This window comes from Solea senegalensis, linkage group LG5 (genome assembly GCF_019176455.1).
Source record: "Solea senegalensis isolate Sse05_10M linkage group LG5, IFAPA_SoseM_1, whole genome shotgun sequence".
In the NCBI taxonomy this organism is placed as follows: domain Eukaryota; kingdom Metazoa; phylum Chordata; class Actinopteri; order Pleuronectiformes; family Soleidae; genus Solea; species Solea senegalensis.
Window position 1 is genome coordinate 4,327,765 of NC_058025.1, and position 144,179 is coordinate 4,471,943.

Here is a 144,179-nt window from a genome sequence, read left to right on the forward strand (position 1 = left end):
ATCGAGTTTAACTTCTAGCTGAGAATATTAACACAACTCTGACTTTGACTAAACAAGGCCTGAATGATCCTGGAATCTCCACATCACTGCCCACAGGATCACCCAAGGTCCTGGACCTGACTGTGGGCCTTCTTGAAGTCCACATGAAAAAAAGGGGATGTGCAAACCCACAAGTAGCCGTAAAAAAGTACCACAACAAACTGAAAGCACCTGGCCTCCCTTGTTGCTGACATCAAATAATGAATAATAAATAATAAACTTGGGTTTTGAAACACAGCCAAGAGAATATTCCCAACTTTCGACACATGCTGCTCACCTCTTATTTTCAGCCCTGCTTCTAGGATATATATATGTATATATGTATATATATATATATATATATATATATATATATATATATATGTATATATATATATATATATATATATATATATATATATATATATATATATGTATATATATATATATATATATATACATATATATATATATATATGTACATATATAATATAATAACACAATAAACATTTGACATGTGTCACTTGCAGGTGTGTTGTCACGACTGTAATGTGACAACCAGGGGGCACATGACAGCACAATAGAAAGGGGCAGAACAGGAAGGCCATAAAAGCTAGCAACTGATTGAAATATGTCAAGAATATCTCCAAGGACTGCCCTGGGGACCTGACACTGCTGTCAGGGCCAATGTGTCTACAATAAAATGGCTGGGAGTGTCGATATGTGAACAATTTCCATAAAAATGACAAATAAAGGAGAGGAAAAAAGGGATTAGGAAAGTGATTAAAGTATCGACAGCAATGGCTGAAATCTTCAGCAGCAGAAAACATGTTGCTTTAGTGATTTAACGTATATAAAAGTACTCTAGTAAATAGAAAAATGGAATATGGATAGGATTACGAGTCATTAAAAACATTAATTTAACATATCTTTAGCTGCTAATGAGCAAATACTAAACCAATTTGGTCAAATTCACCATCAAAGTGGTCACAAATGATTTTCTTCCTAAAAATCTAGTAAAATCACTTTCACATTTAGAGCAACAAGAGCTTGAGATGAAACAGTGGCTTCTGAAAATATTAAGTTTGACTAGCACCGCGATCAAATTAATCTCACTGTACTTTTTTTTGTTGAAATAATGGATTTCACTTATGCTCCACTGCAGCAAAGTGAGAAAATAAAGTAGAGTTGCCGAGAACACGTTTGGCAGCCACTGCAGCGCATGCTCGACCTGCAGTGTCTGAGCTGTGGTCACTTGACATTAGGAGAAAAAAAAAAATCGAGACAGAGCCAGTGACAACTGACAGTTGTAGCTGACGGTGCTCGCTATCGGGTCGCCACAACTGAAATATGTTAACAATGTGGCAGTTTTTCCACTCGGAGGCTGTTGGCTTAAGTTGAATTCTGCTGCCAAAGTCAGAAATTAGACTTTGGGTCAAATGTGGGGGTAGGTCTTGCTTGGTTCCCTACAGGTCTAATTTTATGATCCAATAATCAAAACACAAAGCGTTTTGGGGGACTTTTCAGTGTGTTTTTTTTCACTCTGCCCTAGGAACCACAACTCCTGTTTCCAACTATTAATTTCCAGGCCGGTAGAGTCTTGTGCGCGCCTCTGGAAATACAACACTCCATTATTTAAAAACCTGCTGTACAGGGCAGTGGAGCAGGTCGCTCAGATCTTTTTTTGCTCTTTGCCCTGTTGTTGCCTTAGCTGTCTTTGGTTAAAACTCAGCCGTGTCCTGATAGCGGGGTCAAGTGCAGCAGGTCAGCGCCGAAGAGGCAGTTACACTCACTTCTTCTCATAAGAGGCTGATGATATTTTATCTAATTATGTGTTTTTCTAATCTTGAAGTACATTAGATAAGGCAAAGGCAATATTTTCTCTCTCGAAAAAGAAGACTATGACTATTTAGTGAGTCTTAACGTCAACAGAACAGCATTCGAAACAATCCAACATTCAGTTACACTCTGACCTGGAGGAACTGAAGGCTCTAATGGCTAATTAACCCCGTGTCATAGGTGTAGGCACACTATTAAACATTAATCAATTACGTCTGTGCTTGACCAGCCCCATCAACTCGGCAAACATTGACACAGACAGTGTGGGAATGTAGCCAATATGTATAATCATGGGCTGCATCCCTTAGACTCTGTTGTCTCCTGTCAGTTAAAACTGTACTGCACAGGTATTTGGGGGGATTTCAGTGTAAAGAAAAAGCCAAAAATGGCAGTGACTTTTTTTGCAGCGCGACACTGTGCTGTGTGTGTTTGTGTCACCGTTTCCTGCTTTTGACAACATCTGTATTCTGACAGAGCCTCCTTTCTCAATCTAGATGTAACTGCCTGCAGCCTGTGCCACACAGGAGCTGGAGGGGGGAGCTGAGAAGAATACTTACAAGCCTCGAGCACAAGCACCAGTGCCCCGCCCAAGCACACACACACACACACACACATGCACAAACGCACGCATACACAAACACAGGCATATAGCCCTGCCAAGTCAAGCACTGTGGCGTGTCAGGAGGACCCTCGGGAGTCCAGCAGCAAAATGTGTCCTCTAGCATTAATGGCGGCTTCAGCTGACTGAACGGGGAAAACACCTTGAAGAATCATACTTCTGAACACTGCCTTGGCTCTGCTGGGGAAAAAAAAAACTGATTGACATTTCAGAAGCCTTACTAAACATGCTGGCCCTCTAATACAGAGCGCACACACACAGTGGCTGGCTGTCCTCCTCTGAATACTACACAGGGAGGGATACATGCGATTAAAGAAATTCCTTGTGTCCATTTTTTTAATCCATGTACGGCTGGTAGGTAAAAAGAATAAAGATAATAGGTTCCTGGGGTCTCACTGGCACTTTCTTCTCCTTCCCTTTGGAACACAATGATCTCAGACGATGGTTGCCAGGCCTTTGGAAGGTAGCAGTGAGGTTGTTGCTTTGAGTGAAATTCAAGCTGAGCCTGTCCTGACCTGTACCCAAATATAATCACTGGTGTTGAAATGATAAAATTCCTTGAGTGATGAATTTGACTGCAAATATTTTTGACTGCCGGGTACTGCACTGGCGTAGGAACAAGGATATAGACATATTTGAATCTCTGCTTTATGGTTAGATCTTATTTTTAACATGGTACTTCCAGTCACCACACGAAAACCCACTCCCTTCTTATGAGAAAGCCAGGTATCGAGGCTGATGCTTTTATGTGCGCAGACTGCAGAGCACAGAACTGCAGTGCAACTGTGCAACTCAATATGACGGCATAATCAGACCTGGTATTAATATGCATCCCTGTGATTTGATCGGGGGCCAGATCGTGCTAAGTACAGGTCTGAAAGCTTCAAGTCTGTCTCAAATGTGTCCTCAGATCTGAAAAAAAAACAGCACAAAAACCACATTTGGGTTTTTGTGCAGGATAATTTGACCTACAGTAACCAATGCTCATATGTTTTTAGGTTAAAATCTTATTTCATGTTACAGCAGCGCGAGTAGTTTTGTTAATACTCGGTCTGAGCTACATTAGTCACGTTAGAAACCTCATGTTATGTGGTTGATTTACCTCATTTGAGTGTTTACTTGCATAAAAATAGACACACGCTTAAATGTCAGACATGATTTCACCACTTGTACATGAAGAAAATAGTTTCACTCTCAAAATAATGTACTGGGTTGAGCGATCCACACCACGGAGTGAACCTCCCATTAGCCAACCGGCATTTTCTCAGTTGAGAAATCTTAAAAGGGCAGCGATATGAGACGATGATGTTTGAGAGACGCAGAGGAGTCGGATTTGAAGAGAAGCAGCAGACGTTTATGCAAACAATGGTGTTTTCTCAGTGAAGGGAAAACTGTTTTGAGCAACAGCAGAGCAGAGTTGAACTTGAGCAGCTGCTTAAAACTTTATAAAAAAGGGCATGGTGTTGTGGGAGCACGCTGCAAAAATCTGAACAAAAACTGAATAAATGAGGCTTTAGAAATGAAATCTTGTAGAAAAAAAGATAAAAAAAACAAAACAGGAAAGGAACAAATAAATTATGCTGTAGATTAAAACAAATGCTACACGGCAGACTATATTCCATATGCTAAGTGTAGTTCAAATCTCTGTAGCGTTTGCTTTTATGCAACATACATATATGAATTGTATTAGCTCTCATATTGGACGCAGCACAAATAAATGAGTAAACAGAGGCTGCGCTTGTCTTTCAATAATACTGCAAAAGATAAAAGTAAACAGCATCTACAAAAAAAAAACACCCAGCTATAACCTGGAGCCTGCAGCTCTTCCTGATATCAGGAGAGAACCGGCTGCAGCCTTGCACTGTCACCGTTGTCGTGGGCGATTGGAATGGACATGTGTACTTGGTTGAAGGGCCGTAAAACAAGATTTACTGCGAAGGACAGCACTGGCCAAGCCAGGTTGACAGCACCAGTCTTATCTGATCCCAAACCAGAGACAGGCAATAGGACAGACCGAGCAAACCTCAGTTTGAGCCAAAGATAAGGCAAAGGGGCTAAGGGAAGTGAGGAGAAACAGACAGGTCCCAAAATGGACAGTTTTCAAGCACAATTGGAGTCTCTTTTTCCTGCTTAAGGTTTCTCTCTCCTATGCATTTTTCTGTTGACAATATTTCTCCCTACCCAGACTTGATGGTGTAATAAATAATTCAAAACATCAGTACTCAGATTACCCACAGGCATGCATTTTTGATTCAACAGTATTTTTTTTTACACATACACATACAGTATGTGCTTTGTGTGCAAGGCAATAAAAGTGTGTCCTCTCACTAAATATGTTGACTTAACTCATCATACTCTTTTATGTGTGGAAGCAACTCACCTTGTCCTTTCCTTGTTTCTCGTCTTGATATATACTCCACCGCTCTCCGTCGTTACTGTAAGCGATTTTGTACGAGCCAACAAATTGGACGTGGCCAAAGTCTTTAGCTCCCTGGGTGATGACGCCTGTGACCTTGGTTGGCACGAGCAGGTCCATCTGAGAGAGACACGGGTCACAAAAGGAAAGAAAAGCGTTAGAATGTGTTGATCACTCAGGAAAGTTAACTTCAAAATATGCTAGACAGCATTCTTTCCTCCTTTTGATGTCATTAGAGGATTTTACAGTATAAAGACATCAGGTACAAGAAGTCAGTTTCAATTATTCACAGAGTATTGAACAACAAGGCTAAGTCCACAACCTCGCCTCAGCGAAACTGAAAATCACACACTGCAGCAGCTTCCGAGTCGGAGACTGCACCGCTGGGGGTTCATTTTTAATACGCTCTCATTTGTTGCAAACAATTTGCAGCTCGAGGACGTCAGGCAGTCAACGCAAAGCCGTTATTTCTACTGACAGTTTGGGGTTCAATCGTGCTTCGTTATTCAGGAAAGTGAGATCAACCCGGACCCCAAAGCGTATGATGACAAGATTAAGTATCGAAGCGTCACCAAAATGTATCTACAGGCAGATATGACTATACAGGTCAGACTTTATCTACGGATGATACGAGCAACGTGGTAATTACGTTAGATGAATAATGTACACATGTGCGAGAAAACAAGTTTATCCCATGGGGGAAGTCGACAGAAATAGAGAATATAGAGGACGTACTGACACAAGGCCGCGAAGAACATCAAGACGTTTCAATCACATGTGCCACATAAGCGTCAACAGATGTAATATTGCACTGTTAAAAAGTGCAGCCGTGGCCTCAGGTGCTCGCATTTCCATCATTAGCTTTGCATAACTGTCGAACACTGATTTTCTGTTGCTACATTTGTTCATTTTTTGATGGTTTGATGTTTGAGGTAATTCTTGCATACACTGCCCGTTTCGAGCACCTCGGCATCACTTCAAAGGATGGATTGAAATCTTCCATTATTATCGAGATAATAAATATTCCGTCAAAATATCTCTGGTTGAACTTCAACTGCCGAACAAATGGCCTCTGAATTGTAAAAGTGAATCAGAGGCTGTAAGCTGTTCTTCCTGTTCCTCAGACAGAAACACACATCTAAATCATCGCAGTTCAAGTGGCGGAACTTTCATTCACTTGTCCAGAACACATTATTAAAAAAAAAAGGACTGTTGTCCAATGCCCATTGGCAAACTGTGGGCTTTTTCCTGGCACACTTATTTATGCACTTTCTTTTAGATGCATTTTGACATCAACAGTTAATTTTTTTATTAGATCATCTCGTCTTTGATCGTCTCTGCTAGGGCAGCCAGTTTTAGTCGCCGTGCAGATGTAGATGTAGTTTCCTTAAAGTTGGATTTTTAATTTAAAAATATTTCAGAGATATTTTTTTTGAAGGCCTTCAGAGAGCTCTTGAGATACTGGCATGATGTTATTGCCTTACTTAGAGAGAGAGAGAGAACATTACCACACCCTAAATGTCATAACACAGATCAATTCGCCTGCTTTTTTCCATTACTAAGAATGTGCAATATAGAGTGTCTTATATCCTTTTTTTCAGCACAACCTATAGGCAATCTGATGAAAAAGTCATTTCATGTTCACCAACTATATAAACACACCTGAGCCTTTGTATCACCACTAAAACACCTTTTTTAAATATCTGACCTATAAACACACACCCCCAGGATGTCCATATAAGGAGTTGTGTATTATTCCTACAGCTATTTACCATGGGTGCACCTGTGGCACAGATCCACGTGAGAAATAAGGGTTAAATAAGACCTGCAATCCTTTTGGGGCTTCTAATGAGGCGGACCTTACCTTACTTTCTACATGATTTATCAGAGAAAATAACTAAAAAGTATTAAGGTTGTGTCACGTTTGTGTAAATATATCACACATTTGGCCCAAAACTTTGAAATGACCGTGTGTCAATTATCTAAAGTAGATTGTTTGTAGAAGCCAGAGAGAGAGAGAGAGAGAGAGAAACACAAGCATACAGATTTATTTCTTCTGCTGAATATACACAGCGCTGAGGCAGCCATACATCAAACTAATTGGCCTGGTCATAGGCCAACATATACTATGTCACGCTGGCTTTGACAATGACAAAATATTGTAGATTAAACAAATAAGACAACTGAACTAAATGAATGCATGAGATATGGCTCTATTTTCTCTCTCCACCACATTTTTATGACCTGCCATACATTACAAACTCTGAAATACTGTATTATACTTTTGTCATATGTGTCCAGAAGAGCATTTTAGCTCCATGTTCCATATAGACTATAGAATGCACTCATGTGTGCTGTGCTTTAGTTTCTATTTTAATCTAAAAGGGAAAGGTTTACTGATGTTATAAATCAAGTGAGAAGTGGCTTCAACTCAAACTGGCTTCTTTATTAACCAGCAGCGATGCCCCCTGGTGGCTAATGTCCTACAGTATGGTTTGTCATTGACGCACACTGTCTGCTTGGTTTCAGAAAGTGCTCACGAGAAACAACAGTGGAAAGATTTAGAGATTTAGAGATTTCCTTAACGACACTAATGACAAAGTGAAACTGAAAGTAAGTGTTTTGTGTTTTCAAAGTCAGCAGTCAGAGTCAGCAGCATCTTGAAACTTCTGCTTTTATGTGCACTAAAGTGCCGGGCGCATCTCGAACAGAAGTTGAAGCGCTTTAAAAGTAAAGCAGTAACGTGGATGTCGCCACAAGTTCTCAACTCCGCTATGTGTCTCTTCCCTGCCAACTACTTTCAGATTGAGGACAGTTCTCTGGGTATTAGTGTGGTCTTCTTCCATGCAGAACCCCTGCTGTGTTTCATAGACTCGGGTCCTAACACATGCAGACAAAGCAATGCCTTTGTTGAATACAAAAGAAGAGAAGAGTTTCTCTTAAAGGCATTCGAGTGGATAAACTCCGAGCTGTGAGATGTTAAACCAACGGAAAATAGGACAAGAGGCATTGACGTTTCCGTGCAGACGTAGTACAACCGTCAACAACGCTGTGGTTACAGGTGTGCAATTATGCCGATGCTACACAAACGGAGTGTGCGCTTCATTTGTTACGAATACACTATTCATGCAGTTTCTCCTCCATATGGAAGCTTCCTCTGCTTCCCGTTTTGTGTCAATGCCATGTCTGTTTCCGAACGCGACTTTGGCTGCGATGTTTATGAACATCTTTAAACAACAGCTCTGTTACGATGACAATAATGCCACAACACAGAGGGGGCAGATATAAAGAACGGCGCAGACCGCTGGGCTGATTTATGGGCCATGATGCCGCACACTGTGAGGCTTTGATTACGCTTCAGTTGCAGAGTGTTCAAGTAATCTAATTCAAGCCAAGCAGTCACGTCTGCCACCAAAAACGCAGGCACCCTTGAAGGGGGAACCTGTAATTCATGCCACAGGTAGCGGTCAAAAAATACGACCACCCCAGCTCCCAACACTTTGATGGCCCAAACTGAATTAGGGGAGATAGACAAGCTTGTTAATGCAAGGTCTCTCCTCCATCCCACCTTCTGTCCTTTTTTTCACCATCACATTCTCAGCTCCATTCTCTCCTCCATGAGCTGCTGACACAGTGAGTGTCTTAAAGCTGTAGCGTGCAACTTTAATTTAAATCCAAACAAAAGTCTGTGACATTCAAACCATTGTTACATGAGTTCATACAACGCTGATTAAGCCCACACAACTCGCTCTCTTTTACTTGTTTTATGTCAAGACAGAGGCAATGGCCATATTGTCGAAGTAAAGCAAAAGGGCTGTAAAGGTTGGAGTAAGACTGAAAATACAAAGAAGCTCCCATGAAATACTTCAGAAGTAAGATCCTAGTTGTTACGACCCAGCTCGTGAAGGGGTGTTTTTGGAAAATATGATTATTTATGGGCCGCACACTTTTCCTCTCACAGTCCAAAGACATGCAGATTTGGGGATAGGTGTGATTGTGAATGGTTGTCTCTATATGTGTCCCTGTGATGGACTGCCGAACTGCCCAGGGTGTGACCAAGCCCTATGTCAGCTGAGATTGGCACAGCCCCGCAACCCTCATGTGGAGAATAAAGCAGTAGAAGATGGATGGATTATTTTATTTAATAAAGTTAACAAAACATGCAGGGACAAAAGGTCCCGGATGACAAAATAAAACAAATAGTAACAAAATAGACTCAAACCTTGAGTTAAAGAGCCTGGATTAGTTAGAACAATGCAAGTGTCAGAGAAAAATGCCAGCATACCACGAGGTGTCAACAATTGAATCGCCAGTAACACCAGTACACAGAGTTCAAAAACACAGGTTTTCAGAGATGGACAAAAGCGCAGTCAGCCCCAACTGAAGTCAAACGTAGGTCGGCTGATTGCTTTCCACCCATTGGCAGCAGACTGTGCACACCTGGGCAATAGAAGCTGCAGCAACCCTTAACAAAAACACACACACAGACGCTCACGCAGTCGCACTAGGGGAAGCCTAGTCGTCCAGCACTGCTGCTGTACACACACAGATGCTTCCTCAGGTCGGATAGTGATGAAGGACACAGCACACAATAATGTTAGACCAAACAGAGGCAGACTAAAAACACCCAACAACAAAAACAAGCTATGCACTTCAACTTTAAGTCTATATATGCTCTCTAGATACATGTGGCATACATGTAGACATTCTAATTTTAGCTTCAGGGCCACTTACGCATTGGTACATGTTTTAAAAGAAAGTGTGAAAAGGAAAGAGCTGGTTTGTAAATCCCATGTTCATATTGATGTGAAATGGCTTTAGTAAAGACTTGAACAAATGTAAGAGGCCGTTTAAAACGAAGCCAAATGAGTCCCAGTTTCCTATTTTATATACTGTACACAGCATCCTACTGATATTCTCCCCTCCAGTTGTGCTCATTCAACATTTAATCCTTACACACTGTGCATGCCTTTGCGTGAAACATTCATTCTCCTCCTATACAGCAGGTATAGTGCAGAATTCAACGTTGCATGCGCACAACTCACAGGGCCATGAGGACAGTGCTACAGCCCATCAACCTCACAGCGGGACAGATATCATTAAAGCTTAACGCTGCCATGAGAGCTTGCAAAACATCCCGTTTGACTTGGCTTCATCTCCTCGAGAAGTGTTGAAGAATCTATTCTTCTTCGTTCTTTATCTATATTTACTACAATTATATTATATGCTATTGATCTGTTTGACTAAAACATTATTTTGATCAAGTTGTTATATATATTGTTTATATTATATTATATTGTTGTAATATAATATTCATATTCATGAATAGGATATACATGGCAGTATCTTGTGGTCGTAGTTGAGAAAATAGAAGACTTCTCCTGTTGTTCATATAAATAATAATTACTGAGACATTGTTCAGCATTGCATGAAATGCCCAAACCATGTCCACACACACACGCACAGTCCAGTCAAGGCTCTAGGCCACCATTTAAAAGTGGATGTATGGGGTTTTAAAGAAATAGGACATTTAAGGAGATAATGGAGAGCAGAGAAACCCAACAATTCACACAATGAGCAAGCACTAGGCATCAGTGGAGAGAAGAAAACTCCATTTTAACAGGAAGAAATCTCTGACAGAACCAGACTCAAAGATGTGCAGCCATCTGCCTCGACAGGTTGGGGTGAAAGGAAAAAATGGGGGACAGAAAGGGGGGAAAGAAAGGTCAAGAGGGAGACGATGATAGAGACAGAAGAGTGAGACCAGGAACAGATATACAACAATTGTATCAAGTTATAAGTTTAGACAAGACAGTTCTGAGTCAGTGATGACATGTTTATACAACAACAATGTAATTTATACAAGCAGCAGCAGAGATTGTTGATAACAATTATACTGATATCAACTTTAATTACAGCATAATAATGAATCAAAACGGGACTAAAATAGCCATTCTCAAAACATAGTAGTTATTCTGATAGATATCATTTATTTCATTAAAAGGCAGAACAATAACATGAACTTTGCACATTTAGGGTATAAAAACGCTATATTATCCAGAATAATGTGTGAGCCAATCCCACCTGACATAGGTGAAAAGGTGGGGTATAGAGAAAGGCCCTCAGTCAAACTGGGATTGAAAGTGATCACCTTGCTGTGAGGCAACAATGCTAGCCCCTACTTCACTGTGTGTCAGCTGACCCACAGTGTCTTCATCAGCCACAAGGGAAATGCAAAGCCAAAATATGTTTCACCAAGCTTAAGTCACACACAGTGTATTTTTGAGCGATTTCTTCAGAGCAAACACATAAAGTGAATGCTCACATCACTTTTTTTTGGTGTGTTGAAGTGGCCTGACTCTTATTCTCAATCCCATTTCCATTTACTTTCACACATTCTGCCCTGGTGCCAGATCATAGTATTACTTGCCACATGACAAAGCCCAATATTATGCGATTCTGCAACCCTACCATCTCAGGGAAAGAAAGCATCTCAGCCCCGACTGGCAAACACAAAATGACTAAAGAAACGGCAGAAGGAGCTGAAGGCTGCAGCCTATTTCCAGACCAAATGGGTGACTGAGTGCAACACTTCTCGACTGAGTGCAAAGAAAAAGCCTCTGTGTGTCACGACACCTTTCTAAGTATAAAAATGTGCCATTCCAGACACAGGCAGCCGACCTGAGCCAATTTCTATATGATGAACCAGGGATCTGACACTCACTGAGCTTGAAAGATTATTTTGGGACATGTATGTTTAAGTTTTTCATGTATGAGAAACCGACGATTGGTGTGTAGCATATTTACAGCTGCACGCACAGCAGAAACTGGTAATGAAATATTGTTTATTCTTAGCAAAGAAACAAACTTCATAAACTCTGTTGGACAATAAAAAAATGGAAAATATATAGTCTAATTAAAATTATCTGCAGGTCGAAATGGAAAACAGAGAAAATGCATTCCGTTTAAAAATATGACTAATTTAAAATATTCTGAGAAAATACAATTTGAAACCTTCGGGTAAGCAACTGAGCATGCAAAGTAAGAGTGAGACATTAATATTACACAAATTAATCCACACACCTCACAAACAAGGATTATTTTTTGCATACTGATGATAAAAATATAATTTTAGATGAAACATGTTTACGACCTAACAGCGTGATAGAGATAATCATAGAGATAATGTTTTTGGCACTATAGAAATACAATTCAAATGAATTGGATATATTTTTGAGTGCTTTATGTTATAAATTAAACTTAAGCATAAGTTAAAACAGATAAAAAACACTGCCACTGATTGTCACTAGGGCTGAACGATTTTATATAAATATCTAATAATGGTTATTATCACTGAAATTGCGATTGTAATATTATTCACCATATGAGAGAGAAATATTCTCATTCATTTGTCATTCAACATATTTAAATGATTACTATTATGATTACTGTGTGATAATTGTGCAGATCTGTGAGAAACAAAGATGTTTTCTTCAGTCTATAGAACAATATTTAGTCTAAAATGGTTATTTGACACACATATTGGCTTTAAAAAATATTGTGCCCCCTATAATTTCATTCTGATGAGTTGTTCAGCCCTAGTTATCACCACGAATAATAGAATTTATCTCTACAATTCGACAGAACAAAATCTAACACACAAAAAAAGTTGTAGCCATACATACATAACCCCTTTTTTAACATTATAGTGTTATAAAACTGAGTATCAGATGATCCTAGAATGTGCAGAGCAGCTATGTTTAAATTTAATCGCAATGAAAAAAGACAATGAGAAAGAGAGCGGTGAGTGATCCTCATTACACTAAGACCAACATGAAAAGCCACAACACCCAACCTCTGTGGCGACCATTTTACAGCAGGTAGTCTGCAAACTTTAACTGAAAAGAGCGAGAGTAATAATCCACTGGCGAATGAGGCCGAACAAACCGTCTCCCTCCACTTGCTGGGCGTTAATTAAAGGGGCCATTAGCCTTTAAAACAGGGCAACTGCAATCCCACTTCCAAACATTGGGAGTGGATAAGTTGTGATAAAAAAAAGTTAGAGATACAGAAGCAAGGAGGTGCACTAACTGCCAGTGTCACACTGTGTTCATGCACGCACACACACACACACATACACACTGGTCTGCTAAGCTTTTATTCTAAGGACACTGCATTCATTTAGAAGGCCTAAAGTAAGTGTTAGCCATGACCTTAACCCTCACAACAGAGCATTCTGGCTGCTTTTTTTTCCATTACTATAGATAAACGTATAGTATATACAGAGGCTATACGAATGTGCATTTATTCTTCGGCAATCTGATGCAAAAATCTTTTATAAACACACCTGAGCAAAAAGTACTCAAAATGTTGACATTTGGAAATATGTCACAGTTCAAAGTTCACACTGGCTCGTTTTTATGAACAAAAAGAATATAAAAAAACTATATATATATATACATATATATATATATATATATATATATATATATATATATATATATATACTATATAAATATATATATATATATATATACACACTATATATATATATATATATATATATATATATATACATATATATATACACATATATATATATACATATATAGGTTTTGCACATGACATGGTGAGATCACAGCAGGTATAAATGCCTGCTGGGAGTTCACATAGAGAAAAGCAGGTGTGCAGACCCGCAGTGTGAAGAGTGACTGGGTTGCCTGGGAGTTATTCGGGATGATAAAGGCGATGTCACAGATAGACGGCGTCACACTGTGTTACACTGGTCACTGCCGCACTGAACACGTTCCAGCGCCAGCGCTCACATTTTTAATGTTCTGCCATGTCTTTTGTGCCATGTACACACACCCACACACACACACACACACGGCATTTAAATGTGATTCAAACAGCCCGTCACGATGACTGAAGTCCTCCGAGCAACGTGACTTGTTTTGCCGGCGCGTTTACGAGACTCGACTGGTTGGCTAGTCGAAACACATCCTACGTTGCAGCCAAATGATATTAATAAAAGAAAGGCACTGTCTGTGTAGTGACTGATAGTGAATTGCAAAAAGGTGACAGGCTCACAAATTTGTAAACAGTTTTCCGTGGCATGAACATTGCTATGCATTAAACATCCTCGCCTCGTCTCTGCACTCTGGTCTTCCCTTTTGCATGTAGCTGAAATTAAACTTCACAGTATAAATAGAAAGCCTGCATGTTGGCCACAGGATGAATTCTAATAACCTTGGTCACTTATTATATCCAACTGCAGGTCAGTATTCACACTGCTCAAGTGAAAACTTGATTATTGGCACATTCCAGGCATTCCTATATTCTTCCCATCCATACTAAACTCTTAAAGCACAATCGTCGCACGGAATTGGACGATGGAGCCTCTGTTTCGGCGCGTCAAGTTAAGTTTAGCCAGTTGCAGGGAACAAGGAAGGGAATTGGCCGTGGCAAAAGGAACGAGAAGCAAATCGAGCGTGGTGGACTCGATCATTTAGAGCCATTACAGCGGGGAGCGGCATCTGTTGAACCATCAAGTTGCAACACCGCGTTATTACGAGTGAAGCGAGGTCTCACCACGCCACACAGGAGGGATTCTGCCTTGTGAAATATTCACCGCCACCAGACATGAAGCTGACACTGAGGGATTAAATGTAAAGTAGTAGCCCTCTCCCTGTGTGATCTGGTCTGGAATCAAATCTGTATTCCCGCTGGAGGCAAAAAAAAATAAAATAAAAAATGGAATATGAAGTGCATGTTTAAAGTGAAATGTGTTCCTAATCTAACAAAGACAAGGCTGCTTCTTTAAGGTCCGACAAAATGTGCTAAACCGCTATAGCTGGTACACAACACTCCTCTTGTGGACTCACATGGTCTATACAATATTCATATCAAATTCTCACACATGTGGGCACACAAACCCCTTACTCTGCACAAAAGGAAGAGTGTGCTTCACACGCAACCATGAGATTACATACTAGATACCACTTAAGGACATACAGTAAGTGGCCTTTACGATTAAAATACTTAATATTTGGTTCTTTACAGACCATTATGTTAACTTTGCAGCCATCCCTGAATTAATCTTAATATTCCATTGTGTCATGGTGCTGCTCCAGTGCACTCTCATGCTCCCCTGGGTGCATAGACATAAAGATCTCCAACTTAAACATATGGGAAGCGGTTGAGAGTCTCGCCGCTTGTCAGTAAAGCGACAGTAAAGCCTTCGAGATAATGCATGCAGAACACACCGGACCCCAATCTCGGCTGCACTGATTTCGGGCTCTGGCACGTTCAATTCTGACAGTTGCTGCAGATCTAACATTACAGCTGGCACAGCCGCAGACTCATGAATCACTCATCCCGAGATAAAACAGATAAATGCATCCTGCTTTAGCTGAGAGGAAGAGAGAGACAGACACAGAGAGAGAGGAAGATGAGGATCAGGATGTGGTGTTGAAAGATAAGATGGCTGCCGTGAATAATGGAAACAATAGAGCTCCATTACACATATTTCCGAGCACTTCCCAACCTGTATATATATATATATGTGTACCTATATATATAGTATATAATAAACAGTAGATGGAGGGATTGGACTATAAAAAACGCCCACCTGAAAGGAAAACAGATGGATTTACCGTCCATTCTGTAACTTCATTTGGTAGTTAATTGAATCAGCATAGTAGCTGCGGGGGAAAATTGAATGAAACAGGCCAAAGAAAAGAACCATATTGGACGGGATTAAAATGAGGCTCTGGCGATGAAAGCCTTAATGAAATTTACATCAGCCATGTTTTCAAATTAGTGCAGATTCTCCCTAAGATAATCCTGGATTTCTTGTTGTCAAAGATAATTGAATGTGTTTTCTTTGAGGCGACGTTGTTTATTTACGTCAATTTTCATTTGAACATTTTGTCACAAGAAGGGACTCTTTAATGAGCTTTAAGATTTTCCAATATAGGGGGCCCCCATCTGACAGTCGTCTCCGTAGAGGACCGATAATAACCCGGCAACAGTCCCCCTTAATGTGATTTTGTCCCTATTCTAAACCTCGCCAAGTCTTCAACTCATCGGCACTGTAGAACATGGTGCAAATTTGATCTCGCCTTCCTCAGACTGGGTTGGCACATCTGCACACACACACACACACACACACACACACACATGCTGGCTGAGGAATTTGCAGTGATGGCTGCATCTGTTGTTCTGGCTTTGTATCAACGGAGATTCAGTAGACAAAGTGATTAACATTTGAGAAGGTGAAACAATCCGAAATCTTGTTTAAATCATGAAAAAGGCTTAAAAAGCGATTCATTTAGTAATCGATTAATAATCGATTCATCGAGTAATGGTTTCAGCTCCAGCACGCTCGCCTTTGCAGCAAGAAGACCCGGGTTCGAGCCCCAGTTGGAACAAGGGCCTTTCTGCATGGAGTTTGCATGCTCTCCCCGTGTGTGTGTGGGATTTCTGCGGGTTCTCTGGTTCCCCCCCCACAGTCCAAAGACATACAGATTTGTAGATTAGGTAAATTGGACACTCTAAATTGACTGCAGGCGTGTGAGTAAGATGGCTGTTTGTCTCTGTGTGTGGCCCTATGATAAATGCAAAAAATGAAAATATGTGCTTGTGTAATTGACTTGAATTCAGTGTATTTATCTAATCACACCCTTTTTTGGACTTATTTACTTATTAAGGCTTAAGATACTAAAGATAATTAGACTTGTTTCAAGGTTGTTTTTCAAGTGCCATTTTCTTGCTGCACTGGCAGATCATTTTGCTTGAAACAAGTCATTTTCCCCTAATAGTGGTTATATTTTCTTGTTTTTTTAGAGGCATTCTTTACAGGGTGTGACACCGCCTATCGCCCTATGCCATCTGACTGCCACAACACCCCCGCGACCCTCATGTGGAGGATAAAGTGGTAGAAAATGGATCAATGGAAGATGGAACTCGGAGCCCTAGACATGACATGAGGAAAAAAGGACTCTAGTTCATGGGCATGAAATACTGTGCATGTTAATAAAGTATTCTGACGATGATTCTGATGTTATACTTATTTTGTGGCCACAATGTAGTATTTAATAATTTAAACCAACTTTTTTGGTTTTTCAGCTTCTTAAATGTGAATATTCTCTGTTTTTTCTTTGAACAAAATCATTAAAACTGAATCATTAAAGTTTGTGGACAAAACAAGACATTGGAGAACATCAGCATGTCGAGGTTTGGTGTTAACACCAATCAACGTGAACATTTTCTGACAACAAACAAGTACTTGATCAATTGCCCTTTACTGTAGTGCCACGTTTAGAATGCACGCTAAAGCTGGCGTTTCATACATTTTACACTTTTATTTTTTTTAGAATAACAGCCAAGGCTTTACGGTTAAGTGCTCCTCACTGATTGCAGTATACAGAAACCACCTGGAGACACTGTCCCTCTAACTTTAATTAGTTCGGCAAGAACACTTGGCTGCAGGTGCTGCTCATATTGATTCAGCTTTGGGCATATTATAGAGTAGCAGGACAAATAATGATAAAACACTGAGTAGCCGGTAGAATAATAGCTGCATTTAGAGAGAGCAACAAACTTTGAATAGTCCAATGTGCAGGGTCAGTGATTTTATCTATTTTCAACCAGATCAACAAAGAACTGTAGTATAATTGCTGGATTTATGATGATACCGTCTGTACACTCCCTTTCTATTAAGGCCTGTAAAGACAGTGTATTACAACGCGCAGGGATCAACCTTGAAGCAATATCTCACCCTTGAAAATGTCCCAGTTTTCCCATGCAAGTGATTTCAACAAAGTACCAGTCTCTTGTTCTTGAAATAAAGACATTATAATTGCTATTCCAGAAGATCAAAATCTCTCTTAAGTCCTTACATGCAACAATGTTTTTTTTGTTCACTCTCTGAGGCAGCGTCTTTAGAAAGGATACACTTCTTCTTTGCTGCACAAACACTCCAGAAGTGATGATCGTTTCAATGGGACAAATTAAAGGCATTCTTCTTTGTGTAGAGGGACGAAACAAACACCCGGCTAATTCTATTGTGAGAAGAAATAAGAGAGTGTGTTGTTCACAGTGCTGCATTTGAGGTGGCAATTAGATTAGGAAGCTGTGCTTAGCAAAAACCAGTGTAATGTTAATGCCAGTTTTGATTACAACAAATGCATGGTCACAGGCACTGAGCAGGAATCAGTCTTGCATTACATCCTCTTATTGCTCTTTGTAGCCTGGTTCTCCACATGAGACAACGCCGCTCTGTGTGAAGTGACAACAAGCGCACAAGCTCTGCAACTGGCTGGTACAGTGAGGTCATTTAAATTAAATTACACCCGAATATTCCTCCCACAACGGAGGAATATTAGTGCCACATGTAAAACAAACAATCAGAATTTGGACTTTAATCTCTGTATTCTGACTTTTTTCTCATGCTGTTTCTTTCTTCTTTTTTTGTGGCCATAATACATAATATAATAGTCTAACAAATTACAGTTATGCATCTTAAGGTTTCAAAATAAACAAACTAATGTCAGGTAAAAAAAAAAAAAAAAACAGAGCAAATATCTGCAAGATATCACACGGCGCCCTCTAACACAATGTAGCATCTGTTTGATCTGCAATCGTTTCAAAAAGAAGCGAGGCGGGTGTAAGCAAAAGTAAAAGCTGTGACTAGAAAGTGAAATCCATTAACACCGCTCATTTATTTGACATTTGCTTTCTGCAAAATGAATTCCTGCTCTGCCTCTGCCTCTTAATCTGCCCGTGCCTTTTCCTCGACAGAGGGAAGCACTGATTTATGTTCCAGCGCCTCATGTCATTCATTTCTGTCACTTACTTCATCAGTGCTCGTTCGTAGACTGTCATACGGGCTCCACTTTTCTTGTTTTTTTTCCCCAATGAATTCAGAAAAGGGTTTACCAAACTGTTACCTGCTCCTGTTTGACTTTGACGTTGTTTAAAACATACACGTTTTATGGTAAGTGCAGCCACCAGACACTTAATCTACAACGCAGGAAGGCAGAAATGGCAGGAAGTGAACCTGTTTTCCAGAGTCAATCACAATCTACCACCACATGCAGGCAGTTTATTATGACCCTGTCCTTATTTATTTTCTGGCCCTTTTATGGTTAAAATAAGCATGAAAAACACAAACAAAAGGGATCTAAGAAATGCCCTGGTGTAAAAAAAAAAAAATTGGCACATATATATATAACAATAGCATGTATTTTTATACATATTGGTTATTATATTATGTTATATTTAACATTGTCTCAACAAATGTCTCTGGAGTGTCCAAACTGGTGTATATTCCTTCATATTCTTCATATTAGCCCTTATGGGTTTCTAACACACATTCATTGATACTTTTATGTTATTTATTTGTACTTGTCTGTGTTAAATTGGCCGGAGTGGTTCTGCTGCTGTAGCCAATCTGCTTTAAGGATGGACACGGTGTGAATTCAGCAAAGTTCTTCTGTATTACTTCTGTTGTAAAGAGTGGTTATTTGAGTAAGTGTTGTTTCTTTATCATTTCAAACCCGTGCATGAAAATCCAACCGCCACGCCACGTTCTAACACTTAAATCACATTTTTCTCTCCCATTCTGATGCTCACTCTGAACTTCACAAGGATGTTATGACCATGTCTTCATAGAGTCGCTGCTATGTGATTAGATACGATCAGATATCTGTGTTAAAAGGTGGCCGCTGAGTGTACGTTAAGGACGTATTATCAGTTGAGTTCATGTGTCTCTTGCTCCTTGGAAAGCCCGTGGGTGCTGTGTGCCTCTTCAAATGTCAGAAGAAAAAAGGGTTTTAACACAAGTGATATTTTGCGCTATTTATCTCCCTCCACACTGAGCTCCTGCAGGACAAGCACCGACATCACAGAGCTCGACTCGTGCGGGCTCATTTCTAACGCTCCTACGGGACTCGAGTGAAAGATTACATTGAAAGCAGCACAGCAGAGAAGTGATCTAATCTGCTGTGTTCAAAACTCTGCATGGACAATGTTGTGTCTGTGTCACGAGCTAATGCTTTGTTTGCTTGTGCATGGTTTAGGGGCACGGGCTTAGGGTTCTTCACTGGTGTAGAAAGTGTGATTTAGTGTTCAAGTAATGTAATGTAGGATAGTGGACAAATACATTTAGCCAAAGTCAGGAAAGGAACTAGTTCTGGCATAGGCTACAGTTTTCTATAAGGACTGCCAACTACGACCAAAAAACTACACTTATGAAGCAGTGGGATTTAACATGAAATATCAGAACTCTTGTGGCCAATACTTTGAGTCTGTGGGGGTCGAGCAAAGTCGCCATAGCACGTCTCTTTTATGTGGCCATCTTGGTAATCATTCATTGTGAGAGAAGTACCATTTCCTATCGAGTATGCCATTACTTTACATATTAGCAATGAGGGAAAAAATTACATGCAGGTAAACTGGCACTTGAGTAAAAACCCTGGTAGATGCCTGTGGAGTGCTGTTGTGAGAGCTATTACAGCAATCACTATGATAGGTCACATTACTTAAGTCTCTCCACTTGTCTTTGTCTTGGTTTTCTTGTCTCCCACTGTGCTTTTCTCCCTGGCCCTGTGAGTTCCTGCAGAGAGGCACTTTTCCTCCCCGTGTGCACGCAGTGTCTTACTCGCTAGGCTGCCACAATTCCTCTCATCAGCATCTGTGTACGCAGACCTCCGCTCTCGCAAGAAGTGCTTCACGCTAATTGTTATGTGCGCGCTCTGCTCTGCATTTGTACATTTAAACTTGAAAGTTTCTGCGATCTGGTAATTTTTTTTACTGCCCTGCCTTCAATAAAAGCTAAATTCTGATCTTGCCTGAAGCCTGAGTGTTTTCTTCTGAATGTTCAACAACTCTTTTATGACGTTGTTGGGTGAGTATGTCTATATAATGGAATGGAAACTTTGGTTTTTGCTTACCTTTGTACGCGAGCAAAATAGTCATTTAATTATAAGCAAATCTCAATCTATGTTTTCGTATCCATTAATCCTGATGACACAGGTAACTTCTACTTGAAAGCATTCAGTGTAAAATGTCTGGTCAGCAAAAATAGAAACAACAAACCGTGCACTGATGTGTGACAATGACTGGTGGCTAAATTCAGTCCTACACCGATTGGATCTGAAGGGCTTCTTCATTTCTTTCAAAGTGTTCACACAATGGTTTTGGCTCACTGTGCATGATCAGAGGCTGGGGGTGATTATCAAGGTGCCACAGCCGTGCACCACATAAATGCATCACTTTAAGGAGATAATTGGCTGTGAAAGCTTTACAGATACATTCTCTAACCAATAAATCTCCTGGAACGGAATTGCTTTCATAACTTGTTTTGTAACCTTTGCAGGCCACAAATAAATGTGAAAAGTTGCAAATGATGTGATGAATTGTCGTTGTCTCAGCGAGGCCATTCGGTGCAAAAATAGCACCTACTGTAGAACGGCACATTACATGTTAGGTTGTTACTTACTCTGCGCCACAGGAAAAGGAGAGGAGGCAGAGGAGGAGTGAGTCTACAGGCTGCATTTTAATGATTTAAATGGCTGGTGTGAAGTTAACTGAAGTCCAATTTTGTAAGTTTAACAACAACAAAAAATGTTTTAAAGGCCTGTGTTTAGTAACTTAATTAAGATGTAGAGATGCACTCACTCCCTTACAACCTCGTTTATCGCTTTGTAGCCGGGGGTGTACTCACCACATCATCACCCCTCCAAAAAAACTGAAACTTGCCGCAGTCCTGGAACGGCACAGACTATCTGCAGTGGACATGTTACATTAACTGTGAAATTGGGAAGTAGCGACTGTTTTTCCTGGCAATTTCTGTTTGCTATGTGGAAATGTTAATGTGCACAATTAACTAATCAGCTTATGCCAGCTGGAATGCTTGGCAGCCCGGTCTGTCAGATTCAGCTCCTCTCTTGAAAACAACTTGAAAGATTGTGGTAATTTCATGTCTTGCCGGGCTCGAGCAGCTTTAGCTTGGATAGTAGTCGAGGAAGATATTCGGCTCGGGGTTTGTCTGCTTTCGATGTCACAGTTTTTCGTTCGCTGAAACTTTAGAGATTTAAGGAATGTATTATGTTAATACGGCAAGTGATGATGATGCACCAGACATTGAGAAAATGAGGTAATGTGCGATTGAAATACTGGTTTCAATGATAACAAAAATTCGAAATTTGAATGCAGTAGCTGGTGTTTAACCAGAGAGAGAGGCAGAAGGTAAGCTGATTTTTTTTTTTTGGTGTGAATACTTTGCACCTGGATCAACAACTTATTTTGCATTTCCACTAGCTCAACTCGACTTGAATCGACTTTTTAGTAGCTGCAATACTACTAAACGGCCACTGATTGGTCAGAGAGGCACAAGCAAGACGTCCGTCACAAGAATCAAGCCGAACAATGCCAAACTGTAGATCAGTTAAAAAAACCTGGAAAAAATGACCAGGGAAATGTCTAAAATCTCAATAAAAGTTAGCTAATACACTTTGTCAGTGTCACCTTGTTGTCTCCTATCGTCATGTGACAATTGTCCGCTGCTGCTCTACAGCACAAACAATTTCATTTTCCATCTCAACCTTTTACTGACGTGAAAATTGGTTCAATGTTTGTAAAAAAAATAAAAAATAACACAGATATGACCCTTCAATGTTTTCAACTGGGATTGCAGTAAAAGTTAAATGTCTCAAATATCACCTTTGAATTCTGGGTTCAAAATTATTATATTCAAATGTTCCGCCGCCCACTATTTAAGCTTTTAATTGCTATGACGGACTGACGGATTATCTGGACGGATGCATCATTTAGTAAAGCAATGTGCTAATTAATTATTGACAAAAAAAGAAAAGAAGAGAGAGAATAGTCAATGTCTTGTCAAACATGGAAAAGACTAATACAAATGGACATTCACTGCCGTCTCCCTCGTCTAATCCTATGCATTGAGGAATCCACTTTGACAATTGGGTGAAAGTATTTTTCACCGCTTTCATTCCACAGCAGTTGTCTTGATTATAAGAATCCTTAATTTGTCATTAGGGCTGATTAATTCCATTAATCTTAAATGTATAAAGTCATTCACTAATGCCACTAAAGAAAATCAATTATTCGCCATGGCAACCGGCCTAAAGAGGACAGTGAGTGTGGGAGTTTAACAAATGCATAAGAGGATCACAAGAATTGCCACTCTTGCCGCTGAGTGCGCCTCTGCCAACAAGCAGCAAGCTGCAGGAATTACTGTCGCGAAACCCACCTTCATTTCCAGAGTCATGGTGTTCAATAACGTGTCATTGCGTCATATTTGCCCACAGTTCTTTAAATATGTTGAAAGAATGTGACAGCATGACCTTCAGCCTTCCACCACCGACCTTTAGTCCGTTGACGGTGGTGTCAACAAACGTGAAACAGGACTCGGTCATATCTGCTTCTCAAAAGCCAGATAAATCCAAGTGCAAAGAAATTGGCCTTTAAAGTGGAATCCATTGATTGTCTCGCTGGCTCTGTTAAGCACCCCCCCCTTCCTGTCGGATCAGCATGTAGCTATGGTTTTCCTTCAACCATAGCGATCCATTTTGCTCAGCTGAGCTTTTTGGCCATGATATGACCTGGCTAAGCTCCACCTGAAGCACAAAAAACCTTTCAGTGTGATAAAAATCATATCTGACTGAAGACCCCGAGAGCTAATAACAGCCAACGACAGAACAGTAGCTGTGTCACTGCTGGTGGTGGTGGGTGTGGAAACAAAAACCAGAAAACAAGGAGATGTCTCGTATGAGAAAAGTGTTATCAGTTTTACCGGAAGAGTTATTTCTCACTCTGAAAGCAAAACGCGTTGCCACTGCCTTCTATTATAAAAGAAAAATAGAATCAAACATCCTCTACATGCGGGCATACGTGATTGATACGAATCTTAAACTCCCTCAACTTACATTAAGCTGACATATCGTTAAGCAAAAAAGGCTGCTGAGTAAATGCTCACTTAGGGACATGTCTTGTCCCTTTCAGGAGACATTTTCAACCATCAGCAACTGTAATGAAAACAAATGGTTTGGCCGGTTACATAGAGATAGAAAGCAGCTGGGTTACAGCCAGATATAGCGGCGCTATAGACGCTGCCAACCGAGGCCATGTGGGTGTTGCATTCACAAAGACTGGCAGCGAGAACAAATAAAAGATGAATATCTATTACTGACTGATTCCGAGAACGATACTGAGAGCGTGCTAACAGATGTACATTTTTTTATAAATGATCAGTTCATTCACAATTCACGCTGTAATCATGATTGAGATCTTCCTATATTAAATAACTAAATCATCTGGCATGTATTATGTAACTTCTTTATAACAGAGGCTTTTTTTTGCCCCTGTGAAATATTTTTCACGGGTATTTTGGATCATTATCAGAGCAGTTTTATCAAATGTTGCAAAACCCTGCCAGAGTATTGTACAAATCAAATTAAACTCAAACTATTTAAGACCTCTTTAATACCATTATGCCAACGGCACGAATATAACAATTTAAAGGACATAAGGGAGGATCAGGATGGATTCTAAGCTCTAGAAAATGATTATATAGTTATGTTGCATGACAGACCAATATCAACTGTTAAACAAATATTGCTTTCTTCTTTTCTTTTACACAATGATTTTCAACTCAGTCTTTGCAAAAGTTAACTATCTATTTTCAGGGGCATTAAAGGCTCCTGTAATTTCTGACTAAACAATCACTATACCAGGGAAATACAAGCTAATCCTTGGTGGAAAACAAGGCTATCTGTTGTTCTTTTATCTGCTAATACATGACTCTAATCTACACATTAGCCACATCATCTCTGATGTAGATCAGTCAACGTCTTACCTGTAGCCACTGTGACTGGTCACTGTGTCCAGCCGTCCAAGCGTTGACCTTGCCTTGTTTGTCCAAACGGGCTTTCCCTGGTTCCCAGGTGAACATGTCCATGTTGAGCGTCCTGAAGATGCTGGAGGCCGTGAGCTGGTAGTCCTGGATATGGCCGGACTTCATTCCCAGTGGCTCTGAACAACCTAGGAGCCATGAAAACGAATAGTTTACAAACGGCGGCGAAAATACAAACCCCAACAAATAAAGCACAGTGCTGTGCAAAAAGCCACCATTAAATTTGGAGTTATTTCCTAATGTCATTATTAGAATACGAACCAGATATGCGATATTAAAATAACAGACAATTGTTTTTCAGAAGCGACCCTGGCTCCTATTATACCAGGTTTAATCAAGACATACTACGGCAATAAATTCACATATTCTAGGTTTAATCAAGACATACTACGGCAAAATTCCAACGGTTTCTGAAAGCTGAGAAGTTGCACGTCAAAGCAAACATGTGGTTATCACGGTAAATTCCCTCGCGTTGTTTCAGGAAGCAGGCAAATCAGAGTCTTAGTCACCAGAGGGCACCAGGTTTTTGGACAAACGACTCAAACAAATGTTATTTTTAATGTGTTTTATACGTTTCAAATTTCAAATTTAACATGCAGAATCTGGTGTTCATGTCCAACTACAGTGTTGTTTTTAAATAAATCTTCATTTTGAATTGTTAATACACTATTTTAACATGCAGTAAATTGCAAATAACTGCCAACTTCTGGACAAAAGCACTTACTCACAGCACATTTTCTGGTTTAAATAAGCAAAAAAAAGTGCAGACAGACATTTTGAGGCTTAGGTGTTCAAGGGTTAAGACACAGGAACTTTTTTGGCACATGTAGGTTTATTACAACCGCACAACTATTTGTATACTGTTGGATTAAGTTGGATGAAATAATCCCAGCTCACGCACCTGTTAGCTCGCAACCGAGCAGCTCCATGCGTAGGGTACAGTGCCTCCTGCAGACTTGGGGGTACATGCGCACATACTGGGCTTCAATGGGAGGGGTGAAGGAGTTGGCTGATGGAGTGTTGTTATCAACGTTGCCTCTGAAAATCTGTTGCAGGAGGTGGAATAACAGCAGATGGGGTGAGTATGATGGTACAGCAGATCAGTTTTGGTGTAATGTGGCAGTCTATCTCGCGCTGTCTCTAGTGTCTACTCCACACTCGACAAATTGCTGTCATTCAAGGTCAATGATCTAGAATTACAAAGAAAAATAGATAATTTCTTGCACCATTTGAGCCAGTAATTTAGAATAACGGTGCAGTGTTTTAAATTAGTGCTCTGGTTATATTGCCAGATATTCTGAAGTGTATCATCCAAATGTCCTGAGTTAGCCTATAACAGAGTCTCGGATTTGAGAGACTGATGTAGAGCATGTATAGGGTGCAGACAGTGGGGCAGAGAATAGAGAAAACTCGAGATAGAGTGGTGTGTTCATGCGATACGGGGGAATAGGAGCTGTCACTGGCCGGCAACAAGTCAAAGTGGAAGCAAACAAAATCTGATATAATACGGTGGTAAGGTGTTTGGCTCCTAAAACTTAGCCATTCAAAACTTGTGATCAAATATATCTCTTCTGACTTTGTCACCCCACAGAAAATTGTGTGACAAATTTGAATGATAAAAAAAAGCTAAGTGTTAAAAAATTGCTGTGAAACACTGGAGGCACCTGGAGGAATCAAACCCACATAGGTTTGAGCAGGCACTGTATTGAATTCCATTGAAACGTTTTGAGTCATTACGCCACAGTTGTCATTTTTTTTCACAGGTTCTTAGACAATAATTTAACTTGCTTTTCACATCCTTAAATTTACATTCGGCCTCACACTTTTTTTTTTTTGCTCTCTGTACAACAAATATTGTGAGTGATAGCTTAAAATTCAAGCCCAGGCCTAATATCTTGCGTAATAAATTTGAGTAGACATTTGAAAGTCAGGGTCATTCAGGACTCGGCCAAATGGAAGACAGCCGTGGATTGCTGTCAGGAATGATAGAACACTGTGTGGCCTATTTGGTGGCTGTTCATCCCCAAATAGTATAAAAATTCAATCTAGAAGTCATAAAAGTGGAAGAGGTAAGGGGCAGCAAGATGGGCCCGGTGTGTGCTAGCTAATTAAAAAGCCATCTCATCATGTCCTCCACCCTGTCCTTGACTGAGTGCCTTGTCTCCAGTGTGTGCATGTGTACGAGTGTGTGTCTTTGTCTGTGTGTTAAGAGTGAGAAGCTAAAGGGGTTAGAGTAGAGAGATGACAACGGTTGTGCCTGACTGTGTTTGTGCTCCCACGTGTGTGTCTCACCATATCGTCATCTTTGCCCTTGACTTTGTACGTTCTCCAGGTCTTTCCATCATCACTGTAGGCAACTTTGTAAGACTTGACGTACTCTGGGCTGCCGATGCGCTTTGCACCCTGGGTAATTAGGCCCGTGACCCTCATTCTCCGCTGCAGATTGATCTGTGGAGTCAAGAAAAAAAAGAGTTCGGAAATTAGGAAATATTGTTTTTTCAGACACTGTGAATGTGGGAGTCAGTGCACAAGAAGTGTGTATATGCAAGTCATGGGAAACAATTCACTCCCTTGTCTCTTCTCTGTCAGGGCCATCCATCTTATTCTGAGAGTCTGTGATCAAATGGAACATTTAATCAATCCTCAAGCTCCAGATCAATTCTGTCAGCCCTGTGCAGACTGTCAATATGGAGCCAATGTAAAGTGGCTTGAAGAGCCAAGAGGAAAAGAAAGAGTTTAGAGAGAGGAAAGTGATGAATGTTTAACAGATCCCGCTTAGTGTACATGATAGGATAAATATTAACTAAGCACAATGGATGTTTCACACACTGGCATTAGGTTTGCTTTGGCAAGCTTTTTGACATATTTCTTAAAACTGCACCTTTTCCACACACTTTCTTCTCCAAAATTGGCAAAGTGTGTTTAACAAGGTTGACACTATGTAATCATGTTTTTTTTTGTTTACCTACCAGAATAGATGAACAGAATACTGGCAAAAGATCCTTCCATAAAGGCCAAGAAACTCTTGCAAAGTAATTAAATTGCAAAGGACAAGATGATCTCAGTGATTAGTTTCACCTCTTCAAAACAGATAATGTCACAGAGTCTCAGCCATGGCGGTACCCCACTGACAACTTAGTCAGCTGTGATGGACCGACTGTTTAATTTGAACTTTTGATGATTAGATCATTTATTTCTTAAGCAAGACTTTGTTTAACAGTGATATTTTTGAACAGGGCTCAGCAGGGCATCCGTGGCGATAGCAACGTTTGCACAGGTTTGTAAACAACCCTAGTTATCTCTGCAAACTAATGTGTGCAAACAACAGATTAGACATTTGCGATAACATCTTTTTGCTGACACTAACATGAAACAAAAGCCAGACACTGCATCATATTAAATAGCTCTGGAAGACTTAACCTGGGCAGTGCCGTTATCTTCACCAAGCTTAAGAGAAGATGTGATTTAGTGGAGCGATTTGACCGTGGAGACTGGCAATTTACGGCCTTTTGTAGTCTGACAAAATATGATGAGGCAAACAAACAATCCTGGCAATTATTCAATCATCAAACTCAATTTCAGAGGGAAAGAAATACACTCTGACAACATATATATAAGCAGCACTGTCTATTTTTCCATAGCTGCAGAAGTGAAGGAAGCAGAAAACAAGCACATGGCCATTAACCTTAAATGGAAGAGGGGAATCTGAAAAGGAAATTCAGACCAAAATAGAATGAGACTCAACTGCAATTTTTCTGGACTAATTTTAAAATTTAGACAAAAAAAGTCAATAACCTTTGCAAACAAAAACTTTGCTTACAATGTGAACATGTATTCAGGCTGGTGTCGTCGGGGATTGGACCTCATTTTCCAGTGCAGACATGTCTTTATTTCTATAAAATTATACACTTTAAAAACAAAATATTTGGCTGCAAACACTCCTACTAATAGACACAGCCTTCTGCATTATACTCTCTTCCTGTGTTATTCAAACAAAGAAAAGACAATGAGTTGTGTCTCCTGAGGTTACTCGTGATTACAATATTGAGTATTATGCATCCAGAATGAGAAAACAACTGTTTTTCACTGACCTTGTCAAAAACTATCGTTGCTGCCGCCCATTTAAAGTGACAATTCAAAATGACAACCCTTTTTTTCTACATAAACCAACGTTTCAGGTTAATTATACATAAGGACCCCTATAAGAGCCCCAGTAGAGCCACTCCATCTCATTCAAAGCACTTCTCCACTCTTCTCAGTTTTCTCCATTGAGATAGATGCTTCTTGCACTAATTAGGGACCCTGTCACTAAAAGGCCACTGCCTGGGTAATTGGGATGATCCTTCACATATTTTAATGACCACTCAGAAATGCACCTCTGTCACTTCGGCACTAATAGTGATGCATTTATTTGTTTGACTGAGGCATTGTTGGGAGCATCCTGAGTGTGCGGACCTTTTGTCCACGGAGCTTAATGTGTCAGGTTGAAGGAACCATGTCTTCATTTGAGACACAATTAACGTGAATCGTGTGGAATGCACTAAAACAGCAAATAAATTTAGCAGGCCACATATTTATAAACCATTCACAACTATTCATAATTTGGTTTCATAATAAAATATGTTCCTAACATTAGTTCAAGTTTTTTGTGCACTTCCCAAATATACACTATGCATGCCTGCATGTTCATTTTCCCATGTTATTTCTATATATTTGCCATTACAAAGCAAAAATCAGCAACTGTAATACTGTTGATGTCATGAATTTGCTTCCAATCAGTTCAAACACTCCCACAAAACTCCAGTACACAGCGATAAAGGTCCATGCAGGTTAATGGGAATCTTGTGAAACTGTGAACACAGTAAAACGAGTATAAAGTATTAAACACTGGCACTAAACATGAAGCTAATTTAGCGTCGTTAGCGATTAGCATTAGCGGTTAGCGTCCGCGATTAGCATTAGCGGTTAGCTACTGATAACCTGTCATTAGACATTTAAACAGTACTCACAGACGTTGCCTGAGCAGAGAGGGGGGAAGAATAGCTATAAACGACTTAACACTCTCAAAGGGTCCACTCTAAAGTAAAGCAACACTGTTGGAAGTGTTCAATATTCAACACTGTCATAGAGATGCAGCAACACTCGAAAGCGGGGATGTCAAAACTTCTCTTTGAGGAGGGCCAGATTTGATTGAACCGTAAGAGTTACATACAGTTGCACTGTTTTATAATAATTTCCTTGTCCTTGAGTGAAATAATGAAAGAAATCTGCCTTTCTATCATAAGTAAAGAGTGTCCACTCATCATTACTAGTTGTTTTCCCCAAAATAATAATTCTGTTATGTAGTGTCAAATAAATATATAAAGTTTTGAAATTGTGTTTATGTACACTCTCATTTTGTCTGAGATGTTTTCTGTTCAAAAGTGCTCCAAATAACAGTGCAAAAAAAAAAAAGACTTAACCGAAAGGCAAAGTTTAGAGTCGAGTCGTACACTTTCACCCTTTCCTATTTCTAGACGTACATGTTGTTGTGTTTGTCGAACGATCTGTGGTAAAATGCATAAACCTATAAAAAAAATCTGTATCACTCGCTAAATAATAATAAAAAAAATGAATGTCTACATCAAACCATTTCTATTCCCGAGCTCCATTTGCAGCAGCAGAAAGAAGAAATACGGCTTGTTTGCAGGGGCACAACTCAAGGTGTTTTCTGTCTGAAAAATATTCATAACTCTGAGAAATTGTTCAGCATTAACCACTGACAACATCCTGGAATTGACTTTCCTGTTGCAATTCAGACACTACTTTCAGGAAACACATTTTTGAAAGCTGAAGGCTATCGACAAACACAACTTGCAGGGGTTTTATATCTAGCACGAAAAAAAAGACATTGTTTTCCTCTTTGCATTTACATTTTTATCAAATGTATAGTGCTGTTTTATAAGGAATCCATGTCAGAAGCAATTTGGCTTGTGATGACTTTCCTTGAAAGTAGTTAAGAGCCCTGTGGCACTGTGATTCAAACACACACATATTCATTTTATTTATTTACTTGGAGGGGTGACGGTAGCTCAAGTCGTCTTTCAACTGGAAGGCTGTGTCCTCGAGTCTACATGCCGATGTGTCCTTGGGCAAGACACGAACCCCACCTTGCTTCTGACGGCTATGCTGGCAGCATGCAAATGTGTATGAAACTGTATGAATGTGTGAGTGAATGGGTATGAATGGGTGGCTGTAAGTTGTAGCTACTTGGTCAAGTTTGAGCCTGATAAGGATTCAGAAAAATCTCTAAACTGTTGACTGCCGTTATGCTGTGTTTCTGTCTGGTTTACAGCTGAAGCACGCAGCAGACTAGAACATTTCATAGGGTTGCACTCTCCAAAGCACCACAGACAGACATGGAATTGGAGCCTATTCTAGTTTTATTTATTGATAAATGGCACATGCCCGGCAGATGTGAGCACAAAAATGGAAAACTGAATCTGGTTATTATGTAATTAACTCATTTTGTCTCACATTAAATTATGTATAGACCCCTCACAACCTTCATAAATGATCTGGCTTGTTTCATCCTTACACCACAGCTGGCTGGAGCTTAACTTTCCTGATATTGGTCAGACCAGTTACATATTTCCCTTGAGAGTTCGATGCAATTTTGTGTGCGAGCTCATAGTGGCAAAGGCTGAGGAAAACTGATATTGTCACAGTACATAATGTGGACGTGTGACACACATGAACACATGAACTGATGTATAAACCCAAAGAGATTTAAATAGTGTTTTGTGTGTTTTAGTCTTTGCACTGCTGTGATGAATTATTCAAAGTTGGTTGATTCATATGTTAAGGTTTATTGGGGAAAACAATGCTAAAACTGACTGATATCTAACGTGACATGTTGCACCAGAGAAAACCAGAAATAGACGGGGAAAAAAAAATCCTCATCCCTATTCTGATAGGGTTGTCATCTGTCAGTGTAACCTGTTTGACTTGGCAGACGCGCAAACGCAGTCACGCCGCATCACTTTGCGCTACAAAAGCACATGTCTATGCCTCCTTAGGATAATCCCAGTACACTGACACGACTGTAAACCTCTGAACTCACGTCCCAATTATCCGGGCCTTGTGTAGAAACACACGGCGCCTGCAGCATCCTGTGCAACATCCCACGTGGCATCATTAAAGTCAAACAATGTTTTATGTTCCATCGCTTCACCCTCACCATGTGCCAGGCTTCTCTTCTTTCACTCACATCGACTGTTTCTTTGACTTTCACTCTCTTTTCCCACATTTTTTTCCCCCTCTCCCAAATCTATTTGTGCCCTGTCATCCTAGTTACTATTCTCTTGTTACAGGTACAGTTTCGCTTTCTCCACCACGCTGTCAAAGTGTAGTATGTTTCTCTTTTTTATTCTCACTGCGTATCATAGCGTTTTTGAAAGCAGCTTGTTTCAAAGGTTGCTGTCAGCATTTGTGTTATCACAGATGTGAGTGACGAGTGTAAGAAATGTAACATTATTTTCCGCAATAATGAATTTAAGTAGCTTAATTATTAATTACCATAATTCTTTTTTTTATCTGGGATACTGTGAAACACGCAGCCGACGGAGCCTTGGAAGAGACGTTGAGGGCAAATTTATGCGACAGAAGTTTTATAAGCCACAGCTGTTTGTGTTCACGCAGTCGAGCCAGATCATTTCAGGTGAGGGAGAACATTTTCATTTAAATCCGTGTCTGATACAATGAAACCTGGCATTGAAATGTTGCCATAATTCACTAAAGCCACGGTTACACAAGATTTAGAGGCCCAGGAATTTGAGTACAGAAGACGGAAGTTTGGCATCTATCTATAAATTCCAGGAACGTCTGTCTGTCCGTCCGTCCGTGTGCTCGTGTGCCGATGATCCGACTGATTTCAAACTTGACAGGTGCCTTGACCAAGAGTAAGTGCAGTACCAAGTTCGACGTGGTTTGGATAAGTAATGCAAAAGAGATCGGCCCCGCTCTACTGTAGCCACTCCCCCTCTCACTCACACAGCACTGTGAGTGAGACAAGGAGCAGTGCAGCTAAGGCAGATGACGAACGCAGTGAACCTTTGCTGTGTAATAGTAACAATGAGCACTCAAACACACCAAACCAACAATTACTAAAAACACACACAAAAACAGATTTTGCACGGGCACTGCACTAGTGTGGAATAATTAGGGACTTTTTAGCACTTTAGGCTCACAGCATGTTTTAGAATTGATTGTAAGAACTTAGTGATCACTTCAGGACCTGACCTTTAATTATTGTTATATTTGAGCTGTCAAAAGGTCTTCTATACTAAAAACCTGAATAAATACGTAAGCCTTTTGCAGTTGCGGGCCTGAGGCTTTCAGAAAACAAAATTTAATTGGCAGAGCCATTTGTGATTTTATTTTCCCTTTAACTGTCTCCAACCTATAATGATTTCATGAGTTCTGTTTTATTGTTGTTGCCTCGCAGAAGCACCAAGTACCTTGATTATCCTCTATCAAGATTTTCTTTTAAAGTATTGTCCTTTCACAGTCAACAGTTTATAACTACATCCATAACTATTAGTCAAATAAATGAAAACAATGGAAGCTGAAGTGCCCAAATTTAGGTGTTTTTTGTTATTAATATTCTCATTTTGTTTGTGAACGTGAATGATTTAACATTATTTGTAAGCGCTAGTGTCTGAGTGAGGGAGCGTTTGTATACCTGCACAACACAACAACATTTATGTACTCTGAGATAGATAGATAGATAGATAGATAGATAGATAGATAGATGGATAGATAGATAGATACTTTATTCATCTCACAGAGAAATTCACATCTCACAGAGAAATTCACAGCAGAATTCACTTCTAAAACTTTTCACGGGCGCCTCTTTGTGCTTTCAGTCACACTCCACACTTTACTAGTGCAACAGTTGCTATTGTCTCAATCTGTCTTGACATGAAACAAATCACTTCCTGTGTGCAGCAATGGGAATGTCAAGATCTAAACTCTGCTACACTCAGAAACACAGAGAGAGTCGTGTGGAGGTTTGTTTTAGTCAAACAAAACTATTTAAAGCTACAAAACAATGGATTTATTTCTAATTAAGAGTGTGTCTTTGTGTGTCTCCTGTCCCGTGACAGTGCTTTACCTGGATCCATGGCCATCTGTCATTTTCGGCAGCGGTCCAGGCGTTGACCAGGCCCTTCTTGTTGAGGCGCGCAAAGTAAGGGTACCACTTCTGCAGGCCGAAGAGAGCGCGGTGGGTAGAAGAGGCCGTTATCTGTTGGTTGGAGATTATCCCGCCCTCCATGCCCAGCGGTCCAGAGCATTCTGAGTGAAGAGAGGGAGAGAGAGAGTGATACAGATGACCCTTCATACAGTCCCAGCACTTGAACGCATGCAACTCACTCCACGTACTGCATACAGATTTTCTAAAATGCCACATTTTGTACCGTCCTTTTGTCCTCCACATCTTGTTTCATTTTTCCTCTTCAGTATCTCTACACCTTTGTTTGTCTTTCTCTCTCTCTCTGACACAAAAGCCTCAGTCTCCTCTACTTGCACTACAACTAGGCAGTCATTAGAGCTGCACGTTTCTTGCCACGCTGTTTGCTGTGACCCCCAATGGAAACCTTTCCTTTGAGGGGATCATGGATTTGTTCCCCCTTCTGCTTTTCATCTCACTATAATTGTTGCTTTGATTCGCCACAAGAAAACCAGTGCTTATATTATGGCAACGTGCTTTTGACTCACAGTTGTCGAAAGAATACGACTCCCCTCATTTGAGGGACCATCATGTGACCCCCAGTCAGAAAAGGAGTCCTCAAGGCTCCGTCCGTGGAGCTGTGGCAACTTCTTTTTCTCCAGAAAATGCTTTAAAACTGCTATAAAAATGTCCAAAACAATGTCCTTTCTTCTTTGTGCAGCTTGCTTTCCTCTCTTAATCCTAATTAGTTATGTCCAGGAACATCGCGGGGATTTAAATAGGCACACCTGTGGTGACATGGACTCAGGAGAGGACGTATAATTCTGCAAAACAAACAATTATTTGTGCTCTAGTTTTTAAAATGCCTTTTGAAAGAAAATCACAGAGCAGAGGAAAGGGACACATGTCCGCAATGGTGTGTTAGTGTTGATAAGTGAGAGTTGCCAGTTCTTCCCAAATGGAAACACACGAAACGTAACTTTCTTTTAAATCATAACGGATTCTGAGCGATTTAGCCTGCATCTGAAGTTCATGCAAACTTGCGCACACTTAACCTGCACAAAGGTATAATCACTCAGGACTCGGCAGTGCCAAGAAAACCACCTTCAAACGTGACTGCAGGTCTTCACAATCCCCGGCTAAGTTGTTCCACAGTTGTGAAAATTGGAATGAAATTGTCTCTCCGCAGGATATACATTAAATTCAAAGCTTAATTTGCAATAGGCAACTTGTTCACTTGAGAAAGCTCAAAAAGAGGTTTTTCCATGCTGTGAGGGGGTGACACGAGGCTGGTTTGAATTCCGCTCAACACTCAGGAAGCAAACGCCCCCCACATTATTCCATTTTCTTCTCCCCTACAGTGTCTCTGGAACGTAAACAGCTTCACAGCGCGGCCTCTCAGTCAAGCTTATAGATGGCAGAACGATGCAACCTGGGTATTTTAGAATACACAGTGTAGTAATTAAGCATGGTTTAAGCTGTGTAGATTATACAGTAGCATGCACTTCCGCTGCATTATTTTCGGTCTGATCAAAATAAAATCAGCAGCCACCATCTAAAAACAAACAAACAAAGGAACTTCTCAATGAAGGACAGCTAACACTGCCTACATTGTTTGGCAGGTCTGATGAATGTCATCTTTTTATTTCTTATTGCAACCCCCTCTAATGTCACGGCAATGTTCAGGGCAGGTATACTAAAAAAAGCACCAGGTACTATCGCGAGTGGAAACACGCCATAATAGTCCAATTGAGTCCTGAAGTAGATCATAACATTCAAATGTATTCTCTGCAGCGATAGCTGCAAAAAACAGAGATAAACTTAACTGCAGCAATAAAACAAGAGCACACATGCAATTTATAATGCTTATTCTTCTGTAATAATGGTGCATCTGATGTAAATTTGAACCAGCCCATTTGTTTTTTCCCTATTAGAGAATGTCTGGTTGAAAAACGATAGGGGAACTTTCAAAATGCCCTCCGAAAAAAAGAAATTTGAACATATCAAATGAGATCAGCCGCAGGCACTGCCTGCTCATGTTGGATGAACTGTAAATGTCCATGTAAAGCAGCCTTGAGGGGGAGCCTGCGGCGGTGGTCATCAGAGGGCCGCGATGCCATCTCTAACCATTAAAGCGAAGAAAAAGAACAAAGCGTTTCAGACGCAGCACTGGCACACAAACAGACAAGGCGTGCGCACGTGTCTGAGAGACAATGGAACAAACTGGCAGCACTGAGGGTGGCGAGATGACGTTCACCAAACGAGAGTTCGCAAAAGAAAGGAACAATGAAAACAACCCGAGCAAGAACCTATCCAGCTGGTAAGACAGTGGGGTTGAGGGAGCCAGGGAGACAGTGAGTAATGTCTGGGGACAGTGCAGTGGGAAGTGAGCGAAGAGTGCACTGTGTGTGTTTGTGTGAGCTGACAGAGACGTGTTTGTATATTCCAATATGCTAAATCACTCTTGCTTCACTGCTTTTTCCTTGTGTGTGTGTGTGTGACTCACCACTTCCACACTGATGAGAGGATGGTGTAGGTGGCTGTGGCAGCCTACTGCTGAAGCTTCAAAAAGAGGCTTGGGGATAAACCGCTTTTTGTCCTGGGATGTGGTAAACCAGTCTAAGCCAAAGGATTGGGGTGTGAAATTAGAACTCTCTAAAATGATATGTGCTGGCGAAGCGGAGACCCCAGCTGCATTTGCATTTTTGGCTCTTTCGTCCTTGTAATTTAGAGACAATGGATATGTGTGTGTTTAAATGGCTTTGCCTGCTGCACACAGTACATGAGGAGGTTTGTCAGTCTTGTCAGGTGTCATTGGACATAAACACACATTTCATAAATCATACATACAATGATTACATTGAATGCATTTTGAATTCTAAGGGTATGTTTGCTGAATATGGGTCAACGCTGTATTCCCAATATAAATAAAAGAAGATGACAAACTGATTATACCATATTTCTATATAAAAATTTGTATTCATCATTTTATCTTCAAAAATGAATAGATTAATTCAGGTTTTCTTCATATTTACGTAATGGGACATGAGGAGATAAACAGTTTATGTAGATAGATAAACAAATGTTGCCTCCACTTTACTCTGCAGACTCAATATCCGTCCTTAAGAAAATCTCCTCATTAATTTTTGGGTTGTCCAAATAGAGAACTACTAATAATTACAATTTCAGTTTCTATTGTGGGGCCTGGAGAAGATTGGCTCCACTTCCCTCTGACATTACTCTGTGTGGTCACAGTGGTGCCAGCTGCGGTGTCCGACAGGCAGTCCAGGAGGAGAAAAATAGATACTAGAGTTGTGAAGGTAAGATTCTCCATTTGGCTGCTTCAGTTTTCCACACGTAAACAACCAAAACAATTAGTTTCACATTTAAATTTCAGTTTAAATAAATTCTTGTCACGGGAACACGGCGACGTATTTGTCCATAGTAATTGTTGGTAGCTCTCACGTCACATATTCTATGCGGATGTTGTGCCAGAACGTTGTTGAAAAAGCCATGGTACTTCTCACCTTGTGGCAGTGACGGACCACTTTTAATGAGCTGCCTGCCAGTCGCCCGTCAGAGCAGCAGAGGCAGTCAGGACCTGGGCCCTGGCCTACTGGCCTCTGAGCATACATCAGCCCCTGCGACAGCACATATCACTAACACCAGCACTGCGGTGATGTGACAGCTAAATCCATCTCCCATAAGCCCTACCTACAGCCTAAACAAATTAAGAGTCCCACTGAAATTTATGCCGGCACACAAATCCTAATGAGCATGTGGTGGAAAAAGGAGTGGATGAGGAAAAAAATAATAATAAAGACACAAAACACAATGTCAGACTTTCCACCTGCAACAAATGAGCCTGAATTAAATGCAGCTGTATTTATAACAGCAGGTGTATAATTTGTCTTCCGTATGCGTGTAAGCAAGAATAAGCACCTGGTTTTCACATGTGCAAGAACATAAATATTTAAATAACCATTTAAATACTGTAATTAAGATTACCAAACCTACTATTATACCTGCATAATCTCTTATTGTACGGCTGATACCGAATAACCGGGTTCTTAAAAGGGCATTAGGCCTCAATAATTGCTTAATATAGAGTTAAACCACAGCAATTTTCTGGCATTAGTTCATTGGGTTCACGGCAGTCACAACCATTAACTGGAAGGGCTTTTTACGCAAGACGGAGAATCCTGTTAGAGGACCTAAAGGTCCAGTATGTAAGGCTGGTTTCACACTGGATGCGTGTGCAGCGTGTGTGACGGCAGCAGCGCCCGCTCTGCAGCGTTCTGTCTGACGTTCAAACAAGGCGCGCGTCTTCTCCTCACCTGCTGCGATGTAAGCTTCGCAAAGAGTTTGCCTTTGGAGATCATAAAACATACTTTTAAATACTCTAAATAGCATCTGTTGGTCCTTTCACAATAATTCTTTAAAAAAATAAAAAAAGAATCAGGTAACTGACAAGTTAAGAGTGCTTTTACTTTAAAATCAAAGCAGAACATGTTTTTTTGGAGGAAACGCAAGCCTGACCGAGGGCTTTACCGCTCCAAACCGTACCGTACTGTACCAAACCGAACTTTACCATGATGAAAACACGGCTTATTTAACCTTTATTCACATCTGAAAGTGTCTAAAGGCAGTTTCAGCAGAGAGGCTGCGGCATTTATCATTTATATGACTCAATAATTATTCTTCTTGCTTTCCTTGGGATCATTACAATCAATACTGAAAGCTCTGTAACTATTTCCGATAATCACGGAACAGGCCAGACCCGAGCACCGATTTCCCCCCTCACAATAGTGTGCGCGCTAATTTCAGGTAGAGTACAATATGGCAAGAAAACATATGACTTGCTGCTTCATCTGCAAAAAAAGCCAATATGTGTGTGGGCAAAGTCGTGCACAGACATCGGCTGCGTGGGCTGAAGGAACCAGCCGGAGGACGAGATGAGTTCCTACACAGAAGAACGATCCAGGCGTTCCGCGGTACATTCTCTGAGCTCCTGTGAAACTCTCTAATGAGACTGCGACACGTTCAATAACTGATGAATTTCAATATGGAAATTAAAAAGGTGTATTTGTTAAGAATAAGAATGTGATTCCTGTTGCTGGCGAACACACACTGCAGGTATTCTCATGTGGGCAAAGTCAGTTTTTTTTTTTTTTATGAACTATAAGATGAAGAAATAATTGGAGAACCTCTGATCTGGTGTCAAATAATCACTCTGCTATTGTATGCAATGGTTTTGATACACAAATGTTAGGGTTGGTTGCGTTTGCTAATGGGCACCTTAACATTATGAACATGTCAACAGCTGTTAGAGGAATAAACATGATGAGCGTGGAGCTCTTGCCACATCTCTGCACTTTGTATGCATGTGTGTGTTTGTGCAGAAAATGTAAATGCTGATGTAACTTAAGTATGTTTATTTCAATCCACTTTACACATGAAAGCATACGCCACACATCACGTATTAATAATGTGTGTTTTAACAGCATGGGGAAATGGGCAAACCCAGTTTCTCTGTCATTTCTTTGACAAACAGCAGCCTTGTCAGAGACACATATACAGCTCAGTGGAAAGGAATCAGGACTGTGTTGTGTTCGGCTTTACCCCAGTGCACTTGATTTGAAATGAAACAAACCCATATAAAAAAAAAAAAAGAAAAGAAAAAGAAACGAAGTTATAGTGGCAGCGACTTTTAGCTTCAAGGGTGTTTGAGAGTGTGGGACCTTTGCCTCGTTTTTATACCCTTGGGTGACAAGTGTAAAATTAACATTTCTGCACAGTTCCGATGTGGCTCCATCAAAGCATCACATTATTACAACGCAGGCAAGAGTAAGACATTTTAATCCATGGTCACTGTTTCGGTACCAATCTAATTTGCCCGAACGTACTGATCCAAAAAGTACTCAATTTGGAGAATAACACGATGAAATATGGTCCGCGTAATACACCGTACAAATATTTCATTTATTGCAGGGGTGAATTAGCGTGACCGTCGTAAAAATGTACAGTCAACCTTTTGCGCGAGTTTAAATGGGAAGACATTGGGCTTCCTGAAGTGCACGGTGCAAATGCTTTCAGGGTGTGTCCAAATGCAATAAGCCAATGATCTCCAAAGGCAGTAAGTGTGCCATCTCCCAGTGCTTTTAAGAGCAAAGTGCTCTTGCACCTCGCGGTGGATTGATATTATACAGTTGCAATTTCCAGGTAGCAAGACGACTTCTCCGCAGAGGAAATGGTTTCACTTAAAAGCACAGGTGGAGCACGTTGGCTACAACAATCTTTTTGCATTGTTATTGCATTCCGCCGCACGGAGTTCAGACTCAAACAACAGCGTGTTGAGTTGGTGTTTCACCGGCAGAACAGAAGCGTTTCAAAATATCACAACTCTGACTCTGAGTCCGATGCAAATAAATAAATGTTTCCTCCTGCTTCACCAACTCAATCAGCCATGTTGTTGTTCTTCTTGGTGACTCACCCATTCCACCTTCCCTTCTACGTTATGTAATAAAAACAACAACCACAATGTCTCTCTCATTCCAATGCAGACCTTGTTCTAAATCTTAATATCTAATCTCCCACAAAAAGTCATCCATAAAACATACAACTCATTAATTTGCAAGGAGCAGTGCAGGGGGTGGAGGGGGTGGAGCTTATAGTCCAGCAATACCACATGATATGAAATGATAGATTTATCTTAATCCTAATATATTTCTCTGTTGAGCATTCAACGTCTGCACAATAATGTAATAAACTCATGAAGCCTTTTAGTGCTCTCCAGCATATTAAAAGTAGAAAGCCTCTTTTTTTTCTGTTTTCAAAAAAAAAAAACCCTTGGCAAAAATGATGGAAAAAATAAAGAAGAGAGAAAATATGGCCTGCCTGCGTAAACATCTGTTGCGTACGTGTCGCAACATGGTCCTTGACCCCCAGCAGTCAAGCAACGCACAGTCTGTATTTCCACATTTCCAAGACGTCAAAGTCTTGGTAATACACGATATGGACGGATGCAACTTGACACTACAGAGGTGTCAAAAATCACACTACATATTTATCGGTGCAGCGTTGATGACTGCACAGGATTTGACTCCGTCTTCGTTGGTTTTCCACCACAACGGAATAAATCATCCATGCAGTAGTGTGTAAAAGTTCAACAACACTTACCAGAGTTATATTAGCCTCCAGTGTTAATCTTCAATAACTCAATGCAGTGACAGTGGATTTGTTACCACAGTAAACTATCAACACTGCTGGGAGTCATATTTACTCTCTGCAGAGTTCTTTAAGTTTAATTAACACTAAATAGGGGTTAACCAGTGCTCATTTTTTTACTCAATTTTGAGTTAATTTTACTCTGGAAAAAGTTGATTTAGGACCAAATAGACTCAGAAACAGTGTTAAATTCAACTCTATAAATGTTGATTAAACGCCGCAACATGTGCTGTGTAAGGATTCATTAAATCCTGACATTGATATTTGAATATATGCCATTTCCTGTATCCTCTGCTGTCATCGCAGGAGAACATTGTCCGTGTCCTCGATCGTCACCTCAAAACAACACAACATCACTGTTCTCTGATACTCTGATACTTAAAAAAATGTCTGCAGCATTTCTAGGCTGGATTTGTCGAACTTTGGCACCGGTACGGAGACTGAAATATCCCTGAATGAATCTTGAATAGTAAATAGAAAAGGAATCAAATCAAAAATCACAAGCGCAACGGTACCTTGTGTATCAGATACGAAGCCCTACTTGTATCAGAGATGATCAGCTTATAGCCCATAATGTATCTAAGGATACAATCGTGGAATAAAAGAGTTTGCCTTATTCAATCTCGTAAAAAAAACAACAACTAACTTTTCTATGCAGGACACTGAAAACACCTACTGTCGTTCTAAAACTTTAATACTGCAGTGCAGACAGAGGCATCGGACTTCTTAAGCCAGGATGTAATGTACAGTTTTCTTAGGGTCTTTCATTTATAACATTTGGATTATGTTACAAACAAGATAAGATCAATTGTGGATTACACATATCTCCCAAAAGAACCTATAACAGTAAAAAAAAGACATAAATAAGTAAATAAATGTCATCAAGACTTAATAAACTTGTACAACCTCTGCAAAGTTGTTGTTTTTTTTACCCTCAAGAGGTTAATGCACTGTCAACCGAAGCATGGCTAGATGTTATTTATGGTAATTACCTGCAAACTGTCTCTAATCGATGAGATTGCTTGGCTCATTCTCATCTATTGTGCAATTATCTGCGCTGTTCAGAAATCAGCAGCGAGTTGGAAGAAAACAAAAAAAAAGAAAAACACGACATGAACACTTACTGTATTGACAGTTTCTCCCCATGTACTCCCCTGGACATTCACAGGAATAGTTGGCGACCAGATCCTTGCAAATACCCCCATTCCTGCATGGATCCCTCTCACATTCATTAATATCTGGAAGACAGAAAGAAAGGAAGACAGAAAAAAAGAGGCAATCATTCATTTGAAACAGACTTTAGTAATTAGAAAGACCTCATCCTCATTAGAATTCATTAGTCGCGGGCATATATTGAATTTTCCCCGTGAAGCGCTGAAAAAGCCACTGGATTGTTGAAAATAATAAATCAGTTAGTTGCAACACAGGTTCACAGTGTTAGGAACAATTAGTGTACTTTTCTTGCAGAAATGAAGAGACCTATTTTATTTGCTGGTGTGAAAAGTTGTTTTTTTTTGCACAAATCTACAAGGGGCTTTTTTGTGGATACTGGCCACTTTCCAGAAATGTTAACGTACTGTTGAATTAACATTGTGTTTATATGAGCTAGAAAGCTTCCACAGTCTGAAAATGAATGTCACTTATTATGAGGTTGCACAACTACTCAGTCTACAATTGTCCGTGGAATGCATTTAGACGTGTATGTCAAAGGGGGCTACTATGGTGTTAAAATATGCACAGTCATTCCCCCTCCTCCCCCCCCAAAAAAATGCACCTAATTACACGAAACCTAAAGCAGAAGCAAAAATCTTTAATACAAATTATTCATGAATCAGAGAGGCCTTTGAGGAGGGAGTTTTTTTGTGCTGATACGGTGCTTTCTATAAGGCTACATAAGCAGAGGTGACTTTTTTTGAACCTCTTTACTCCTCACACAGCACGGGAGGAAGCCGTGAACAGCTTTGCTTTGCATTTATTCCATTTGATACTTTTGCGGCGGCAGATTGTGCAACTCGACTCGCCTACATCTGGATTGTACGTTGATACCAAACACTTCAGTGTCACAAAATTCTCTTGACAACATTACAAAAGCCGCTTTTCCCAGCTCGGCACAGCACGGCACGGCACGGCACGGCATGGCACGGTTTAGGTTGGTTTTCCACTACAAAATAGTCCCTACTCAACGTGGGCGGAGTCGTCACATTACACACGACACACACAAACGAGTGACCAGTGACTTGTAAAGCAGCTGATTTCAGTGTAACTGAATCATTAGAATCAGTTCTTTAAAGTTCAGTGCTTCTGGTGGAGATTAACCCATGTTTTTAGGATTTTTAAGTCTTTTTAACTGATCTATACAGTTGGGCATTGTTTGGCTTGATTCTTGTGGTGGCCCGGCAGTCTGACGAAGTCACGCTCAGTACCACCTCGCCAATATTATGCAGTCAGTGTCCCTGTCTTCTATCTATCGAGAATTACATCAGTATTATATCAGAATTTGTCTTCTGTCCTCTGGGGATCAGTCAGTTAAGGTTTGCCTCATGGAGACTCAACTTATATGTCATGATGCTACTTTTTTCAGACCGAGAACATTAACCCGTTAACACCTGAGCCTCAAAATGTCTGTCTGGACTTATTTTAACCAGAAAAGGGCCAGAAAATGTCCTGTGAGTAAGTGCTTTTGACTCACTTTCAATAGCTGGCAGTTATTTAGAAATTCACTGCATGTTAAAATAGGATATTAACAATTTAATATGACGAAAAAACAAGTTTTATTGAGAAAAAACACTGTAGTTGTACATGAAAACCAGATTAAATTTGACATTGGAACACTATAAAACACATTTTAAATAACATCTGTTTGAGTCTTTGTTTTAATGTGCACAAATGTTAACTATGTACATGTGCTTTTCTGTGCATAGTACCACCTCAGCTCACTTGGAACCATCGCCAGAGCAGGTACCAAAAAAAGTACCACGTATGAGGTACTATCGCGAGTGGAAATGCAAAATAACCGCGCCGCAGCGTGGCGAGTCGAGGCAAGGCGAGCTGGTGGAAACACGCCAAACGACACAGAGCAGATCAAATCATGATAAAGTGTCATTGAGTTAGTGTCTACTCTACAACCCCCCCTTTGCTCTGTAATTGTTCTCTGAAATAATGCTTTCTCTGATTAATTCATCTAAGAGCATTAGAGATCCCCATGACTCCATCCATCACACCAATTTGCATGCCGTTGCATTGTAGATACAGGACACAACTGTGAACTGTAGAATTATTTTAATGCATTTCTAATCATTTCCAAACTTGCCTTTGGCAGCAGTGAGACTTTTAATCCTATAAAACACACCACGAGTCACCCGTGACTCACAGGTATACTTTGGCTTGATGAATATGTAACTAGGGTTGAGATTTAAGGAGCTTAAGAAACTGAAACATGATTAAAGTAAAGTCGGTTCCGGTGCTTCATCTCTGCGAAGTTTTATCTATTAGAATCTCTGAAAGCCGCTAAGGCACATTAGTAACATCTCAAAATGTGTTTTCGGCGAATCTCATGATTCAGAGAAATACAGTCATGGTCTATCGAATAATGGTCACAGAGGAGCCGTGACTGGAAGCAGTAACATTTTTAAACTGCAGAACGCCTATAAATAACTAAATGAAAAGAGAGAGAGGTAGAAGAGGGATCGAGGCATAAACAAGACTGTTTTGTGAAAAATGCAACCAATAAGGCAAAGATGCCAAACTGGCGGCCCACAATTTAATCTCATGTTATCATCAACATGTATATATATGTATATATATATATATATATATATATATATATATATATATATATATATATATGTATATATATGTATATATATATATATATATATATATATATATATATATATATATATATATATGTATATTATAGATGTCAGTGTTATTATTTACTTAATGTTAGATTCAATTCTCTCTTTTTGACAGTAATAGATTTATTTTCCATATCAAAACAAGCACTTTTAAGTTGGAATTCTGTGAAATATCATCATGAAGATCTTAACTGCAATATCATGAGGAAATACTGCGTTACAAGTTTACTTTGAAAGTCTGTATCAGTGTGTTTTGATGCAACTTAACAGCGGAAAAGTACCAAGACAAAGTTTAGGTAGATTTAGCATTTAACAGATAGCAGTTAAAAGATTATTAGCACCAGTCAACAGTGGTAACAAGGTAAATGTTGTTGTGTGTCTTTTATTTAATGGTGAGCTGGTTGAACGTTTCTGTCTGCTAGTCTACTCAGTAGTGGAGATCCACCTGCTATCACTGCTATGTAATTAGCCACGGAAATGCTAATGTTGCTCATTTTTTGTCCCTGTAGGTCTTACGCTGGTCTTTCAGGATCAATTTCAGTAATAGCTCCCCCTTTCTTTGTTTAACTGTCCATGCATGTGGCTAACCCTCTCTTTTTTCTCTTCACTTTGTTGCCCAAGACATTTTCAACGCCATTTAATTCAAAGTCATTAAACCCCCAATATTATGCAGTCAGTGTCCTGTCTTCTATCTATCTAGAATTACATCAGTATTATATCAGAATTTGTCTTCTGTCCTCTGGGGATCAGTCAGTTAAGGTTTGCCTCATGGAAACTCAACTTATATGTGATGATGCTATTTTTTTCAGACCGAGAACATTAACCCTTTAATATCTGAGCCTCAAAATGTCTGCCTGGACTTATTTTAACCAGAAAAGGGCCAGAAAATGTCCTGTGAGCAAGTGCTTTTGACTGACTTTCAATAGCTGGAAGTTATTTAGAAATTCACTGCATGTTAAAATAGTATATTAACAATTTAATATGACGGAAAAAACACTGTAGTTGTACATGAAAACCAGATTTTGACATTTGAACACTATAAAACACATTTTAAATAACATTTGTTTGAGTCTTTGTTTAAATGTGCAAAAATGGGAACTATGTACATATGCTTTTCTCACTCTCGCCTCTCTGGTGACAAAGACACTGATTTGCTGGCTTCCTACAACAGCGTGAGTGAAATTGCCGTAATAACCACATGACGTGCTTTGACGTGCAACATCTCAGCTTTAAAAAAATAGCTGGAATTTTTTCCAATAGCGTAAACCGTCACGTAATTACGGCAATGCAAAGTGCACTTGGTGCTCGGTGTTAAAGGGTTAAAGAGACTTTGGGATACAGCATTTCTCAAATTTTAAGTTATAATTGAAGCAAGAAATCATGTCCTTATTCATAATGCTGGATGAAGAGAGAGAGAACCTCTGTCCACCTTCTAAAGAATAAACATTAAAAAGCTCCATTCTTACCATGTTCTCAAATACATATTTTTTTTTTAATTTTAGATACTTTATTAATCCCCTTAGGGAAATTATTCTCTGCATTTTGACCCATCCTAGAATTAGGAGCAGTGGGTTACCACACTGAGTAGCGGACTTGAACTTGAACCGGCGACCTTCCGGTTACAAGCCAAGTTCCCCTTCCACTTGGCCGCAGACTGCCTGTGGCCATATGACACAGGAGATGCACTGTATGGCTTCAAACTAAAGGTTAGAAGAGAGTCAGAGTCGGCGGGGGGGCAAACATATTTAAAGGCCTTCACTGCAACTGTGCCTTAACAAGCTATAGTAGAATCTGAGATAATTACAAAACAACCACCACATCTAATGGCCGACAAGAAAACTATACAGAAAACAACCTCATTAACACAAAGTAAAGAAACAAGCACTTAAATCATAATAAAAAAAAACAATGTGGTTTTGAGAGGCTTCTGCAATCAAGAGGGAATTCTTTAAAACACTTACTGTGTAGTTTGAGGGGCTGTGCAATTCTCTTAAGAACCATTAATGCTGAAAAATGACAACTGTGCTCTGCCCTATTAAAGTAACGGACAGTCCATTCAACAATTCAGCTTTTTAATGGCTGTACCCGTCAACTGCTGCTGTACTAACACAAGCAGGTACAAATGAAAGGTTCCTATACTGTAAGAAAAGAAAAGTGGAACTCATGATATAAGCTGCGTTATAATTCGATGAGTGAGGTATCCAAAGAAATGATTGACATGACTTTACTTGACATTTACTGCGTTATAAATTCAAAACAAGCCGCAGAAACCATTCGAAATATTAACGACTCCATCTCAACGCGAGGTTCTTAAAGATAGGAATTTTTGTAATTGCCATGGAATATATATAGCAATTAAAAAATAAAGAAAATTAACGATTAAATTGCAGATTGCTGACTGATCTCTTTCAAAACTGCGATTTTTCAATTTAAAATAAATTGATTGTTCAGCCCCATGGAGCAATAATGCCGCTCCTTAATTCTTGAAACCTTTTAGTTCTTATGCCGCTCTGTTTCCACCAGTAGTTTCAAATAAGATGGTGAGCCTAATGGGTAAGGCATTCAAAAAGCCTGGGAGCAAAACATGCTACAGCGAGAAGGAAACACAGCCAGCTCATCTTGCAATTTCCCTCCCTTTTACGAGCGGCTATTAGCCCCTGGGATATCAGTGTTGGGGAAAGTGGGACTTTAAAGTGTTGTGTTGCCAGTAAATCAGGTGGGAGAATAGCAGATTACTTCTGGGAATGCTGTTAATCAACTTGGTAAAAAAAAAAAACTGGAGAAGAAGGGAGAGGAGACGCTTGGAGAAGAGAAAGAGAGGCTGAACAAAAGATGGAGAGAAATAGTGGCCCTTTTTACAGGAATGCATCCAAGGTGTCTCCCTTTACTCCGAACACCGCCGACGCTCTGCATTGAAATAAGTCTTAAACGTGGTCAAACAACAGTTTGCAAATGCTCAGTTTAATGAGGATGGCGCTAGCATGGGTTATAACGATTTAACGAGACACTCCGAGTGCACATTTCAACCGAGTCTGGAGACGATCAAAAGTGTACAATCCAGTGCAGTCCACCAAATGAACTCCCCAATAATGCGGCTTAAGTGACACTTGTAATGGCACGCATTCCAGAACAACATGGGATGAGATGAGGTTATATGTAGTGGCCCTCCACTGAGCTGCGATATCAATTTACACAGCACACGATAATTGGTAAAATGCAAAGCGAGCTATTAACATTTATATACAATGTATTGATGGTAAATGTGAACGACATGACATGAACTAATACAATTGGATGCAATCCCAACAGAAAAAGGTACTTAAGTGTGACTATTGCAGAGAATAATGGCCCTTTTCCACTATGGTCCCCGCCTCCCTCGCCTATCTACTCAACGTGGGCGGAGTCATCACTGGTATTTGACCATTTATTGTCTGATATTTGAGAGGAAGCAGAGCTTCAGATTACTCTTTTTTTTGTGTCGCGAGAAATCAAATGTCTGCAATTTGAGTGCTTAGTTGTTTAGTGACTAATCTGTAGTTTGTTATGTTGTTATTTACGTACATTTTTGCCCGTGTGTTGCTGCACCTCAACCAGCAGGATAACAAAACTGTGAACTCGACACTGGAAGAAGTATTTGCCCGAAACTAAGACTCTCAACCCCAAAAAATGTATTCCTTCAGTCTGGCCGCACTCTAATCACGCCCTCATCGCTCCACTGGAACTTCTCGCCCCTTGGTTTTGCTCCTTTATTGCTCTCCAAAATGTGTCTCAGTTGGACAATAATGAGAGCAATGAATGGCGCTATGTGTCAGGAACTGATACTCACACTGTGAGCACTAAATTGGCTGTGCTGTGTCCAGGGAACTGGAACAAGGTCTGCACAGGGAGGGTGGTGGGGGTCACCTATGCCCTCCACACCGGCGCTACACTGACCTCTACAGAGTCTGAGCCTGCTAGAGCCACACAAACACACGGAACAATGAGTCTGCTTTCCACTTCATTCACTGTTAGACATGTTGGAGGGGTAGAGTGAAGATGTAGTACGACATAAAATTAGGAGGAGGGAGAAACAAATCCGCCAAGTATGAAGCTTTTAATGCCTGCACGGACCTTGGGGAAGTGAAACCAACCAAAGCTACAAAGAAAACCATTCTGCAGTGAGAACGTATCGGTCACTTGAATTCTTCGGATTGAAATCTTAAAAGTCTTTGGAACATGACTTCACCTTGACCTGAGAGTGATGTATTTGAGCAGTGTAATAAATCAAGACATATGAGTGGACGCCGCACTGCTAATGGTGCAGTTTAGGAACGGAACAATTTAGCATTTGGGGTTAACATTGATGCCATCAGGTTCTTCACGTTGTTTAACTGTTAGAGTTGAGAGCTCTTACGGTTAAATATAAACTGCAAATTGAAACTTTCTGCATGGATTTTGCATGTTCTCCCTGTGTGTGTGTATGTCTGTGTGTTTTCCGGCTTTCCTCCCGCAGTCCAAGGACATGCAGATTTGGGGATTAGATAAATTGGACACTTGACCATGACAGTGGATGATTGTTTTGTCTCTATGTGTGCCTGTGATTGACTGGTGACCTGTCCAGGATGCACCCCACCGTATGTCAGACGGGATTGGCACCAGCAACCCTCATGTGGAGGATAAAGTGGTACAAGATGAATTAAATTTTCAAATATTTCTAGAAGCAATTTAGTCATAATCGCCTATTATGCGTACTAGGGCTGCACAATAAATCTTTAAAAAAAATGGCGATCTCGATTCACAACTAATGCTATTTCCCTCAAACGCAGCCTTGTCGCTGTCTTCTCTCTCGGCATATGAAGCGCCAAAATGGATGGTGATAAAAACATTCTTATGTATAACAAAAATAACAATAATAACAAGAAGCCCATTATGCAGGGCCATGATTTGTTAAAAAAATTGTGCCAGTGATTGACACTTTTCCCAGAATCGTGCAGCCCTAGTGCGTATCGTATTGTGCAAATGTGAAATTGTATACATAAAAAAAAAACACGTATAGCATATATCATACAACTGAATTCATAAAATAACAATTTTATGAATGAAATGAAAAAACTCAGCCAAATTTTTGCTCAACGACAACAGCAGCAGCAGCAGCAGCATGAATTACACAAATCATTGAAATAAATGCCTGCTTATAGCTTTTAATCCCCTCACACTCGTGTCCCCGTCCCTGCACACCCACTCCCTTCATTATATTACTTACACTCAGATGTTGGCTAAAACTGGTTAAACACTTCTCGTCCCTCCGCCAAGAAACTGTAATCCACACAATTGGTGGTTTGTCAAGACTTTGCTTTTCCGAGAGCGGCTACGTCACCGTCGCGTTTCATCTCTTCATCTGGATTTACATTGGCGCTCAATCCCCAAAGGAACTTTTTTGTGTCTCATCTGACGAGGTTTTCGATGTCACAGAACCCACAGAAAAACACTCTTGGTCAGCTGACTGATCCTCTTGACCCCCCTCTGTCCCTGATTGACAGAAATGAAGTGGACAACCAGTTGTTTATTCCTGCAACATAATTAACCCCTGTGACCTTGAGCACTCCTATCTCCTTGATCACAGCCCTCCTCCTCCCCGTAAACTGTGTCCCCCGAGACACTTGTGAATTATGCAGGGCCAGCAGCAGATACTGGGAAAAGAAAGACTGAAATGTTTGGACAAAACAGCCTGTGATTACTCAAGTATCAACTCAGAGGGAAGTTAAAGGAGCAGGAAAATACATATAAGCACCGGCCTATTATGCTACATAATATACCCACACACGCTAGGACAGAAATTGAGTTGCAGTTTTGATAAGAACTTATTTTACGTCCCTCCTCTTCTTCCCGCTGTGATCAGTGCACTCAGTAATCCTCTGACGCAATTCTTTATCGTATTAGTTTCTTCATTGAGTGTGACTTTGCCACTCGCTCATCTTTTGGTTGCCTCGGTGTAAAACACCGCTCTTGAAAGAGGTGGAGATAAAAGGAGCCATCTGCTCATATCCCAGGGGGAGGAAAAAGAAAGCAGGACATCCTGGCACGTTGTGTGTACAGAGTGAGGGTTTATTAGGGTTTTATTACAAGTAAAAGAAAAGTACTGTTTTTATGCCCGCATTAAATGACACCGCAATTAACGTCTTTTTCTCCTGTATATGCATGATCTGTGTGATATTAATCCCATTTAGTTTCTGCGAGGGGCTGTTCGCGCGCGCGTGGAGACACGTGCACCAGACGTGCGCGCGACAGGAGCGACAATGTTGCCACACAACAGAGGCATGTTGCAACTGAGGGGGCATCTGTTGCAATGCAGAGGAAACATCTCAACTTTGTCCAAATACGACAGCCACTTTCAGCAAGTCGTCTTATACTCGTGTTGGTCCCCTCTACCGCCAAAGCTTTTTTCTTTTTCTACATTTTCTAATTTATTAATTCAGCCAAGGTTTTGGTTGATTAGTGACGATAGACGTTTTCATGTCGACGCCCCCCCCCCTAAAACTACAGAAATCCAAGAAGCGTCAGACACATCCTGAAAGTCATACAGTATCTCTGTATATGGGTGATCAGGCTTTGACAGGTGCCGGCGCATTAAAATGCGTCTCGTCCGCACTACACAAGGCCAAGACAAGCCCCGTCTCTCCAAGGCGGAGACGGGAGACAGAACAAGGAAGTGCCTGTCTCCGCTGTCAATCCTTCAAGACAATCTATCATGGCCTTACCCGCTGAAATGACTTTCACCAGAAAAACCAGCCTGCTGCTCTCTGATGAAACCACACAGCCACATTTAACATGAGCTGGTGTGTTCTTGAAACGCATTACAGCGTGATTTATTCGAGACTCGGTCATATTTGCCTCGCCTCAGCACGAGTATCGATTTCATTGATCTCCTTTACAGAATTTCTCGAATCTCATCCCAGATGGAGGTGAGTATTCACGGCCGTACACGCCGCCGCATGTTTCAAGGGATGCGATGACGCATGAAGCCGTGAATGCAGGATTAAGAATAGTGTATTCCAAGGACATGCTTTTTGAAGTGGGATTAGCTGCACTAAGAAGTTATTCACAGCCGCACTCCACAGGCCTTTGAAAAAAGGTATCTTAGGATGCATTGCGGAGATGTTGGAGTATCTGAGAAGCAAAACACTCATCACTTTTGAAGACATGCAGGCTGGGGGAGGGGCATGGAGAATATGAAGAGCCCTTATTCCTTGTAGGAAAGCCTCAAGTGTCACTTTAAGTCTACAGATGGAGCCTCCGCAGTTGGTATGTGAGGGGACTACTGATCCAACTCCAGACAACAGAGTCGGGGGTTTTTAAGCTCTGTAACATCACAAAGGGACTCTTAGTTTTCCCTGATATAATTTGAACAATTATTAAATTGCTTGCAAGTAGAGATGATGGTTAAAAAGCAAGTGAGGGTTTAAGGGAGGGAAAATTAGGTCTAAATGTTAATTTTCCCTCCCTTAAATAATAAATATGGATGTAATATGATGATGTTACTAACAGATTTCAATGTATTCAAGCAACCAATGTCGCCAAAGTTGTAGAATTAGTATGACAGCCAATCCACATATGAGTCATACTCTGCAATGTTTATAATTTTTAATTAAAGTAAATACAATTGAAGTAGAGTTGTGTTTTGTGAGAAATATCATTTGTTTTGTAGTATTTAGAGTCATGTGGCCTTGGACAAAAATACATTTTTAACCTGAAGCTGACACAATGTGATCACCAAAGTGATGATGACAAAACACATCAAAACACATGTTGATCATCTGACAGAGAGAGGATTTGTCAGAGAGAGAAGGTTAGACGTGAAAAACAAAAACTAAATGAGCAGCTAATGCAAAGATGGTTTATAGAAAGAAACACTGGTGAAACCAGAAGAAAAGCAGAAGAGAACTGGTTTAAAAATTGTGACAAATTAGACTCTTGGTTGCTCAATCAACCCTAAAAGAGATGTGTTCTCGGGATGGTACAATATCACTTTTTTGTGTCTGTCACAAACTTGAACACCAATTCTGATATTAGCCCGATGCAGTCATTTTAGACCATTTAGAAGCAGAATCGATATTCATTGCCAAGTACATTTACCCTAGGTACTTGGTGTTTTGGTGCATTAAGATTAGAATTTTAAACAGTGCCACCGAGTCATTTCAAAGACTGCGTGACAAATTATTATTGTCATGCATCCACCAAATATTCTAGTAATCCATAGTTTGTGGTGCATTTTAATATAGCAAAATAAATAGTAAACCCTTTGCAGAGCCAAAAAGCATGTATGTTTCAAAGTATCATGTACACATTTAACCTCATCTTGCAGGTTTTAGGATCCAGATCCAGTTTCGAGGCTACTGGAGTTTTCATAAAGTTCTATAAACATGTCATCACTGACTCAGAACTGTTGTGTCTAAAGTTATAACTTGATACAACTGTATAGCTGCTCCTGGTCTCTTTCTTCTGTCTCTATCTCACCTCCCTCTTGTCCTTTCTCTCCCCCTTTTCTGTCCCCAATTTTTCCTTTCACCCCAACCTGTCTAGGCAGATGGCCGCACATCTTCAGAGTCTGGTTCTGTCAGAGATTTCTCCTTCTGTTAAAAGGGAGTTGTTTTCTCTCCACTGATGCCTTGTGCTCGGTCATTGTGTGAACTGTTGGGTTTCTCTGCTCTCGATGATGATGTCTATGTGCAGTGCCTTGAGATGATGTACGTTGTGATTTGGCGCTACACAAATACATTTGAATTGAACTGAATAATGATGCTCGAGGAAATGACAGGCAATCATCAAAGTCAAATGATGCCATACAGACCTGGGATGTCTGTACTTCAGTGAAATTCATCCAGTGGTTTCAAATCATTTCAAGTATAAAGCACAATTATCAACTTCACCGTGGTGTTAAATAGAAGTCTGTGAGTCATCAAAGTTATCTGCATGTAATTTAATGGCAAATTTAAGGATTAAGTTGATTTAAAAAGAAAGAAGAAGAAAAATAATAAAAGATGAAGAAACAGTTGCATCATGCCTGAACATCAAATATATTAAAATCACATCTACTGAAAGTAAACGTCCTGATAAAGGTCAGATTCTGAACCGAGTCGTGCTGAGTTTAATATTGATAGGGCTGCAGAATTAAGATGCATCAGTGGTTTCACCACGATAGTAATTTCACACAGATTGTATTAATTATCTTCCATGCCAACCTCCTCCCCGAGTTTTCCGTGTCTAACAAATTAAATAGAAGATCCCTTGAATCCCTGAAGTGATATTATGCCATGACAACAATTCACCCACCGATATCATTTCGTTGATGCAGAGTCATATTTAGGAATAAAAACAAAGTACCATACCACAAAGTACATCATAGTGCTGGGGTATTTTGAAAATCCAACATATACTATAACCATAAAGACAGCATGATATTCAGCAGATCAGGTCCAATCTCATTTAAATTTGATCCGTCTAGGGTCCTTTAATCCCCTGTTTCCTCAGTCACACTGCATGAATTCAGTTTGAAGTAAAAAAAACAGTGATACTAATTTGGCCACACTGGCCATCCTGAATTACTGCGGCTCTGTGTAGCCAAGCTGAACATTTATCAGTGTACTGTTTTGGCTTGCAGTGTCAGCCAAAAAGCCCTGGGCAGGACTGAGTCTAGCTCTTTTTTTCCCACCACCTGGGATTTGGAAAAGCATCTCTATTTATGCCCTGGCCATCTGCCAACAGGTCCGTCTTTTACTGCACAGGCCAGGAGGTGACAGTGCAGCTCAAGTGACCGAGTGGGGCCTTACACAATTAGGCCCTGGTAACAGCTCGCTCCCTGCAGCTCCTCCACCAGAACAAACCAAGTGGCTGGGTGCTCAGGGAGTGAAGAAGGAGGAGGGGAAATGGAGTTACATCTGAGTGCGCCAATGCAAGTCGTTTACTTAAAGGAATACTTCACTGATTTGCATTTAGCTTTGTATTACAAGAATAGGGGTAGTATTTTTGAAAAATTGTGTCGGAAAATATCATCATTCTTTTTTTTTGTTACGTGCCCACCAGCAACCTTTGGTCCGAGCCTTGGTCCGAGGCTTGAAATTGCAACGCTAATTCTGCACCTTTTAGACCCACTTGAATGTAAACAGTGTCCGCCATTTTTGCTAACATTAGTTAGAGTTAAAGTGTGTCAGCAGTGAAGAAAGTAATGGATTTTAAAAACTTTACATTAAATATATGCCAAGAGAGAGCCTTAGCTAACCTTGGCTGTTTTGCTTTTTCAGGTTGAGACATTTTTGAGTAGGGTAGTCTGGCTTTTTAGGTTTAGTAACGTTCGATATTTACAACCAAGAGTTGCAACTGCAGCAGCTGTGTGTCCAGCTGAATTATTGGGTGGTGGGTGGTGGCTAGCACAACAACGACATATCAAAAAATAATATAAATAGTATAATAGTTTTTATGCCTGCAATTAAAAATAAACACTACAACTTCAATTTGACATGTTTCCTTCATCTCTAATGACATATCATGGTCATTTTATGACTTAATATAATACATCTCGTACATTGAGTGCTATTTTTGAGTGCCGTGACCTAGAGGTTCTGTTAGTAAGCCTGCAACATCAAGACACACGTCTGACAGATTAATAATTTATACCATAGCTTCAACTTCCTGAAGGCATTCTCTACAAATGTTATTGGTTTAACAGCCCGGTTGCATTATATACGGAGAAGAAGAAAAAAGAAAAAAAAAAAAGACTGTCTCATCTGTAATTCTGCTAGCAAAGCACCACCTAGCCAGAGAAGAAAGGTCGTCTTACTCAAAGTACGATTTTACAGCAGTTTTTATTTGGCAGGATTTGCAGGACCAAGCTCTTCCTGAAGATATACGGAGAGGGTGACATCACGTTATTTTATTTTTTTTAGAAGGGATTGGCCAGAGCTCTACCGGATGAAGGTATGAACTTGCGTCATGACACTAATGCCAACAAGATATTTGATTTTTTTTTTTGTTTTCTTTTCCCTGAGAAAAAAAAGAGGTCAGTTATGATCCTGCAAGCAAACAGCTGCAACTAGAGGGCTAAATAAAAAATAATAACATGTCAGCAACACAGGGAAAGTGATCCTAACCAGCTTTCAGCTTGTTATTCAAAATGCCCTCTGACAAAGAAGGAAAGGTCAGCTCCTCCCGGTACTGAGAAACAGACAGCAGGGTATCTGAGAAAATACGCATTTGAAGTGAAACACTGATCTTTGACCGCATCTCTTTTTTATGTGGACGTAAACACACACACACACACATGCAGCCTTTATGTTGTCTCTACTGTCAAGTAAGGAAGGAAATCATTATCCGGTGAACAGTGGGAGACGCCGCAGCTACCCCTGTCACTGCCTCTTTAAGGCCAAAGACAGATGAAAGAGAAAAGCGCCACCATGGGGCCGACGGTGGCTGTCAGTGTGAGAGCGAGTAATATCTCACCTGGAAGATTGTGGGTTAGATTCCCGGCTGTGCTAGTCTACATGCTGCTCGTGGTGGCAGTGCGCGAATGGGTTTGACACGTGTGACAAAAGGTGCTGTGTATAGACACGCTGTATGAATGTGTGGGTGAAAGGAAAAAAAAAAAAACTAGTGCAAACCAGCGAGACAGACCATTTACCACTTAACTTGCATTTGAACTTGCACTTCATCACTAGGATACTGACTTTTTCCTTCCACTGTATTCAATAAAGGGTTTTCACATCTACAATACACACTCTATACAGTAATAGGGTAGGCATTGAGACATATGACAAGGAATCCTTTGACAAAAGACTCGTTGTATTGTTTTTTTTTTTTATTGAATTAAGTGACTATATTAGAAAAATCCATGCAAATAAATCTCAATCACAAATGTTGCTTGACCTGATGTGGTCAATTCTGCACAGAAAAGTGCAGTACAGCTACCTGTTTCATGTCCAAGTACCTCTGCTCTTTGTGAACAATTAACTAAATCGATTCATCCATTCATCTTATACTGCTTTATCCTCCATCCTTTATCTCAGCTGACATTGGGTGATAGGCGGGGGTCACACCCTGGACAGTTCGCCAGTCCGTCACTGGGCCACATAGAGACAAACAACCATTCACTATCACACGCATGGTCAATTTCGGGTGTCCAATTTACCTAATCCCCACATTCCATATGCCGGAGAACCTGCAGAAAACCCACACACACACGGGGAGAACATGCAAACCTCATGCAGACAGGCCCTTGTTCCAACCGGGTTGCAAACCCGGGTCTTCTTGCTGCAAAGGCAAGAGTGCTAAGCACTTCACCAACCATGTGGCCCCAAAAAATTGATAATTAAAAGATCACTTAGGCCATCTTATGCCACTACAGTCCCACATTTTTGATTTATTGATGAATTAGCAGCTTCATTTCTGTTGACTATGCTCTCTGAGAAGATTGGCTGATCCCAACGTATGGATACAGGAAAGCAAACATGCCAAGATAAAAGTGCTGCTTACATCAAGCCAATCCTCCAGATGCTCCCACAATCACTGCCAGTTTCACAAAACATTAACAATGAATCAAAGTGCAGAGGCTGCACGCGCCAACAGTGGTCACTCCTCATCCGTGACCGGTGACTGCAGGTCCATCTGGATATTCATTAAGAATACTGTTAACACCGGAGCTCACGCCTGCAACTACACGGGCGAGGTGCGAGTGCGGATGAGACGAGAGCAAAATGACAGTGATGCAAATCTCTGGTAAGAGAAATAAATAGATAAAGAAACGGCGCCGACATTAGAAATGATTATGCATCTGTCAAGTGAGCTAATGCTGGCAGCATTCTGCAAAGACCAGACATCTGCTTCCACTTCATCATATTTTTTCACACAAGTCCCAAGAACAGCCTGCTCACCGAGAGCCAATCAGCCACCCTGTCAAACAGCTGCAGCACTGAGTGAGTCGAAGACAGAGGGAGCTGAAGACGCCTGAAGGCTCACACTCACCTACAACCGGGTAATCCTGCTCTTTTTGAATGATCGGTGACATTTAGGTCAACAAGGTATGCGTTGTAGACTGTCTGCAGCCATGTCACAGACAGACTGACTGTCGAAAAAGTACATTTTCTGCAATACCTGCAACAATTTGCTAGTTTTTTCGTTTTTAATCATAAAACTGATTTTAAGATGTGCATTTTAAAATGTAAAATCAAGCCAAAAGTACTTTTATTTTGAAAGTCAGATGCCGCCCGCATCAGCAAAGGAGGGGGAAAAGAAGCATCTTGTGCATTCACCGCATGGCTTTGTTGCATTGCTACTGTATGTGCAGTGAATGTAGAATACTTTTGATCTCTTACAGCAGGGGTGTCAAACGTATGGTCCGCGGGCCAGAATCTGCCCTCCAGGGGGTCAAATCCTATATTTGAAAATACTATATTTTTCAGTTTCAGATACTTGAGGCTCAAAGTTTTCGTGCCTTTGTGGATCCACTTTGATCTCTAAATGGTAATACACATGTGCACATAGTAAACGATATTAATTAATATTGTTGAAATTGCATTTATTTTTCTCACAGAAATTGTAGGTTTTCTCACAGAAATAATATGTTTTTTGTAAAAAAAGACACAAAGGGAAGGATTTGGAGTCCTTGTTGGTTAAAGGTTATAAAGCTATTATTTTACTGGTTCGGGTGAATGTCTGAGAGGCTTTGTTATATTTTGCACTCTGTCTTTTTTCTGTCGGCCGTGGTACAATGAAATTTGCATGAAGTGAAAGTGAAGCATGTCAGTATGAGAGCCAGATTTTTTAATGACAGTTACAGGTCGGGGTGCGTTATTGCATTCGACATAATGATGGTTAACGAGTCGGTTCTGTTACGGAGATAATACCCCGGTACACGGCACCCTTCAGCGAAACACAGTCCTCGCGGTGTACGGAACAACAAATAAAAGAAAAGAAAACTGTGCGTAGAGACAGTTTTATGAAGCTATGGCTATAAAGACTGGCTGAACTTCCCGAAAGCGAGAGAAAGCGGATGCGTCCGTGAAAACCGGAGGCCAAACTTCAAGTCAATAAAACTCAATAGACACCTGTTAAATCTATATGGTGAACAAACAGGCTCCTTTTTTTATTTTACCAGTCTTTGAAACCTTTATCGAAGAGAGGTTAAGCGCTCTTTGACCAAAAGGTAGCCTGGGAAAAGACGGTTCTGTCTCTCCTGCCGTCTTCTCGTCCCTGGGACAGCACCAAACAAAATCTACTGCAGGTAATGAACTGACTCTGGCTTAATTCCACAAACACACTTCAAATAACCCGAACTATCCCTTGAGGGTATTTATCGAATGAGTCACTCTTCTGTGCCTCCATTAGGAATTTTAATATTTTTTTTGTGTGTGTACCATACAAGTAGAGATATTTTGTGTGTCCAAACAAGGTAATTTTACAAAAATAAAACAAACTGTTTGGAAGGTGGAATGGAATTGAAACTATTACACATATTGGCAGGAGCCTTTATGGACAAAACAGAGGCAAAGATAGCTTTTTGTTTTTAATCATTTAGTCGATATAAAGCGTGCTTGTGCATAAGCCGTCCTGTGATGTTATGAGGAAACACATAAAAGCCATCCTGAGACCGGACCAGTTCATAACTGAACCAACCACATGAGGAGGTGCACTGCTTTTTCCACTCCACACGCACACACACAAAAAAAAAACAAAAAAAAAACGTGTGGTGCTTTGAAGGAAGAGAGACTAAATGTGCAGTGAGCAATAACAGCATGACTGCTGGCCCTCAAGCTCATCCATCTTTCCATTTTGATCTGCAGATACTCCTGAGAGGCAGAAAAGCGCGCACACACATACTCAGTCTCTCCTCGGGTTGGCGATCACTGGCGTCTGTCGGTTTGGCTGCGTGATTGTGGCTTCTTTGGATGCCTGATGGATGACGGACCCCCCCTTCCCCCCCCTTCCCCCTTGTAGTTTTCTAGCCACAGACTTAGAGCGGTGGGTGAGCTGTGGAATTATGAAGTGTTATGTTGAGAAGGTGCCGCCTTCGTAGCTGCAGGATCACAGCGACGGACGGCGCAGTGCAGCGTTCAAAACACTTCAGGTGGTGAATCTTTACTTGCAGGATAAACACTGTGAGCTGTTTCACAAACGAAATGTCAGCTGTCTCGCTTGTAAGCACAGACCTCCAGTCGGCGCTTTCATTTTCCAGTTTACATAGCGTTTTTTTTTTACTTAGAGGACAACGGAAGTGCAAGAAACGTCAGTGGTCAATGCAAAACTGAACCAACCAGGTGAAGATGAAACATCTACGTACACAGAGACCGTGACTATTGAAGTATCTGACTTAGATGAACACATTAACACAGCTAATTCGTATTTTTGTGCATCCTGTTATAAGGCTGGGAAGACACGCAGTAGCTGAGAATGCAGTCCGGGAATCCAAGCAAGCAACAGCAAGCAAAGGACCAAAGGAGTTCAGTTGAAGGCCATCACACACACACAAATGAATAAGAATCCAAATAAAAGCCAAAGGGAGTTAATGAAGGGATGCTTGGATCTGATGGGAGAGAAACCAGGTGTTTCCTGTTTCAGGAGTGTGTTGCCATTGTCAAATTAGTTATTAGTTATAGTAAAAAAGTCAGTATACACCTCAAAGACTGTGAGGACAGATTTAAGAAGCAATCTCAGGCATTATGTTTATTTTCAATATACTGTAGGTTCACTTTCTGTGAAACGAAGATAACTGCTGCATGTTCAAAATTAAAAAGTGTCTCCTTTAACAAACTTTTTTCCCCACTTTCGGTTGTGCTTCAATCTGTCCTAATCCACTTAACTAATCCTGCCCCCGAAACTTAATTTCTTTTCAAACTCAATGTGAATCCCGCCCCCAAAACAAGATTTAGCTTAACTGCATATATGATTTAAGACATGTGCATTTCAGGATTCGGAGAAAAAAACCTTCCCCTCAGGCGATAAACCAAATAGCGAGAGCACTTTGCGGCGCTCCAGTCCTGAGATTGAAGAAGCTTAATTTGTGGATGCAGTGGCAATGCGTGAAAACCATTAGCTGGAAATATGAGTCCATTCCCCGCTACTGTTACCACTCTGCAAAACAACGTTCACTGTGAACAGAAGGAGCAAACAAATGCTCGCTTAGGTCCATATTTTGGGAATCTGTTCACTGTCAGAGGAGCAGCTTGAGGAGCGATAGTGCTAACAATGCTAATACTGCAGATGGGATGTTAACTTCCAGTATACTATAATATGCATTATATACAAACATATTCAGCATGTGCGTACATGGTGTTTGCGTGTGTGTGTGTGTGCACGTTTATGTAGTGCAGTACCCGCATCTCTGGCTCCAACTGACTCAGCATCACACATTGCCTTGTGGACTCTCTCTCTGTTGGCACGACTGTCTTATATATATATACATATATATGTATATATATATATTTATATATATTATATATATATATATATATATATATATATATATATATATATTTATATATACAGTATATGTCACACTTTCACCACAATGCACACACTGGTTCAGGAGTGTTTGAAGCCAGTTAACCCTCTTAAGACCGTCAGGATTTTGAAGCTGCCTGGATTTAGATCGATTTTATGGCTGTAGTATTGTCAAAAAAAACAAAACACGTTGAATGAGTGAGTGCTTCCAGACGTCTTCCACTTGCGATATCTGGCAGTTAGACGACTGTTCCGCGGAAATCCTGAGGTTCTAAAGCTCCGTTTCTTTGCTATCCGGCATCCATCCATCCGTCCATCCATCCGTCCATCCATCCATCCATGCGTCTTCTACCACTTTATCCTCCACGTTAGGGTTAGGACGAAAGGTTCTGAACATTCAAGATATAACAAACGGTCTAGGAGTTATAATAATGAGAAGGACGCATGCCCAATCCGGTCGGCGATGGTAGCGGAAGGGTTAAGTGAAACTGTCGGGCGGTTCTGTGAAGGACTCTTGCCTTTGATTACTTACAGACAGACTGTCCTTGAATTAATAGAGGGATGAAATCTAACCGCAGGAATGGAAGGCGAGACGCTATAACATCATAACGTCCTGTAGATCTGCGGCTACAAAGTCATATCCTGTGATGCATTAGCCGGTTTTGGCGAAGGGTGTCATTTTTCGCTTGAGGAGGTGCGGGGCGACCACTCGGTAAAGTGCTTATGAAAGCGGAAAGAGAAACAGCTGTGAGAATCCTCTGAGTGTATTGTTTTCATCGAAGCAGTGGTGTGTTATATGCGAGCACTTTGCTCCTCAACAGTAAATGAATCACAACAAATGCACAAGTTTGAAAAATTAGTCAGAGGCCTATGAACTTGATATTTTATAGATAGAGAAGGAGAACCAAAAAGTAAATATCAGTGTCACAGGACTCCTCCTTTGCAAACTGCAAACTACACTAAACAGGTCACTAATGTGCTCCTAAATGTGGTTCCAGAGTAAGCCCAGAGCAAGTCCTTAAGGAGTCTGTTTCTTTCTGTTGTGCTGATGAAAGGCGGCCTGTGATCTGCCTCAGGCGAATTGTCCAACAGTAATGGCTCCTTGTGGCTTTACATCAGTCCACAGCCATAAACACTGCTGATTATTCCGCGGCGCTAGGCTGCGGAGGCAGCGGGGGTTTATACCGCGTGATGGCAACTGTCAATACATGATCAAATGAAAGGGCAGCGCTTTGAAAAAAAAAGGAAAAAAATCTCACACATCCTACATTTAGCCTCAATCAGTCTCGCCCTGCCGCTGTGCTCCGGGAACAAAAGCAACGGCACCTATTGATCGGAAAGGCAGGATGAAATACGTTCAAAGAAATCACGAGCCACGGAAGAGGCGGAAAGAGACCGGGCTTGGAAATTAACATGAGCCATTTAAGAGACAGTCCGGCCAAATGAAATCATAGCTTATGGATATATGTGTTTGCACAAATAAACCGTGAACACACCGGGTGCAGTTAATCAAATGTATTGCTTTTAATATTCTCATTGATTTGCAGCTACACAGCCACCACTGTGGGATGAAGCTAACGGCTGAATACAAACCTCTGTACTGTGCAGGCTGCGTTGTGTCACTGTTAGAGAGAAAAACGTGACATTTCACTACCTGAGGGTACAAAAATACTAAAAACATAAGTCTGTTGACGCACATGGACAGCTCTATACGATGAAACACTAGTCGTCTGGATTGTCGTCTGGCGGCGCCGACACCCCGCACAAGACAATCCAGACTCTTTTCATGTGTCGCTCCACGCTGGTGGAATGACCTACTGAGAGCTACCAGAACTCATGTCTATCTTCAAGAAGCTCTTGAAAACCCAGCTCTTCCAAGAGCATCTTCTGTCCTAGCACTTACCCTAACCCCCTACCCCCTACCCCCTAACCCTGCACTTGGATCCACATTTCACCCTCTATCAGTCCACTGTAGTGGAGTTCTTTCCGAGACTACTTCTATGTAGCTTATTCCTCTCTTGAAAGTCACTTTGGATAATTTGAAAAAATCTGTTGTCTGGCTGTATCGAAAATGTCTATAATACTACAGAAGACGAAAGCAGTGGGTGAGATTCATACTAACCTATGACTTTTTTTGTCATACGACAATAAATAAGACAGTAAATAAGACAATAAATAAGACAGTAAATGTGATGGATAAATGTCTCATTTTGGACAACATACTAACCTATGTTTTTTTGTCATATGACAAAAAATAAATATATATAATATATATATATATATATATAATATATATATATATTATACCTGTTTATATATATATATATATATATATATATATATATATATATATATATATATATATATATTATACAAATAAATAAGACGGTAAATAAGACAATAAATAAGACAGTAAATGTGATGAATAAATGTCTCATTTTGGACGACATACTAACCTATGTTTTTTTGTCATATGACAAAAAATAAATAATAATATATATATATATATATATATATATATATATATATATATATACATATATATATTATACAAATAAATAAGACAGTAAAGAAGACAATAAGTAAATAAATAACTTATTAAATAACTGAGTGTGTGTGTGTATAAGACGCCGACTTTCTTGGTGAATATACACGATGCAATCACAACATGTCTAATGGCAACAAGTAACAGAGAAAGGTGTCTTTGACAGCCCAAGATAAAAGACTGTAAAGAAGTGGGTGCTGCAGAACGTTCTGATCAAGTTGCACTCTACAAAGAGAAGATAGATTTAGCAGAGATTCACAAAAAATTCGGCCAACGAAATATTTGGGTTTTTGACACCGAAAACAAAACGTCTGAAACTGGACACAGTGTGATGACACGTGCAAAAACTGCAGCCAGCAGTGTGCCTGTCTATTCCCGCTTAGCGTCAGTCCAAGATCAGTTTGGAACACCAATAAAACGGTCCCAGCAAGACGCGAGTACGCGGTGGAACAGCAGAATGATCCAGGCCGCGCCGGATACGGAGATTTTCCAATGATGCCGTTCTCATGACAACAACACAGGTGGACTGAAGAGACAATGCTGTTTAAAGACAGACATTAACGTCCAATTCAAAGCAGAAGAAGAAGAAAACACCACAAGTCGGCCATGTACTTCAGTGTCCTTGATAAAGTGACCCAAAAAAATGATGACTGAGGCACAATCACTTCCAATCTCCAGCACCCTGTGACAATCCATTACCATGTTTGGCTACTCGCCCAATAATGTGGCACTTGTTCTCTTGTCATCACAGGGACGTGACACGGCGCCACCCAGAAGATGAATGACTTAGAGATAATGAGGCCTCTAATAATAAAAGCAGTCACACTTCACCCTGGTGGTGGTGGTGGCGGCGGGGGTTTGTACCAGGAACTACAGATTTATATACAAAAGTGTTCTGAAGCAGTTTCAGGAACAGATGAGCTGTTGCCAGAGCATCATAAATGGAAAATGTAACTTGAAGAAGTGAGATGTAAACGTGCATACAGATTACATTAAGTTCTAAAAAGAGAAGAAGAAGCAAGTTATTCATTACAACGCTGCACATTTATGAGAAGCGGGACGGTGTCGAACACGTATTTGGGCAAAACCTTTCAAAAGGTGTGACATTGGACTGATAAAGCGTGACAACGGTAAGAGCGAGGTTGAGAACTTCATGCAGAACTGGATGAAGTGGTATTTTTGATACACAGCGATATTCTGAGCAGCAGCCATCCAGTCTGTTCCAACAGCTGTAAGCCTTTAAAAAAAAACAGTATTTATAAAGTTATAGTATCAACAGAGGCAACATAGCTGTTATTCCACAAGTATAATATTTTATATGTCCGTATTACATAATTGGAGGAATTATCCAGGTACATATTCCTCTCCATATCCCCTCCCATCTCTCTGTCATTCAACTGTAATGTCCGTGAGGGAAAATTGGCAGACATTACCGTGTATTCAGACCATATCAAATCCCTTTCTCACCACCCTAAGGGCTTAATAGGAGACAATAACTGAATTATGACAAGGATTTCCAGTCAGCTGTGCTCACAATTCTGGCTGAAGACACGCGGTGAAATAATCGTGATGTATAGTGACGTTTTCTTTTATTTCTCATACTGATTGTAGCATATTTTCGTGTACAACCTTGGTTGAACCGTCGTAGGTTGTGTTTTTTGTATTGGTTTAAGTTTAGGTTAATGTCTGTCTCTCGCACTCTCTCTTTCAAAACACCGAGTTCATGCCATGATACATAAAATCCATTACTCACAAGCACACAGGTTATAATGCAATGCTCAGTCAAGCGCACGCACACACACACACATGGCAGCCACAAGCCTTGGCCTATATATCATACAGCAGGATTAGAAAGATTTAGGACTACAAAGCTACAGCAATTCCCCTATTCCTGATGTATTCTCATGAGATGTGTTCAAAAAATACAGGAGAGAAATACAGGGGTTTTAATTAGGAACCGGAATCGGTATCGGTCAGTATCGTTTAGAGCTGAAACATTGACTGGATTAATCGATTATGCAATTAATCGTCAACTATTTTTATAATGGGTTAATCGATTTGAAGCTTTTTTTCATTGTTTTAGCTTCTTAAATGTGAATATTTTCAGGATTTTTTTTTTGCTCCAGGTAACAAAGAAATCATTAAAAACTGAATAATTTCCGGGTTTAATGTTTCCTGACATTTAATGGACCAAGCGATTACTCGAGAAAATAATCGACAGATTAATCGATGATGAAAATAATTCATAGTTATTTGCAGCTCTAGTATCGTTATCGGTCCGATACTCGCCAAAATCACTAGATCGTAATCCGGTACAATCCCAGAGTCCTGTATGTTGCACGCTTCACTGTGCACAGACTGCTGTAAAAATGTAAATAAAAATCAGCAAAAGCGTTTTAGCTGAGTCATGTTTGGGCTGTTTATTTCTCTATTTTGGGTATTTGTTAGACAGTTGGAGAATCATGACTCAGCACAAATGTGTCGTTAACAGCTTCATCATTCCATGAATGGTCTAAAATGACTGATATCGGCGTCGGTAGAGTTTGTGATATCAGTATCAGACGCAAAAAAAGCGGTATTGTCCCATCCAAAAATTAATTAGCCTCGAGTACTAACTAGGTTTCACCTCACTTTCAGTAAACAAGAGACTTTTACCTCGCAAGTAACATCGACACAAACCAAGCCTCGAAAGTGTCTCACCTTTTCTGTGAGACTGACTTCAAAACTGCTGAGAACAGTAACTATTTACACTTGACTACTTCAAAGTGAAACAGCCTGCATGCTGCAGGAACAAACAAAGCCAAACACATATAGGTTGAGTTCTCCAGACATCAAGCGGCTCCTCCCGGCTGCTCGTTGTTGTTGCGACGAACGGTTATCAAATCAAACAACTCGGCTGCTTACGACGTTTCAAGAGAAATGACGGCGAAATCAATGGAGGATTTTATTGTTTTAAGAAAAAGCAAATGGCACCGGCACTGTTTTTTTGTCAACAACATTAAAACACACTCGTTACACAGCCAACAATACGAAACACCTTGATTCCACGATCAGGCCTTAGAGTTCAGAGTCAGTTTAAAGGCAGAGCGTAAATTGTACTGAGGGTTGAGAACAATGCTCCTGGACTATCCTATGTATTATCTGCGAGGCAGCAAAAACCTATCTGACACTAACCTTTATTAAGAGCAAGCTCAACAAGAGAAAGCCACATCAGCAATTCCTTTCTCTACTAGAGCCACCACGATTTTGCTGAACACGTCCTTTAAACACTAATTTACTTCCCGTCTTATATTCAACATTAATTCACATTCAAGGTCGTTTCTCACTCGTTTCAGAAATCAGAAAAACATATCTGAAATAAAATAGGTGCAAAGGCAATTCACAACCTTACAAACGCAATTGTTAACTCGGACTGCGCACAGTCATGATAGAGCCCTCACGTCCCCCCGCGTGTCTAGCTCATTTACGTTGGGTGCAAATTGCATAATGCAAAATGGATGGCAAGATTCCAAATGGCCGACATCCTGTTGAGTTGAGGCCATGGTTACGGTCAACTTTTTGTTCGTCTTGGTCTATAACGTCTCCCCACCAAGTTCCGGGAAATTCGGTGGAACTCACTGCATGCTGAAGTCATACGGCACTTCCTGTTTTGTGGCGAATGGTCGAAATTCGCCAATTCGCCATTTCACCTTTGATTTGTCTAGTACAAATTGGTATGTTTTTTTTTATGTCAATGCGCCAAACGCTAGAACAAGTTAGCTCATTTACGCACGGTGCAAATCGCCAAAATGGACGCCAAGATTCCAAATGGCCGACTTCTTTTTGGATTAAGGCCATGATTGCGATCGACTTTTTTGTTCGTCTTGGTCTAAAACATCTTCCCACCAAGTTTCGGGAAATTCGGTGGAACTCAATTTTGCCTCTGTTTTCACCTGCACTATGCCAATATCACATTTTCCCCAGGCCTGACCTCCATGCAAAGTTTTATGCACGCTTAATCCCCTAAAAAATGCCCACAAAGCCACGGATAGAATAATAATCTGAAGGATAATAAACAGGTTGAGCACACAAATTCATACCAGGAGCTGTTTCGGCCCGGTAATACATGAGAATTCATGCATTCCCAAACTTATTTACAGAGAGAGAGAGAGAGAGAAGGAGTGTTTCAGCTTACTGTGTTGGCAGTGAACTCCACTGAAGCCTGGTGGACACTTGCAGACGTAGCCTATGAAAGTGTCGCCCCTGTAGGTCTCACTGATCTCACATGTTCCCCTGTTGTGGCAAGGGTTTGGATGGCAAGGCCCTGTGGACAAGGAAAGAACAAATGTGTTTTTTTTTTTTTTACATTATTAATACAGCGTGTGAGCCACTGATTATGGGTAGTACGCTTTTACTTCCGAAATTAATGTGTAAACAAGGACATGGTGTTCTAAATAATACATTCAGTCTGGTGTAGCACGCCGCCTTCTCGGAGTGCGTGCATGACTAAAATGGCTATCACTGAGCCAACAGTGATGAAACCCAGAAAAAAAAACCTTGAGCAGCTGGTAACTTAAAGTAAACAAATCACTGTGGTGAATTTGCTCTAAAATTTCGAGCGAAATAGCTTGAAGGAATAGAACACATTACACTGGGTTTGACCAGGTGAGACAGCGTAGCAGCAAAACAGCTTCACAGGGGAAAGAAAACGGAGGATGACAGGCAAGCGAGGACAGGCTGGATTTCGGTGAGTGCTGCTGGTCTCTGTGGTCTGGAGGGCAGCCCAAGGCAGCGTCTAAAAATCGCTGAACACGTCCCCTCCAGGACGGCAACACTTCATTCTCTCGGCGTACCCAGCTGAACATACTAAAATGTATTCATGCCGTCAGACTGTGAGTGGGGGGGACCAATTTGCAGGGGTCTTCTACAAAACCATCAAATTCATCACTTTTACCCCTGCAATTAAAAGCCCATAATGACTATTGTCCTGTCCTTACAAAGGCTTGTACTCCTCTCACAGACCAGATCATCATCAGCCCGTCGTCATTATCACTAATCTGGACAGCCACCAGTTTAATTATTGCCGAAACAGATCTGAGGATGAAAGCCGTCTTCATGGACTCTGTCCCAGCTGGAAGATCCAAACACATGCCAGGATGCTATTAGTCGACTTTAGCGCTGTAATCCAAACAAAATCTGCCTGTTATCAACAAACTGTCACACGACCTTGATTCTCATCCTAAACAAAGGTACGCTGTAGGAATATGTTCTTAGTACTCTCCTCTTCGTCATGACTGCACCCTGACTGAGATTCTGGGTTCATTTGAACATGGGCCGACGATCACGGCGAAAGGAAAAACAGGAAGTATAACTACAAGGTACACATGAGGAAGAGCTTCAAAATAAAACCAAAATAAAACAGGAAACTAACAAGTTTCTGAAGGTGCAGTGCGAGCAAAACAATCACTGTCACAAAAAGTCCCACTGAATAAATATATAGATGTAGGTGCAAGTGCACAGTATTTAAAGGTCATGGCAATAACATACAGACATTATGTGTTCAGCCAAGGTACTTCCCCTTAGAGTAAGACATCCGCGATACAGAGGAGCCCAAAAAAGGAAGACAGAAATGATCGTGACAAAAACAGCTTGACTGCTTGAAATCCAGTGACTGCAATCTTCTATAATAATAATAATAAGGATGATCTTTGGAGGTGGCTACAAGTTCCCATGTCAAACCCTGGGAGTGTAAAGAGAAGGATGTCACCTTCAGAGCATAAATGCTGCTCATACATCGCTATAATCTTCTTGTATCTAGTTCTGAAGACAAACATGGAGAGGTAATCCATTTTTTCCCCCAGTAGGGTGTTAATTAAATTGCCTTAATTGTCCCAAAGAACATGATTTGGGCTGCACCACCTGTGCAGATGGTTTTAGGTATGGAGGAGCAGGTATATTATGGTATCATCCTATCCGCCGTCTGCCCAGGAGATCTAATCTGCCATATGTCTAGAGGGTGAGGAAATCTAAGACTACCCCAACATGTGTAAGGGCGATGCCTCTATAGTGTGCAGCTGCTGGCAGCAGCAGGAGAGGTCTTTCTCAGGACAAGAACTACGCGTGATGTCTTCCACAACACATCTTCTCCGGGGTCAACTGAGGCTGAAGATGTGTTGTTGTGTGGCACGCAGCTCGGCTTTCACTGGCCTCAAGCCGTGCTGCGCTGGCGCCATTTAGAACCCGCAACCTCTTCCAGGTGGAGTGTGCTCAGCAGACGTTTGGCATCATTGGGTTTTCTGATCCTTTTTTCCAGTTACCTCCTACAGGCCTCCTTTGCTCCTCTGATATTCAATTGCAGCTGTTACAGCTCTTTACCGCCTTTCTGTTTTCTGCCGTGAATGCCCCCCTCTCCTTGTTCAGGATTGCTTTGATGTCATGGGATATATTTTTACAAAAATAGTGGATCATTTGGACCAGAATACAGACGTTCACACACAAATTCCACTTCTTCTTCCCCATTTTGCTTGCGAAAAACATGCCATTCAGTGCATTTAAAGCTGTCTCGCAAAACGTCTTTTTTTAAAAAAGCCATAATTGCAAACAAGGCATTCCAGGTGTTTTCATCTGTGTGAGAAAAGCTTTTTCTGCTGACTTTCCTTTTAAATAAGGAAAAAAAACAGACAGACACACACACACACACACAAAAGGAAAAGAAAATAACCCAAAAGCACAACATGGGGACTTGAAGATGAGCTGTAGCGCAGTGACAGTGGAGAGTCTAACTTGGTTAACTTGAATTTAACCCTTAGAACACAGCTGCTTTTTTCCCATTACTATGAGTATATACAGAGGCTACAGAATCTGCAATACAGAGTCTTATATCCTTTTTTTCAGCACAACCTATAGACAAACTATATAAAGCAAACAGCGCTCAAAATTGTTAATCCGTTAGCAGGCAAAGAACTATATTTGGTAACTTCCCAAACAGTTCTGAAGCTGTTCCAAAAGGCAAAAAGTAACGGTCATGTGACTTCTCCTGCATCTATGGTAATATCTCAGAAACTACTAATTATGGTAAGGTGATGGAATCAATCAGCTTTTTCAGTCAGGACTGCGGAACACTGTTCTAAAAATGTTCTAAAAGTAATCCTTTCACTTAGTTAGTGTTCTTCTTGTATATTCTCATATATACTCTTTTCAGAGGGCAGGAACCTTCATGGACCTTGATTTTCTACATGAAAATGATATATTTTTTGAAAACAATCCAATCATTTCCAAGTATTTGAATTTGTGGCCTGTAAAAAGGGATTCAAATCGGATTGAATTTGTGAAATCTGGGAGAAAAAAAAACAGCCTCTTTTGTGACTTCTGCAATTACTGCTACTTTCTAAAAATGCAATGTAACTCGTAGATCTTAACTTTGACTCAACGACACGTAAGAAGACGATAGACACTTCGGCACAAATCTGTGAGCACTAAGGGTTAACTGGCGAATATTTTTCATAAGCAAACATACTATAAAACCTTTTTTTTCACCATATATCAATCCACCAATTGTGTTTCTTTGTGTTGTGCTACAGCTCCAGTGCATTCGTAAAACAATCCAATCATGAGAGGCCAACTTTATGAAACCTGACATGCCAGATCAGCACTCTTACTAAACGCCAAAGACTTGTTAACGCTTCGCCTCTGTCCAATGGTCGGAGCAGCTCAGTATACAGAAAGGCCCTTTATTTAACCAGATAAAAGACCCACTGAGATCAAGACCTCTTCCACAAGGGTGACCTGACCATAGTTCATAAGAACAGTTACAAAACAAACAGTGCAAGTACATTCCCGTTGTCAGTCTTTTAAGATTGTGAAACAGTGAAATAAACGTTGGTAATATTCAGTTCAGTTTTTCCCCCCGTTCCTTGCAAATACTAATTTGCAGGGAAATTTATGTTCATCAAGTCCACCGAGTACATGTGATGATCTCGCTGTGTACGCAGCCTCTCTCATTCATTATCACCACTGTTTACACTTCAATGTTCAGGAGTGTATAGCAAAGGTCTGCTGCCGCTGGTAAATGTTGTGTTTACCAATTTACTGAACAAAAAAAAGGGGTAAAATAATCTTTCTAATTGTTTATTAAGGACTCTCTATGGACCTGTCTGTATTTAAGTCTGTATTACACATAATAAGAAATAGGGCAGCCAGTTTTTACAGTGTTTTCTTCAATAATTAAAACAAGCTTTATGATTTTCCAGCTTCTCAAATGTGAATATTGTCCGGTTTCTTTGCTCCATATAAGAAATAAATCATTAAAATTGGGACAAATCAAGACATTTGAGAACATTTTTCAACATTTATGTTGGGGATCAGCTCATTCAAGATGGAGTCACATGTATCTTGGATGGAGAACACATGGCCCCTTGCTCAAAGACAAAGAGTGTCATAAAACTCAGTCAATAAAGATCCCTTATCTTCCACACATCAGTGGGAAACCCACCTCAGTGGTCACTTTGTGACATGTGACCCCATGTAACAGGCAATACAAAAGCCAGGTTTCCCCGCCTTCTTTCTCTTCTCTTCGCTCTTCTCTTCTCCACCTCACCGGAGGACACAGGCTCCTCTGCTCTCCCCTGCCCTTTTGGGGTGCAGGAAGGACACAGACGTCAGCTCTTCGACTGAAGACCCTTCAGCACAGAGCTTAACAAGCTTCCAGCAGTAAGAGACCCTCTCTGCTGATCTTCGAGCAGGCCCGCTCACAGCAGCCTGCTATCCTCCCATCAGAGGCAGCGACACCAGAGCCTGCCTAAGGATCAACCAAGGATCCAGAACCAAGTTAGCTCCAACTAGCTTACTTGTGAGGAGGAACCTGAGCCACAGACACCAGAAACACAGTCAACCATCTACTGTTCCTGGACCAACAGACAGCACCTCAAAAAGACACTTTTGCATCTTTTAAGGACTTGGTAACGTAACTGGGCCTAGCATAGCATTACACTACTTGGCTAAGCATAGATGAAATGTTGTACCGAGCTTACTTGCTCACACAAAGTGTTGTTGTAATGTCTAGATTTAGGTTAATATGATGTTAGTGATGTCCATGCTCCTTAGCTTTCAGCTCTAGATGTGCATGCTTCTAACCTCTCATCTAACCTGACATCTCACTTTACAAAAGTAGTTAACCAAGAAACACAGCAGCCATGCGGTCAAGAAGCCATCTTTGATTCCCCCATCTTGTAGTTTCTTTGTCAACCACCATCTTGAGTTGTAGTCTAACTCTATCTGACTTGACCATTTGACCTGCACACACACAGACTCTCTCTCTTTCACACACACACACACTGTATATAGTTACATTTAGTAGATATTCTTGTTCAAATCTTTGATGTCTTTTTAATAAATGTTTTATAATATATACAGTCTGGTCTGATTAATATTGCACAAGTGTGTATATTGCCAACCTCTTCCCTGTAGAACTCCAATCCTTCAATTCACCTAACTATTGATGTAGTATTGTGATTTATCAATTATTAAGTTAATTATTAATCATAATCCAAATTGGTAGTCGGCTTAATTTATGAGACTGTTTTTGGAGGTTATGAATTAATGGTTCATTCAGAACCGATTGTTCTCCTCTGTTTGAGAGGAGTGGTGCCCCGATTTGAGTTTTACTCAACTTTTTTATAAGAAATTAATTATTCCATAATTAATTAATTATTAATATTCTAAATTCATAACCACTCACGCCCCTAAATCCCAACATAATTGGTGCCCCGTGTGAGGACGGGTACTGTTGGCAATTTATTCATAATTGTGTAATATTAATTGACCATAATTTTGGTCAATACACCAGGTAGATTCCCCAGACTTGACTTTGGTGTTTCACTAATCCTCGACTGGAGTAGACTTCAGTTATACAGGAAATACCTTGAGTAAAATTAGGTTTACTACATGTAACTAAAAAACATTTTGGTTATTGTTATCATACAATCCTATGATTTTAACTTGTCTTTCAGCTTGCAAATGTTGCTAAATGTCCAGTTAACTTGATCTGTAGAAACTCGACACTGAAAATCTGGTTGTTAAATTAAGTGCTCTTTCTTTAAGTAACACACAGCGTGCCACAACCCTGTGTCATAAAGCTTGTATTTTGTGCTGTTACTGCCGTGCATTTCAGCCAAAGTGAGAATTGAAATAGAGCCACAGTGCGCTTTACCGCCCTGTGAAAAATTGTGTACCTTGCTGTAACATTCATGTGTTTCATCTTGAGTTAAGTTTAAGATATTTTCCCCTAAATATTTTCTTAAACCCTGCTCCCACATTTTCTGAAGCCTAATATAGCTACTAGTCAGTGCTTTAGCTGCTTCAAAGAAAGCTCCTTTCCATGTGGTAGACATCTATATTGTTGTTAGCCAAGGGTAGCAACACTACATAGTGTTCCTCAGGTTAAAATAATAACAAATTGATTTGTTTGTTGTATTTTACAACTTGCTTAAACTCCTTCTTCTCTAGACCTAAAAATGGAGAATCCCTGTGTAGAACTGTTTGTTTCATCTCTTGCACAGAACCTAAAGACTGGTTATGTTGAATTCATCAACAAGTTAAGTTTAAATGAATGCAAGGAGGAGATAAACTCTCTCGTCTATAACAGTGTTGATGCTAAGAATGCATCCAAAGCATCATTGTTGGAATGCTTGCTGCTGAATTTCCACAGACAGGCCAGCCTTTCACTTCAGAGCAAAGCAACTCTAGAGAAAGAAGTTGAGTCGCTAAGAGTGCAGAATGCTTGCCTCCTCCAAGAGGTAAACAAGGCCAATAAGAAAGCTGTGCGCTATTTAGTAGACCTACACTCTGCAGAGTCAGATCTCTGCTTCCACAAGGAAGAATTGTTTAAGCTTAGATCAGAGCATCTCTCGACACCAGAGTTGTCCAGCAGATGTGACTCTGGTTATTCTGACTCACAGCCTCCCTGTAGTGAGCGTTTAACTCCATCACACAAGAGTGGTGAAAAGTTTCTAAATGAGCTTAACTCTTTGGGAACAAAGTCATGCAGATCTGACATTTCTGATATAGGTAGTTCAGCCTCTAGTAGAATTTCTATCCAGAACCCCTTTTATTCACACATGCATGACACTGCTGTGCATGCTCACCTCGATGGAGAGGGGGTTAGGTCAGTTCAGGACTATCCCTCCCCCTTTTCAGGCTCCTCTCTGCAGCATCATGGTGATAACAGCCATGCAGGCTTCACCTACCCCCCAGAGAAAACAGCAGGAGCACATGAACGACATGCTCAGACCTCAGAATGTTTTCGTTTTAAGGTACTGGAATCTCTTGCAAAAGACATTGATCATTTTGATCCAGACAACTGTGATCACAACATAGACAATTATTTTGCTGAGGTAGACCAAGCCCTTATTGACCTTCCCTATGCAACCGAGAGGGAAAAGATTAAACTTGTAGAGAAAAGCAGCTCTAAAGCAGTCCGCAAGTTTATACAGGAACTTCCCCTCAGAGTTAGAAATAACTACACAGAGCTTCGTCAAGTTCTCATAGAAGAATTCTCCTCAAGTGTGGACGAGATTACTTCCATGGCTGCAGCCCTTCAAGTTAAACATACTCGTCGCGAACATCCACGTGATTATTTCCAACGTTTGAGAAAGGTGTATTTTCAGGGAAGAATTGCCCCTGGCTTGGAAGAAAATCCAAATTTTAAGTCCCTGTTCGTGCGCAACCTTCACCCATGCATACGCACTCACGTTGTGTTTCAGACAAGCCAAGGTAAACTTTCCATGCTTGAGATAAAGAAGATATCTCAGATGGCTTGGGAATCGGTTGTCCCACCACAGGCGAGAGATAAAATCTTTAAACCTGACAGGTCAACTCCAAAAGTGTCACCCAGACAAACAATTTCAAAATCTCATCCTCACAACAGAACAAAGGGGGGTGACAAAAAGAAGCCTAGGGACAGAAAGCATAACCGCCATGTCCACTGGCTGCCCCGAGACAGGCACTCCCACAACAGAAGTTGTTGGAGGCCATACTCAGAGATTCTGGCCCAAAGACATGATCAGCCACTAAATTACTCTGATGATGACCGCAGTATCTCCGAGTACAGCTCAGAACATGATCATGACCGATTTGACAGTGACAGTGAATCTCACCGCTTCTCCAGCTACAGGTGTTATAGCCCTAAGCCACAAGTTCCAGAAAGCTTTAGATACTAGAGCTCCACACTTGAACAAACCCTTAGGACACAATCCAACCTGTCCTGAATAATGTCCTTTCCTCGTTTATTTTACATTTTTCTTAGTTTTATTAGATGAGTAGGCATCCAGATTTTGGTATGCACATATAACAATTTCAGTGATTCTTAACACTGTAATAACCAGACTTATTACGTCACTTAAGAAAACCACTGCTCAACTTTGTATTCTTCGGAAAACTTTAGTTTTACTTTTGTTAGTACCCTTCCAGCTGTAGGATAAGTTTTGTACACTAGTCAAGGACATCTTGTTATGACCATACAGAGCTAGTTATGATCACGCTGATATCCATTTACAGTTGCCACTCTTGGTATTTACCATGTTAACACATCTAACCTTCCTCTTTTTACTAACCTGATAAAGTTAGGTATTTTTTGTACAATGCCATTTTTGTATGTTCTTCATTTGTAATATTACTGCTTAGCCAAATTAGAGGTTAATCAATGCCCAGATGTTACAAAGTGAATGAACTGACTGTACACTGTGCCCTCAGGATCACACATGGAGTGAGATCCTGAGGCCAAGGGGGGATTGTTGGGGATCAGCTCATTCAAGATGGAGTCACATGTATCTTGGATGGAGAACACATGGCCCCTTGCTCAAAGACAAAGAGTGTCATAAAACTCAGTCAATAAAGATCCCTTATCTTCCACACATCAGTGGGAAACCCACCTCAGTGGTCACTTTGTGACATGTGACCCCATGTAACAGGCAATACAAAAGCCAGGTTTCCCCGCCTTCTTTCTCTTCTCTTCGCTCTTCTCTTCTCCACCTCACCGGAGGACACAGGCTCCTCTGCTCTCCCCTGCCCTTTTGGGGTGCAGGAAGGACACAGACGTCAGCTCTTCGACTGAAGACCCTTCAGCACAGAGCTTAACAAGCTTCCAGCAGTAAGAGACCCTCTCTGCTGATCTTCGAGCAGGCCCGCTCACAGCAGCCTGCTATCCTCCCATCAGAGGCAGCGACACCAGAGCCTGCCTAAGGATCAACCAAGGATCCAGAACCAAGTTAGCTCCAACTAGCTAACTTGTGAGGAGGAACCTGAGCCACAGACACCAGAAACACAGTCAACCATCTACTGTTCCTGGACCAACAGACAGCACCTCAAAAAGACACTTTTGCATCTTTTAAGGACTTGGTAACGTAACTGGGCCTAGCATAGCATTACACTACTTGGCTAAGCATAGATGAAATGTTGTACCGAGCTTACTTGCTCACACAAAGTGTTGTTGTAATGTCTAGATTTAGGTTAATATGATGTTAGTGATGTCCATGCTCCTTAGCTTTCAGCTCTAGATGTGCATGCTTCTAACCTCTCATCTAACCTGACATCTCACTTTACAAAAGTAGTTAACCAAGAAACACAGCAGCCATGCGGTCAAGAAGCCATCTTTGATTCCCCCATCTTGTAGTTTCTTTGTCAACCACCATCTTGAGTTGTAGTCTAACTCTATCTGACTTGACCATTTGACCTGCACACACACAGACTCTCTCTCTTTCACACACACACACACTGTATATAGTTACATTTAGTAGATATTCTTGTTCAAATCTTTGATGTCTTTTTAATAAATGTTTTATAATATATACAGTCTGGTCTGATTAATATTGCACAAGTGTGTATATTGCCAACCTCTTCCCTGTAGAACTCCAATCCTTCAATTCACCTAACTATTGATGTAGTATTGTGATTTATCAATTATTAAGTTAATTACTAATCATAATCCAAATTGGTAGTCGGCTTAATTTATGAGACTGTTTTTGGAGGTTATGAATTAATGGTTCATTCAGAACCGATTGTTCTCCTCTGTTTGAGAGGAGTGGTGCCCCGATTTGAGTTTTACTCAACTTTTTTATAAGAAATTAATTATTCCATAATTAATTAATTATTAATATTCTAAATTCATAACCAATCACGCCCCTAATCCCAACATTTATCAACAGATTGTGATGAAACAAATTGTTAGCTGCCATGTTTTCTTTACTTTAGACCTGTTAACTGTGAAACAGTCCATGGTTTAACTGGATTTAGTCTTTCTTTTTGGTGCGGCTGTGTCTGAGTCGAGGTTGTAACCCCTGGAGTTGCTGGTGGAGAAGAATTCTCTGCTCAACTGACAACTTCTGTGTCCCCAAAGGTTCCTGCGTGGTCACTGTCACGGGTCACAAGAAGACAGGTGCTTTTCCCCTATCAGCTGCCTTTGTATCCGGTGACCACTCTTCTCTATACAGTGCTCAAGATCAGGCTCAGAAAATAGCACCACGGCCTTGAGTTTGCTCCTGAGATATGAACACCTCTGTAAAACAAGAGAGTTAGAACTTCTGCAAAGTGTGATTTGACAACAGCCAGCAAGGCATCAGTAAACATATGCCACTCCTGCCCCTTTTCCTCCTACACATGCCCACAGCATCGTTTGCCAGAGCTGCAAGCCAAGATCTACACGAACACAACACTGAGCAGCTTATATATTTAACACCTCCACTTGAACAACACCAAAGCCCAAATAAAAGAGATATCACTGCTATAACAGTCACTGCGATGGTGGCCCCCGCTCAGTGTATAAGAAAATCATGTGACATGCGATAACACTGCTGAATATAATGATGGCGATATCACTTGTGATACAAATAAAAGCGTCTTTGATTTGTGTGTGTGTACATACATATATATAGGAACATATATATATATACATATATACATATATATACATTTACACATATGGAAGATTATTAGGGGCACATGCAGTAAAATGTAATTCGGAATTCTGACTTTGATCTCAGAATTCTGATTTTAATCTGAGATTAAAGTTAGAATTCTGAGATTAAAGTCAGAATTCAGACTTTAATCAAGAATCTTGACCTTTTTTTCTCAGAATTCTGACTTTTCCTCAAATCTCATAATTCTGACTTTGATCTCAGAATTCTGACTTTTCCTTTAATCTCAGAATTTTGACTTGTTCTATAGTCTCAGAATTCTGACTTTTTCTTTAATCTCATAATTCTGACTTGTTCTTTAGTCTCAGAATTCTGACTTTTTCTTTAATCTCAGAATTCTGACTTGTTCTTTAGTGTCAGAATTCTGAATTTTTCTTTAATCTCAGAATTCTGACTTTTTCTTTAATCTCAGAATTCTGACTTTTTCTTTAATCTGTCTCTCAATCTAATTCAGGCTGTTTTTTTTGTTTTTATACTAATAATCTTCAGTAGATAACAAACAACAACAAATAAGATGGCGACAGATTATAAATATAACACAAACAGAGAAAATTAAACTAGATTTAAAAAAAAAAATGGAGTTTGATATTTTATGCAGGAAGTTGTTGCCTGCTGCAAGCAAAAGTCACGTATATGTCGCACATGTTGATATGGATGGCGATAGATTTACGATCTATCGTGCAGCCCTTGCTTTTTGCCATGGTAGAAAGATGGATTTGACAACTACTGCTGACAATACATGACACGTCTATTTCACTGCTATGCATAGTTACATTCTAAGTGGTCGCACAAGAACCCTAGCACTTTCTTCACAGAAGACACAAGGAACTTCAACATCTTATATTATATTTGTCTTGTATATCATGAAAAATAGCCCTGAAAACATATTTCACAGGGGGCAAAGAAAACAAAGTAGAAAAAAGTTAATTTCCTGCACTGTTTTGGACTCAGAATAACAAAGTTCCTTTGAAAGCATAAATCAATACAGTTTTTTCCATGAAGTCCTGGTGGGCAGAAGATTGCAGGTGATCAATATTTACACAGGTGGCGTTGTTTTGTTTTTTTATCACCGTTATGTCGTGCAATCAGTTTCAACATCATAATGATTGGTTAAAGCCAAACAGTTGTCAATTTCAGCTTTAATTGGTGTGCCCTCAATATGGTGTCCACAAAACTGGAAAATCTGCCTTGGACTCAGCCACAGCTTGAGGCCCAATAAATAACCCAGCTTTGGCCTACAGTTATTGGTTTCATAATTCAAGGGCCTGCCAAAAAAAAGGCCATCTCATCTTTTAAACATCAAGTTGTGCAAGCCGAAACCAAGGTTATCAAAAAAACTGTGTATTGGGATAGAATGGGTAAACCTTTTTTTAAGAATTTATCTCAGCATGTGTTGAACATGAAAGGCCCAGTGAGAAAAGCACACCATGTAATAATTTATAAAAGTTTGTAAAAAAAAAAAAGAAGAACCTGGAGAATCAAAACAACGTTTCCATGTATGAGTCATTTTCAAAGCTTCCCAGTCTCTTTAAACGATTTATTTTCCCCGTGTTTTTAATGCACTATTTCTACACTGACAGATTAGCTGTGCTCCGACAGGCCTTTTAGGTCATTCAAGTGATGAGCACCAAAAAAAGACGAGCACGGCCTCTTTGGTCAGTTTGACAAATGAACGAGAGCGAAGAGCACATAAAAGTATGGTGAAGTCACACAATTACATTCAACAATTTCAGCTCACCGCTTTAGACTCGACCCGATCTAGTGTTTAGAACACAGAGTATTTCGGCTGCTTTTTTCCAATTCTATGTTTAAACTTATAGTATTTACAAGAGATGCACTGAAAATTCGGCCCCTGAAACATTTGGGCCGAAAATGGCCAATCATTTTAAACACTGAAACAAAACTACCAAAGCAGGACGTTGGGATGACGCATGCAAAACCTGCAGCCAGCGCGTGCCTCTCTATTCCTGCTTTAAGTCTGTCCAAGATCAGTTTGGAACACCAATAAACTGTTCCAATAAGACGTGAGAACAGCACCTGTTAAATGTTTTTGCTAAAATGAATCGCCAAGTATTTTGATAATCGGTTTCTTGGTGCCAATCGAAGCTTTTATCATGATTAAAACGAGATTTCTGATTCGTTTCTCCTTAATCATTGAAACGAAATCAGTTTGGTTTGTGGACAAAACATTTGAGAATCATTTCCAGGTTTTACAAACGCTGATCAACGCTTTCTGATATTTTATGGACCAAACGATTACTCGATTGAGTGGAGAAAATAATCGACAGACTAATCGATGATGAAAATAATCGTCCGTTTCAGCTCTAGTTCAACGTTCACTCGGCTCGTTTTTAGAAACAAAAAGAGAAGAAAAACGCCATATTTTGTGTCTTCGGTGCATTTGTCGCTACTTTATATCACTACTAAAAACGCGATATAAAATGAATCATAACTTTGACTCAACAAACCCCGTTTCATAACTTTGACTCAACAAACCCCGTTTTTTTAAAGCCTGAATATGTGACCTATACACACACACACACACACACACCCAGGACGTTCCATAGAAGGAGTTGTGTATCACGTCACAGATCTGTGCCACGCGTGAGCACTAACGCAGTAAAGAAAATGAATAAACACCATCATCATTATTATTTTTCCCCTCGTTGGAATGAGTAAGTCTCTGCAAGTGAATTACAAACAAAGGTATATAATAAGGTTGGTAAGTTGAATAGAGAAGGTGTAATAGCTCGCTCACAAAGGGCCCGTTCTCCCTGTGAGAGATGAGGAGGAGGTGGTGACAGGTCTCAGGGCTGTTTTGACGTGACGATCTATAGTTTCACCAAAGCATTCTGACACACTCTCTAATGGAAGGTGGAAAAAAAAAAAAAAAAAACACATAAGGGGGTCAGTGAGTGAGAGAGCTACGGGGGAGAGTGCGCTCCGTATGACGTCTGCGTTCGTGTCGGGGGGGGTGGGGGGAGGGAGGGGTATTATTTATTTATTTATTCATTGACTTTTTAAGATATGAAAGGCTCTGCGACGTCTACAAAACAATGATAATGAAGAGAGAAAAAAAGATGCAGCGATATTGATTGACTGATACTGTGATTTATGAAGCCGGACGATGCTTTTGAAGCACCAACTTCAAAGTGATGGAAATGCTGCACACTTGATGTGTGTGTGTGTGTATGTTGTTGTTGTTGTTGTTTTTTTAAAAAAAAGGGCTGCAGTTGAAGCCTTAAACAGATTCCGATTCAGATGCCACACACACAGTTAGCATACACAATAATAAGAGATGGAAACACGTAAACAAATCATGCATATTAATCTCTGTATAGCAGAGGAAGTTAAAGGAGGATTTGAATCGTATTTTTGAGAACCTGAACATACCCCAAAACTCACGGATTTCTGCGACCGCATCAGAACTGGTGAAAATTTACGCCTGAAAGTGGTTTCAGACGTATGTGCGTCAAAAAAATGGGAAGTGGGAGGGGCTAAATACGGACGCCAAAAACTTCTATTAGGTCATCTGATGTCGGGTTTAACGTACATGAACGAAACTTGGTACACGTGTTCATTAGGTTGGGACTGTCAAAAGCGTCGACGGCGACTTTCCCGTGAATCCTACAGGAAGGCCGCCATTTTGGATTTGTGAGTGAAGTCAATGCCATTTAAACAACATTGGATTGAATTCAGTGAGGTCACTTTTTATCAAATGCTTTTTTATGCTCATTTTCGTAGCGGTTTTGAGCTTCCTATAAGGGAAGGATGAACAGGAACGCCCTCGGTCCATTTCGGATTAAAAGACAATCCATGGTACACTGATTCACTTTCACCGCAACGCAATGAAGGCCCGCCCTGCTCTGCCTGTCCAGGCAGGAAGTCCCTTTCACTGAGAAGTGTGTAGAAACGGTAGAAACACAGTCCGAAAAAGAAATTTAAAATGACATGTCGGTTCCGGCTCTCGGTCTGGACAGGACAGAGTCTGGGTCCGGATCTGGTCCGCCTTCATATATTGGGAAATAAAGGGGGTAAATAAACCCCCTCACTTTCTGCAGCAAACTGTTGACCGTTTCAAGAAAACATGGCTGAATAACAGGAATGACAGGGCATGCTGTGAGCAGCAGGGAGGAATGGACCAAACACATCTAAAAAAAACAAAAACAAACAAGCAATCTTTTGAGAGAAAACAAAGGAATGTACGTTTCGTGTCATGTGAGGCGATCCTATCAAGCTGCTGGTGGATGCTCACGTTCACCCCATGTTGTGTGATGTGTGTCTGTCTGTCTGAAACGCTGGCAGCTTGCTCGTGTGAATGTCAGCTGCTGCTGCTGCACAAGCCAGCACTCACTCAGTGATTGATATGAGCCTCTGTTGTGTCCGGTATACGAGTGTTGTGATTTCTTTCTTTTTTTGGTGTTTGGCAGCAAAGAAAGGCCAATCAATCGGTCATGAAAACCTGAGCAGTGGTTTCACGCAGGGAAAAACACCCTTCGTTTCCACGCAGATCAGTGACACGAGAGCATTTTCAGGGTCAAAGCTCCGACACATTAAACGCTCGCACATCTCAGCTGATACATAAATGTACATGAAACGCATTTGCTGTGTTCTTTATCTTAAAACTGTAACGCAGAACTTTGAACCCTCTTATGACCATCATGATATCCAGAATTTTATTTAGATTTTATTTATTTATTTTTAGTTACGGTAGGGCTGAGGTAGCCTGAGGGCTACCGTAATGACACATCCTGTCTGTGACGACAGGATTGGTAACTGAAGGGTTAAACATAATGTCTGTTACATTCAAAGTCACGCGTGCGCTGCAGCTTTGAACACAGCTGCTTACAAATACAGAGTAGTTTACAATGCACCGCTGAAGCTGCGCGGCTTGTAAGCGTTAAGTTTTGAGACTCTCTTGACTCGGTGAGAGGGTTATAATTAAATACTGAGGCCCTTGTTCACACTGGTTTTCTATTACACACACTCAAGAGCTAATGTTCCTCTGGAAAAACAGCGCGAGTGCCGTATACGTAACATTTAAAAGCAGGATAGAGCCTTGTTGCGGCTTCCCCGCGGTGTTGACTCAGTGTGACTAGTTTACACGTGCGTCACGTGGAGGTCAAACACAGCCTTCTTCACTGTGCCATAATAAATATGTGCTGTCAAGTGGGTCATGTTGTAGAGCCGGATGAGTTTAACTGGAGAGCAGCAGCAGCGGCACAATAGCTTTCTTTAGTCAGAGAGCTTTACCATAAACAAGCATCGGATTTCATCTTCTCTTGGTGGCTCCAATGCAGTTACAACCACGCCAATATTAATATTAAATATTAAAGTCTTTGAATGGAATTCAGGAGAATTACATGATCCCTCAGCTCCGACTTTCAGTACAAAGTTCTCAATCTTGAGTGAACAGTGACACACAGACAGGCCCATTATCACCCAATTCTCCCGTCGGCATTTTTTGAATCTCTTAACAACTCCTCATCCGATTGACTCACACCTGAAGGAAGCGAAGTGTCGACTGGTAACTTTTTATTTTTTTGTGGATGAGCGATTTTCAAAGAGAGACGCCGCTCACTTTAATCTGCACTCGCTGTAACCATGGTGATCCTGTTCGTTTTGATGATGTCACAGCTTCACTGGCAAAAATAAAATCGTATAAATTAATAAAAACCGACCGAGGTAAAGATTCATTTACATTCACCTGACCACACGTGTCCTAATTGTGTCAAATCTATTTTCATCCGCGCGCTCCTTCTGTGACGGCTTCACCGGATCACGGGGTCACCGCACCCATCATTCACCTCGACTGATGAAAGCTGGCACCGCACCCGCCAATATAACATCAGTCCTCTCGGTGCTTCGTCCTTGGCCTCCTATCCTCCTGTGCCCTTCCTCCTCCTCCTCCTCCTCTTCCCTTCTGCCATTTCAAGCCCATCAACATTTGAAAATGTCAGACAAAATGCACTTAAGAGTTAAAGTAGAAGGAATGGTGCAGAAACCAAATGGCTTGGGGTATGTCAAAGAAAGAACAAAAGGGAGCGGAGAGGTCACACTGGAAATATCATTCCAGGAGAATCCTGAGAAATAAGTGGAGGTTGGAAATGTCAAAGCTGTGTCTTCCAGGATCTAAAAAAAATAATTTTACAATCTAGTACGGACCAGAAGTGGGTGAATATTGTTCAGTGTTCTGCTAAGGTCTGCAGCAAGTGCTGCTAAAACTACAAAGCTCTCACTTTAACACTACAGTACAGTGTTTGTTGACTCACCTGGTTAAAATGAATTATCATCACACCCCTGGCATTTTGTTTTAACTGCTTTTTTTGTTTTTAAACTCTGGCGAGAAGAGCTCTTCCCCTCGTGGAGCCGCTCAAAGGAACCAAAAACCCTGCATTCCACTGTAAAAAACAACAACAGCTGCTTTAGCAATGAAGGGGTACAGTGTGCATCTGATGAAGTGTTGTTGGGCCAAACACTTCATGGAATAAAAATACATCCCAGCCTGTGAAAAACATTTTACACCGACACAGACAGCTGTGACAAAGCAACAGCTGCTTTTTATGATATTCCGAGCAGGTGAAAATGTAACTTGAGGTGTTTATTTACTATTTCATGTATGGTAACACAGACATGATATGTGACATAAACAATACAAGGACAATACATCCAACCATGTACAGAAAGAAAGAGAAAAAATGACCATAAAGTCTTTTTTTTTACACACAGCAACTCAATACAGAGGAATTATTATTCTACTTAAGGAACCGTCTTATGTAACTAATGCTTTTATCTGCTGGTGCTCAAAATCCCAAGAGTGCTGAGCAAGTGACAGTCTGTGATGACTGGTTATTAAAGAGGGGAACATTATTCTCTCTTCATGCAGATGGGTTAGAGGCACACAGATTATACTGTACTACACTATAAAAAAGAACTGGTCACCAGTGTACGTTTAAGGGCCACATTCGAAGATTAAAGTCAGAATTTTGAGATTAAAGTCGGAATTCTGAGAAAAAAAATTATAATTCTGAGATTAAAATCAGAATTCTGAGATTAAAGAAAACGTCAGAATTTTGAGACTAAAGTAAAGAAAAAGTCAGAATTCCGATATCAAAGAAAAATGTCAGAATTCTGAGATTAAAGAAAAAAGTCAGAATTCTGAGATTAAAGTCAGATTCTGAAATAAAAGAAAAAGTCAGAATTTTGAGATTAAAGTAAAATATCCGAGATTAAAGTAAATTATCAGAGATTAAAGTAAAATATCCGAGATTAAAGTAAAATATCCGAGATTAAAGAAAAAGTCAGCATTCTGAGATGAAAGACAAAGTCATAATTCTGAAATAAAAATCTGAATTCTGAGATTAAAGGAAGAAGTCAGAATTCTGATATTAAAACAATCAGAATTCTGAGATTAAAGAAAAAGTCAGAATTCTGAGATGAAAGTAAAAAGTAGTTTTTGTAAAAAAAAATGTGTAAATAAATGAATCATGGGTGTTCTATTTTTTCTAAATGTAAAGGGAAAAAAATCCCACTTTATGTAGATATAATATTGGCAATTTCTCTATTTTCTTCTTTGAATATTACACTGTGGCAGCGAGCATTAATAATCTGCTAAGGTTAGCACACAGACCATACATTCTATTCTCTCTCTGTACTGTAAATCTCCAACCTACTACTGGTTGGCAAACGTTCAAAGAAAACACAGAGCTACAATAAATTCAAATCATGAGCGCATATACAGAGATATACAAACGAGAGCTAAAGAAAATACAGGCCAAATGCGGTGATGGATGGTCCCGGCTAACGACCCAGACAAAGAACGCAGAGGTACGAAGATTAAAGATACTGTACGCAGACTGTGAAGGAGCAGCTGATATGCTAAACGGCCTCAAACCTGTCACAAGTAATTTGGCCTTACACATCACCCTGTCCTACTTTCTCTTTAAGTCCAGTTCCAGGTCAACGGTCACGAGTTGCACATAATTCAGGTCATTTGCAGAGCCAGTGATTATTTCTTGTGTTTTCTGACATTCTCTCTCTCTCTCTCTCTCTCTCTCTAAGACTGTAAAGATTGATTTCAGTCATTACTAAATGTGTAAGAATGTTAAGGCTAAAATAATAATATAATATAAATAAAAAAAATAAATATATAAAATAAAAATATTCTTCATTTATTTAGAATGTAGAGTTTTCACTTGTTACTTGTTGGTTTATTCATGGGATAAATCAAATAAAAGACTTGATTTCATTCTCTTTTAGTCGCATTGTGTGAATGCACACATGTATTTTGAGCCTTTTAGAGGCTAACATTAAACTGTGCCTATAATAAACATGACATGAGGGGGGGGAAAAAACTCCACAAATGACTATTTCAGGCGCACAAATCAATATTTTACGGCCACAAAATAGTTTAGTTTTATGTCATTTCTCGGGCTCTGTAGTGGGGAAACAATTTATTTTTTTCTAAATCATTTTTCTCAATTATTAAATAAATAAATGATTCTTGTTTAAAACAATTTGATCTCAAATCCTAATAATAATAGTGCACATATTCAAATTCGCGAAAGAGGCAGAGGTGAACTATGAACTATAGGTTTGTATTCAGTTGCCGTATCCCCTGCCCCAGATGTGAAGTGACATTTTAATTACGCCGTTGATGAAGATAAATCAGGTTCTTATTTACCGTTGTCCTCTGTGGACTTGCTTTTGTAATAAAACTCCAATTACATTTACATTTTTTGCCACACAATATGACTATAAATGAGTTTCTATATGGAATTTTCTTCACAGAGTTCACGTACACATTACATTCAGATATTAATGGCGTCCCTTTAAGGATTGTGCTCTACATGAAAGACGGGGAGGTTTTTTTGAGACGCTCTCCTCCCTGGATGCTGGCACGGGAAAGTCATTTTCAAAAGCAGCCCCGGAAATTATGCTAAATACTCAGGTATGCGGGATGTGTCACCGTGAAAAGCCATCAAGCGAAAGCAATCATTTCACCGAATTGACTGTGAAGTTCAGAAAACAATTTCAAAAAATCTGTACCAGAGAGAAAAAGGACAGCGAGAGGGAAAGAGATTTCTTCTCAGACACACTATTAGACGAGGTTAAAATAGAGCTGCCTATGAAATGAACTGCCAAACGATATAATCATAAGTGCTGCTGACCAAGCATGGTCAGCGAATCAATGCAGGAATTAGAATCAGTTATAATAACGAGAGGAAAAGGCTTTAGAAATCAAAATAGCTTTTTCTCTCCACATTAGAGAATAACTGATCATCACCGACACCACAAACTGCAATTATAGACCTTTAGACGTTGAACTATGAAGCCGTTAATGACACATTTATGCTGAGTCATTTCAAGCCATTTCAAAAGCATCAGCCCCCCTGGATTGTATCAGCATATTATCTCCAAATTAGTGCTGGATTAGGATTGGATATTTGTAAATGAAAAACATGACTTCTTCCGCTGTTCTTGGTCTGCGCTGTTGATAAAAAGGGATGTTACGCTAAAAAAAATGCTTTAACATAACAACAGCAAATTATAACATAGCGGGCCGTTGCGCTAAAATGTGCTAGCTAGAACCCTGACAATGAAGAAAAACGCGACGCAAATGAGGGTTTTTTTTTTTTTCTAAAAAAGACATATCGGTAGAGTCATACACACACACACACACTCATACAGACGTTCACAAATGAAGAGGGGGTTACCAAGCATAACAATTTCCCACCTGCTGAAGTTGGTTCCTCACCATCTGCTGCCGTTGAGACGCAGATCAGAGAAAGGTAGAAGGGGGAGGGGGGAAAAAACATTTATATTAGTTTTATCATAACAATGTAGCAGCATTGAGTGCACCAGCTGTTTGCAACACTGCTGATCCGACTAAATTATTTATTGCACTGCACACTTCCATATGTGCAGTCACATTTTCACATGTTATCAGTAAGAGTAAAAGCCAGAGACACCTGCTACCTGTGTGGGGTAAAAAATAATCCCTGCCAACAGGAATAGCTGCTATAACAAAACCTGCCACTGTGTCAGAGCCCCCACCTCCCATTTACACACACACACACACACACACACTGCTACTGTACTGCGTCCTGGTCGGTGGCCTCTGACTAATATGTGTTCATCATTCTGAACCAGTGCAGGATTAAAGCCTGTGGCATCCATCCTTGGTGCCTGAGCCCCATCTGAGCTCCGTGGCTATGATTTGGCTTGTCTAGCATCATTACCACAGCCCTCCGTCTCCATCATCACTTGTAGATTGCTTCCCAAATAATATATATAAAAAAAGGAAAAGTGTCTGGAAGCTGGACACAGCTATCGCAGCGAAACACAAAAGGAGATCAAGTGGAAAAAAACAATTGTTTTATTGTTTATGAGATGTTTTTTCAAAGCCCTGAATGCACAGGGATCTGGGACCTCGCATTATAAATGCATGTTATTGATCAATAGCTAATGATACTGCCTACAATTGACCACACTTGGGTAATTAAAAGTATGACTCAATGTCATGTGCATGTTTTCTATCCACAGCGTTGAATACTGATGAGGTATAAGCACACGAAGACACGAAGGTTTGAGATGCCAACATTTTAATTTCATTTTATTCATAGAAAACTAATTAAGTCTGAGGTCCAATCTTTGCTCAACAAAACATGCACGGAGTAGGTTTTTTCTCTCCTTCACAAACCAAATGTGGGTGTTCTGTCAGGCTGAGTTCCCAATGGTGGTGTTTTTTTTTTAATGTAAAAATACAATTAATCTTTGCAGTGTTCTCTGGGGCATTTTACAAAAACATAATCTAACGTTGTGTTCATTTTACCTACTGCACGTATATGGAGACGTGTTGAGAAATTGTTCAACACCTTCGTGATAAAAAAGAGAAAGAATTGAGTGGAGTCAGAAAGAGTCAAAGCCAACGCACTTCCCCACTTCCTCTAATCTGTTTGGCAGATTAGAGGAACCAGCGTAATCCCAAAACCAAGCTCATTCCACGCTTCACTTATTTTAGTTTTTTTCTCCTATTTTACCATAGGGGTCAAGACGCACACACACACACGTGTGCACGCGTTCACACAATGACACACTCATAAGAGAAAAGAAAAAAAAAACATGCCTCCAGATGCTGACAAGTATTCACCACCCACACACAAACACACATGCGAAGAAGGGAGATATACATAAAAGGAAGTGATTATTTCTGTTTACCCAAGTGTTAGAATAATGACATATACAAGTGCATACATGTTATGTCTTCAATTCACTGGGCTGGCAACATTTATTTCTTGCCTCAGTTGTTGATTATTACCTATAATCCATGCAATTGATATTATGAACAGCTGTGAGGGTATTTCAGGTCATCGCCTGACAAAAAAGAGATAGCGAGATAATCTTATTACAGCAAAGTCGTATGGTTAGTTTACCCACGTGTGACCTTGTGACCGTAACCATTAAAATGAATACAAGATTTCTGATTTCTCATCTTAAATGTGAATATTTTCTGGTTTCTTTGCTCCGTTTGACAAAAAAAACAAAACAAAACAAAAAAAACATGAAAACTGAAAAGACATTTGAGAACATCATGATTTCCAGGTTTGGTAAACAGAGATGTATGAATATGAATATTTTCTATTCTCAGAATGCCAACATTTTCTAATCTTGTCATGCGAAAATGTTCTAATCTCAGAGTGTGACCGTTTTCTAATCACGGAATGTGAGTGTTTTCTAATCTAGGAATGTGAATATTTTCGAATTTCGGCATGTGAAAATTTTCTAATCTCGGAATGTGAACATTTTCTAATCTCAGAAAGAGAATGTGAACGTTTTCTAATCTCGGAATGTGAACATTTTCTAATCTCAGAAAGAGAATGTGAACGTTTTCTAATCTCGGAATGTGACCGTTTTCTAATCTCGGAATGTGACTGTTTTCTAATCTAGGAATGTGAATATTTTCGAATCTCGGCATGTGAAAATGTTCTAATCTCGGAATGTGAACATTTTCTAAACTCAGAAAGAGAATGTGAACGTTTTCTAATCTCGGAATGTGACCGTTTTCTAATCTAGGAATGTGAATATTGTCTAATCTCTGAACGCGAACGTTTTCTGATGTCAGAATGTGAATATTTTCCAATCTCGACATGCGAAAATGTTCTAATCTCGGAATGTGAACATTTTCGAATCTCAGAAAGTGAATGTGAACATTTTCTAATCTCAGAAAGAGAATGGGAACATTTTCTAATCTCAGAATGTGAACGTGTTCTAATCTCTGAAAGTGAATATTTTCTAATCTCTGAATGTGATTTCCAGGTTTATTAAACACAGATTTTTCAACATTTTCCTACACTTGATTGACAAAAGAATACTCGATTAAGTGAGAAAATACTCGACAGATTACTCAATTCTAAAAATAATTGTCAGTTGCCGCTCTACTTGTGAATTATCTTGGGCAAAGCATCAACACTGGATTCTCAGTGATGGTTTTTAGGACCAAGAAACAGCTGAAGTTGCCCAAACAAATCCAGATCTTAGTCAAGGAACAGACATGCATGCAGCAGTCATGTCTTTTTAAACTGCTAAATGACCTGTTTTATTGAGTGTTTTTTTGGGTTTTATCACATATAGTTTAAAAGCTCTTGTTTCTCAGATACCAGCAACATAATGATCAAACACGTGTCCCCTAATTTCTTCATTTGAGCAGTAAACCGTCGCTGCACTGTACATAAAACCCTGCTAATGTAACAGATCTGAAAAAGTTCCCTCCCCATAAATGTTGCCATCAAAGCTAAACCAGAGCTCTACTGTCTCCTGCAGTGGGACCATAAACAGATCTATAACTACGCTTGAAACAATCGTGATTTAATGCTCTGTGCTCTGTGCCATGCTGAGTCTGAGAGAAGGAGAGCGAGATCACATAAACACTCAACACTGTGTTCAAAAACCAAGAATACGTACATCGCGATACGATACGCCCAAGTTTCCCCTCATTCATTTGAGCAGCGCCACCGTGAGGACGGACTGTTTACTTTAGAGCACCTTCCTTTGTTAATTAAATGATTAAATGAATATTTGCCCTGGTTGATAGATGATCATATTGCACAAGGAAGGACAACGACACATCACCAAATTCATATTCTGACCCACGCCTACAGTAGCTGTGAGGATGCACAGCAGCAAACAACTTCAGTTTACCGTCTAAATTATTTAGTAACACGAGTATTCTGCTAAACCCCAAGCAAGAGCTGTGCTTATATAATGCAGTGAATGATTTAAATAGGAGATCGGTGGTAGATGTGTCAATGATTATGGTTATTTTAAGTAATATTACCCATTAAAGCCTCAAAATGTTTTTTTTGGCTGATTTTAACCATGAAATCCATCCAATTTTAGAATGAATTTCAATATCTGGCAGTTATTTACAATTTACTGCATGTTAAAATAGTATATTAACAGTTTATAATGGAGAACAAAACAATTATTTTGGAAAAAACACTAGTTTGTTTGAGTTTTTGTCTCAACGTCCAAGAAAACGGGCCAAAAAATAGAGACTATGTACAGGTGTTTTATCTGGCGACAAAGGCGCTGATTTGCCGGCTTCCTGCAACAAATTACCGTAATAACCACACGTTGGCTTTGACGTGCAACTTCTCAGCTGTCAGAAACCACCGGAAATGTTTCCGACTGCACAAACCGCTGCGTTATTACGGTGACGCAAAGTTGTAAATAGGTAAATAGTCTATCTCTCGCGTAATGTGTCATTTCTAAAATCACTTCACAGAGCAATTTGTAAAACAAACACTTGACATTTGAATGCAGAGAGACTGCGCTAACACATTCGTTAAAAAAAAAAGATGACTTATTTAAATGGCTCCTTCTCCTCCTCCTCCTCCTTCACAGAGAGAAGGTCCTCTCTGTTGCATGATAAGCCTCCATCCTGGGACATATTGGTTTAACCTGACTGACAGCCAAGAGACAGTAATAACCATCCATAATCTAAATGGGAACCAGCCTGCCTGTCCAGCACAGGTCTGATATGACCTCAAGGTGTTGAGCAGAGATACAGGGAACAGTGTGTAGTTAGAACAAGTGCAAAAACCCATACGGAACACACCTACACTGCAGGCACACGTGCACACACACACACATGGAAACACTGGGGCAGCTGTGGCTCAGTGGTAGTGGGAGTTGTCCTCTAACTGGAAGGTAGGGGGCTCAATTTATTTCATCCTCTCTCTCTCTCTCTGCACACCCGTGTGTGTGCGCGGAAGACACTTAACCTCAAATTGCTTCTGGCAGCTGTGCCAACAGCATGTGAATGGGTGTGATTGATGTGTGAGGGGGGGAAGAAACGATGCATATGGATGTGTGTGCGTGAATGAATGGATGAATTACAGCTGAAACAATTACTCGGTTAATACGATGTCTGATTGTTTCAGGTTCTTAAATGTGAATATTTCCGGCGTTCCTTTGCTCCATAGAACGAAGAAATCATTACAAGTGAATCGTTTCGGTTTGTGAACAAAACGAGACATTGGAGAACATCGTCACTTCCACGTTGGACGAACACTGAGCAACCTTTTTTTAAACGTTTTCTGACATTTTACGGACCAAACGATTACTCGACAGATACATTGATTATGAAAACAATGGTTAGGTGCAGCTCTAGCATGAACGTTAGACGTGTCGTCTGGATGAATATGAAGCATTTTAATCTATAATCTTATCATAACCAAGTCATCATAAATCCAGATCATGCAGCGTCAGTGATGAGGAACTGATCAAGTTTCAGTAAAATGAGCAAATTAAGCGTCTCATACTTGTTACGTACTGTCCTTTACAGTGCTTTTTAGAGACTGAAGGGAAAGCAACGTTTCAATCATCCATTTATGAGGTCGATGATATGTAGCCTTTGCATTATACGCCACTGATCACAGTTGCACAAGCTGAGACACACAAAGACTTGCCTATGAGACCTTGTGTTCTCTATCGTCTTGAAGACTTTCCCAGTAAAAGTGTAGCGTGTGCTGTGGTTTGCGTTCAGCTTCTCTCTTTTGTGTGGCAACATTAAAACTCGACCCCACTCCAACTCGAAACAGCTCTGTGTCGCAGCGAACAATGTCAAATAAAACGACTTTTCTCTCAACAAAAGTTGTCAAGATGCCCAAAGTTTTGTTGAGTTCAAAGGGTTTTTCTTCCCTTGTTACCTGCTAATAACAAATATTGAGTGGAAGAGGTTTTAATACCACATTTACGTGGATGTGTACGACACCTACAGTGTGTCACATATTTAAGAATTAGCATCCATTAGTCTAATGTGATGAGGTAAATGCGCCTGGATCACTTTGAGTGGGATGAGGTTAATTGGAATTGTTTGCTTGTTTCCTTTAGCATTAGCATTAACCCTGATCCCCCTGGTTTTGAGGGGTTTGATGCATCAACAACATGAGTCCATGTGTGCCCAGGGTCAAAACCATGATTGCAAAAGTAGCGATTATGACAGCTCATTACAAAGTGGTGGGAGTTTGTTCATGGATTTTATGTTGTTTTTGATGACAGTGACCCACTGTTTTTGTGTTGTTGTTGTTGCTGTGTTGATAAAATGATAATGAATACACTTCATTCAAACCAACGTTTGACATTTTCTGTTTTCTTTTTTTTCAGTGTACACTAACGAGGTAATGTTGTCTTACTAATTAGTTATTTGCAATATGTTTTTTTTTGTTCTGATAATCATGTGATATCGAAGGGATAAGAAATGGCCATGATATTAAACAATAAAATGCAATTGTCTAATGGCGTGTTTTAACCGGCTCGACTCGCCCCGCTTCGCCTCGGCACGGCACGCTTAACTTGCGGTTCCACTAGCCTTGTACCTGGTACCAGGTACTTTTTTTTTGTACCTGCACCGGCGATGTTCCAAGCGAGCTGAGGCGTGACGACACCAGACTGCCGGCCACTGACTGGTCAGAGTGCCGTCACAGGAAGAGACGTCCGACACAAGAATCAAGCCGAGCAATGCCGAACTGTAGATCAGTTAAAAAGACTTAACGATCCTAAAAAAAAACCTGGGTTAATCTCCAACATTTACCAGGGAAACGTCTCAAATCTAATTTAGCGACAGCACTTTTGGTTTGATTTGAAAACCAAATTCAACCGTGCCTTGCCGTGCCGTGCCGTGCCGTGCCGTGCCGTGCCGTGCCGTGGCGAGCTGGGACCACAGACCATACCTGTCATTATTAGCTGGAGAGTGACACCCTGTGATTTGATGGCTCTGTAAACCGTATCGCTCTCACCTTCAGGGCCAGTCGACATATGACCAAGTCAAAAACAATCCAGATAATGGCTCGTATTTCCCATTTAGCTGTGTAGCATTAGGAGTGACAGTTGGCTGTCACTGTTAATGCTGGCAGCTCAGACAGCACTCTCTGGGGCTGACAAATCCAGTTTGTGTCTGTCAAGTGTCTCTGGCTATGAATCTCAAGCAGCGGAAACTTTGGCTGGAAGTTTTCCTGCTACTTCCGCTACCATGTGGAAGCGCGTACGCGTTGCAAGCGTTTTTAATGACACGGTAGCTTGGAAAGAAAAAAAAAAGAAGAGACAGAATCCAAGAAATCATCGCAAGCACCAGTTTAATTTGCCACAGGACTGCATTTAATTACTGTGATTCAAGTCACAGTTTAAAATGTTCCATGTGTTTTCAGCCATAAATGGGAGGCATTAACTACCACTATCAACTCGCCAGGCAGCTGCAGAGAAGGAAACGGCATCAGCCGCAACAGACAAAATGAAATGGTCATTTTAGGTAAACGCTATCATTAATAATTAAAAAGAAAACACAAATAGTCAGGCTTCTTTCTTTCTTGGAGCAAAACATGAGCAATCTGTGTAATTGTGCTACACATTAGCGGCACATGCACTACATCACGTTGGCGTTGTGCTTCACACATCACCTTGAGCAGATGCTCACCACACAAAAAGAACACCCGTAAAAGTGATCGTTGCATCATCGCGTTGGCTTATTAGCATTAAATAATTGTGCTGTGGAGTGGGTGGCTAACTGTGAAATTACCCACAAACACAATACCAGCAGTCGTTGCGGCAGCGTCGTTGATGTTCTCCAAGTGCAGTGGTAAACGCTATCTCTCTCTGTAAGTTAATAACCTATCAATCCTCATGTTCCTCGTTTGTCAGCGGAAACATTAGTGTCGAGTGCACGCTGAACGAGACTTAAAATAAACATGACTGCTATGTGGTTACGCAGTATATGCTCAGTTTTTTGTGTCCGTTTTCCAATATAATAACACACAACCGGAGCAGTATATTAAGGGACCATTTTGGGCTGCTCTATCAAACAGTGAAGTGTTATATGTTTCCTAATATTAGGTTATTAAATTTTAAAATTGGAGGCAGTAGAACGAGTTTAATAGTCTAGTTTCTATAGGGCGGCAAATAACAAATAAACACGGTATGACTTGAGGCATGAAGGTAATAAATAAATAAAAAAGTATGAACCCTCTTTCCAGAAGGAAAATGAATCAGCCTATTTGTACACATATATCAAACTAAACACTGGAATATATGACACAGACATTAGTCTGTGACAACATATTTACAATATTTAAACGATGACAGCTTTTGTAAGGGTATACAGTGTTATTCCATCACAGCAAAACAACTCAAATAACATAAATAGAGCTGCAACTAACGACTATTTTCATAATCGACTAATCTTGTCCATTATTTCCTTAATGAATCAAGGAATCGGTTGGTCCATAAAATGCCAGAAAACGTTAAAAAACGTCGATCAGTGTTCATCAAACCTGGAAATGATGATGTTCTCGAATGTCTTGTTTTGTCCACAAACCAAATAGATTCACTTTTCATGATTTCTTTCTTATATGGAAGCAAATATCTACATTTAAGAAGCTGAAACAATCAAAAATCATGTTTTAATTCCGAAAAAAGCTTCAGAACTTGATAATCAGTATAACTGACGAGCCATTTAGTAATCGATTAATAATTGATTCATCAAGTCATTGTTTCAGCTCTAATCATAAACCATAAAAGCGTGTAAAATCCACAACATCACATCACTATACAAGGTAGATTATTGTGTGTGTGTGCGTGATTCGTTCAGTAAATCATCTTATTGCTTAGAAAACAAAAAGAAGCAGGTGGAGCAAATGTCGTTAAACACTGCAGGCATATCTCAGACATACACGTGTGCTATCGACACAAAATCAATGAGTTTACTGTTCATTAGTGTACAAAACCAAGCATACGCCATGTTCTCAATAGTGCTAGGGCCAAACATTGATTGCAGATACACTATAGGAGGCAACATTCAGCATAAACAAACAAAAAAACATCAATATAATAACCAATGAAGGGATATTCAAGTTGTGGACAGACGGATCCATCTGGGAATGAAAACTCAAACGCGGGTGCGCGTCATCCAGTCGAGAAATCTTTTCATTTGTAGATGAATAATTGCAATTCTCCCAGAAATAACTCCAAACTGCTTGCTGCTCTGTTTAATGAGCAACAACCACATGACCCCGGAAATGAGGCTGATATGCACATGCAGCGGTGCATATGCAAGGGTTCGCTTCTATTCCTATAGCATGATTTAATGTTACAGTTACCTTGTAGCCCACACGTCTACAGTTATAGATTTATTGAAAGCATATGAAAATACTGGCATTGCATCAGTGAGGGTAGGAAGAACCGACAACGTCACTTCAGTCCTTTTTTATTATGCCAATCCAACACAGATTTAGCAAAAATAGAAGATTCCGTCACTGTCACAATTACCGACTCATGTATATCAGTCAAATTCAGCTCAAATGCATAAACAAAAGCAAAAATGGAGCTTTGGAGTGCTCCGGCACACTGACCCCATTATGTAGCACAAGCACCAAAATGTTATGGTAATTTTCTGCCTCTTTTGGGTCGCAGACCACCGTTTACTTGAACGATGAGAGGGAAATTGAAAAGCTTAACTCCCGCTGTCTGTGTACAGGCTTTGACTGACAGTGAGCGAGTGAGAATTCACAAAGTACTTTTCGTTCTCCCGTCACGCGTAAAAGACAAGAACGTGCACCGACGCATGATACCACGTCAAACTGTCAGAATAAACACCTTTCCTGCCCTTTAATTGGATGCACCTGAATCAAACACCTACCCGAGCTACCACCAGTATTCAAGGATCAAGTTCTCACATGATTATCTGACACTCACAGTGTGACGCATATTGAATTCCCTTCTGAAAGTATACTTTACATAATAAATGGCACGGCTCACAAAGCTTTAAGTTAGCTGTTTAAATAGAAATAAAACTATGGGGGGTTTATTTACGAGACACGGTTGTGCAAATTAAATGTGTTGTTGTTAAAATGTCGGCATGAATATTCGAGCAATATGCATCCCCGCTTTATATTCAACATATATCAACAGAGAGAAATGGTTCATGCAGAGGTTTGGCTCACACACAATGTTAGGTACAGAAAAGGAAAACCAATAAGGGCTTTGCAACGATTACTCGATTAATCAATTACAAATTAATTGTCAACTCTCCTGATAATCGATTAATCGGTTCTCGAGGGTTTTTTTTTTCTACATACAAGCTTTATGATTTTTCAGCTTAAATGTGAATATTTTCTCTGGTTTCTTTTCTCCATTTGACAAAAAAAAAAAAAAATCATTAAAACTGAAAAGACATTTGAGAACATCATGATTTCCAGGTCTGAAAAACACTGATGTATGAATGTGAATACTTTCTAATCTCAGAATGTGAATACTTTCTAATCTTGGAATGTGAACGTTTTCTAATCTTGGATTGTGGACATTTTCTAATCTTGGAATGTGAACATTTTCTAATTTTGGAATGTGAACGTTTTCTAATCTTGGATTGTGAACATTTTCTAATCTCTGAATGTGAACGTTTTCTAATCTTGGATTGTGAACATTTTTCTAATCTTGAATGTGAACGCTTTTCTAATTTTGATTATGAACATTTTCTAATCTTGAATGTGAACGTTTTCTAATCTTGGATTGTGAACATTTTCTAATCTTGGAATGTGAACGTTTTCTAATTTTGGATTATGAACATTTTCTAATCTTGGAACGTGAATGTTTTCTAATCTTGGATTGTGAACATTTTCTAATCTTGGAATGTCAACGTTTTCTAATCTTGGATTGTGAACATTTTCTAATTGAACGTTTTGACATTTTATGGACAAAAGAATACTCGAATAATCGAGAAAATAATCAACAGATTACTCAGTATACCTCACTGTACATATAATGCACCTACTTGAAACTCGAGTTTTAAAACAGAAACCTGGAACATGAAGAAAGCGTCTTCCATTGTGCGTCTCCTTCTCCACCAAATGACAAAGAACCCAAACTTGAAAGCGTAAACTGAAACGCTGTTTCCTCACAACAGAGCGTCTATAGTGTAATTTGTTCACATCAAAGACGAGAGGAGAAAACACAGACTCATCCCAATGTATTCCACATTGTTAGTGTAGAAAGGGAGGAGGGGTGCAACGCTGCCTTCTCCTAATTGGATGTAATAGCTACAGGGAATAAACTCACTCAGGCCTCTGGGAAGGGGGAAAAAAAAGCCAGCGAGAAGAGAGAGAGAAAAGATGTTTAGAGAGGTATAAAATCGCTAAACATCCGTGGAAGAGTAGAAGGAGAAGCGGCAGACAAATGCACAGCATATACTGTTCGGAGGCAGCTTTATAGAGGAATGTGGGCTGGAATTAAGAGAGTGCCAGAGAGGAAGATTTTGAAATGCGTGTCCCACACGATGAAATTGGTTGCGATAACAGGGAGTAAGATAGTGATGTCATGTCTGCGAAAGATTTATGGAGGACCACGTCCACGAGAGAACAGGTCAAGGTCTTTTGTTCCGGGGGCATTTGACGATCAAAGGAACCGTAGGCGCTCCGGTGAAGTCTGTCAATTGCTTGAGAGCAGAGCTTTTAAAAGCCACCCCTCAATGAGCTGAAGAGAGGTCTGTCATTGGAACAGAAGCAGAATGAACTTCAGAATATTAGACTTTTAAAAGGCGTCCAACCAGGAATTTTCCTCATTTCTAAAAAGTTCAGAGCAGCATTTACAGCAGCACTTTCAGCCTTAAGACCTTTAATCTCAGTGGGACTGTGATTAGTGATTTTGCTCAAAGCTGTGAAATAAATTTTTAGTGAGCTGAGATGATTTTCTTGTTGTTGCTGATGTTACTGGTCTGCTCTTTGTGTACAGACGAGGTGGAACTCTGTCAAGCAATACTATCAGACCGGAATGACGCAGAGTTACAGCTGCAGCACGGGGGGGCAAGAAGCACTTATCACCGTTAAACTGCTTAAAGAACAGTTTTTTTAAGCAGGGAAATCCACTCCAACCTGTATGGAGATGTCTGGCTTCACTAGCTGTTGCCTCTGTCTCTCTCTCACTTCCTGAGTGCAGCACATTCACATGTCTGGACAACAAATTTGACAATGGTTTGCATGTAACAGACATCAGATTGCGCACTACATTTTTAACTTTTGAGTCACTGACCATAGAAGTGTCCCCTTCATGTATAACCGACATTGTTGGGGAAAAAGAGAAAGAAAAAAAGACTCCCACCCTGAAAAGGTTTGCAGTTCGTCATGATTTCGATGACAGTAATAGAGTGGGAAAAAATATGTGGGATCTGCCAGTAAGCTTTGCACAAAGACTGGAGATGTAGGAGTTTATCACACATAGAACAATCTTTTGTTTCTTCTCCATCGCGGTCCCAAACACTCTGGAATACAACGCACGCTTTGTGAATGCTTAACCAAAAACCTACAGCAGTTATGGCTGAGGATCAGCACCCGTAATCAGTATGTTGTGGTTGAGCTTTGGTCACTGTGAGGTTAGAGGCTTCACCCGAAAGCAATCTTCACCTCAAAGCACACACACACACACACAGAAACTCATCTCTTTTGAGACCTTGTCAAAAAGAAATATGTGTGTGTTGCCACAAAAGCCACCAACCAAAGCACTCAAAGGGGGTGGGAATCTTTCTTCCCAGCCAGAGGTATCCTGCCCTCTCAGGTCCGAGTAAACTCAAACCGCTCTCTCACGGAAAGGATTTTCATCATTTAAAGACCAGCTTCCACAGCTCCTCGCACTTCTTACTCAGTGCAAACTAAATTTACTTTTCAGACAGTCTCTGCTGAGATATACAGCGTTCCCTCTGGACTCATATTCACACAGATAAGACCGTCGAGCTGAGAGTGCACGGTGTGGTTAAGACCTGTACTGTACTCGATGGGAGAGAAATAAATAAAATAACACTGGCATCACGGGGGGGATTTCAATAAAAAAGGGAAAAAAAGAAGAAAAGAAAATGGCTGGCTAACTTCTTTCTTGTCTCTAGCGTAAAGGTCTCTATCCTTGTTAGTAACAAGCCGGTGCCCCATTCTGTCCTCTATTGCTCTCATTACTGTTCATCCTGTCTCAACTCTAAGTCATGCAGAGGTGCACAGAGGGATTTCTTTTTTTCTTCTGAGGGAAAGATCGATACTTCTCCTCATAATGGGCCAGGGGCAGCGATAATGCACCAAACCCAGGGCAAGGGGGGGGTTCACAGGACACTGCAGCAACAAGGGGTCCAAGGACTGTCTCAGTGTCACAGTTCACTTAGATGCACACAGACGGTACATGTGAAATAAAATAATACACGACAGGGCAGTTGAAATGCTGCCATAACAAGTCATGACACATCATGATTAGATTCAATAGCACCGTTCAATAAGTGATACGGGGTTAATTATTCACTGCTAAATACATGTAGTATTAAAAGACTGCTTTTGACTCTCGTTGGTGCAAATGAGACAGGTAATCTTAATCTACCGTGACACCAGAGGCTCCATCGATTTATGGAATTATTCGGCAGGTAAGGGCAAACCCTTGGGGCAGTCATTTTCATTGCGTATACTGTACATCTCATTGTGCATGTGATCATGTCTCTGCACTGTCGTCTCCATGATTCTGTACTCAACGCTGACCGTTTTATCACTTTAAGTCTGAACGAACGGGGGACTTTTCTTTAATCCAGCCGATCAAGGACAACAAGCCGCCTGACATCAACTATTACCGTGACATACGCGATACGATATGTAAAGCACTGACCACAGTGCAGGTTTTATGATTTGCATCAAATATATGCTGCAGGAAATCATGTAAATTCAAATTACACTGTATAAAAATCTATATAAAGGCTGGTTTTCCCTCACAGCATCTCGTGAACGTGGTGCCCTGCTGTTAGCGGCACACGAGACCCCCGCCATCGCTCCAGCTATAGCAAACTCACAGGCAGCTCACACATCAAAGTTAGGTTTATTTATTGCACAAAGCCAGTGTTACAATTTTAAAAAAAGGGGCTTTAGATGTTTTTGTTTTGTCTTTTTTGAGCACAAACTCAAGAGAACGCGGATCTTGACACTCGGATATTCATTTTTGAGGCAGATTGTATCGCTCGGTACAGAGATAGTTAAATGTGAAATCGATTCTCAGTCGTAACAACCGCGTTTCATTCTGAATAAACATTTTTCTTCTGCTCAACTGTCTCAACAAGGAAAGAAAAGAAAAGAAACACTGGCTGAAGATCCTGAAGCTTTTTAGCACCACTGATTAATGAGCTCCACACATCTAACATGTCACACTTGTTTTTTTTTTTTAATCTACCAACGGGCTAAATATAATGGTACGTTAATCAACAAGGAATGCAATAGATTCACAGTTTGTTAACACCATCACCCTCCCTGAAAGTGATGAGAGTGAGTCACACACACACAGACACAGCCTTCAGCTCTCCATCATGAACTTTCACATTAAATAAAAAAATAATAATGAAGATAATCCTCCTCAGACTCTTGTAGCATGTCCCAATAGTCTTTAACTTGTCTCCTCTGTTGGTTGCAAGCTGCTTCTGTCTATAACCGGCCCCCCCCCCACACACACACAGCAGAATTATGTTCCTGGACTAGTAAATCACCATGTCACAGAGGAACAGTATAACATTAAGGCATTGTGATGGATGGTGTTAATTAGTGTAATTCATAAACATCTTATTTAAGGCTCCAGCTAATTAAGTGCCAGCAAAAGCTCATTTGAATTAGTAATTCGCAACATAATTTGCATTAGTCCCATTACACGAGGAGGGTAATGGCATTTTCGGTTTGTTTTTAACGTGACATTTCATTGTGAATGGTTCTATTTACCAAACATGTGCGAATGATGTTAGCAGAACAGCTGTTATAATTACATGAGGAACATTTAAGCTTGTGAATCTTTCCCCTGATAAGTACGGAAGAACGATAGGGCCACATTTACAAAAAAGGAAAAAGAAAACAGCATCAATTCTGAGATGAAGTCAGAAATTATGAGATTAAAGTCCGAATTCTGAGATTAAAGTCAGAATTCCAACTTTTTTCATCAGAATTCTGAGATTAAAGTCAGAATTCTGTCTTTAATCTCAGCATTCTGACTTTATTCGTGCTGTTTTATTTTATTGTTTTCACATGTGGCCCTAATACTCTTCCGTAGATAAGTACTGCTAGACTTTACACCATAGGTCTAAAAATTGGTGTGACATTGCACATCAAGCTAATATGTGCTAAGGTGTGGAGGGAGTGGTATCTGTGTGTGGGAGACGTGATTGACGCCTCCTTTCTCCAAACATCGACTGGGCAGCTGGCGCCACAGCTTTTGGCTCCGTTCACAACATGCCTCCATCTCCGTCTTCTCTGCCCCCTCCACACCACACCCATCCACACAACACGCTCATAACAGATGCCCTACTTTACTCACGAGCCGGGGAAAAAAAACCTTGCTATAGCCTCATTACAAACTTAGGTCCCTCCCATCTTTTGCCACCCCCCCCTGTGAAGCTCACAGCTCATCTGAATCTGAACATTAACCGTGGAAGAGTGAGACGTCTATGATGGAGAGGGATGAGAAAATGCATTTTAGTCGAAAAAAACTGTGTCACTTGCTCATGTGACTAATGCATATTCAGAAGCACATGAAGGCATTTCTGTGACCCTGTTCGTTAAACGTTTGCCTCATTAGCCCTCTTGTTGTCACAATGTTATTTCCGTGTGGCATTTTAAATAAAAAGGGAAACGACGCCACACAGAATGCGACTGAGCAATATAGGGTTCACAAAGAACTCGCCAGTTTGGAAAATTCAAATGCTTAAGTCTTTTTCTGCCGTGTTTTTTAAAAGCGTGCGGAAGAGATAAAGTGACGCACACAAAACCGGGGGAAAAAAATCATTTCACTGAAGGGTTCCATTGTTTGGCCTCACAGTAAAAGAAACATGTAAGAAAAATACAAAAACAATCATCAATCAAAACCACAATAGTGTGAAGATGAGAAAGGCAGTGGGAGCAGTTTGTCTATGTTGAAATTGACTAAACAGAACAAAAGCTTTCCAAGTCAGAGCTGCTTTTTTTTTTTTTTATCTCTATATTTTCCTCGTTTGAATATTAACAAAACATAACATTTAAAAATAACACTTTAGCGTACTAGCCTACTTTGTGTTGTTTGATTTTATGGCTTAAACAAAGACAGACATCAGCTGAGCCAACTGTCTGCCGCTGCCATCTATATACTGAACAGACGACTATGAGACGTGTATTGATCCTCTCAAGAAAGTGACTAGGTGTTCCTGAACAAAATGTCAAACGGTTTCTTAAAAAGGACTTCTGAATGCATACCACAATACTTAAAAAATGCTCAAAACACTCCAATGTGGACAGGTGCTGTCAAAGACCCGCGCGACCCTGATGGATTTAACAGCCAGGCAGCAGAGCGTCTGCTCTTTTCTACAGAACCAATCCCCGCGGGCATTTACAGTGACAATCTGTAACAGACAGGAAACACGTCACACGCTGATAGGCTCCCGCTCTCTGTTAAAGCGTGATATGAAAGACGTGCACTTCATGGCTGTGACTTAATGATGAAATTGTCACTCTCATGCATGCAGCTGTGTTCCTGACATTCTGCCACTCACCCCACGTAATTAGAGGATCAGTGTGGCGAAGAAAGGAAAAAAACCTTAACGGTTGGATCTGTTATGACACATCTAGTGGGCCTTCAGGTCAACAAGACTCCCCACCACGCTAAAAAAAAACACTTTTTTTATATATAAGAATAGCAAACACAACAACAAAGAGGAAGGTGAGCAGAATCACGACAGAATACGTGTCATTAACCTTGTTCCAGGTTGCAGGATCCAGATCCAGTTTGGAGGCTATAATTATTAGGGTCTGAGCACAAGGTGCGTATTGTGTGAGAGTCATTCGGTGAAAGAGTGTGGAAAATTGGAAGTGGGCGGGTTGTCATGTTTCACGTACATGAACGCAAGTTGGTACACATGTCAATCATGTCAGGCCGGTCCAAAAAGTCAATGACAACTTTGCCCTAAGTCCTACAGGAAGGCTGCCATCTTGGGTTGAACGGACATTTGTTTGGCGATTTCGGCCATTTTTATTATTATCATTCATATCATATTATATCATCACCATTATTATGATCTTTATTACTGAGAGTGATATTATTATGAGCTATAATTACAGTTGATCAACAATCTCTACTGCTGCTTGTATGACAGTTCTATAAACTGACTCAGAAGTGTCTTGTCTAAACTGCTCCCCGTCTCTTTCTTCTGTCTCTACCTCACCTCCCTCTTTCACCCCAACCTGTCTCGGCAGATGGCTGCTCATCTTTGAGTCTGGTTCTGTCCGGGTCTGTTTTCTTATTAAAAGGGAGGTTTTTTTTCTCTCCACTGATGCCTGTAGTGCTTGCTCATTGTGTGATATGTTGGTCTTCTCTGCTCTCGATGATGTTGTCTATGTACAGTGCCTTGAGATAATGTATGTTGTGATTTGGCGCTATACAAATAAAATGCAATTGAATTGACTGTGCATAGGGCTCACGATGAAATCTTCCTCAATATTAGTATAACAGAGGTTGAGTATACTGGCCATGATATTTATGTTTTGTACAAACACATTTTGAGACACTGGTGTGAATGCGTTCACTCAGATGTGTGAAATGTTCCTCTATTTAAACCTAAGGCTTTTGGCTTATTAACCATAAAAGGGCCAAAATATGTCATTTAACTAAGTGTTTTTGCCCATTTTTCCGGAATAACTTTCAATATCTGGCAGTTATTTACAATTTACTGCATGCTAAAATAGTGTATTAACAATTTAAAATGAAGAAAAAACATTGTAGTTTTTGTTTGTTTAAATCTTTGTCCAAAAACAGGCCAAAAAATTGGAAACTTGGAAACTATGTACAGGCGTTTTTCTAACTCTCGCCTCTCTGGTGACAAAGACGCAGATTCGTCGGCTTCCTGCAACAGAGTGGGTGAAATTGCCGTAATAACCACGTGATGTGAAACTTCTCAGCTTTCAGAAACTGTTGTAATGTTTTGCGCAATTACGGTAATCCAAATATGTCCCATATAGTCCAGCCCTATTTGTGTGTGGATGAGAGTGGAAATGGAAGAGTGGGGAACATGTAAGATGTAGAGCTGATGGAAGCTGATGAGACCAAGTACCTGCGATCGACTGTGCTAAAATTGGAGGCTTTCAGGGGAGAGTACAGGCAGTGTGGCAACTGGCAACTGTGATTTTGTACGGATTGGAGAGAAAGACAGTAACCCAGAGACGGAAGAAGAAGTGGGAGGCGGTGGAGCTGAAGATGCTAAGGTGTGCGATCGGACAGAGTGCAAAGGATCAGGATAAAGCGCACGAGAGGGACAGTAAGGCACATTTGAAAAGGTTTGGTAATAGTCTGAGCGAGGCAATCACAGGGTGGTTTGGACGGGTTTGGAGAGGACACGCAGAGTCTGTTGGAAGGAAGAGTGTTGAGGCTGGAGCTGGAGCTGCCAGGCACAGGAACATGAGGGAGGCCAAAGACAAGGAACCTCGATGTCCTGGGAGAGGACGTGAAAGTGTCACGTGTGACGGGGAGAGAGGGATGCAGATGATAGGGTGAATAAAGGCGAATGAGGACATCATGTTGGCATCACATGGTTTGCTCACAGACACAACATCATTATGAAAATTATAATCTATTATTTGCATATTATATACTTCACCCTTCTTATCGCTTACTATGCTAACATAATTCTTTATTACAATGTAATATTTTCCCTTATTTTCCATGTTTTTTGTGTTTTCCATGACTGGAAAAAATGGTCAAAAGTATTTCAGACTTATAGGACTCATAGGAACCCTGAGCAGTGCAGCAATAATCTCTTCTTCTTTTTCTCTCTCTCTCTCTCTCTCTCTCTCTCTCTCTCAGAGAGCCTCGCTGATCCAATTCCTCAGAGACCGTCACAGCGAGGACAGTGAGCTCATGGTTATCAATGTTAACACACTTCTCGTCACGATTCCTCTCACACTGGGGGCTTCAAAAAAAACGAGTGCCGGCATTAGTCCACTCCTCCAGAACCTGCACATTATGGAAGCATGTGGCTACGTGTGCACAATCCCGCTCTAACAAACACTTGAATCACGTTTGAATTTCCCCCAAAACTTAAAATATAAGCACAACTGATGTTAGAAGAACATAAAAAGTACAAGTGTTACAAATCATCCTGTGATCCTTGGTCCACTCTGCCTCCAACTGGGCTTAACACCCACTGGCTTATGCTACATGAATTGTGTGTGTACTGGAAAGGGCAGGGCCTTGACGGATTGAATTTTTGCATCACGTTTACCCCGCGCGCGCTCAGTGGATTTCCTGTAGCCAGGCATTACTTACTCAAAGAGCCTTGGTGCTGAGCAAGGTTTACTGTACATTTGCTTCACCAGTGATAACACGGCACAATTACAGGGGATGAGTGGACATCGATGTGTTACACTCAAGCTCCTGTTTAGAGTTTCAGTTCCACGGCTGCGACTCGTGATTTATTTTCATAATTAATGAATCTGTTGATTAGTTTCTCGATTGAGTTTGAGTTGTTATGTCTGAAAAATGCTGACACATGTTCTCAAACGTCTTGTTTTGTCCACAAACAAACTTTTAACTAGCCTTCAACAAGCTCCTTTTTATTCCACCCTGTGTTGTGTTATATTTGTATTTTTTTTTTTAGTTCATTTTAAAGTTAAAACAGGGATTTGACTCTGTGGCCTTTTCCTATTTTATTCCACCCTGTGTTGTACTTTACTGTTGGATTTGCATCTTTTGTTTTTATCTCAAAGTTAAAACAGAGCTTTGACTTCTCCCTTCCACTCCCCCCTGCGTTGTGTATTATTGTTGTATTTTCCTTTTATTGTGAAGCACTTTGAGCTGCAATCCTTGTATGAAAGGAGCTTTACAAATAAAGTTAATAAAGTAAGAAGCAGGAAAATCAATGAATAAAATAGATGACAATGAAGTTAGTAATCAATCGATAATAATCGTTTGCACCCGTACTCAGTTCATTTGAGTTGTAGGAGAAAGGTTGCCCCGGAGAATGTAAACAAACAACCGCACGTAATCTTTTCAGATCATGAAATATTCAGAACTTCTGTATGAACTAAAATCTTTCCATTAAAAACTTTAAATGGCACATTTTCAACCAAATATTCCAACATTTGGTCAAGGATAATGTGCTTTTATGTGCTTCCAAATACTGAGAGTGAGTTCACAGAGATGAATAGATGAAGAGATTCCAGTGCAGTGTAATGCACAAGCTGGAGTGATGTTTCATTCACAAGATATGAACATTTCATCCATTTTTTGCTGAATCTCCAACTCCCCCACTTTCCTCAAGCATAAAACCTTTTTATGAGATATTTTTGCACAAATTACAGATGTGGATGAAAACAGGCTGACGGAAACCCTTCACATGAAACATTACGTCCAGTATTCATGCACATACTCAGGGAACAATAGCCGTGTTTTTGACATTAATCCAAATCCACTCGCAGCTGCAGCAGCCACAGTTTGATGTGTTGTAATTATAACTTCTAGAAATAATGTGTGTGTGAGAGAGAGAGAGAGAGAGAGAGAGAGAAAGTTTCCTCCTCAGTGCACTGACCCTGGTTAAAAACACCACAGTGATTTATACTGAACTTCTTCAACTGCTAATTTAACTTGTCCCATCCTTCACTGCTTCTAACACCAGATACCGTAACAAGATTTACAACCGGTGCTTGCACAGTGTGCTTAAGCGACGCCCACCTAAACAGAACAGCTGGGACAAGTTAGAAAGATCACGCTGATAAATATTTAATGTGCCTGAATCGGCGGTGAATCATCGGCGGGAGCGTATTTTCAAACTACCTACGTCGAAAGCTAAAAAGGAATACGTGGTGGGAATGATTCATATCGGTAAATGTCGAAGGCTCATGTTCATGAACTTCATGTTATGGTAAATATCAAATAATAACAATACGTGTATAAATGATGTTGTTTCGTGTGGAATAAAAGAGCGAGTTCACGCCGAGGCTGGCACCAGCCACCTGCCGACACATGGGGAATGATATCAGTTGACAGCCCAGTTTATGCAAACGCTCGATCCACTGGTCGTGATTGATGACTTTAATGAAACGGTGACATTTGTAATCGCACATCGTGCCGTTATCAGGGTCGCGGTGGCCGTTATCGCGTCTGCTTTTTTATCCTGGGCTTGACGGTGCATTACTGAGGAAATGAATGTCCTCAATGAATGTCTATGGAAATACATCATTTGTCATTTTATATCGTATCGTTTTATCATTGAGGGTCAATTTCTCATAAACAATCCCTCTTTTTGAAATTAGATGGTTAGGTCACAAACTCAAGCGTCATATTTTCTGGGGTTTTTTTATATAAAAAAATGGAAAAAAATAAGCAGAAAAACACAAATTGAACACTGCCTCTTGCTGAACCACATCACCGCCTGCTGGCATTACGTTAAAGTCCACTTCCTCTTGTCACTCCCTGTCTTTTCAGCGCACGTTTGAAATAAAATGACTAAGGGCTGCTTGCCGCCCTGTCGCTTGTCATCTCTGCCTCAGCCTCTGAGGACTTGATTGCACAGATTCCACTTCAGTCGGCCTCTGATTGCCCTTAAACTCAATCATTTTGAAAACGTATAGTAATAATCAGCACCTCGGAATTTCTAACAAAAAAAAAGAAAAAAGAAATGGTTTCAAAGTTGTTGCAACACATGCCCTATTTATAAGTGCTGATGATGACCCATGATTACACAGCGGAGGAGATGATCCATTTTCAGCTTTATAAAAGGCCTGTACTTTGAAGTTTCAAGGTGAGTGGTTGCTTTTCATTGCACTTCATATTTAAGGGGATTTTCATCCTGGCTGTCGCGACACACCTTAAGGGTAATCTAAAACATCTGGACTGGTGATATTCCACTTTAAAGAATTGCACTTCACTTCTCAGTAGATAGCCTATATTTCATGCCGTTACCTCGAGTGACCTGTCGGAAAAGTACAAGGGGAATATTCCAGTGTGGAGTAAATTTGAAGTGAGGCGCATGCTTTCACATATTAATAACATAATTCTTACTTTTTCACGAAGCCGATATATTCCTTATGTGATTGATAAAATACTGCTGTTTTTTGTTTGTTGGCTAATGAATGAGGCATGGCTGAACAGAAACACCGCGCACAAGAGCCAGAATTGATACCTGATTAAAGCACATGGGCTGTAAAAGACACTGACATAATCAAATATATGACGCCCTCGTTTGGTCTTCCTGAACATGAACAGTAAAGTCAAGCAAAACTATCAGACCTGACCGAGGTAGTGTGTTTGTGTGTGTATCCAGCCCGTCTACAAGAGGCGTTTATCCTGTCAAAATGCAGAATTTGTGATATATTCAAGATTCAAGATTCAAGATATGTATTTGCCGTATGCACTGAGCAAATGAAATTCTTACTTTCTTACTACTTCCTCCGCTCAAATAGAAAGAAATATACAAACATTAATAAATAATCATGTACATCAGGTGGCTGATAAGACTTCCTCGCATTGTGCAAACTCACCATATTTGTTGATGAGTCACACTTTTGTTTTAACTAAAAGTCTGATAAGTCTGGGACTGAGATAAAATACACAGACAAAAATCGTCAGATCAACATCACTAAGAGGGGAGATAATAAAATCTGTGCGACAGATGGACGGAGAAAGAATAATAAATGACGTACGGCACCTGGCTCGATTAAGTTTTAGATCCCACTATTAATAGTCAGCCGCCAACCACTTTTTAATTATTTCAGAGTCCGTGCATCTGTTTTTGCATCATTTACAGTACACTCGTGCAAAAAAAAGGGTTAATGACTCAATTCGACTTAGCTGCGGCTTATGATTAAAGTATGAATGAGTAGCCAACATCTCCTCCGGGCTTGTTGGAAGTAAAACAAAAAAAAGTTAAGCCACCTGCACCCATCTGATCTCAAATAAGTAGATTTGGCTTATTGAAAATTCAGCTGTGTTCCAGTGGAGGGACTTTATCAGAGCGAAGCAAAGCTCCCGTGCTTTAAGTCCTCAATCTTACTGAGACTTAACTTCAGCCCTGCAACAACAACAAGGAGAAATCATGTGAGCTTTTCAAATATTTCCTGGGTGGTCTCTGCGTATACAGTCCACCTGCAGTGCTATGAAACTGAAATCATTATGCAGACAGAGTCATTGAGGAGGAGGGGGGGAAAAAAAAGGACAATATAAATCACAAGCACATACTTGAACGCTAAAAACAGCAATTTTATGTCCTCACAGAAAGCAGATGTTACCACACAGAAATGAATCGGGAGCCAAATATTCAAACATTCTGAGGTCTACGTATCATTCACCCTCTCATGCACAAACGTCCACAACTGAGTCCAAAAATAACTTTATTCTTTACTCGTATCGATCTTCCGTGGAAGGGTGGGCCCTTCACTCACTAATAAAGAATGACTGATGCTGTTCTGACACGTTCCTGGTCGGAGTGGGCGGGTCCGAGACGGTCCAGAACAAACGCCTGCATTTGGAAATCCGCCCTGACGCTGCTTCTCAGGGTGGATTTGCATTCCTGTCTCCTGACTACCCTCACACACACACGCATTGACTTAGATTCAACAATTATTAGTACTGGCCTAATCCTAACCTGGACCTAACTAGAGCTGCAGATAACGATTACTTTCATAATCGATTAATCTGTCGATTATTTGCAAGATTAATCATAAAATGATGATTAAAAATAATGTTCTCCAACGTCTTCTTTTGTCCACAAACTAAAATGATTTCTTTGTTATATGGAGCAAAGACATGAAGAAAATATTCACATTTAAGACGTTGAAACAATCATAAATACTGTTTTAACCATGATTGACCACTTCAAAACCGATCAATCGATTATCAAAAATATTTGACGATCGAGTGTTTCAGCTATAGACCTAACCATCTCTTCACCTCGATGTGTCCCCATAACGTGAGTGTGTAAACACATTTAGGGTCCCCACAGCATAAGGAATACCAGGTCGACACACACACACATCCTCACAGACTGACGCACTTTTCATCTACAGAGCCATTTCTTTAAAAACAAAAAAAAAGCTCATTTATCATTTGATAAACCTATTTTGTGTTACCTTGTCAAAAAAAACTATTTAAGGAGAGCTATAAAACTTTGTTATTTCATTTCTTCCCTTTGTTTTTCCGGGCGGCACACGCCGCGTGAGTCATTAATTGTGACCCAGTGGGATTACTTTAAAACCAGCAGGAAGTCTTCTGTTCACACCATAAATGGGTGAGCTTCTGCGTGTTCTTAGCTAACAAGTGAAGTGCACTCAACATGACATGACAACTACCACCGACACATAAATATGATATTGTTGTGTTTCAGACAGTTTTCTTTCTCCTTCTTCTCTCTTTTCTCTGGCACAGTTACACAGTCAGATTGCTTTAGCCGAATAGAACGCTAACAAGATCACTGTGTGAGCCAGACTTTATAACATTCCATTCTTTTAGTAAATGACGGGCTTTTAATGTGCCTGGAATAAAAAAAAAAAAAGTTCCTTTCAAGAGTTTTGTGAATAAAAACATCAGACATCCATTCAAAGATGAGAGAAGAAGAAGAAGAAGAATAAAACTGTGTGTGAAAAGTGACTATTTTTATCGCCAATTTGTCACGCCGTTCACACTCTGCTGGTTTCCATGCACAGTTAAGTCGAGCTGAGTCTGGAGCTTGACTGCACCATTCAATAGGACCAATCTCCACGTCCGAGTACACAAGCACCAGCGGAGAATCCATGCGTCGAATGACGTGTGTCGCCTCCGCTACGATAGGTGGCAATAATTCCCATTTTAGAGTCTTTCTACCATCCATGGACTTTAAAATAATGACTTTTTTAAGCTGACGGAGCATAAAATTGGTCACCACGACCGGCAAATGTAATAGTGGACTCCACCGTGTTTTTTGGCCACTGTAAAGAAGAAGAAGAAGTCTTATTTATTGACTCATGGGAGCTTCTAGGCCTTTTTAGGGATGGGATGATACCACTCTTTTGTGTCTACCGATACCAATGTTAGTCCGATACAGTCATTTTCGACCATCTATGAACTATGAAGCTGTTACAGTAACGACACCGTGATTCTCGTGTCCTGACACTCTCTGTTTCAGCCACGAAACAATCCATCCGTTTGTTGTCAATGAACTCTGGAGAAAGTCTGCGACGATGAAGTCCGCTAGCTTGAAAGCGAACACGTTATTCTCCAACTAGAGTGCTTTACAAGAAAAGTTGGTTAAGATTCTTCTATTATTTCCAGGTTTAACTTGGGGAGTGTGCAGAGCCTCCGGCCCGGCTCGAGTCCAACTCTGGTCCAACTCAATGTATATGTGCCGTGGTGAATTGGCTCTTTTTTTCCCAGTCGAATGTAAAACAGTTTGTTTCACAAGCCGGTGAACAAATGTCCAGATGATTAACCTTGATGTAGACTGTATATCGTTCATAGCCTCAAGGTCTGTACATACTCTACGAGAACAGAGAAATGTGCTCTTTTTCTCTAGGTGGCCAGAACAAGAACAAAGTTAGTTTTGGCGAGGAACTCCTGAGGAAGTCCTCCTTTCTGCATTAACCACGGTCACTTTACATTACAAACACAAACAAGTGCGTGAGACAATAAAGGATGATTATGTTTCTGTTAGCTTAATAAAACCTTTTTTTATTATCATTATTATTATTATTATTATTATTATTACCACAGTGCTGCCCATCCTGATGTCAGTGAGATATCCCAAGCTCCTTCCTCAGCATGTGTCCTTGTATCTTGTATAACTGTCGCTCTGGCGCCCTCCCAATAAGTCAAACATGAAACGTCGGAAGGACAACAGAGGTCTGACCAAAGTAAAGACAAATAACACTATCCATTAACTTGTCAGCAGAGAAGACAAATGAACTGTCCTTCGACTATTAATGGGATTAAGGGCGTTCAAAATGAGAAGCCCCGATCGAGTGCCACGATGTGTAATTAAATGTAACTCAACGGCAGAAGAGAATTGTCTTTCAATCTGCAGGAGAAAGCCAAGTGGAGATACTCTCGTTGTGGTTCGTTGTCCAAAGCCTTGCTCTGATGTCATTGGTTATCATATCATGGCTGCCAATCTGACAGAGGTCTGACCTCTCCTCGCTGATTGAAGACCGTGCCATTTAAAACCAAAGTGAAGGGCACCGCGGAGACAGGTTGCAAGCCATCATTGTTAAAAGTCAACCATAACCTTCGATGGCCATTGAATATAATGAGATTCGAGATCGCTATCATCTCGATGGATTTAATTTCAGCCATTAAATACATCAACAATTAGTGACACACATATATTATACTGCTATAAAGTCTAAGGTAAGATATGCAAAGCAATATTAAGTTGCATCGCACCAACAGATGCATTCCTGTTCCAGCCAAGTCCATTGTTTCTCCAAAATGTAACAGATGCCCTTCCTGCCACAGCGAGACAGAAACCCTCCACAGACTGTCAGCAAACACTTTTGGAGTCAAAAACTCTACATAGAGGTTTCGCTTTTGACAAACTTGTCCAATATTTGAGCGGGGAGGAGCAGCAACCCAGTAACACAATTCACCAGGACTCACCAACAGCCAAACAATCACATCTCTCACCTCTCCAGATGTGCCACAAAGGCCGTAATTGCATAACCATTACGACGAGACGGACCAAAATGAAGACGCATAAAATTCATTAGAGCTGTCTCTCTGTAAACAAGGCACAAAAGAGCCCATGAGTGCAGTCATGTGCTTTGTCCAGGCGGACAGGCGCGATCTCGAACAATGCGTGGGAGTCAGCACCAGTAACCAACCAGAGGAAGTGATGTATTGCACACTGACTTGGAACAATGCAGTCTGTTCTACCTGAAGGGGAATATTTCTACCCCATCAATTTGTCTCAGTGGAGAGAGAGAGAGAGAGAGAGGCGTCTTGTGACAGCTTCAGTGTAGTGTTTGTCTCTGGAGTCGCCTGCTACCGTCAGAACACAGAGGCTCAGTAGCATTTCGCAGCATTTGAAATGATGTCTAATGATCGCACGCATCGGTCCGCGCTTGTGATGATAAATGTCAAGATATTTAGAGTCAGAGCGTGGAAGTGGAAGACAGAGTGAAACAAAACACACAAACATATTATGTATATTCAACCTTTAGCAGAGTGACATTGAAGAAAATTGCAGCATGATGATGAATTATTGCCCAGCCCCAAATCACATTCAGAGCTTTTCCTCTTCCATTGGTTTTGCAGCAGGGAGTTTAAATGCTTTGGAGCCTTTTTCAGCCCGACTCTGACTCTGGTTATGTGTCTTTACAAATCCCTGAATCAAACTAATGAAGTCATGCTGCTATGGGTGACACACACACACACACACACAGATCAAATAGTGCTGAAATGAGACTCTGCCTCCTCCTAACACCAAACCGCAGATGACTTAACAGCAGTCCTCGGTTTCAAAACAGATGGCTGAAGATCCCATTACAGTACCGCACATTTAAATGTGATATGATTAATTAGTCGACTGCAGCTCAGGATGTATTTTTAAACTCACTGAGCCCTGAAACAAGTCGACCCACAGCAGCACCGCGGCTCCCTGCGTTTCCTCTTTATTCATCATTCCAGCCTACCGGGGGAGTTTTATGTCTTGTAAGGGCTGACTCTGAGATGACACCGTGAGGCTTAGGGAGTCTTTCAAACTCTGCTTAAGGCACACGCTGCTGCAGACTGAGGTCTGTCTGACATGTGTGACTCCTGAGGCAAAGCATGTTGCTAAATGAATAGAGACAGGGAAGATGGCATGACCCACTTCCGTAAGGGCTCCACTGCTTTCTTTCTTTCTTTCTTTACACAATCCCCACAGGTACTGTGTTCTGCACGGTTGGCGAGAAAATGCACAGTGCACTGCTGGAGAAGCTGGAACATCCCCATCACCAGATGAACTGGAAGGGCAAAAATGATCCAAGTATGCGTTCACTGCATGGGGGAAATTCAGTCTTCAGCAGGCACCAGCACTCTGACACTTTCTGGAAAGACTACATGAGACTTGCATCGATCCTTTTTGTGATGTCATCCCAGTCAATACTGATACCACAGTGCAAGTAACGCAGGTGTCTCTCAAGCATATCTGCTTAGCGATTACATCAGGGGTCTGTCTGCTAATTCACTTAGTTATCGAGGGTTTCAGGCTCCATCAACACACGCGCAGTTGATTCCTTCTCTAATGGAATCGTCACAGAGCGAGGAGATTACCAGTGGTAGGGCTCACAAGAAATACACGAGTAGCGGCGCACGTTTGCGCCTCAAACGCGCGCCTCCTGTGCGCATGGAGCGATAATATGTCCGTCGGTATCACAGCGCAATTACGCACGGATAAAAACATATATTCTCACTCACAAACAAGTGTCTTTATGACCATAAACAACCAGCCGTGATATTTTCATTTGCACAGTTTCTCAGAACCTGTCACTTCTTCTTTTTTTTTTTTCTTTCCCCCCCCCACCCCTCCACCATCACTCACCTTCCACATGCTGCGGGACAGCGGCGCTCACGCACAGGGCGATGGAAAGGAGCAGCGGTCCCATCATCCTCTCTCGCAACGATCGGGTCCGACTTCCAAGGTTACGGAGAAGGCAAGAGCCAAAAGTTGTCCACCCCGCTTCGCTGTGTGGCTGCGCTGCAGGACTGACCGACCCGAGAGCTGTGGTTCTATGTCCTTCCCTGGTTTAACGTCCTCCTCCTGATGTGCGATAAACTCAGGCAGAGAGCGAGAGAACACTCGCCTCCTGGATTGTGACGCGCAGGAACAAGTGAGCGATGCCTGCAAGGTCTCTCTCTCTCTCTCTCTCTCTCTCTCTCTCCCTCCCTCTCTTTCCCAATGCTGTTACTGCTGCTGCTGTTTCTGCTGCTGCTGCTGCTGATGATGATGATGGTGAATGTGTTTTGCCCGCTCCTACCGCAATGGTGAGATGTGGTGGAGAGAGCGACGTTGCAATCTCAATGCTCCAACATTGACAATTACTGTCAAGCCTCCCGGAATTAGACACGCCATTATTTCCTGCACGCACTTCCAAAATAAAATGTATGTGTTTATTTATTTTTTTAAATCTATTTACATTCAACATTTGATTATTCGGTGTGTTTTTCACAAGTATTTATCTGCTCTTTTTTGAGTCAAGCTCCAGTTGAGTAATTAATTAATTTCCTTTTGAGCCCCATTCACCATCCACACGTTTAAACAGTGCAACTATATGTGTAGCACGTTTTTTCTAGCACACATCTATCATAATACCTATTCACACACTGCCATCACAGCTGCAAGAAGCAATTTGGGTTAAGTGTCTGGCTCAGGCTCGGACCCCAGCCTTCTCTGAGACTGTGTACGTCACTGTCTGTTATTATAAACCGACTCTGGCAACTCTTCTTCCCCCCTTCCCGCTGATTTGGAAGTAAACTTTGTGTATAATCTAGCATAATCTAGGAGTTGTTGTTGTATTGAGGACCTTAAGCCCCGCCAAACACGATAATTGGCCAGATCTCTGTTCCTGGCTCTTCCGACAATCGCGAGTGTCTTGTGATTTTAGGCTGATTTGATCCGGCCAAATTATCCTGTAGTGTGAGGGGGTTAGCAGACGTGATTTTAACCGTAATCGGATGCAGCAGAGTGTTCCTGATTTCAAATCGTAAGTGTCAATCGTGTTTGAAATAAAAAAAACAGCGATTGGGGCGAGAGCAGAACCCGTAACTCTTTCGCCTCAGTCATCAAATCCTGTGACGTGAATCGTACAAACGTGCTAACGTTTATGTTTGAATTTGAAGAATACATCTGACACTGGGCCATGAAGGTGAGCGAGGAAGTATATAATACGATGCATCTGATGCACGCTGTTGTTCGCGTTGTTTGGTGGCTGTAAATGAGTGAAGTCGTGTGCAGTCGCCAGTCGATTTTAATGACGTGACCACATAATTATCCCATTACATGAACAGCGCGAGTAACGCGATGTGACAAATTGCTTCGTGCTGGTGTGAATGCACCATAACAGCGTTATGTAAACTGCTTGCATTTCCATTTCATTCAGACACCGCTGTCACAGCAGGGATGAAAATCCACGTAAAAGACTGTGTATCGCTCACATTTTCCAGATTAGATTCTCCCAAGACTAGATTACTTCACACATGGATGGCAGCCATGTTGGTTGTTCAACTTCCATGTGAGATTTCAGTTCGTTGGTGACTGGGATTGAACGAATCAATGGTTAAGGGACTGAATTGAATTTGTTTTGAAGATTATAATATTTATGACTGCACTCAAAATGTTAAAGATGCTGCTCCGAACAATGTTTTTGCAAATACATCTCGGGTGACATTTTGTATAGGTCACAAATGTATATCTTTTAACAATTACTGACCTTAAACTGTGGAAATATGTATTTTTTTTCTCCCCCCTGACAAATGTTTTGTTATTATAAGAAAGAAAGAAAGAAAGAAAGAAAGAAACAGGGCAAAGATCAGACTTAAAGCTGATGTCATCATCCCACATCCCATAGTTATCAGTTTGACCTTGAGGTGTGTCCGAGCTCCTCATCATGAATCATGAACCATATCAAGTGTCCTGAGGTCTAATGTAGATAGAGACCTATAAGTGCATGCACTCGGTCAAGACTAATAAATCATCCTCAGTAGCCACCGTAAAGTCCGCTATCGTCGTTACAACGTGTCGCCCTCTATTTCTGTCACCGGAGAACCACCCATGGTTTCTGCTTATCAGTCTGAGGTAAATGTGGTTTCTAATATCGTCACTAAGAAACGATTATTAAGGAGAATAAAGTGCCATAAAAGGGTCTCGAATAGCACTTACACAAACACAATTTCATTACATTGTGTTTGTAGTTGGATGATGGAAAACATTAAGTGTCCATTCGCAGTCACATAACTCCAAAAGTTAGTTAAAAGGTTCCGTTTTTAACATTTAGTGGCAGAGTAATGCAGTAATACCTTACACACACTTGGGGAAAGGAAGAGTGGAAGCAAACTGGAGTCTCACCATTAGATGTCGCTAATTCTTACGCACTGGACTTCTAATATGTGCCAGAGAGTGGGAGAGAAGAAAGAGAGGTACAATTAGAGGATTCGCTGGTAAATCTGTACATTAAATACGGGCTCCTTGACCTTCTGCAACTCTCACCGCCGGCCTACACGTCGAACACAGCTTGAACAAACCGCGCTGCGCAAATCCCCCACGCAAGTGCATCTAAACCTCGTCTCAGCGAGGCTTTCTTCAAACCTCGCCTCCCCTCGCCTCCTTTGCCCTTGTCTTTTCCTTCCCTTGGCTTGCCGAGAGGCCTGGCTCAGACCAGTGAATCCTCTTCAACTTACATCCATCCTCATTTAGACCGTGGGGACCCATTTAGGATGAGCAACGGGCTGGAAAACACAGTGACCTTCTCATATTTGACTCATTTACTGCTGTTTTTATTCCAGCCACTAAAAGAGAGCGCCGTGTTTTTATTTCTCGCAGAAGTTACAGAGTTGGAGGGGAATGTCTGACGTTTTTCACTTCGAGTTAACAAAAAAAAAAAAATCCACACCTTTAAGGGCATAGAGATTTATCCTTTTATCCAGATGGATTGGGGAGGCTAAAGCACATTTAGGACACAGAAATAATCTTAAATTGAAATATAATGCATGGAGAATCTGTGAATTCAGCCTACCTGGAATGAAGCTTTATTATCTTTCATGCCCTCAGCATTTTCATATCCACAATTTTAATGAGGTTAAGCTCTTTAAAATAGACGATAAGTCCATGTTCCTATCAGTATGTTCTCTCTACTTTTCCCCAATTCTCGTGTCTCTCACAGAGGGAGAGGAGCTTTCTCCCTCTCTCATCTCCAGGTTCCTGTGCTCTCCTCCCAAATCAGACTGCTCGAGTTGTGTTCAAGGACCCACCACCACCACCACCACCACCCCCCCCCGGCATCTGCACTCGCTGCCACAAAGCCAGTCGAACAAAGGCCCACAGCGTAGAAACGCAGTAAAGGGGAAGCAGTGGCGATGGTGTTAGAAGAGGTGGAGGGGAGGGCAGATGGAAATAGTGAGGTACAGAAAAACGGGATGGATGAAGGATGTGGGAGAGACGGAGAGGGAGGGAGGGAGAGAGAGAGGAAAGAGAGCAACATTAAATTAGATGTTCTTGGAGAAGAGACAGTGAATTAATTCCAAAGAGAATATTGCATTGTGTTGTGTTTCCCTCTCCTCTCTCAGCATAGAGACATAGAACAGAGTTATGTTTCCACAGCAGACGTCTCTATTGCTCTAGTCCTGTACCACTTTTTGTCTTTTATTTTGTCTTTTTTTTTAGAGTGTTAACAGATGACAATTGAGCAATAGTTATGAAGCCAAAGTTAACTTTAGTACTTTTACTATTTCCTCAATAGGTTTTCTGGACTAAATGAACATGAACGGCGGCGCGTCGACTCCACAAAAGACTTTCCACGACTCGCCCCCACTGTGTTGCCATAAAAACAACGATCTGCAAACGCGCTCTCCATCCCATCTGTTTTCACTACGCGGTGGTTGCCCAAAAACACTGCCCTCGGCACCCACTTTCACAAACATCTCATTCTTATTTAAACTGCAGTGGAGAATCACAATATGTTTATTCAGCTTTGTGTATCTCGCGTTTCACTGAATGAATGAACGGCGCTGTCTTACTGTATACTGTTTATTCGCAGAGACACTTTTTAAAAAACGTTAACATCTGACGGTACCGACACAGCAAAGGGGTTGCACTTCAGGGACACCAGGTGTTTTTACTGGTGATTTGGTTTCGTTTGATTCACAGTGTGGGGCATTTGTTGCCCAGTTCCCCCCAGAGTGTGTGGCACGGCACGGTTTAGGTTGGTTTTCCTCTTCAAAATAGTACCTACTCAACGTGGGCGGAGTCATCACTGCACGGCTGCATGAAACTGCAGTGACTTTGTTAATTTAAATGATTTGTTCAGCGCTTCCTCCATGACTGGAGCACAGACTCCGTCCGACACTGAATATACCAGACTCCTCTGTTAAATACTGAGATTTTAGACATTTCCCTGGTAATTGTTGGAGATTAAGCCACATTTTTGGGATTGTTAAGTCTTTTTTAACTCATCTACAGTTCGGCATTGTTCGGCTTGTGTCGGACGTCTCTTGAAGGTGCCGGCACATACCGCGACATTCCGCGGGAGTAAACAGTGCAGTTCCAACCTTTAATCGAGCACAGACACAGATCGGTGACGGACAGGAATTTCATTCCAGAGAACTGAAGTCATCAAATTCAGGATGTGAAAAACAAATGTTTCGAACAAACATTCAATTATTCTCCGTCAAGCCCAGCAAGACTCTCTTCAACTCAAACTCCACAGATTCCTCCTATCGAGAGGTCTGAGCGGGATGTGAGCGTCTCGTTGAGCTTTGTTTGGCTTTTAATTACAGAGAGCTTTGTTTATTCACACATTCAAGGCTTAGTGTTTGATTCGCGCGTGTTTCCAGGTGTCCCATAAGTCAAGGCACATTTCAGATTGTGTTCATGTCACATAATTGGTGAGATCAAGAAGAGAATTTCAGTCCAACACTTGGAGTTGGTATTTATTTGTACACTTGCTGCATGAGGCTCAGGACTTAAGATCTATTTAGATGTGGCTTTCAATACTTTAACTCCAGTTATGACACATCCTTGTAGTCACTGTACAACATAGAGTAGCTAATAAGACAAATACAGGGTTACACAGTTCAGTTTCTCATTTTCCAGACCGCAGTATCTCTTAAGTGAAGGAAAAATCCTTTTTAAAGGATGTTATTTCAGAGTTGGAACCGCATGTTGAAGATAATTAATCATGTTTTTTTGTTTGTTTTGATTCGTATTTCAAGGATTCAACCAGCTGGCAGGTGGATGAGATTAACAGCCGCTCAGATTGTGCACCACAGAGATTTGGACACGTTTCAGGGCCCCAACACTTACTGTACACTAGCCAGTGCTTTTGGTGCACGTTCTCATACAGAGCTGGAAAGAAGCTTGGCTATTCCTGTTCTCAGCGTCATCGGCAATGATCAAGAATGTTGAAAAGTTCGCATTTTTCAGCAGCTGGCCTGTATTTGCCCTCTGCACGAACCTCAGTCTAGACAAAACCTCTTAAAATCCGTTCAGCCAAGACCAAACAAATTGGGTAGAAACTTGAGTCACAAGAATGTCGGGCTTTGATTTTGAATTTCCCTAATGTGAGTTAGTTACTAGTGGTTTGCTGCAAACCGCGTGTCTTTAAAACAACGCTGACTCACTCTCTCTCTTTTTATTTTAGAAAAGTATTACGTTATTTCTAGACAAAGCAATAGAATCATTGGTCTGTGCCACAACTGCCCGAAAGTAAACTGCATCAGTGAGGGATAGTGGAAAAAGAGTTTCAGGTGAGGAGACTTCACGCTTCAGTGAAGCGCTTATATAACCAGTTACTGCGGCTACTTAAGGCCTGTGATTCAGTAGAAGCATAGAAAGTATTTACTGACACCCACAGGGTCTCATATAGTGTATAATCAAGCAGCATCACAAGCAGCAGCTTTGTTTGTGTGGAGTTTTTCTGCTTGCTTGTGCTTTGTTTGTGTAATTAAATTCCACAACGAGACCACGCTGACGGCGACAAATCACTGCTGTTGTCGTCGTGGACGTGCAGCCAAGAACACTTCAAACAAACATGGTAAACAGACCAAACGTGTCTACGTCAAAGCGCATTTACCTGCACGATTTAATCCGTTCATCTTACACGTACGGCGTAAGTTAACTGGATACAATGAGTGGAAAAGTAAAGTGATAAAGCGGCGTGTGAAATTATTCAAGGAAAAAGTTTGACAGTCTGGAAAACGCACTTATTCACGCTCCCGCTGAGAGATTGAGATTACGCAGGGTGAGTTGTGGCAAAACAAAGTTATTTCATTCCTCAGTTTGCAAATGTAATAACACTTATTTTCTAATTCTGCTTTAAAAAAAAGAAAAAGAAATCTGTAACACATAAACAGAAAATAGAGAGTAATTCATGCTGTCAAGGAGTTAAACTCATACACAGTCAAGTAAGTAAATTAGCTGATTTCACCAGTATATTGAGGAACTACAATGAAATGTGTTAAATTTGAATAACTTGGTGTATATTATTGTAATTGTGCTTTGTATACAATCTAAACTAAACTAAATTACCTTATTCACAGCGGAATACTTGTCCGACTTGAAATAGTTGGATAAAAACAGGTTGCCAGTAACTTTAATTAGGGCTTTAATTAGTACTTTCTGAATGTATATATATATATACATACATATTTATATGTATGCATATATATATATATATATATATATGTATATATATATATATATATATATATATATATATAATATATATATATATATATATAGTTATACAAACACACACACATATATGTATAAATATGTATATATATATACATATATAAGTGGAATACAATCTCAACAGATTTTCCTCTTATCGCATTATTCTTCACCTGAGTCAAAATCAGTCCAACCTTGAGTCCAGGTAACTATCTGTGCAAATTTTGAATTAAAAGTAACTGCAGGCTTTGCGTGATCTCCAGTGTTTCACGGGAGTGTGGCAGACAGACGAGCCAAAAACAATGCCTCTGGTCATGACCGTCTCCGGCACAGAAGAGTAAACACACTGTAGTTGGAGGTAATGAGCTAGTTGCTCTGCGGCGCTTTCTTTTTCTTTTTTTTGTGTGTGGAAGCAGAAAATGAAGGGAACACCTGGGTTCCAGTTGTGCGCACCTCAAGTCGCCGACTTCAAACGGTGTTTTAAACCTTTGACTTAAAGCGTGAGTAAATGCCTCTGTGCCGCTGAGCGCGCGTGAAGCTGCATCTTTATATCCCGCTGTCAAGAGACAGCTTCGTGTAAGTTGCGCTGAGAGGATAAACAACAGCTTTGCAGATTTTATAGAGTGAATTACTGACGTGCTTCAAGGACACATGAACTGAACGGTATCGGCACGGACTAACGATCTATTTCGACTAACCGTACAGTTAAATTATTCATTCCTTTTTTTACTCCCAAAAACAAGCAGATCAGGTTTACTTGTAACTCTTGACAGAACTCTTGGTATAATTATTCCTGTTCCTGTTTTGTTCTGGTAATTCACTTGTTGGGAACTATTATTTAAGGCCCCTTAAATGATTAGGATCTGGGAGGATGTTGAGATGACGATTTGAGCAACCTAATGACTATTCTACTCTTTACTAAATGACTATGCGAGGGCACATATTTACTGGTGAATGCCTGTCTTTAAAGCCCACATAGACCGGAAGCTCCAATTAACGCAGCGTTTGTGTGTGTATCTGCGTCATTACCTCGTTTATGAAACCCTAAAGTTTCAGAACAAACAGTTCAGCCACTGCTGAGAAAATAGTGTTGTATTGTTTTCCTGGGCTCTGCGAAGCGGATCGGCACTTCCTTAATTTGATGTCGTCATCAAAAATCCTCACCACTCTTCACCACCGCAGCGCCTCCCGGTGCGGGCACTAGTCCGGGCACATCCGGTTGCGTACATTCAACCGCAGAAGAAAAAGAACTACTCTCGTTGTAGCTGCTGAGATGCAGAGCATCCACCGTGCCAGAGGGGGAGCTGTGTATCTGAGAGCTGGCCTATCTATTACGTCACTTCCAGGTACCTGGCCAATCACAGGACAGTGGGAAAGCTCTCGTTGGCTGGCCAATCACAACACAGTCCACATTCTAGGGATGTGGTTTTGGTCTGAAACAGCGCGGCTGACGAGAGCGTCAGTGAGGAGATATTTTGATCGGCTCGTTTGCAGCGATTAGGAGGTTTTTAACCATGAAAACAAGTTCATATATGTAAGTAGACCTCCATAACTAACATATATGTGTGATACAAGCATTCTATGTCACCTTTAAACACTCGTCTTTCAGCATCACTTAGAGTTACATGTACATGTTCACATAACCTGAGAAACCCTCCTCAAAAGATGTGCGTAACCGACCGAAACGTGACGTGATTGCTGTGTTTGTTTCTTAATCACCCGTTCATCTTTCAGGTTTACCTACGCAGCGCTTCTGCCTGAATCAGCTAATCGATAACACACCGCGCTGACATTATATCTGCGGCTTTATTTCTCAACGACAGTGAAAATATAGGCATCAAAAGGATGGATCCCCGCATCGCCATCGACTGCTTCAGCAAAGAACTATTAATTGTTCAACATGTTAAGTGGAGGTAGGATGGCGACCGACACACCAGCGTTATTAGTCCCTGGGTTTACGATCAATACTTCTATCAATATGTTTGAACTCGTGTGTCTCTTTTTTAAATCATATTGACCTTTTAGGTAACACTAGCATGCTCTGACATTATATATATATTACATATATAGGTTTACAGGATGGATCCCAGCATCACTATTGACTACCTTGGGAAAAAAAAAATTCTTATAGGTTAAGTGAAGCTATAGGGTGTCCACTGACACGACGTCGCTCCTGGGTCACAATCATTATATCGACCCCCGCTTGTGGATACTGTCCTCCTCCTCTTCTTCCCAGCTATTGACTCCTTCACTATCACATGGTCTAAAAAGGCTGAACACGGGAGTATGACACAGTGGCTGCCAAGGAATATTTGCATCCATTCTCACCCAGTCAGGCATGTAACAGCAACATTTATGCACCTCCAGCAGAATGTGTAAATAATTCAGGGGTTAGGCGAGGGATTGTCTCGTCTGCGACTGTGTCAGGCAACGTCTGCCGTATATTCCATATTATGTGTCATTTGGACTTCCCTCCTCTTTGCAAAGCAGCACAGTAAACTCCACAGTGTTTCGTTTCGTTCGAGCTTGCGTTTCAACTGAGGACAGTACCTTTATGGAATTAGATTTGTCTCAATGTTTTCAAACCACACTTTTTAAGAAGCAAATAAAATATCGATTTAATCATTAAAAAATATTGGATTATATTGTTTGAAAATACACTTGTTCTTAACGCTCCATGATTTGTTCGTTGCACTCCCTCATTTGTTCTTTGCGCTCCCTCATTTGTTCTTTGCACTCCCTCATTTGTTGCCGCCCTCATTTGTTCGTTGCGCTCCCTCATTTGTTCTTTGCGCTCCCTCATTGGTTCTTTGTGCTCCCTCGCTTGTTCTTTGCACTCCCTCATTTGTTCTTCCCTCATTGGTTCTTGCACTCCTGTTCTTTGCCCTCATTTGTTCGTTGCGCTCCCTCATTGGTTCTTTGCACTCACTCGCTTGTTCTTTGCACGCCCTCATTTGTTCTCTCCTCATTTGTTCTTTGCACTCCCTCATTTGTTCTTTGCACTCCCTCGCTTGTTCTTTGCACTCCTTATTTGTTCTTTGCACTCCCTCACTTGTTCTTTGCTCTTTTGTTCTTTGCACTCCTCATTTGTTCTTTCGCTCCCTTATTTGTTCTTTGCGCTCCCTTATTTGTTCTTTGCTCCTTGCTTGTTCTTTGCTCCCTGCTTGTTCTTTTGCGCCCTTTGTTCTTTGCACTCCCTTGCTTGTTCTTAGCGTTCCCTCATTTGTTCTTTGCACTCCCTTGCTTGTTCTTTTGTGTTCCCTCATTTGTTCTTTGCATTCCCTTGCTTGTTCTTTGCACTCCCTCACATGTTCTTTGTGCTCCCTCACTTGTTCTTTGCACTCCCTCATTTGTTCTTTGCACTCCCTTATTTGTTCTTTGCGTGCCCTTGCTTGTTCTTAGCGTTCCCTCGCTTGTTCTTTGCGCTTCCTCATTTGGGCCAGTTATTTCCTAATGGAAACATAAAAGATACGTACCGTACCAAACCGAACAACTCCACTAGGTGGATATCTGTTGCCAAAAGTATATTTTCCTGTGTACAACTAATACATTTATGGCATAAGTGAACCTGACCTCAGAGTACATGTACTCACTTTAAAAGTTCTAAAAAAATAAGTGATGAAGTTATATCAAGCGCGGAGCAGACTCGCAATCAGGCAAAATAACCCAATGTCTTTGAAATTAACACAACAGCTCTGCATTGTTAATCGAATTAAAAATGGCTTGGAATTAAAACGTGTACCCGGGCCCTGAATGATCATTTTGCAACACTCACACTTTATCTACTGTGGATCAAGGCTGGCCCATCAGTGTAACAGAACACAAGCGAGTAAAAGGTCTCTCCTGAGGCCACCCACGTTGGTTTCCATAGAAACTATGCATCTCAGGGGGGGGCGTGGATGAGATAAACAGACAAACAAATACATATTTGTAGTTGTGTTCTGCATCTTTAACACAGTTAATTACACACATGTGGATTAAAAGTGCACGGTTGATATTCATTCATTTGCATATTTCATCTGTGAAAACTGTCATCAGTGAGAAAAGGTGTGAACACAATTACAAACACACAGAGACACAAATGTAATCAGCGCATCTCCTTGTGTGTCAGGTCCAGATCAATAAATGATAGGTTGCTTTAATAAGGTGCTTTGATCTGAATCAGATGTCAGGAGTCTGATAAGAGAGTGTGTCTCTGAAACCCCAGCTCAGATAATGCATTTGCTGTATATAAAGCCTGACGGATTCAGATAAAGGATAAAAACGAAGCCGAAAGACGACCAAAAGTCAAAACAGCATTTTGAATTATTTTCACAAATGTTCATTTCTCGATCAGATTACCTCTTAAGTCTGATAAATTGTAAAGGAGAGGGAAAATAGGCCACGTATCGATTATTTTATTGAAGTGGAAGAATTCAAAGGTCAGGTTTGCCGAACAACCACCGGGTCTTGTTTGCAGCTCACGCGCTGTTTGACTTGAGGAATCAAAGTCATTTAAAGCTTGGAGTTAAACACGAAGCTGGTATTCAAACCGTGTATTCAGCTACTTCAGCTACACCTCCAGGCTTAGACAATCCCCAAGAAGATGATGATTTAATAGTTGATTTTATTTCTTCCCATCGCCATTTCAACTCCATATGACTTTGTCGTTTAGATCAGGCTTCCTTCTTCATAGAAAGAAACTCGAGAGAGAGAGAGAGTGTTTCAGCTGAATCTAAGACCACACATTTTAAAAGGTTATCTGACATCATCATCATCATCATCACCTGTTTTCTAGGGGCCACGTGAGTGGAAAAACAAGTGAAGTCAACTTATTCTATACGTTCTCACGACCGCAAATGTTCGATGCACAATAACAGGTTTGACATCGGTCCAGGACTGGCCTGCACACAGTCTTCCATTGTAAGGTACAGTTATGGGTGGGAACCCAGGAACTTCCTGTTTGCTTCTCAATGCAATGAAATGCACATCTTTAACATCCATTTTCTCCTGCTTTATCCTCCACAGGAGGGTTGCTGTGCCAGTTTGCCACATACAGTAGAATAGAATAGAATATACTTTATTAATCCCTTGCGGGAAATTCTTTCGTCACAGCGCTCCAGTGTACAAAGGTAACGAATGTTATAGCAGCAGTTTTTTACAAAGTTAAAAACTATAAAAATAAGTACGAATAAACCTAAGAATAAAATTACACAGTTAAAGAATACGAATAAAATAAGAATACATTTACAAGTTAAAAATTTCAAGAATATACCTCAAAACTTGCACCTCCCCCTCCCCCCCCATATTAACAATACGGTCAGTATAGAGACAAACAACCGCATTCACTCTCACACCTACGGTCAATTTAGAGTGTTCAATTTACCTAACCCCCATATATTGCATGTTTTTGGACTGTGGGAGGATGCCAGAAAACCCTTGTTCCAACTGGGACTTAAACCCGGGTTTTCTTGCACTACAAGACAGAAGTCTGCCGTGTTAATGTGTTCATCTAAGTCAGATACTTCAACGCCATTGTGTAAGAAAATGACCAACCGTCTCATAGCGGTTTACCTTGTTGTGACATAAGAACGACAACTCCAAACATGTCATGTGTTTTCATGTAATGCTGCGACAAAACAAACGTGAAAAGCAAACCGTGACCCAGTTCCATTTCTCCGTGGGGTTTTTCTTTTGGCACGCGAAGACAGAAAAGAACACGATCAGACGTGTACAGTTGAGCTAGAACAATAACATGACACGCACTCATGTATGCACAGTGACCAACACAATGAGAACAACTGACCTGAAGCAAACACCATGCAGGTCAAACATGTGTTGGGACGTTTTTCTTCGCTTTCTTGTTTTCTGCTGCCAGTGCTCTCATGAACACGAGACTTTGGGGAGCTGCTCTTCCCCAAATGGTGCATGTGTTTTTGTTTTTTTTTGGACCATCTACGAGGAACGGCAGCTGTTTCCCATTCAAGTGTTGAGTCTGTTTGCTTTTGAGAATTCACAAGGTTTTTTGTTTTCGCCGTCAGATGTGGTCACTGACATTTGAGTGTGTAAGTGTGTGTTAAAGGACATAATTACACGGTAAAGATAAGGGGAGGGGGAGGAGGAGGAGGAGGGGAGTGTGTGTGTGTGTTGTGATTTCTCTGTTTAATACAGTGCTACTACACATTCGGGTGCTTTTAATAGCGTCTTTTTTGTCAGCCGCTAATTTCTTGACAGATTGACACGACCGTTTGTTAAAAAGTACAAGTGAGCGCCTATAATTGGAATAAACACTGCAGAACAAAACGGTAGACGGGGATTAAAGGAAGGCAGCTCTGACAATAACAATTTCGACAGCGGAGCATTTCCCCATCACAGACTTACACGCTATAGTCTAAATTTGTCGTAAATGAATTTCATCACTGTCACCGCAACTGATGAGTAACTCCTCTCTTAACCAGTTGCCTCCGGAACTTTTTCTTTGTACAATCGAAACGTTGGCGCCGACGCTTCGAGACGAGCAAACGAGTCTGATGCTTGTTTACAAAATCCGCTCCTCTCATCTTCCTTGAGCAGATGTGTGTCTGTCTGTCTATCTGTCTGTCTGACTGACTGACTGTCTGCCGCTTCACTCGCAGAGCACACACACGTACACTCAGTGTCAGTGTTATCTGTCACAGTGTATCATTGTATCATCTCTCTGTGTGTTAGGGGGGTTTGTCTCACAGGATATTGTTGCAGTTTAAACCTGCATCAGCTGGCGTTCCATCACCCTGTCACAGGGTCAAACATCGCAGTTTCTGCATAATCCAAGCCCGGGGACACGCGGCGCGTCAGTGGTCGACTGCAGAGGATGGCAACCGACGCGCTCGGCATTTGGTGGGGATACACTCCCCCACGAAAGCCAATAAACAGCGTGTACTGTACGACAGCATGAGAGGAAATGATGTTCCTTACGGGCTGTGATGTCACTCTGCATTTGTCACTGAAAAGGGGGAAAATGGAAGACTGTAAATGCAATTAACCCTTTTACAAGTTTCATTTACGCAAGACAAGAGTCAGTGGTGTCTGCACACAGCACATCAGCGAGGGCACCGGCTGCCTGATGGACTGCACATCAGTTATCTCTCTAAGCTGCCATCATGTTTAGTGTGGCACCTAAAGGTCACAGATAATAAAAGATAATAAAAAAAGTCACTTTTTTCTTTTTCTTCTGCGAAAGGTCAGACTCAACATTCAGAGACAAAAAAACAGTGACCTTACCTATACAGTTAAAGAGAAACACCATTAAAGTCTGTTTACTTTGTCTTTAAGATTATTGACGCACATGCAATTTATTTATTATTAAACATCCCTGAGTTATGCAAAATATACACATATACATACATTTATATACACTCATGTATATATACAGTATTTATATACTGAGATTAAAGACCTGAGTGACCTTTTCTTGTATCTATTTTTCTTTAATCTCCGAATTTTGAGATTAATCCTGATTTTTTTTATTAATCTCAGAATTCTGACTTTTTCTTTAAAATCCGAATTCTGAGATTAATTCTGACTTTATTTTTAGAATTCTGACTGTAATTCATGCAGTTTTATTTATTTTTCTTTCTTTCTTTATTTATTTTTTTTACATGTGGCCCTAATACTCTTCCATAATAAAAAGGTATATGTAACTTGAAATATAATTATTCAAAAAAATCAACCAAAAGATGCATCAGGCTCAGCCACACACAACAAAAAAACCCAATTAATTTGAAATACATTCGGGAAATAAACCTTTTTTGGGGAGCATGTGTTATGAGAGACTGAAGCCGCCATGTTTCGGTATCTCATTCATGACTTAAACACATTCATGTATCCGTCTTAATCAAAAAGCCGCCATCAGATCTGGCAGCGATGTGTGCACGTCACTTCAAGGCGGCTCATCGGGGGGGGGGATGAAGATGAAGTGGCACTCGATCAGGAGCGCGCCACTTCAGAAAGAGTGGAAACTGATATTTTCCTTGCTCACTCCATCTTTAGTATGGGTGGCTCATTTCCAGGGGTTCTGCATGCATTATGTCACATCACCGCAGAGCATGTTGGAATACCCAGTCCTCATTTTCTGCCTGCACCACAACCTGATTAAGCCACCAGCTCTATTCATGTGGTGTACGTGACTCATGGCTTAGTTTTTTTCTTCTTCTTTCTCTTCTTTGCCCAAGAACAAGAGCACTGGATGAAAACTGCCACACAGAAATTGAAAAGTAGCCAGGCAATTCAGTTTTTTTTACCACTTAAGCTTATCAATATGTAGTTCATATTGTCTTACTGAGGCACTGGGCACATTTTTTTTTTTTTCCTAATTGCATTTCTCTATTGCCAGGTGCCAGTCATGCCTTTGGGGCTCGTTTCCAATAGCACTCCTTGGATTAGAGGAACTTGGTTTAAATTAACACTTGAGCAAGACACCCTGAGAGGAAGTGCTCCCACCAAGGCTTAACTCAGGACTCGAGAGTTCACAAAGTGCATACCGGCTTACCTAAGACAACTTTCTTTGTACCTAATAGGGTGGTAAAAAACAGCGTCGTGTCAAAATGGAAATGGAAATTGAGATTATTGTTTAAAATCCACTGCAATAAATATTATACGGTTGAAAAATTGGTAATTGGATAAGCAAACATGCCAGGGTTTCAGTCGATATCATATTTAGCTGCAGGGTGACTGTATCTGTATTTTGCCAAGGTTGAAGCAATATATGGTCGGAATACTCTTACTTTTATATCTTTTCATTCAAAGCCAATGTCACAACTCATTTATTCAAGGTCATCGCATGATTTACACCCACGCTGTCAGTTCTGAAACACACGCAACGCTGAACAGCTGCTCTAAAGACATCCCAACATTCCTAAATACAGGACAATAATTACACTTTGTTTTATTTTACACATGCAATTATCTTGAGTCTCATGCTTTCTTCTTTATACTTAACCTTTATTTTACTGGGATAATCCCATTGAGATTGCAAATCTCTTTTTTACCAAGGGGCGTCCTGGCCACCTGAAGGCAGTAGCAGACCAATGCGTTAGATTCCAAGTCCATCACAGTGAATTTCAAATTAACCAGAGAAACCCGATGTTGGGAGTTTGAGGGTGTTCTGTAGATTGTTCCGGTCAGAGTTGTGCAGTAATGTAAGAAGGCATCGATTCTCCGTGGTGTCAAGGAAGCATGTGCTCCAGGATTCTGCTGCAGGGGTTTGTTTATGAACTCTATAGCATATGCTTTGTCTCTAGGCCAACTCTATATTAGCATGCAAATTAGTAACATATTGGCCCTTAATTAATCATTATTAAGTACATATTAATGCCCTATTCTGCATGGCCATAAGGTGGTAGTATCACAAGAATAGTTATTCTCCCTTAATAAATATGGTCTGTTTTCACATAACTACAAGTGTTAATAGTGTCCAAATAACTCTAAATTAAGTCTTTGTTACTTAGAATATGTTCCACATTCTAAAGTGACATCTTGATCACCTCTAATTCACTCGTAGTATTAACCAACTCATGTTCCCTAATCTAAAGTTGCCTCCTTTTCCATATTCTTGTGATACTACCACCTTATTAAGGCCATGCAGAATAGAGCATTCATAAGTAATAATGACTAATTAAGAGCCAATATGTTACTAATTTGCATGCTAATAAACAACTAATTAATGGTGAATATGCGTTCCCTAATCTAAAGTGTTACCCTAACTACTTTTACGGTAATTCCATACGACTGACAGCTGAATGTGCTGTACGCGGTGGACACAGCACACGATGCAGGCTGGGTGTTTACATCAATTAAATATAGTGAGTGAGAAAAAGCATGAAAATGGTGTTTGGTAACACACATACGATGTTTGCTCTTTTCACTCATCTGTGCATTTGTATAAGAGCAGGAGTTAAGTGTGTAATTGATTCTTTTTAACCTACGCCTCATTTACTGTTTGCCATTGTCAAAGCAGAGCATTCACCACCATCACAATGGGTCCTCTGCCCTCTATAATAGTGTAATCCGTTTCCTTTAAATTAGTCTACTTGAATGGAAAAAGACAAGACAATTGTTATTATATACATGGTTTTCCGGTCATTTTCTAAGGAGGTTAATGAGCATTAAAACTCGTTTTCACTCAGTGAAAAATGCGATAGTGGCATAAGGCACAAACCCGTTCGTAGCCCCAGGGCTCTATAGCGCCCCCAGAAGTCGCACATAGTTGTTCCGATTTTAACCAACCTTGGTACACTTGTTGCTCTCATGATTCCAAATACATTTCTAATGTACTTCCATTAGCTCCGCCCACCCAGAAGTCACCCATTTTGTAAAAACAAGAATGGCTAGTCTATGCATTTGAACGAACTTGAGCTAGCCGCGTCAAACTCGGTCCATATGTTCTAGACAAGTTGATCATTAAAAGCCATCAACAGGTGTTCGCTACGTCTAAAGGTGTGGGCTCAGTGCTCACCGACAAAGTTGACGTTAAAATGGCAGGAAAACTATATACTTATACTATCTTAAACTCTAATCCCAATCTACCCAACACGGTGATAACACAATCTCCTATAGGTGCAAGTGTAACTATTTGAAGTGCTCGTCACGCACAGCCTTAATCTATATCCGTCATTGACTATGCTCTAATTAAGATTTATCACATGATTAGTCTGACTGGTTATTGGTCCATTTCCGCGAGAGGGAACCGAGTGATATCGTGGCACTAAGTGGAGGCACTGGAAGAAAATGTGATGTTGGAGTAGGACACAGCTGAGCCTTTTAAGACCACAGAGGTCGGTGGAGCAATGTATTTCCTGCTCAGCAGATTTAGTGTGCCATTGCTCTTTAAGATGCTTGCAGACTTGCCACCGTGAACCTTTAGACCTTAGGAAGGATGGATCTCTGCAGTGAACGGCCCCTGCTGCTTGGTACTTAATCACAGTCAATTTAATGTTTCCATTGAGGCTGCATGGCCTATGCGAGTATTTTAGCTCATATCACGACCGCTACATCTACTGCTAAAATTGTATCACATCCGCTTTTGTTTTTTTTTCTCCCTCCCTTGTCCGCGGTAAAGCATAGAGCTTTAGGGTTTGCAGCAACAACAATTCAAAACTGTCACGTACTGGTCTACCATTCTATTTCTTTCCCTTTTAGTGTCGATTTTATCAACGCCCTGTACAATACGGTATAATGAAATCCAACATTGCCTCTCGTGGAAATATCACTGTCCCTCAAAAGCACCAGTGTACTGTATAATGCAGTACATCACGGAAAGCCAATATGCTGAGTCCAAGAAACCCGCTTCTGCATCCCTGTTGCCTTTTCTGCTGACTCCTACACTTTTATCGGCATGTAATATTTACCCAAGACATGGACCCCTCACCAAACAGACAAGAAAACGCTGGCCTCTAACTTCTGATTTCTGTGTTTCCCGTTGGATCGGAGCTTGATTAATATCGCTTCCCCGTTGAAAAACCTATCCATAACGTTGTCTTTGATGATAAATGGGAGCTGTGTAAATAGGAGATGTGGGATATGTAAATGACTCTGTCTTTGCGGTGCTGCCTGGTCCCCAGTCTGATATCACACGGGAGAATTCTCCATCTCCTGGATACAGAAGAGAGGGCGCTTGATGTGGAAGGGGCTTTGTGCTACAGTGGGAATTAGCACTCTAACTGTTTTTTACTGTAAAATGAACTCAATATAAGATGCGCAGACGTGGAAGGAGAGAATTCATTCCATGGATTTGGTTTTGAAGGCGACATCTTCTACCACTTTATCCTGTGCCAATCTCGGCTGACATATAGGGCGAATGGCGGGATACACCCTGGACCGTTCGCCAGTCCATCACAGTGTCCCAATTTATCTAATCCCAATGTTGCATGTTTTTGGAGTGTGGGAGGAAACCGGAGAACAAAAACAAAACGCACACATGAGGAGAACATGCAAACTCCATGCAGAAAGGCCCTTGTTCTGACTTCTTGCTGCAAAGGCGAGAGTGCTAACCACTAAACCAACCACCCAAAAGACTGATCATATAATCCTATATTGTCAGATTATTTGCAAAATTGTGTTCAGAGATATCAATGGTAAAGGGACGCCAGGGGAACAGTGATAACAAAAATAACATTTGACAATGGAATAAATACAATTCTCAAGCCGCTAACAAGTGAACCGACGACATGAGCCTCCCATATATTTATATCTAGCGTTATTAAAAATGAAAAAAAAAATATATATAGAAACATTTAATGCATTAAAGCAATTAACACAGCTGTGTTTGGTTGGTGGAGCACTCAAGTTGTTTTGCCAATAACAATTCACACAAAGGAAACCATTTTGTCATCATCTGAAGTCAAACGGCCGCTCATTTACGCTTTCAATTTCCTGTAAAGTCTGCGTCGTCAGTTCAATTCAAATGGCGGACATAAAAGCACCCGCGGGGAGCCGCTGAAACAGGAACGTGTCATTATTTAAATGTGTTGTCCTTGAGACCTCACGGGCATCTAAACTGGTGTTTCCCACACACACACACACAGTAAACACTTAAGAAGCTGTCTGAACGCGACCGCTCCGAGATCATGTTGTTTTTAACGTTCGCGCCGCGACGCCGCGCTGCTTCCTCTCAGCTGGTCTGTGACCTCCAACATCACCGCCAAAGCACATCCATTTCGGTAATAACACACACTTGGCCGATCACGCCTGAAGTGAGACAATAAGCACAGTGTCCGGAGCACTGAGCGTGACGCCTCGGAGCCAGCGTCTGTCCATGCCCCCCTCCACACCCGAGATAGTTTACAGTCACTGCAGGGACAGCGAGAAAAAAAAGCTATGGACTTATTGATTCCTAAAGGGAGATTTACAGGAATTCACAGCCCCCTTCAGAGGAGAGAACAGTCCCCAGGATATGAGAGGACATTTATCTGATATGAGACAAAAGCAAGTTAAAACTTTGATTAACTGTGGGCTAAAAGAAAATTGGGAAATGAGCCCAGTTTATGAAACTGATAAATCCTCTGGGTGGAAAAAAAAGTGATGCTTTTTAAATATTTCATGTGTGATACAATAAGTGTAATGTGAATGAGCAGAGAAAATGCACTGGATATCAAATATGAAAAGTGATGGAAATGTTACTTCCAAAAAAAGGAATTAGTTGCAGTTACTTCTCCAAAAAAGTAACTGAATTAGCTATGTTACAAATTATAAAAGTAACTAGTTACTAGGGAAAGTAACTATTGCATTACTTTCAACTACATTTTAAATACTCAAAGAATTTGGACCACCATGCCACTTTTAATCTCTTAATCTGCGTCTTTTTTCTCCTCCTTATTTTTTCATACTTGGCCCTAATCTGCCGTCGTACTGATGCGGTTGTCTCATGCGGAACAACAGTAAAGCGGTTTAGAGATCGAGTTGGTTTGATGAAAACCGCTTCAATGTAACGGTAGCGGTAACGGCATGATTGAAACAGTAATTAATGAGATTATTATTCTTTATTATTATTGTTTCTAACGACGTTACTCCCATCACTGAATATGACGTAAACAGAAAGGAGAAAAGAAATGGGACAGTCACATTTAGAACGAACATCATTTTTGATGTCAGCTGCTTAAAGCGCTCACACGTTTGGCGCTGACAGTAGCTGAGTGAGTTTGGCTTATTTAAAATAAGCTTTCTATCGTCTACCTGGCAGAGGGATAGTCACTCATTTCCAAGGAGCCATCTTGCCAAATGCCCTTCATTTATTTCCTCGGTGTGAGAGCTGTGTTGTCTGGTGTCGTCGGAGCCATGACAAGCATAAACCAATAAACCTCGAAAACGTCATCTCTCCTTCGCTGATGAAGAGGCAGACCTGTCTCCCTCTTTTATTCCATACGTGAGCAGATTTATCGCGACCTTAAAGGGGCGTGGGGGTGGGTCGGAGGGGTCACTTCCAGGCTGGCACCGGTAAATCAAAGTCAAATGTATCTGTGGGTTCAACGCCTTTCCTGCACCGAGAGAGAAGAAAGTGTGAGTGTGGAAACATCAACGTGACTATGATGTGCAGATGTTAGCTTATTTATGATTTATTCATTTTCCCTTCGCCTTTGCATTTCAGCGGCATCTCCGAGCACGAGAGGACGTCTGTCACTCAGTCAGCGAGCGAAATGTGAAGAACTAAATCGCCACCCCCCCTCCAACCCCCCCCGCAGTCTTGTTGTTTTGAAAAATAGGAATCCATACGCCGTGCTTCATAAAGAACACAGTGCTGCAGTGAAGTGCATAATGCAGGAGCAGTACTTCTTTTTTTGTTCCTCTTCCCTCACTTGACACCGCATCAAGGCCGCGATCCCGACCACATATTCCTGCCTTTTTTTCAGCGCGAGACATAAGTGCTACAGTGTCAGCCTCCAGGCAGGGAAAACATGTCAGGCTGATGAATAAAAATTATTTTGCAAATGAATTCCATCTGTCAAAGAGTCTTAGTGCATGAAAGGATGAAGAGGATAAATGAAAACAAGTGTTAATTAATGCCGTTTAAATATGTTAAATCACTTTTTAATTCAGATCCTCGGGGTTAACACATGACAAACTATTCTGAAGACGTTAGATCTTAGGATACTTACAGAGATACATACTGTACTTGTATATGCGTGTTCATAAAAGCATGAATAACACGCTTTCAGGACACTTATATATCAGTTTATATACCTGTCATAAACACTGAAGAGGACAAGACTTTATATGACATTTATTAGCATCAGAAAAACTACATGTATGGCAATTGAAATCATAATAAACACTTAATAACTAGTAAGACTTGTGTGACAGTGATTAAAGGATGTAACCGACTCAAAACAGGTCCTGCGCGTGCAAATAATCCTCTGGGAAAATCGAATTTAGACTTGGTGCATGCAGATTTGTGCCGTGCTTTGTTTGTGATGTGATTCTCTGCCATCTGTGAATCTTAAATTATTGGTTGTTTTTTTTTTGGTCGATGACGTTTAGTGCCACGCCGAGGCCAGAGACACTGACAGTAAAGTAAAGTCGCCCAAACACAACATGATTCAGTGATGACTGGCTCAAACAAGCAAGCACTGGGAGGAAAAAACCCACTCTTATCACGTCTGAGCAGATTTCCAATACCCCGACGCCTAATACAGCATTAGTGCGCCTGCATTGTTTTGCCAGTGTGAATTACATTATATTACAGAGAATGAATTCAACACAGTCAACTACAGTTCCTCAGACAGTCTGACTCAGCCGTAATAAATCATCGGATAGACTGTTGCACACAGGGCGCTCGTAAAACACAATAACAGAGCTGGCTTCCGCATTCTCCACTACTGGCAAATAAATGCATTGGCGATATTTATTACACGTGCTGACATAAACCCTGAATCACCACCATGTATGAGCAACGTATGGAAGTAGAAAAACATCACAGTAAATGTGCATGTTGATGAAGCAAATACAGCTAATTTCTAAGTTACTGCAGTACAATAAAGGTCAGGTATTGTTTGCAAACATAGTGATTTGCTTTTATCATTTGCCTAAACCTGTGAGATAAAGATATGATAGTGTATTTGTCACGACTCGGCGCGGTTTAGTGGGCGGAGTCCTCACTTGCACGGCTGCATGAAAAAGCCGTGATTTTCAGTGTAACTGAATCATTAGAATCAGTTAAAGAGGCCATAGCATGATCCTAGCTCACTTATATGTGAGTTATGGTGGTCTACTTACAAACATTGACTTGTTTTTATGGTCAAAAACCTCATAGTTGGTGCAAACAAGCCTGTCAGTCTTGCCTCGAAACGCTAAACCACACCCCCAGAACACGGACTGCCATGTGATTGGCCAGCCAACGAGAGCTTTCCCACTGTCTTGTGACTGGCCAAACCGCAAGCATGTCCGAAATAGCCCCGCCCCCTCCCAGGGAGGCTGTGCGTTCATGCTAACGCAGTGTTAGCAATTAGCTGCAGCGTAGCAGTAGCTTCGTCGCTGTCCCTCGTCGTTGCTCCTAAATACGCCAGACTCTGTTAAATATTGAGATTTTAGACATTTACCTGGTCATTTTTGGAGATTAACTCACGTTTTTAGGATTGTTAAGTCTTTTTAACGGACGTCTCTTCCTGTGACGGCACTCTGACCAATCAGAGTCGAGTCGAGTCGAGCTAGTGGAAACGCGCCATTGGTTATGTGTTGACCATTCATCTGTTAACTCACGTCAGCGCTGTTTTTCCTTGATATAATTGTCTATGTGTGAATGTGCAATTATGTGGGGTTTTTTGTTGCATAGCCGCACCATACAACAGCAGTAATTGATATGGATTTACTCTAAGAGGAGAGCACATTAATGCAGCGGTGGGATGTTTAAGCTTTATTGATATTTCTTGCAAGCGATGTTTACAATGCATTCGGCACAATACTGAAAATACACCCACAGATTTCAGACATCATCACATAGCAGGCCTCATCATTTATGTTGGAAATCTACATGGGGAATTTCATAAATAAAACCGTCATGACCTCATTGAGACCTATTAATGTAAAAGCTAAGAGCTGGCAATGAAATGTCAATGTTATAATAAAAGAAATACACCTTGGGCTTAGATTTAGATTAAAATATGATGCGTGCCCTTCAGCTAACCGTGGAAATTAAATAAATAAATTGAAATTGAGTGACAATGTCCACAGATACTTTTAACACTATGAAAAGCTCACAGAGAATCCTGTAAAATGTAGGCAGAAGCATTGCAGCTCCAGACTTCTACAAAAGCACGAGAGCTATAGTTGGAAAACAGTAACAGTTAGAAAACATCCATGAAAAGTTTCACAGGTGGATTCTACTGCCAAACATAAACCTGGACGGTTTTTACGACCATCATATTCAGTCTGACCGGATACAGGGTTGAATTACCGGTAAAAATAAACCTTTTTACGGCAAAACAGCAAAGAGAAGAGACATTTTACAACAATCGTTCGGCTTCACGGTTTCTGTTGTTGTTATTTTTTGGCTTCTATTTCTCTGATAATACATCTTTGAAATCTGTGGAGTCTCTGCTTTAATTTGAGACATATGTCGTTGGTTCTGAATAAAGTGCCATGGCGGGAGAGTCTAAAATGTGGCAAGCAGTGATGTATGAGGTTATTAGTTGTTATTTGAGTTAAAAACAAAGGTTAAGGCCAGATTCTGCAGTTTAACGTCACTATGTTCTTTCGTGATTAGTGCATCATTTCACACTGTGTTTGCCAAGAGCTTCTCTGGGTCCCCCGATTGGGGGAGTCTTGGATTTAAAGGATTTTGGCTTTTCACAAAAAAAATAAAAAACACATGCTATGACAACAGCATGCAGAGAATATGTTTAGTATAAAACATAAAATGAAATACAGGGAGAAGGGGTGGGACCTTTGAACATGAAGAATTTAGATGAAGTTATTGTTTGAGCTTTTGTTTATTGCTTCCATTTTTTGTGTGTTGTTGTTTAAATTAATAAACAAAAAAAATCATCAGGAAAAATAAAAATCTTAAATAAAAAGACAGTTGTAAAATGCCAACATTTAGTAGGATAGCAATGTACACGTGGCTGTATTGAAAACTGAAGAAAATGTTAAAGATAAATGATTTTCCAGGTCTACAGTTAAGAGGGTGGTATTTTCTAAGCAAGTTAATGAGTATATATTGAATGAGTGACTTAATGATATGTCAGTTATTGTGACTTAATTCATCTAAACAATGTTTTTGTTTACATTTAGGATTTAAATGACAGCTTTTGACATTAAACTAACTCAGTAAGTAATGTTACCAAGGCCCTGCTACTGCTGAAACTGCTGATTGTGCAAGTAAAAGCACAAAATCAGCAGGGGAAAACTACAGTGACTTCCAGCTGTTTTTTTTTTCCTTTTTTTCTTTTTTCTTTTTCAAACACTGGCATGAAACTGTTCTTTTAACCTCAGGGAGTATCTTTACCTGAAGCCTCTTCCTCCTCCACTTTCTGCTCCAACTCTCCCCAGGAGAAGGACACCCCACAGTGTGGAAAACCACTGGAACAAAGAATGTTTGGCTGCTGCATGAAACATAAAATGTCACCACCACAGCTTCCGTTTTATTGAAGAAATAGTTTTTTCCAAAAGTCATTTTTTTAAAAAAAGTGGTACATTATATCCCTAAAGGCAATCAAGACACTGAGAAAAAACATTTGAAAGTGAACGATCTCCTCCCCATCTTTACTACAGGGGTTCCGTATCTTTATATTTAACGTCATGATCATAAACCAAACAAACAATCAACATTAATGTGGCACATCCAACGAGTGCTCTGACATTACTTTGGCACCTGGGCCCCTTTTATTGCAAAACACCTGAAAAGCTTTAAAATGGAAATTGAATTCACTCCCCTGGAGATTTTTGATGAAAGGATCTTAGCAGGAAATCAAAGTGCTTATCAAATACACAGTGTGGCTGGCAGCTGCTCGGTTCGTGATGACCTCATAGATTCACCATTGCTCAACACTTGGCTGGAAACGGGAGATGATGATAAATGGGCAGATGGGCATGGAGGCAGCGTGCCGCGGTGTCACAGAGGTTAATGTTGAAGAAAAGCGCCATAAGCAAAGGAAGAAATCCACTCAAATGAGTATAAAGGCAAAAGTATGAGTGACAGAAAGGACATTTCTTTGGTATCAGCGCCACAAATGAACAAGCATACAGGTATTGTAAAGGGGAGCTCAAGTGTTCTCTGAAAATCAAATTAATTGGCAATTTCGATGACACAATCTGTGTTAAACGTGCACGTCGTCCTGCAGATGTAACAAAATACAATTGCCTGCAGCAAAAAAAACAGCCCAATCAAAATAAACCAACTTTAATAAGTCTGAGACAGTGATGGGAAAGGACTGCTGATGATGTGACATTACAGACTTTAAGATTTTTAATTGGAGGTTAAGTAAAAAAAAAAAAAAAAAACCTCCAACCTACAAAAAATCAAGGTCACATCACATATTTTGTTTTCCTTCTCAATCTCTCCCTCTCTCTCCTTTATATAATAAAAACAAAATAATGACTCAGTTCACACCAAAGAGTTTTTAGGTTGTTGATTGACTTTCTAAATCACAGAAGTGAAACTTCAGCACATCTTAATCAGGAAGTATAGTGCATAGTGTTCCGGCAATGCTACATGAGATACATCAAAGGGGCGTATTGACGGCGCTGTCAAAACAGAAATCTATAGTGTAATTGTCTGTGTAATATGCAGTGAGTGCCGTCTATTTCTTCAAGGGCACAAACAACGGATATAGCAACAACACACAAAGTGATTGTGAGCGACTGTCTGGCTCTCGATCACCGCTAATGTCTCCTTTTCAGAATCTTCAGACAATCCTTCTGACACTACTTCAGCTTTCACTGATGAGCCTCCTTCATGCTTTTCAAATCGCCAGGTAAAAACAAAAAGGAATGCTGTCATGCTGGAAAACATCGTTTCCTTGAAGACAGAATCTTATCGCAGAAATACCGCAGAACTATTCAGACACTTTTTGCATATGGGGGTGAAAAAGAAGGGAAGTTCCATTACGTCGGCTCTCCTTGCAGCTGCTATTTTCACGAGTGAATTAAATAGAGTTGAATGATCTTTCAAGGAGATAGAATATAAATCAATCAGCTAATGCAAGTGCACACACACATGCTCATTTTGCATTATTTGTGTGGACACTCATAGACCTTAACCCATCCATCCATCCATTTTCTAGAGACAAACAACTATTCTCGCAGTCGATTTAGAGTGTCCACTTTATCTAATCCCCATATTGCATGTTTTTGGACTGCCGGAGAAAACCCACACACACATGGGGAGAACATGCAAACTCCAGGCAGAGTCTCGAACTCCATGCCGGGCCTTCTTGCGGCAAAGGCAAGAGGGCTAACCACTACACCAACTGTGTGGCCATAGACCTTAACCATCACAACTAAATGTCTAACCCAATTCTTCATCCTCTAAAAGCCCTTTGCCCCTGTTAGACCATAGGCCACCAATGATAGTCCTCCATTGGACTGGTCTCTGGGCATCTCCAGCTGTTTTTAGGCCTTCCTCTCTCTTTTGTTTGGCCTGTGGGTTCCAGGTTAGGGTCTGGTGTGTAATGCTGGATGGCGGCTTCCTAAGTTCCCTCTTGAGGATCTGGCTTCCAACTGGGTTTTGTCCTGCTCTGTTTTCCAGCCCAATGGTTGC

The 144,179-nt window shown here is 40.6% G+C and overlaps 1 protein-coding gene across 1 annotated transcript; it reads right to left on the bottom strand.

Moving 5' to 3' along the window:
* Positions 1 to 3,382: 3,382 nt before the first annotated feature.
* Positions 3,383 to 117,621, bottom strand: LOC122769418 (EGF-like repeat and discoidin I-like domain-containing protein 3). The gene is made up of 10 exons (XM_044025938.1): positions 117,134 to 117,621; positions 88,820 to 88,846; positions 68,313 to 68,441; positions 42,397 to 42,510; positions 33,989 to 34,170; positions 27,127 to 27,282; positions 25,736 to 25,880; positions 24,778 to 24,962; positions 4,857 to 5,012; positions 3,383 to 3,388 (listed from the first exon to the last, which is right to left on the bottom strand). The coding sequence occupies exons 1-10, from the start codon at positions 117,198 to 117,200 to the stop codon at positions 3,383 to 3,385; spliced, it is 1,167 nt and encodes a 388-aa protein (XP_043881873.1). The 5' UTR covers positions 117,201 to 117,621.
* Between the last annotated feature and the right edge of the window lie 26,558 nt (positions 117,622 to 144,179).

Coding starts and splice junctions, on each gene's coding strand:
- LOC122769418 (XM_044025938.1), bottom strand. CDS start 117,200: ATGATGGGACCGCTGCTCCTTTCCATCGCCCTGTGCGTGAGCGCCGCT. Junction 42,511..68,312: donor TGGAGTTCACTGCCAACACA/GTAAGCTGAAAC, acceptor TCTGTCTTCCAG/ATATTAATGAATGTGAGAGG. Junction 24,963..25,735: donor GCTCGGTTGCGAGCTAACAG/GTGCGTGAGCTG, acceptor CATGGCTCCTAG/GTTGTTCAGAGCCACTGGGA.